Source organism: Taudactylus pleione, unplaced genomic scaffold (genome assembly GCF_031769625.1).
Source record: "Taudactylus pleione unplaced genomic scaffold, aTauple2 ptg000173l, whole genome shotgun sequence".
NCBI classification, from domain to species: Eukaryota; Metazoa; Chordata; class Amphibia; order Anura; family Myobatrachidae; genus Taudactylus; species Taudactylus pleione.
Window position 1 is genome coordinate 1,912,337 of NW_028284575.1, and position 144,179 is coordinate 2,056,515.

General features: G+C 46.6%; 1 pseudogene across 1 annotated transcript; it reads right to left on the minus strand.

Annotated features, from left to right (window-relative positions):
* Window positions 1-5,246: 5,246 nt before the first annotated feature.
* Window positions 5,247-72,918, minus strand: LOC148521181 (uncharacterized; annotated as a pseudogene). The gene is made up of 17 exons (XR_015878859.1): window positions 72,813-72,918; window positions 58,151-58,252; window positions 46,956-47,225; window positions 43,107-43,187; window positions 41,860-41,946; window positions 41,424-41,468; window positions 39,822-39,920; window positions 33,383-33,436; window positions 32,191-32,289; window positions 31,755-31,799; window positions 31,274-31,363; window positions 26,475-26,528; window positions 24,499-24,543; window positions 19,495-19,593; window positions 15,447-15,454; window positions 8,571-8,787; window positions 5,247-5,437 (listed from the first exon to the last, which is right to left on the minus strand). The product of XR_015878859.1 is annotated as an uncharacterized LOC148521181 (transcript).
* Between the last annotated feature and the right edge of the window lie 71,261 nt (window positions 72,919-144,179).

Sequence of the window (144,179 nt, forward strand, 5' to 3'; positions counted from 1 at the left end):
ATTTTTTTTAATGTAGGATGTATATCCCAGTAGATGGGAAAAGAAATAAATGAACATTGTTGTAACATTAAAAAAAAACAGTTTGGAGACACATACTATATCTAACCACTTCAAAATCATCAGTGTTGCTATTAGCTATATTAAACAAGTCACAGAAAGAGTATCGGCACAACAAAGAGAATAAAAACATTATTAGAACAAAAAGAGTTGTGCTGGTTCTCGCTTGTAGACTCTATTAACCCAAATGTCCATAACATAGATTTTGAGATAAAATGTTTTTAATACTTCTTGTTTCTATTTTTCAGTGCATTGATTAATATTAAGTTTTTATTTTTTATATGTGTTTTATATATTTTCAGTGTAATGTTCTTTATTCATATGTTTAATATGTGGTTTGGTTATATCTGGCATTGTCAGTTATCACCTATATATTGGCATAACTTTAATATGGCTGACCATTACAAAAATTGCTATATTTTAATATGGCAGACCATTATATTGATGTAGGGCCTGATTCATTACCGATTGCAACTGCGATTACGCATGCAGATGGCCGATTGTTGTGTTCTGCACATGCATCACAGGGCGCATGCGCGAAGGCTCCACTGCGTTATGACTGCGATCGCAGTGACTATGCGGACCCATCGCAGAGTGATTGACAGGAAGTAAGCGTTTGGTGGTGGTGACGGGGGGGTTGGCGAGACGCAGGCGTGCCAGTGCGTTTGAACGTCATTACATGGGTGTGCATAAATTAGCCACTGCGATGCCATGCACAGCTTGGGCTTTGACTGCGTGCAATGAGGTTAGCAAATTCTGAGTAAGCCTCATGCAAGTGAGACTGCGATGGTACTCGATGTTACCAATGGTTTCGCAGACTTGCTAAGTATTACGGATGTGTGTAAGGTGAAGTGGGCGTCCTTATGTTAGGCATAGCGTTAGCATTCATTAGCATATTTTTGCAGTGAGACTGCGTGCGTAACCGCAGCTGCGATCGCAATAGCGATCCGTAATGAACCAGGCACTTAGTCATGGCTGCGCTCTATAAGGAGATAAATTATGCAGCCAATTCATTTTGATGATTATAGGCTGAAAATCGAGTACATCATCACTAGCATGTCCTTTGTTTTAGCCTTTCTTTTAGCTCCGACCTCCAGGGAGTAAACTGTTAGTAAAGACAAATTCATTGCTTGCTGTCCGGCGCTAGTAATGACGCCTCTTTCACATTATTTTACCCTTATCTAGCGATATAATAAGGCACAATGGCCCTCATTCAGAGCCGTACGCTCTGAGCAGAGCGCACGCTCTGAATGAGGGCCGGGCTCCATTTTCATGGAGCGTCCTCCTGGACGCTCGTATAGCTGTGGGTCACCACCCACAGGCTATACGAGCGTGCTTTTTGATGGCCGCGATGGTCGAGACCATCGCGACCATCGAAATTGCAAGCCGGAGCCTGCGGTTGAGGTTTTCAACCGCAAGCTCCGGAGTGATTTTGGCTCTATCAGAGCCAAAATCACTCCCACTGACATCACTAGTGATGTCAGTGGGCCGGCTTCTGACGGGAGGCGTTCCCGTGGGAACGCCCCCGTCAGGGAGGCACGCCCCCGGCACGCCCACCAAAGGGGGCGTGCTGTCAAACAACATTGACAGCACGCCCCCTTTGATCGGACACAACGAGCGAAGGACTTTCCTTCGCTCGTCGCGTCTGGCGCATGCGCACGACGGAGCTCCCTCCGTCGTGCGCATGCTCAGTCCAGAACATCGACCCACTTGCGAGCGGACAGCCGCTCGCGAGTGGGTCTGAATCAGGCCCAATGTTTCTTTTCTACTCTAGATGTTCTATTGGTTTTATATTGTTGGTGCTCATTAGGATTGTCTGTTCCCACAATTCCATTGCATATGTGCATCTTAAGGAGGGCGTGTCTTAATCATTATATATTATATGTTATATCTACCACTTTAAATAATCATTTTCTTACCCATGCGTAAGTGGGGTATTACAACTCCATCATACCATACGTATATAACAGTGGTCCCCAAAACGTAATTGATCTCAAGTCTGCAGGCCCCAATATCGGCAGCATTCCTTACATAGTCCCAAAAAGTACATGACGTCAGCCATTTTGTCTAGTATAGATATTCATACTTCAGCTTCAATAACTGCTGCCGTATCATCCTCTACAATGAAACTCCATTAAGCTAACAATTTAACATGTTCCACAGCAGCCCGTGTGTGCTCAGCATATGAAGGCAACAACTGTAACCCGATAAGCTATGTACTAAGGACCTCATTCAGAGCCGCTCGCAAAATGCGAGCACTTGCTCTGAATGAGGGCGGCCGCTTTTCTTTTGAAAGGCGGCCTCCTGGCCCCTAGCTAAACTGTGGGTTACCACCCAAAGCTTTAGCGAGTGACTAGGTGATGGTCGCAATGGTCGAGACCATCGCGACCATCAGGGCTTGCGACGAGACCCTTGTCTACCACAAGTCCCAGGCAGCATCCTGCTCTAACAGAGCAGGAAGCACCCTACTGACATCACTGCTGATGTCAGCAGAGCCACCTACAAACGGCAGGCGTTCGTTCAGGAACGCCTCCGTTTGTCTGGCCACCTCCCCACCACGCCTACAAAATGGGGTGAGCGGTCGATCAACATCGACAGCTGCCCCTTTTGTAGCGAGCCCCAGAGTGAGAGAATTTCTCTCTCGCTCCGGGGCTTGCGCACGCGGCGGGTGCGCAGTGCCCCACCATCAACCCGCTTGCAAGCGGGTCTGAATGAGGTCCTATGCCCATTATGAGTACAATCTATTAACCATGTGTAGTGAGGAGGTGGAACATGGGGATGAGCTACATAAACACAAAACACACATTATCATAATCTATTAATTTATTAACAACACAATCTATTAGTATGGCACGCCACTGGCATAAACTCCCTATAATCTTTCCGTATTACTAATCCATTGCTTGTCTTGAGGTGGGGAGAGAGAGATTTACCATTGCGCCAGCAGTTCATTCGTTCTCCACATCCATTGTGGGAATGAATGAACTATTCCTGGCCATTAGGGAGAGAGAAGAGCTGCGTGGTCTAATTTATGGCTTTGCTTCTGGCTGGGAACAGCCACAGGAAGAAACCAGATCTATTGATATAAAAGGTAATTCTCCATTTTGTAAGTGTATTAATAATATGCCAATGTACTGGTTTGTCCAGTATCAGCCATCTTGCTGCCTGTAACATATGCCCAATCACTTCTGAAGGAGGATGGGGGAAATGAGGCAAATAATTAACCTTTAACAGTCTGACACACAGGAAACACACAATAGGGAAAATATTGTTTAATAAGTGTGTCCAAAAAAAAAGCACAGAGTGGTACAAAAGTACATAGGACCTCATTCAGAGTCGGTCGTGGCGGCCGCTCGGTCGTAAGGGAAAAGGGGCCGGATATGCAAATGATGTGCTCGCAATTTGCGTCGTTAAGATGGGATCGTTAGCTGGACAAGCGAGGGGAGGATGCGGCCGTAAGACTAAAAACACACCCACTTCTCGATCGCAAAACACGTAATCTCTGGACATATAAGGATTAATCGAGACCATCGGGAACCATCAGAGCTGCTCGTAGAGCTTAAGGTTGCCTCTCTTAAGCACTACGATCAAGTCAGTGTAAAAACCTCCCATGTCACATGTGCCATGATACTACTTAGTTAATTATGCACTCCCATAAAACGCCGTTTGCATAGTCAGGCACGCCTGCGTTCGGATCTCCACGTTCACAAGCACCTTCCCCTGTTACCACCCACAAACACCTCATCCTGTCACTCAAACTAACGACCTGGCCAAGTTCAAGGATAGAGAAATTTCCGATTGTAACAGCTAGTTTGCGCACGCGCATTGCGAAACTTACACATGCGCAGTACGCTGGGTACGACCGAGCGGCCGCATACGACCGACTCTGAATGAGGTCCATAATGCCAAAACGTATGTCACAATAAGCACAAAGTATAAAGAGTCCACTTGCTGAAAAGATACTGGGACGCTCAACAAGAAATTCAGTAATGCAATATCCTGGTCAGATGAGAAAGTACAGGCAGTAGGGAAATGTAGTCCGAGGAGCCAGGAGCAAGGGCAAAAAAATCCAGCCTGTGTGCGCTGACAGACCAAGGGGTTTATTTATGAAGTCCTGACACTTCTTTTCATGTTTATGCCCGATATTTAAAAGGGCAGTGCTTCTACCAGCCGTGTCTTGCTAGTAAAAATGCTGCCCTTTTAAATATCGGGCATAAACACTAACATTAGTGTCGGGTTGTAATTCAGAAATAAACCACTAGGGGCCTTATTGTTAATCATACGCTGCTGTGTCTGCTGTAGCATCATTTGCCATAACTGCGCCTGAGACTTTATGTTAATGCTAGTATCAGCCCCTCCCCTGTGTATGTGCATTTTAATGTGCAAGGACTGCGACGCACCACTTTGCGCATCTCTAGATGCCAGCATCGGTCGCACCATAGAAACTGCCGCCAGCCCCATGCTAGGAGCTGAGTTTCTATAAGAGTACGGCCTCCAATGCGAGTGTCTGAGTTTGCAAACGAGTTATGTGACACTCTTGCAACATAACATGCCCATGTGTGTCTGAATGGACCCCGGTCCGGGAACGCCCAATACATTTTCGGTACATTTCTGAGACTGCATGGCTCAATCACTACAGTGCCTCTGCGCGTACACACTATGGGGAGGGGGCGTGAGCTGTGTGACTTTTTAGGAATTCAGATGCATGAGCAGTTGAAAAACATCAACCATTTGCGCAAATATCGGCATTGCCTGTGACTCATTATCAGGCCCTAGGTCCGGGACCATGGTGAATTCAGGGGGAACCCCTCTCCAGGAAGGTGGATGGAATGACCTGGTTGGGATGGGAGTGTCAGGCCGCCCATCTAAAGTCCTTGATTGCAGGGCCAGGTGCAGGAGGTGCTGACAGAGCTTTGGTTTTGCCGGAATGCAGCCCAGGATAACTGTTGCAGGAAGGTTCACAGCATCCGGGGAAATACTAATTTCCAGGTTATTACTGAGCCGCTGAGTGCGTGTTTATAATTAGTTTCATTAGCGCCTACATCTGCCACAGCGTTGTACGGCGCAGTCCATACACTATTGCTGGGTTTGTATTTTGTTTAATGGATTGTTTAATATTGATACTATAAGAAGGGAATATACCGTAACTGACAACTTATTCAGATGCTGTGGTTATCCGGGCGCTTTCCTGCTCATGGGCATAACAGGTCCATAGAAAGCGGCGTGGACTGAGTGCAGGACGGACCCTCCTATGCGCACTCCACCCCAGCGTCCTCAGCGTGGTTGCAATTATGCACTTCCCAGTCTTTCTTTTCGCAGTCTAAGATGCTCAGTTCATTACCGGTGCACTTCACATCATCCAGAAAAATCTTCCCGGTCCCTGTGGAGAAGAACCACAATCACATCATTCAGACAACCCCACAAGCTGTAATGAAAATCACTCCCTGTATTAGAGGACCAGGAGAGGGGTAAGTCGCTAAACTGCAGTCTGTATGACAATGCCTGCAGTGTGTAACAGTTTAACCCTCCCCCAGTAAAAATTATGTTTTTGTAAATAATTAGAATCCCTGGCAGGACCCTTCCCCCCACCCCCTTTAAAACCTTAACCAACCCCAACACTATACACACTCACATCCAAGGGCACGGGGGGAGGGGGATGCAGGTACTGAATAGACAGGCTTTGGCTTGTCAGAGGGTCGCGGCCTGGGTCAGCGGCCGGCGTCCCTTGTACAGCGGTGAGGAGAGGATGTGAGGGCGGGAGGCGTGTGAACAGAACTCAGAAGGAATTTTGTCCTTCTGAGTGCAGAGGATATGGGCAGGGATACAGTACGTGATCTGCAGGTGGCAGGTGCCCCCTACAGATCACATAGGGGTCTAGTTACTAAGCAGTGTTAGGAGATAGAGTGAAAAGTGATAAGAAAGTGATAAGGTGCCAGCCAATCAGCTCTCAACTGTCATTTTTCAAACACAGCCTGTGAGATGACAGTTGGGAGCTGATTGGCTGGCACCTTATCACTTTCTTATCACTTTTCACTCTGTCTCCTAACACTGCTTAGTAACTAGACCCCATAGCCCTGCCAACAGAAGCCAACACCTATGGGGAGAGATTTCCTACTGAGTGCACATGCCCTCACATATCCGCCGTCCTGTGGGTCCAGCAGGTGCTGCTGAGGGTGCCCCTATGCGACCTTTGACACCCCTGAGGAGCTGACCCTCCCATAAAACATTTTTTTTTCTACTCGCAGCTAATTAAACCTGACCTTTTGTTAAATGCCTCTCCCTGACCTTGGAATGATTAAAGGTATTCTGTTGTCTCTAACCATGTGCTTAGCAGATTTGATTAACTCTTTCCCTGCACGTTGTCTACCATTAGCTTACGCTGTTATTATACTGAATGTATATACTGGGCCTGATTAAGAGTTAGGAGCAAAACAAAAAAGCAGTAAAAAGTAGCCAATTGCACCTTAGTAAGACTATGGGGTCTATTTACTAAGCAGTGTTAGGACTAGGAGACAAAGTGAAATGTGATAAGGTGCCAGCCAATCAGCTCCTAACTGCAATGTCACAGGCTGTGTTTGAAAAATGACAGTTAGGAGCTGATTGGCTGGTACCTTATCTCCTTTCACTTTGTCTCCTAACACTGCTTAGTAAATAGACCCCTGTGAGCCTGATTCAGATTCATCTGCTGCGTCTTTGTGCTCAGCGGCAGTGCTGCAATATGCAAAATCCATAGTAGGCTTATTAAATAATACAGCACCCACAGCCGGCTTCTATGATCCAATGCTCCATCCGGAGACACAGACATTGAATCAACTGAATGAACATCCATCATCTGAGTGTCCCTCAGGACAGTGTTTTCACGCTGCAGGGACAAATTAGCTGCAACCAAGGACGCAGCCACTGGCCTCACCCGCCCAGTGAAGTGGACCGACATGCCCGTTTTCTGGGACACTGGCCTTCGCTGCCCCTTTCCCGTCCCCAAACGGCACGCTGACCATCGTCGTTGACACAGATTTGCACTAGCGCAGTACAGATCCTGTGCATGCGCAGATCGCCAAACATCGGAACTGTATGTACGCCATCGGGTTTGCACACAGCTCTGAATTAGGCCCCTGTGTTGCATTGCAGGAGGGGCAGATTTAAAGGGGCTGAAAAACGGCACGGTACAGTACATCCCTCACAAATCTAACTCTCTCTGCACAGTGTAATTCCTCCCCATCTGCAGTACAGTATGGTTTCGCCAAGTTACTTTGTTTGCTTCCAAATCAGGATTAGCCCCAAAATGAAGTTGGGAAGTGCATGTCCTAGCATAATTCTAAATTCCAGTGTAAAAGCAAAGCAGTCCAATATTTGGGGATGCAATCGGGAAGCCGGCTGACATTATACCGGCAGCCGGCTTCCCGACTGTCATATCCCGGCGAGGGTGAAATGACCAGCATCTAGACATAGATGCCGCTGAAGGGATGCCGGGCGCCGCGGGGGGGGGGGGGTTAGGTTTAGGGTTCCCAGGGGGACTTAGGGTTAGGCACCCCCCCGGGAGGTTAGGGTTAGGTTAGGGGGAGGGAGGGTTAGGGTTAGACACCCCCGGGGGGAGGTTAGGCACCTCCCCGGGGGACTTAGGGTTAGGCAGCAGGGAAGGGGAAGTTAGGGTTAGGCACCCCTAAGGAGGGTTAGGGTTAGGGGGGTAGGTTAGGTTAGTTAGTACTTACCTGGGGACGATCGGGATTTCCAGCGCCGTCGGGCTGCCGCTGCCGGGATCTGTTCCTCTGTCGGCCTGACGCTGCTGGGATTCGAACTGCCGGGCATGTGGCCGGCGGTATTACATACTGATTCCAATATTTTATACCATATATGCAAAGCAGCCAGTAAAAAAATAAATAAATGCATATATGTATCCCTTGCTTTGTACCAGGAGCAAATTTGACTGAATCAGGTCCACTATCTCTGAGTACCTTACTGTGGTTCATTGGTAATTGAATATGAACTTTAGATTAGCAACTTAACATCTATTCCTCAGCAGAGTTTATTATATTGTAACAAGGACAATGTTATTATTATCTGCATTTATGAAGAACATTGATCTGTTACATCTAATAACATCACTTCTAGAGTCTAGTATCCTCTCTACAATATCCTGTTAGGGATAAGCTGTCACTACCTACAGCTGAAGCCCTGGAGGCATCTGGGTACCGGCAAGCATGCTCTACTTTAAAGGGAAGGCGGCAGCTATACATGAGGAACTCTATTAGTAGTTCTAAAGGTCTTTATCATCATAACATCCGCTCTGCTATTTTGAGAGCAGTTTGGCAGCCTCAGGCAGGGTGCAGGGGATTAGGCAGAGAATAAGGGCCTCAGATCAGGTGGATGCGCAGCACTGCCAAGCATCAATAGCAGTCTTACCCCCTTCACTGACGATAGTTCTGTCACTGGGCAGGAAGATGCTGATACTCACAGCGATCACTGGTAACACTGCACAGACCAAGGGTCCCCTGGTGGAAGAAGAACCATCTTACCTGCTGTTGCAGTGAATGTTGTCACAATTCGGGAATATCCCAGCATCCGGCAGATGACTTTCCCATCATTATTATCCCACTCATCATCACAGATCGTTCCCCACTCTCCATTTCGTTTGATCTCCACCCGACCTCTTGATCCTCCAACAATTCGCGCGATATTATCAGCTAGAAAACAGGTCACACTGTCTGTTACTCAGGAATCAGCCGGAAGCCCCTGGTTAGGTTCTATGTGCAGGTCGCATAAGGGGGATTTGGGCAGATAAGTGCTGCACATTTCTAATAATAAGTGTCCATTATAACACAAATACTAAATATCTCAATAAACTGCTGACACTTTTGGGGAAGATTAAAGGAGATTGTTTACATTCATATCTCCTAATTAATAATAATAACGTACAAAATCCCGGCGGACAGGATCACGGTAATTGGGATCCTGGCGGTTAGAAAACTGACAGCGGCATACCAACAGAATCCCGACCGGATTAGGTAAATATGCTAACCCTAACCCACCTTTCCCACAGCCTAACGCTAGCCTTCCCCTCCGCAGCCTAATTCTCCCCCTCGCATCCTAACCCTCCCCTCCCACAGCCTAACCCTCCCCCCCGCAACCTTACCCTAACCTTGCACCCCCCCTCCGCAGCCTATCCATAACATTCCCCCTAGTGCCTAAATCCTAAACCTAACCCTCCCACTAACCCTAATACTTACCGTTGGGATTTCTGCGGTCGGGATTCTGGAGCAAGGATTCCAACTGCTGTCGGGATTCCGGTAACGGTATTCTAACCACTGGCATACCGACTGCTGGGATGCCGACTATGGACCTGATTCAGCAAGCAACGCAATGCTGCATTCGCACGCACTCGGCCGCTGCATTTATATGCTAATTAGTGCATACGCACGGCAATTGCAGCACAAGATATAAACACCCACCAAAGCGCACTGACACGCCTGCGCTCAACACAGCCACCCCCCATCACCACCCACGTTCTGTCAATCACTGTATGTTGGGTCTGTGTGCTGTCTGCGATCGCATTCCCCTTCGCAGCACCTAGTTCGCGCACGTGCACTGCGTCTTATACGCACCTAAATAATTCACATATCCAGACACAAATTAAAATGTACATTTCTTTTAAAATGGTATCAATTAATTGTTAATAAGATAATTAGAAAATTACTGTTATTACATTTTCTGCTGCTTTCTATTGGAAAAATAACCAAATATTATACAGATGTTACTAACCAATCTACTTGTGAGCTGGCGACAAATTATCCCTAAATATGCTGCTTGTCATGCCATCTATACGCTCTGTGTCAGATGTAGACAGAAGAAAACAACACTGGGGACATGCCAATAAACTCTCCTCTATAAAGGTCTTTAATCAGAGGTTACTATATCAGCTACAAACATTCCAACAAATCATTAAGGAGAATGTTTAGCATTGGTTTCAGTGAAGCACCAGAAAGTATAATATCTCTGAGGTGATAAAATGCAGATGCCAGATATCAGAGATTATGCAATGCAGATCCCAGATCTCTGAGATGATGCAATACAGATCCCAGATCTCTGAGATGATGCAATACAGATCCCAGATCTCTGAGATGATGCAATGCAGATCCCAGATCTCTGAGATGATGCAATACAGATCCCAGATCTCTGAGATGATGCAATGCAGATCCCAGATCTCAGAGATGAAGCAATGCAGATCCCAGATCTCTGAGATGATACATTACAGATCCCAGATCTCTGAGATGATGCAATGCAGAATCCAGATCTCAGAGATGAAGCAATGCAGATCCCAGATCTCAGAGATGAAGCAATGCAGATCCCAGATCTCTGAGATGATACATTACAGATCCCAGATCTCTGAGATGATGCAATGCAGATCTCAGAGATGAAGCAATGCAGATCCCAGATCTCTGAGATGATGCAATACAGATCCCAGGTCTCTGAGATGATGCAATACAGATCCCAGATCTCTGAGATGATGCAATGCAGATCCCAGATCTCAGAGATGATGCAATGCAGATCCCAGATCTCTGAGATGATGCAATACAGATCCCAGATCTCTGAGATGATGCAATACAGATCCCAGAACTCTGAGATGATGCAATGCAGATCCCAGACAATGCAGATCCCTGATCTTTGGTGGGCATACAATACAGATCTCAAATCTCTGATATGATACAATGCAGATCCCAGTTCTTTAAGGTGATGCAATGCAGATCCCAGATCACTGGTGGATATACAATTTACAGTATATCTCTGAGATGATGCAATTCAGATCCCAGATCTCTGATATGATACAATGCAGATTACTGAGATTATAATATACAGATCTCAGAAACCTAAGGTAATGCAATGCAGATACCAGATTACTGGTGAATATACTATTTACAGTACATCCAAGATCTGAGATGATACAATGCAGATCCTAGATCTGTGAAGGAAATATCCCTTACTTATTTAAGTGTCCAGCCTCAATTACAGATGCATTTTATTTTAATTTAACCCCATTGCTCTCCCATTTATCTCCTCCCATCAATACCTGGGGTACTTACAAGATCTCATGGTTGGGCCATAGAGCTGCCTTCAAATTACTCTACTCCTGAAGCTGATGGACCTGATGTACCTTTTTCAAACCATTCCCTGGTTCTTCACTTCCCATTAGTGCTGTTCAAAAAGAGTATGGTCGTATGATTCGAAGAGCAAACTCCCTTGTGTAGCTGCCCATAAGATGACTCTATCGAAAATGTTAAGTGGGCTTCAACTCCCTGTTCCCTCCCTATACCAGTCGGCATGTATTCTTACACAACTTAAAAAAAAATTAATTTCGGCCCATGGGCTCAAACCCTGGGTAGACCTAGAATGGACCGCTTTGTTACTGCAGACTTGTTCTGGATTCCTCAGAAGGTCCGTCCCCTGCCTCGGTTTTGCCCATTAGCAATTTCTGATGTTCTTCCAGGAAATGGGATAATAATGTCCTTCCAAGGGTTGATTGGGGACAACCTTCTTGGAACTTATCACTCAAGGCATTTTGTTATTTGATCCCTCACCTACACCTCAACACATGGATTACATAGGCATATATTATATCCACAATCAATAATATCCTGTCTGTCAACACAATTGTCCCCTTTACTCATCTCTAAGCAACCTATGGTCTCCCATCTACTGACTACTGTAAGTATCTCCAAACTGCTCATTGGCTGCGGGATTTGTGTAAATTTCCTGATGCTCTTGGTTTCCTACCAGTAGGCTAGCCTGTAGTTCCTCCAAGGGCAAAAATAATAAATATATTATTGGGGCAAATTCATGTATAATTACAGTATGTTAAGAGGACACTATTATTTCAACATAATACTAAGGGGGTAATATTATTAGACTTGTAACGGGGGACGACGACAATAATTTATCTGATGAGGGCAACACTCATTATTTCATGATGTGGGCACCATTTAATGTCACACACTTGTGGCACTAACACCTCCATGTGTCAGAGGGAATAAATGTAAGTGGCAGCAAGATGGTCCCTGGAATTTTGATTCATGGAATCTTCTGACTTTGGGGGAGATTTGCCAAATCTTAGAGCAAGATAAAATACCAACCAATCAGCTCCTAACTGTCATTTTTCAAACACAGCCTGTAAAGTGACAGAAGCTGACTGGTTGGTACTTTATTTTGCTCCAAGTTTTTGATACATCCCCCCCCCCTCTATCACCTATAAAGCTGGCCACACATCTAAAGATTATCTGTCCAACCAGCCAACTAGTTGGTTGGTTGGAATGAAAATCTGGTAAGGTATGAATTAGGGGTGAGCGGGTTCGGATTTCTGAAATCCGAACCCCCCCGAGCCCCCCCGATCCGAGTCCGATCCGAGTCAGGCTCGACTTTTCCCGCCTGACTCGGATCTGAAATCGAGGCAAAACGTCATCTTCCCGCCTTCCGAGTCTCGCGGGTTTTGGATCCTATATAAGGTACACACGTCGGCGCCATTTTCTCACTCGGCTGTGGACAGTGAAGAGGGAGGGTGGGAGTTAGGGCTGTGTAGTGTAGTGTAGTGTAGTGCTGCTGTTGTCCACTACTTCAAAGTCCATAGGGGCTGGCTGTGTTGTGCTGTGCTGCTGTTGTTAATAGGGGCTGTGTCCACTACTTCAAAGTCCATAGGGGCTGGCTGGACTGTGTTGTGCAGTCAGTTCTCCATAGGGGCTGTGTCCACTCCAAAGTCCTGTGCAGTGTCCCAGTCCTAAAGGGGTGCTGAAGTGTTGTCCAGGGGGTGCTCTGTCCATCAGGGGTGCTCCCCCCAAGTGCTAAAAAAATAATATATTTTCTGTGTTTGTGAATTGTGTGCGCAGTAGCCGCACGTGCATCAACAAAGTAGTGCCAAGCGTGCGCCTGTGTCATAAGTAAAGGGCCGGCTGGCTAGACCGTTAAAGGGTGCTGTATCCCCCGAAAGTACACTCCAGTCCAAACCAAAAAAAAAATTATTTTCTGTGTTTGTGAATTGTGTGCGCAGTAGCCGCACGTGCATCAACAAAGTAGTGCCAAGCGTGCGCCTGTGTCATAAGTAAAGGGCCGGCTGGCTTGACCGTTAAAGGGTTCTGTAACCCCCAAAGTACACTCCAAACCAAAAAAATATATATTTTCTGTGTTTGTGACTTGTGTGCACTGTGGCTGCACGTGCATCAACAAAGGAGCAGCGCCAAGCGTGCGCCTGTGTCCCATAAGTAAAGAGCCGGCTGGCTCATTTCTTAAAGGGTGGTGTAACCCACAAAGTGCACTACTCTCCAGCAAAAATAAAAAAATATTTTCTGTGTTTGTGTGCGCTTTAGCCGCACGTATATATATCAATATAACATAAATGGAGGACCAAACTTTCTCCGATAAAAATAAAATAGGGAAAGATCAAGAACCACTTCCTCCTAGTGCTGTTGCTGCTGCTGGGAGTTGTTCATCATCCCAGAGAGGAAGTAGGAACATCACTACTTTTACTAAACAATTGACCCTCCAACAGTCCCTAGCGATGAGGATGAAGTACGACAGCAGTCATCCTGAAGCAAAACGTATAACTGAGGCCTTGACTGCTATGTTGGTGTTAGACGTGCGTCCGGTATCCGACATTAGTGCAGTGGGATTTAGACAATTGATGGAGGTAGTGTGTCCTCGGTTCCAAATCCCGTCTAGATTCCACCTGCATCCTCAAAGCAGCAGCGACAAGCGTGCGTCTGTCTGTTAAAGGGTGGTGACACCCTCAAAGTGTGCTACACAAACAATTAAAATATTGTTCTTTTTTTTTCTGTCTTTGTGAATTGTGTGGGCTGTAGCCGCACCTGCATCCTTAAAGCAGCAGCGACAAGCGTGCGTCTGTCTGTTAAAGGGTGGTGACACCCTCACAGTGTGCTACACAAACAATTAAAATATTGTTCTTTTTTTTTCGGTCTTTGTGAAATGTGTGGGCTGTAGCCGCACCTGCATCCTTAAAGCAGCAGCGACAAGCGTGCGTCTGTCTGTTAAAGGGTGGTGTAACTCTCAAAGTGCTCCAAAAAATAAAAAACTATTTTTTAATGTGTTTGTGACTTGTGTGCGATGTAGCCGCACTTGCATCTTTAAAGCAGCAGCGACAAGCGTGCGTCTGTCTGTTAAAGGGTGGTGACACCCTCGAAGTGTGCTACACAAACAATAAAAATATTCTTCTTTTTTCTGTCTTTGTGAATTGTGTGGGCTGTAGCCGCACCTGCATCCTTAAAGCAGCAGCGACAAGCGTGCGTCTGTCTGTTAAAGGGTGGTGAACCCTCAAAGTGTGCTACACAAACAATTAAAATATTGTTCTTTTTTTTTTCTGTCTTTGTGAATTGTGTGGGCTGTAGCCGCACCTGCATCCTTAAAGCAGCAGCGACAAGCGTGCATCTGTCTGTTAAAGGGTGGTGACACCCTCACAGTGTGCTACACAAACAATAAAAATATTCTTCTTTTTTTTTCTGTCTATGTGAATTGTGTGGGCTGTAGCCGCACCTGCATCCTTAAAGCAGCAGCGACAAGCGTGCGTCTGTCTGTTAAAGGGTGGTGACACCTCAAAGTGTTCTACAGAAACAATTAAAATATTGTTCTTTTTTTTTCGGTCTTTGTGAAATGTGTGGGCTGTAGCCGCACCTGCATCCTTAAAGCAGCAGCGACAAGCGTGCGTCTGTCTGTTAAAGGGTGGTGTAACTCTCAAAGTGCTCCAAAAAATAAAAAACTATTTTTTTAATGTGTTTGTGACTTGTGTGCGATGTAGCCGCACTTGCATCCTCAAAGCAGCAGCGACAAGCGTGCGTCTGTCTGTTAAAGGGTGGTGACACCCTCAAAGTGTGCTACACAAACAATTAAAATATTCTTCTTCTTTTTTCTGTCTTTGTGAATTGTGTGGGCTGTAGCCGCACTTGCATCCTCAAAGCAGCAGCGACAAGCGTGCGTCTGACTGTTAAAGGGTGGTGTAACCCTCAAAGTGTGCTCCACAAACAATAAAAATATTCTTTTTTTTTTTCTGTCTTTGTGAATTGTGTGGGCTGTAGCCGCACTTGAATCCTCAAAGCAGCAGCGACAAGCGTGCGTCTGTCTGTTAAAGGATTACATCAGTGACAGAATCCAAGTAGGCATGTCAGACAGTCCGTACCTGTACTGGCAGGAAAAAGAAGCAATTTGGAGGTCCCTGTACAAACTGGCTCTATTTTACCTGAGTTGCCCCCCCTCCAGTGTGTACTCCGAAAGAGTGTTTAGTGCAGCCGGGAACCTTGTCAGCGAAAGGCGTAGGAGGTTGCTTCCACAAAATGTGGAGAAGATGATGTTCATAAAATGAATTATCAACTCTTCCAGGGAGACCAGCCTCCAGAACGTACAGAGGGACCTGTGGTTCCTGCAGGGACGAATTAATACTCTGTGAGGATGAGGATGTACACACTGAAGAGGGTGAGGAATCGGTGGATGTGGAGGATGAGGATGACATCTTGCCTCCGTAGAGCCAGTTTGTGCAGGGACAGATAAATTGCCAGCTTGTTTTGTGGGGGCCCAAACGAACCAATCATTTCAGCCACAGTTGTGTGGCAGACCCTGGCGCTGAAATGATTGGTTTGTTAAAGTGTGCATGTCCTGTTTATACAACATAAGGGTGGGTGGGAGGGCCCAAGGACAATTCCATCTTGCACCTCTTTTTTTTCTTTGCATTATGTACAGTTTGGGGCCTAGTTTTTCAATGCCATCCTGTCTGCCACTGCAGTTTCATGCCTAGATGGGTCACGTGTTTGTGCCGCCCACTCGTGTCGCTTAGCATAGTCATCCAGCTACCTCGGTGCAACCTTTTGGACATAAAAACACTATTGTGAGGTGTGAGGTATTCAGAATAGACTGGAAATGAGTGGAAATTAAGGTTATTGAGGTTAATAATAGCATAGGAGCAGAAAAACCTACAAATTCTGTGATTTTAGCTGTTTTTATGCTTTTTAAAAAAAAATACAGATCCAAAACACAAAACCCAGAACCCAAAACACGGAAGGGTGGTTTTGGCAAAACCAATCCAGATCCAAAACACGAAGAAAGATCCAGATCCAAAACCAAAACACAAAACACGAAAAGTGGCCGGTGCACACCCCTAGTATGAATGCAAATGACAATCAGCAATTTGCTCCCAAACGCCGGAAAATGGACAAAACCTGTTGTTTGAACAAGTTGTTTAGATGAAACATTTAACAAACTTGTCTGACGACCATTTTCATCTGTTTTCTGGCATTTAGGAGCAAATTGCTGATCATCAGTTACTCCCATACATTACCAGATTTTCATTCCAACCAATCAACTAGTTGGCTGGTTGGACAGATAATCTTTAGATGTGTGGCCTGCTTAAGTGTCAGGAGTATAGCGGGCATGACAGCTTCCTGGCACAGCGCACATGTGCTCTTCACTTTGGATCAGAGGGTATAACCCAGAGCAATCGAGAAGAAAAACAACCTGGTCGCTGTGTTATTATTATTTTCACTGTTAAGCACCAATATATAACAATAATTCCTTATTGTGACATTTCTGTCTTAAATCTACAGAATGTCCCCCCATGTGAGATCAGCAGGTCATCTTCTCTTACCTGCGGTTCCACGAGGTCCTATGTGAAACGATGATCAGTTGAGTGTTTATTGGGGAGTATCATGAGTTCCAGGGCAGCAGTTTGATAAAACAGAAATAAGTATTAACACACAAGAAGGTAAATCTGTAACACAGAGTACCCAGTAATACATAGTAATGTGTTATACTATTTGCAGATCCACACCAAGTTATCATGCACTATGCAGTACTGAATGGGCCTCAGGGGGTTCAATATAAATTATTAACTCTGAGATTTGTTTAGTGAGCACAAAGGGCCTGATTCAGAGCCGCTCGTAAGCGTCCACTCGTTCGTTCCGAGCGATTTTTGCACAACTGCGCATGCGTACGGATCGTAATACGCATGCGCGAACCGGTCAGTGCGGCCAAAAATTGTTTGTTCGCTAAATAGCGAATGCCTGCTATTTTGAGTGACAGGAGGAGGCGTATGTGGGTGGTAACAGGGGAAGGTGCTTGAAAACGGGGAGTGGAGATCCGAACGCAGGCATGCTTAAAGGTCAAAACGGGCGTTTTATGGGTGTGCATAATTAATACAGCAGCGTCATTGACCACGTCACTGGGTTATTTTATAGTCAGAACTGCTCGCATGATTGCGGTAGGAAAAACCAACCACAAGAATAGCGAGCAGCCCATACGCTGGTCGATGTACTCGATTAATCTAATAAATAGCGGACATGACGTAGGATGCGAGCGGCCAGGGGGCGTAGTTTTCAAAAAAACGACCGCATGTTTTGTACGCTCGTTCAGACCTAGAGGCGTGAACAGACCGCAAAGAGCGAACGGTTCATTTGAATAGCCACCCCTTTTTTCGGAACGAGCAAGCGCAAATAGCGTCCGGCTCTGAATCAGGCCCAAAGTCAGCTCTGGTGCCTCAATCTGCATTTAGATTTTCGCCAAAGTGCATGTGGGGCACGATACCGCCAATTGAGCAGGTAGAAGTGAGGAGTGGGTGGAAGACAGCAAACTAGGCTTTAGTTTTACAATGTAAAACTATTAAATGGAGACACTGCGGGGGAGAGGGCGCATTTTGTGATGCATTTCTAGCTGTGCGGAGGGGCGCATTGCCATTTCCACCTCCATCTTGTACGTTAGCGGATAGGCACATTTCTAGGTAATAAAACAATACAAGGGTCTATGTGCTAAGCCTTGGAGAGAGATAAAGTGGACAGCAATAAAGTACTAACCAATATGCTCCTGTCACTTTACAGGCTGTGTTTGAAAAATGACAGGTAGGAGCTGATTGGTTGGTACTTTATCTCCATCCCCTTTATCTCTCTCTAAAGCTTAGTACATACAACCCACGATCACACAAGATTGCCACATGTAATAAAGACACCAAGCACCACGCACTCAGATATAGGTGAATGAGACTATGGGGTCTATTTACTAAGCAGTGTTAGGAGACAGAGTGAAAAGTGATAAGAAAGTGATAAGGTGCCAGCCAGTCAGCTCCCAACTGTCATTTTTCAAGCGAGACCCTACTGCAAGGGTCTCGTCGCAAGCCCAATGGTCGCGATGGTCTTGACCATCGCGACCATCATTTTGGCCGCTCGCTATAGCTGTGAGTGGTCACCCACAGCTATGCAAGCAGCCAGGAGGCCGCTCCAAAAAGGAGGAGGGGCGGCTCTGAATCAGGACCACAGTTCCAGGTGTCTTTGATTTCGGTGAAGAAGGTTGTGAAGGGTCGAGATGACACAGAGAGGAACCTGTCTCTAGGGGGTCTGATTTACTAAGCTGTGTTAGGAGATAAAGTGAACGGAGGTAAGGTACCAGCCAATCAGCTCCTAACTGTCATTTTTCAAACACAACCTGTGAGATGACAGTTGGGAGCTGATTGACTGGCACCTTATCACTTTCTTATCACTTTTCACTCTGTCTCCTAACACTGCTTAGTAAATAGACCCCTATATCCAGCAGTAATTTAGGAGGCAACTGAAAGGCGTCATTTAATGTAAGAGGAGCTTATGAAGTGAAAGGAGAATGGACTTTGATACAATGCAGTGGCAAACGCAGGATTTCTAGAGGGGGGTTTCCAAATGCCTGATTTTAGAGTGAGTGTGGCCAGTCCATGAAGAGGGTAGAATTAGCACTTAACCAGCTTTAATATGCGTCATACAAAGTGTATTGTGTGTCATAATTCCAGCATATACAGGACCAGCAATCACAGTAACCATTATATGTGTCATACATAGTGTATTGTGTGTCATAATTCCAACATATACAGGACCAGCAATCACAGTAAGCCATTAGATGTGGCAATAGGGCCATCCTTTCTGAGCAGAATGTTTTTTTTCAGATGTGGGCACCATTCCAAGTCCGGGAGTCTGGGGGAGCAACAGAAGAACCTAGCACTGCCCTGGACAAATATGTACATATTGGGCTCTATTGCAGCACATCCCCAACAGTGAATGTTTTCCAGATATCCTATTTGGTGCAAAGGTTATTTATTACTGGCTTATACATGTTAGAAGATCCACAGGTGGTGCTAATTATTTCATTTGTGATATTGAAAAGAACATGCAGCTCTAGTAAAATTTTATTCTATTACTATTTCTATTGTGGTCATGGTGTAGGCTGGGGAGGGGGGTTTCCAGGCAGACGGAAACCCCCCCTGCATTTGCCTATGAATGTTTTTGCTGTTACACAATGAGCCAATGGAGATATTTTTTTGCTACTCTCCGCATTACTAGGTGCACATTTACTGTGCGTAGGTGTCTCTGGAAATAAAAGTGTAGGGCGCACCATGTAAGGTAAAGATAAGGTGCTATTGTGATTCTATATTTGGTTGGGATGTACCTTGAGGTCCAGGTTCCCCCTTCGTCCCAGGTTGTCCCTTTGGGCCTGCAGGGCCTGGGCTCCCACTTGCTCCTTGATTGCCATTAAGTCCAGCAGCTCCTGACGAGTAAAACACATGAATAAATTAAAGTTTAGAACAAGAACATCATTTTATTTGGCTGAATTAGGACTCGGAGTGCCGTCTTTCCAGAACTGACATATCCAATTCAAATGATACCCATGTGCATTGTGAAGCTATAACTGTAGGGCTTCCTCTTCCAGACTTATTTAGAGGGGGGGGCAGGATCACCCAAAAGCATTTGGTCCACTCTAAGGTGGAGGAGGGTTTGGGACATATTAGCTTTGTGTCATGCAGCGGCCTTTAGGTACTGTATGTCTCAGACTTGCTACTGGGTATCGAATATTTCACGATGAGACGTTTAGAGGAAGCGTTTGTTGCCTAATACTCCCCAGTGCTGCATATAGGTTACACGAATGTGACATGGATTTCAATTAAAAAGTGGCTTGGTAATATATTACGTAAAATATTACGGGTGTGGATTAACAGATAGACAGTAAAAAGGTAGACAATGTCAAGATAGACACCACATGTTAGACAGTCAATAGGTTGACTGGGACAAAAAGTTGACACACTAAAGGTCGACATGTAAGACGGTCGACAGGTACAACTGGTTGACATGCTCAAAAGGGCGACGTGAAAATGGTCGACACAAAAATGGTTGACACGTGATTTTTTGGGTTCTTAGCCCTAATCTTCACCCTAACCCTCCCCTTGGTGCCTAACTCTAACACTCCCTCCTGGTGCCTGACCCTAACCATACTTTCTAGTGCCTAACCGTAACCCTTTAGTAAGTGCATAACCCTCCCTCCTGGTGCTTAACCCTAACCGTCGGGGTAAGTGCCTAACCCTAATCATCAGGGTAAGTGCCTAACCCTTTGGTAAGTGCCTAACCCTAATCCTCCCTCCTGGTGCCTAACCCTAAAAAAAAAAAATTAATGTGTCGACCATTTTCATGTCAAGCTTTTGACCCTGTCGATCATTTGTACCTGTCGACATTCTTACAGTGTGTCGACCTTTTGTCCCTGTCGACCTTTTGTCCCAGTCGACCTATTGACTGTCTAACATCTGGGGGTAAATTCACTAAGATTCAAGTTTGGTCGAGATTGCAAACTCGGATGAGTTTAGGCATTTTTTTCAACTCGCAAATCTACTAAAGATTAACATGGGTGTGATGTTTCTCTTTTCACTGTAAAACTCGGGTGAGATTGCAAATTCGAATAAACTCACCATCGGCCAAACTCGGAAGTACTTTTCATGAAAAGATACAACTCTGGAATTCAGAAATGATTACAATCTCAGGTGTAATTGTAGCAAACTCGCAGCTACTATAAATAGAACTTTCAAACAGACCACCTCCTGAGCTGCGAGTTTGTCAGAAACATACACAGATCAGTGTGATTTGTGTATGCTACTGTATGTAAACCTTATGTAAAGAGTTAAATGTGAAAAAAAAATGAGGTATGGTCCCCCCCAAAAAGCATACCAGCCCCGGACTGCTCAGCCAGTCCTGGTTCCTAAAAATACAGGGACAAAAACTTGTAGGGTTCCCCTGTATTTTAGGAACCAGCACCTGGCTGCTGACCAGTCCTGGTTTTAAAAATAGGGGGGAAAAATTGTGTAGGGGTCCCCCTATTTTTAAAACCAGCACCGGACTCAAATCCAGCCGGGGTGTAATGCCACAGCCAGTGGACCCTATCACCGTGTCACCCCAGCCAAAGCATTATCACCCCAAGCCAGTCAGCCCAAGCCGGGGATCTCAGAGGAGGTGGGGACCCACCCAATAATGGGGTCCCTCCCCCTTTCCCAAGCACCCAAGGCTTAGTATGAAGTCCGGGGTACTTTCCCGCACCCCTGGACTGCGGGTACAGGGTAATAGTAGTGTAAATAGTAAGAAACTATTGTTTTTTTGACTGTGGAGCTACAGGTACCAGCATGCCTGCCCTTTGGCACTTGCGGAACCTGTACCCCCGCTGTAAAAAAAATTGTTAAAAAACCACAACACACACACACTTGAAAGTACAACTTTATTACATACACCTACCTCACTCACATATATTTACCTGCTGCCCGACGATCGGTCAGGGAGTACCTGTGAAAACAGATCCTATACTCACCTCTGTACTGGCGCTGGTCTCCGTAGCATCCCCGGGTCTTGGCAAAAAACAAACTGGCACCTGGACCATACACTTACATTAGCGATCTATGCGTGTGGCCACACACACCGCTATCCAGCCCCCTGACTGGCCAGCCCACGTAGAAACTGTCAGGAGCCGGAGCCAATCAGCGAACGCTCTACAGTTAGCGGCCGCTGATTGGCTGCCGGCTTCATATCACAAGCATGCCATAGCTCTTAGTTATTTCATAACTTTGCCAGCAGCTTCTTACCCTTTAAAGTCTCGTTTTAGCCACTACTGTACCTCTGCTTGGAGAGTAACTGCTGTTCCTAAAGGCGGGTAACCACTTGCCGATTAAAATGAGTGATTTGAATGATAACGATATCGTTATTGTTCAATCGCTCATTAATCGTGCACAAATGACCAGCGATGTGCACTCCTGCTTGTCGCTTCCGATATCAATCATCGTCTGAACATGCTGGTCAGTCTGCCGATAATGACAGATTGACCATGTTCATGGATGAGGGAAGGTGCCTACACTGAACGACATATTGTTCAGTGTAAGCACTGCGGGGGAAGATGAATGACTGTACAATTACAACGTTGTAATCGTACTGTCGTTCCTCTATCTGCTAGTGTATACGCACCTCAACATTTATAATCTGGTCATTGGAAGATAGCAACTTGCCGCTCTGCAATATGAGCCGCCATGTGGCAGGGTTAGCGATTGGAGACACGCCACGACCAGCCAAGCTGCTTCATTCTGAGAGGACAGATTATGATGGACAAAGATAAAGTCAATGGGTTGGGGAAGAGAGAATGGTGAGGGATGAAGAACAGGGCCGGCTCCAGGGCTCTAAGCACCCTGTGCCGGATCCTGAGAGAGCGCCCTAAGCGCGCGACCGAATTTGGGGGCGTGGTCTAATTACCATAGGCCACGCCCCCTGTGTGACATTATTTGGAGGCGTGCCTGCATGGCACGCCTCCAAATAACGTCAGGCTGGGGGTAAAGCCCAGCACTCCGTCACTGGCTGGGCTTTCCCCAGCCCTCTGCCGTCAGTGAATGGTTGCTGTGTGCATGCGCGCGGCATCCATTCACTCTCCGGGGGTCCGGCACCGCCGCACAGCTGCAGCGGTGGGGGTCCCCAGCCTCCTGATTTGACCACCCGCGGGCCACTGCGGCCCGCGGGTGGGACAGTACTGTCCCGCTGAAATGGGGATACTGGGGAGGGGTGCCGCCCTCTACGGGTTGCGCCCTTGTGCGACTGCACTGGTTGAACATCCCTAGAGCCGGCCCTGATGAAGAAAATTTTACCACACAATCAAGCAAAGCAAGACTTCCGAAGCAAGAAATAAAATTCTAACTTTGCTCATGCAGAGGTTTGTAGGTGTGTTTGGCTTATAAAGCCTGTAATACAGTTTCTGCATTGTTATCATTAAGGGGCCTATTTGTCAACGACTTTTATCATATGCAACGAGTGATAAAACTCCTTGTGTATGATAATGATGCTCCAGCCAATCAGCTCCCAACTGTCATCTGTTTGAAAAATGACAGTTGGGAGCTGATTGGCTGAAGCACCATTATCATACGCAATGGGTCTTATCACTCGTTGCATATGATAAAAGTCGTTGACAAATAGGCCCCTAAATTAGATAAATGTCCTATTTACAAGCCTAGTTATAGTTCGGAGGAGGAGGTATTGCAGATATCACATTATTCCTTCTATCCTAAACCACTATCACTAATCTCCTGACTATGCTGTCCCTTCTCTTCTAATTCCCTCTATCACTTGCTATTTAACATTGTGCCAGATATCTCTAGAAAGTAGGTGCCACATGTTTGTCTGCCCTCCCCATACCTCCTAGGGGACTGGATCTGATGCTGAATAGTCTAAGCCAATAGGACAAAGGGGGAAGGGTTCTCGTTCTCGCATGTTTTGGGGTGTTTTTTTTTCTCCACTTTCTTTGTCCCTCAAAGGTACGGACCAGATAAAGGTGCAATTGCTGTTGTCTCGTCAGCTAGACTTTGGAATTTGGCGGTTATTAAACCTGGAAATTATATTGAAAACATTGGGATGACGCATGGTTTAAAATGGCAAATGTTTGGCAATTTTATGTCTGTTTGCACTCTGGGCCCGATTCAGACCCGCTCGCTAGATACGTTCGCACGCAGCCAAAGTATGCAAATCCTGCGATTGCATGGCAAGGCATTAGCACGCCCACTATGTCTTGGCGTACGATCGCAGTGTGTATTTAGACGCTCACCAGCCTATTTTAAGACGCCCACTTTCCCCTAGTGATACACATCATCTCCAGGAAGTATATGCAACAATCTGTAACATCCAGTAACATCGGACCCATACGCAGCACTTGTGGCTGACCATACCCTACCGCAAGCACTGTGAGTGCTTCATTGTGTAGTGCAGCCATGTGACGTGTATTATGAAGCTGCGTCTTAATTATGCGCGCCTCTGAAATGTCGTTAAGATCTCAGACACGCCTGTGTTCACACCACCACACCCCCGTTTCAATTAACTAACCCCTGTCACCACCTACAAACGGCTCGCCCTTTCATTCATTCTAGCAAGGAGTCTGTGCACAAGGGGGGATCGCTTTGCGATCGCAGTGACGGGTTCGCGCACTGCATCTTATACGCATGCGCAGATTGCAAATATCGGCAGGCTGTGTGCGAACGGATCCTAGCAAACGGGTCTGAATCAGGCCCTCTATTATATACGGCAATTTTCCATATGACAGGCTATTACATCCCTGCCTCCAAGTCCAGAGCGCATGTAGGTCACATTATTATAATAGAAGCGATTGTCTCACCTGTGATTCCTCTGTCACCCTTCAGTCCCACATCTCCTTTTGGTCCTTGAAAAAAAGATCTCAGTAATAAAATTACTAAAACCAGACAACCACATTTATGCCAGGATTAAGGACCTCATTCAGAGTCGGTCATTGCGGCCGCACGGTCGTAGGGGAAAGGGGCCGGATAGGCATATTAAGCGATCACAAGTTGCGGTCCTAAGATGAGATCGTTAGCTGAACGACCGAGGGTAAGAAGCGGCCGTAAGACTAAATCACGCCCCTTTCTCGATCACCACACATGTCATCTCCTGGGATATAAGGATTAATCGCGAGCATCGGGAACCATCGGAACTTAAGCACTACGATCAGGTCAGTGTACAAACCACCCATGTCACGTGTGCCATGACATTACTTTGTTAATTATGCACTCCCATTAAACGCCGTTCGCATAATTAGGCACGCCTGCGTTCGGATCTCCACTCCCCCGTTTTCAAGCACCTTCCCCTGTTACCACCCACAAACGCCTCATCCTGTCACTCAAACTAACGACCTGGCTGTGTTCAAGGAGAGAGAAATTTCTGATCGTAGCCGCTAGTTTGCGTACGCGCATTGCGAACTTTACGCATGCGCAGTTTAGCGAACATCGGTGGCGTACGACCGTGCGGCCGCAACGTCCGACTCTGAATGAGGTCCTAAATCCTTTTAGTACAGCGTCCAATGACGCCTTCCGAAAGATGGCGCATGCACAGAAGACAGCAAGGGCTGTGGTATAGTGCCAGAGGCTTTGTTATCTCCTGAGCTGACGCCATCTTTCCAAAGATATAGATGAAAAGATTGCACCGCCGACTGCAGGTAAAGAAGGGAAGGTGTGCGAAAAGTCCTGAAAAGCCCTACAGGGTATGTGTACGCAGAGAATGCTGTTGTGTATGGGATCGCTCTCATCTGAGCTGGCGGTGGAAAGCTATGGGCATTCCCGGGTGGTGCCTGGGAGGTGGATGCAATAAAAAAAGGCAGTCTCAAGGGCGTGTTATGGGCGTGTCAGTGAAAGCGGCGGCATTCCCAAAAGCACATCCACAACCAGAGGTCATGTTTTTCTCAAATGGAGACACTTCGTCAACCATAGACTGTCATAAGTGGCGAATGATGGTGCAAGCTATGGTGTGCCAATGATGGAGTGTTTACAAGCGCCGGCGGAGTTGCACAGTCCATGAGCATTGAAAGTGGGCATATCAGAGCTTGCACAGTCTGTCGTACGCTAGTGCACAAGAGGGAGGCTGAAACTAGCAAGCATATTACCTACGCTAGGACTCCGCAAACATGTGCATCCGCCTCTGATTCGAGTCCTTAGTCACATCATTCTGCTCTAAATAAACGCGTCAGCTCCAAATCTGTGCAAATCTCATTGCTCAATTGTCAGATGTCACTGTATGTGGTAGGCAGGGGGCTCCCCAGACCATTGTGTGTTCTTGGTCCTGAGCATTTGGCAGAAGAGCCACGTGGAGGTACTGATAGCGAGGGAACGGGGGAGAAGCATCACAGCGACAGTCTCACAGCAGAGACCTGGGTAAGGGGGTGTTACAGCGATAAATTGCCCTGAAATAAGAACTCAGCCTGATTCACTATGAATCGCTATTCGGATCGCAGCTGCGATTACGCATGCAGGTTTGCTGCAAAAAGATGCTAATGACTGCAACAGCAAAGCCAGCCTAGAGACGCCCAAAGCCAGCATAGAGACGCCCACTACCGCTAACTCACGCACGCACGCTTAAGCAGGCGCAGTGCGCACCATGAACCGATCTGCGTACGCGGTTGCAATTGCGATCCATGATGAATCAGACCCTCTATTCGCTGTGTATAGCAGTGACAACAGACCTTATTTAATGGAGAATAATCACATAAATGTTTACATTTTTCACTAAGAATTCTGCTTGTGTATAATCAGTGTGACTAATGTGTAACATGTGAGTATACAGAGTAATTACTCGCTGTAATACCTGTGTCTCCTTTCTGCCCCTTCTGACCGTGAGTCCCCGGAGTTCCAGCAGCACCTGAACAGGAGAAAACAGCTGATAGTTATCTCTGGTAACGTGTTGTGATTATTGTGACTAATTAATCCTTCCTGCTACTGTACCTTGTATTTCTGCCTGTGACTGATCATTCATTCCCGACTACTGAGTATTCCTCCCTGCTACCTTGTATTTCTCCTGCTGGCTGATTATTCTAACTGAGGCTGACCATTCCTTCCTGCTACATCAGTATATCGTTTTACATCTAAAGCCTCATTTTCTTATGTATATGTGATCAATTTCATATAAGGTATATAGAGGGGATTGAATTTTACACTGGTCTCAAAATATTCTATTGAATCGTCTCATGGACACATTGGGCCTGATTCAGAGCCGGACGCAATTAGCGCTCGCTCGTCCTGAAAATAGGGGTGGCTATTCAAATGAACCGTTCGCTGTTTGCGGTCTGTTCATGCCTCTAGGTCTGAATGAGCGTACAAAACTTGCGGTCGTTTTTTGGGAAACTACGCCCCCTGGCCGCTCGCATCCTACGTCATGTCCGCTATTTATTAGATTAATCGAGTACATCGAACAGGGTATGAACTGCTCGCGATTCTTGTGGTCGGTTTTTGCTACAATAACTTTGCGAGCAGTTCTGGCTATAAAATAACCCAGTGACGTGGTCAATGACGCTGCTGTATTAATTATGCACACCCATAAAACGCCCGTTTTGACCTTTAAGCACGCCTGCGTTCGGATCTCCACTCCCCGTTTTCAAGCACCTTCCCCTGTTACCACCCACATACGCCTCCTCCTGTCACTCAAATTAGCAGGCATTCGCTATTTTGCGAGCACATGAATTTCGGCCGCACTGACTGGTTCGTGCATGCGTATAACGATCCGTACGCATGCGCAGTTGGGCAAACATCGCTCGGAGCGAACGAGCTGCCGCTTACGAGTGGCTCTGAATCAGGCCCATTGTGTAGTTCAATAATAGTAACATTGTGCTAGTTATTTCTGCAACAGGTCATATTGTTTGGAGGCACATTTATATTGTGTATTAATGCTTAATGTATGTATATGTTTTTAGTTTTAACTGCAGTTCTCTTATACATGTTTAACCAATATATGTTTAATACATTTTTATAATTATACAGTCTTGGGTTATTTTTAATTGGAACTAACGCAGACACCTCTTTTACATTTTTTTTATCTTTTTTCCTGTGGCTGATTATTTATTTCTGTGGCTGATTATCCATTCCTGTGGCTGATTATTTATTTCTGTGGCTGATTATCCATTCCTGTGGCTGATTATTTATTTCTGTGGCTGATCATTCCATCCTGCTTATTTGTGTGGCTAATCATCCTTTATTTCTCTGGCTGATTTTTTTTATTCATGTGTCTTTTTATATCTTCCTGTGGCTGATTATTCCTTCCTCTGATTGATAATTCTTCCTGTGGCTTATTTTTTATTTATGTGGCTAATCATTCCTTCCTGTGGCAGATTATTTATATCTGCGGCTGATCATTTCTTCCTGTTACTGATTATTTTTTGTTTCTGTGGCTGATTATTCCTTCCTGTGGCTGATTATTTATTTATGTGGATGATTATTCCTTCCTATGGCTAATCATTCCTTTTTGTGGCAGATTATATATATATATATATATATATATATATATATATATATATATATATCTGTGGCTGATCATTCCTTCCTGCTACTGCTCTTTTTTTCTTGGGGATGATTATTCCTTCCTGTGGCTGATTATTCCTTCCTGTGGCTGATCATTCCTCCCTGTGGCTAATTATTTATTTATGTGGCTGATCATTCTTTCCTGCTATAGATTTTTTTTTCTGTGGCTGAGTATTCCTTCCTCTTGCTGGTCATTTATATGGATGATTATTCCTTCCTGCTGATGGTTATTCTTTTTCTGTGACTGATCATTCCTTCCTGTGGCTAATCATTCCTTCCTGTGGCTAATCATTCCTTCCTGTGGCTAATCATTCCTTTCTGTGACTGATCATTCCTTCCTGTGGCTAATCATTCCTTTCTGTGACTGATCATTCCTTCCTGTGGCTGATCATTCCTTTCTGTGGCTAATCATTCCTTCCTGTGGCTAATCATTCCTTTCTGTGGCTAATCATTCCTTTCTGTGACTGATCATTCCTTCCTGTGGCTAATCATTCCTTTCTGTGACTGATCATTCCTTCCTGTGGCTGATCATTCCTTTCTGTGGCTAATCATTCCTTCCTGTGGCTAATCATTCCTTTCTGTGGCTAATCATTCCTTCCTGTGGCTAATCATTCCTTTCTGCGACCCTATAATTCTTCCTCTAAGTGCTAATTTTCCCTGACTCTCAGTACTTACTTCTGCTACTGAGTATTCCTTCGTCTGACTGATTATTTCTTACTGTGGCTGACCATTCCTTTCTGCTACAGATTATTCTTCCCTGTGTCCAATAATCCATTTCTGTGGCTGATCATTCCTTCCTGCTACCTTTACTTCTTCCTCTATTTTTTCCTCCAAGTGAACATATATACCTATAATTCAGTATTTGCTACAGCTACAGATGTGTCTTCATTCACCTTGCCATATGGCATGTGCCGCGTGGCGTGACTTAGATACAGCTCCATGGACAGCTAGTTTTGTACTTTTGCACTTATGCATTTTTCACATTGCAGCTGCTCACAAACCGTATAGTGGTATACTGATAGCGTAGAGCTTTTTTTAGCAATCTTAATAGTGTAAATTCATGTGATATTGGGTGGCGGGATGCATTTGCAGCACATCATATCGGCGCCGGGTCTCTTGCCTTTTTTCTCTCAGATTAGCGTCTCTTTTGCATTTTTATAACACACAAATTCACTAGTGGTGTACAGTGGTATGCATCATTTCTGCTTTTATCACGTTATCAGTGCAAAAAAGAACGATCTGTCATTTCCTCCTGTGACTCAAGATGCCTTCCTTCGTGAGACTAATCATTTCTCCTTTCCTGTGACTCATAATTCCTCCTTTTCTGTGACCCATCATTACTTCCTTCCTGTAACTCGTCATTCCTTCTTTCCTGTGGCCTGGCATTCCTTGCTTCCTGATATCAGTTATTTCTTGCTTCCTGTAAACCATCATTCCTTCCTTCATGTGACCCATCATTTATTCCTTCCTGTGACCCATCATTCCTTACTTCCTATGACTTATCATTCCTTCCTGTTACTCTTCATTCCATCCTTCATGTAACCCATCATTCTTTGCTTCCTGCAATCCATCAATTCTTCCTTCCTGTGACCCATCATTCCTTACTTCCTGTGATCCATTATTTCTTCCTTCCTGAGTAATCATTGCTTCCTTCCAATGACCAGTCATTCCTTACTTCCTGTGATCCATCATTTCTTCCTTCCTGAGTAATCATTGCTTCCTTCCTATTACCAGTCATTCCTTAGTTCCTGTGATCCATCATTCCTTCCTTCCTGAGTAATCATTGCTTCCTTCCTATTACCAGTCATTCCTTACTTCCTGTGATCCATCATTTCTTCCTTCCTGAGTAATCATTGCTTCCTTCCTATTACCAGTCATTCCTTACTTCCTGTGATCCATCATTTCTTCCTTCCTGAGTAATCATTGCTTCCTTCCTATGACCAGTCATTCCTTCCTTCCTTCCGTTGAACCATCATTTCTTCCTTCCTGAGTAATCATTGCTTCCTTCCTATGACCAGTCACTCCTTACTTCCTTCTGTTGATCCATCATTTCTTCCTTCCTGAGTAATCATTGCTTCCTTCCTATGACCACTCACTCCTTACTTCCTGTGATCCATCATTCCTTCCTTCCTGAGTAATCATTGCTTCCTTCCTATTACCAGTCATTCCTTACTTCCTGTGATCCATCATTTCTTCCTTCCTGAGTAATCATTGCTTCCTTCCTATTACCAGTCATTCCTTACTTCCTGTGATCCATCATTTCTTCCTTCCTGAGTAATCATTGCTTCCTTCCTATGACCAGTCATTCCTTCCTTTCTTCCATTGAACCATCATTTCTTCCTTCCTGAGTAATCATTGCTTCCTTCCTATGACCAGTCACTCCTTACTTCCTGTGATCCATCATTCCTTACTTCCTGTGATCCATCATTCCTTCCTTCCTGAGTAATTATTGCTTCCTTCCTATGACCAGTCATTCCTTACTTCCTGTGATCCATCATTTCTTCCTTCCTGAGTAATCATTGCTTCCTTCCTATGACCAGTCACTCCTTACTTCCTGTGATCCATCATTCCTTACTTCCTGTGATCCATCATTCCTTCCTTCCTGAGTAATCATTGCTTCCTTCCTATTACCAGTCATTCCTTACTTCCTGTGATCCATCATTTCTTCCTTCCTGAGTAATCATTGCTTCCTTCCTATGACCAGTCATTCCTTGCTTCCTGTGAGTCATCATTCCTTCCTTCCTGTGACCTACCATTCTCTCCTTCATGTGACCGATCATTCCTTCCATCCTGTGACCCATCATTCCTTCCTTCCTGTGACCTACCATTCTTTCCTTCATGTGACCAATCATACCTTCCATCCTGTGAGCCATCATTTCCTTTCTGTGAGCCATCATTCCTTCCTTCGTATTACCCATCATTCCTACCTTTCTGTGACCCATCATTCCTTTCTTTATGTGTGCATCATTCTTTCCTTTCTGTAACCCATCATTCTTTCATGTTACTGACTGTTCATTTCCAAAATTCTACTTCCTGGGGCTGGTCATCATTTCCTGTGTCTGATAATTCTTCAAGTGCCGGATCATTCCTTACCTGACATCCCAGTAACACTGTTATCACCCTTGTTTCCTTTCTGTTCTGAGACAATTTATATACCAGGAACACCTGGAGCTCTAATAGAACCTGTGCTACATAGATGATTCATTATTCTAGTTTAGTACTAAGATTACATACATGACTGTACACAGTGTTTCCCACTGACCTTGTATTTCTGTGAAGAGGCCATAAGCAACCAGCATAAAATGAATAACATGTCAGTGCAGAGGGTAAGAGGACAATGTGTTCTTACTGATGGTGGTCAGCATTGATAGTTGTGAGACATTTCTTTCCGCCTTACATTAAAGGCCCAGTCTCTGTGGTCTGTAAGTCAGAGGCCTGAGCCGGATCCTAGATGTCATGTCAATGTATTATCCCTGTTTTATCAGACTATTTACATGGAGAGGAGGAGGCAGACTGAAGTCACCCAGCATATGCAGAGTCCAATTTATTAGTATATAATAAACGATAATTTCACCTTTCTGTCCATCTTGTCCTGGCCTTCCGGGCTCACCCTTCGCTCCTGCAGGACACAGAATACTCAGTCTTCATATAACAATCAGTCTGTTATATCAATCACATAGAACAAATACTGTGCAACGTTACACAAATGCTGTATCACTAGTGCTACCAAGGCTATCACAGCTCCATACACTGGTTATACCTGGTAATAAGCGATTACAGGACACACAATTCTCAGCCAGCTACATACAAATGATTCTTTTTAACATCATGTTTCATAACATTTAAGTCACTTTATTACTGGTTGGAGCGGGCATCATTAGGGCACCGCAGGCTCTGGGCACCTCCCCAGGCATCCTGTAGCACCAGTTACATAGTCCTTAGTATAGTATGACCCTGACAAGATCACGTGGTATAGGTGCATTGGATCAAATGGTATGGTCATTTCTCACCATCTCGTCCTGCTAGTCCTGGGGGTCCCTGCATTCCTTGGGGCCCAGCAAAGCCTCTGTCACCTCTACTTCCCCCATCTCCTTTTATACCAGGAAGCCCTAAAATCAGAGAAGGTGAAGTCTGATATTATCAGGTATATGTGAGGACAGTACATTGTGTCTACCAAATACAATTATACATTAAGGTTTATTCATCAACCACAAAAGTACAAACTTTCAGAACTTGTGGATCAAAGCATCGTCAGATGTATAAGCTCTTGTCCTATGTATATGATGTGCACATTTGTACCTTCCAGTTACAGTAGAGAAATTCTAGGTGCAGTTCCAGCAATGTAACGAAAAAAGATTCAAACACGCGAAACTGCGACATTTCATACAGACAGTCCCGAAGTCGCTTCTCTCACTTTTTTTGAGAAACATAACGTCATCTCTAGATCTGTACATCTCGTAGGTGTCTTCTTACCTACAGAATTGTAGGCGTTCTCTTCCTGCTTTTCTCTGCTGCCCCGGCCAGCGCCATCTTCTTTGCCCGCTGGCTCATTGGTCAGCGCTGATCGGCGCAAAGCAAAGCAAACAAACATACTTTGCAAATGCAAGAGATGTTTGAAACTTCTTCACCGGGATAGGCCTTTACCGCAAGGCTGTCCCGGCACTTAGGCCGGGTGGTACTAATCTTTCGGTGTACATTCCGCCAGTCACCGCAAAATTAGTATCGTAAAGGACAGCTCTTGCGATAAGAGCTGCCCTTTGCAAAGCTACCACCTCCGGGTGAGGGGGTCTCCGTGGGTCTCCTCCCCCTCCTAGCTCCGGGAGCTTCCTGCTGGTGACCTCTGCCGGAAGTCCTGGGCTCCTCCTCCTCTTCCCTGCACCCGGAACTAGAATAGGAGGAGAAGGAGGCAGAGGAACCAGGAGGAGCATGGGCCTGCATGCAGTTGGCTGAGGTGAGATGGGGGGCCGGCAGGGAGAGGTGCGAGGCGGTGGGGAGCGGGATGCGGTAAGAAACCCATAGGCTTTTATAGGGTAACGCCAGAAAAACGGCGGCCGGGGCTTAGTACATATGAAAATACTGTAAAAACCCAGAAAACTGGGTTTTTACCGCATTTTTCCTTTAGTACATCCCGACTGAGTGTGGGGGATTTTGCGTAGTTCTAGTAAGAGCTTCTATATGAAATGTTGATTCTTTCTGCATTACCTGAGTCACCTTTCTGTCCCTGCTGACCGTCAGTCCCAGGAGTCCCAGCAGCACCTGTACAGGAGTAAACAGCCGAGTGTTATCTCTGATAGTCCACTGTGTAATGTCATCACATTGAGCAGTGTATTGTGCAGTGTCATCACACTGAGTTGTGTAGTGTTGCCACATTGAGTTGCATATTGTGTAGCGTCATCACACTGAGTTGTGTATTGTATAATGTCATCACACTGAGTTGTGTATTGTATAATGTCATCACACTGAGTTGTGTATTGTGTAATGTCATCACATTGAGTAGTGTATTGTGTAGTGTCATCACACTGAGTTGTGTAGTATAGTGTTGCCACATTGAGTTGCATATTGTGTAGCGTTATCACACTGAGTTGTCTATTGTATAATGTCATCACACTGAGTTGTATATTGTATAATGTCATGACATTGAGTTGTGTATTGTGTAGTGTCATTACATTGAGTTGTGTATTGTGTAGTGTCATCACACTGAATTGTGTATTGTGTAGTGTTACCACATTAAGTTGTATATTGTGTAGAGTCATCACATTGAGTTGTGTATTGTGTAGTGTCGTTACATTGAGTTGTGTATTGTGTAGTGTCATCACACTGAGTTGTGTATTGTGTAGTGTTACCACATTAAGTTGTATATTGTGTAGTGTCATCACACTGAGTTGTGTATTGTATAATGTCATCACATTGAGTTGTGTATTGTGTAGTGTCATCACATTGAGTTGTGTATTGTATAATGTCATCACATTGAGTTGTGTATTTTGTAGTGTCATCACATTGAGTTGTGTATTGTATGTCATCACATTGAGTTGTGTATTGTGTAGTGTCATCACAATGAGTTGAGCATTGTGTAGCGTTATCACATTGAGTTATGTATTGTGTAGCGTCACCTCATCTAGTTGTGTTTATGTTGTGTCATCAATGAGTTGTGTATTATGTAGTGTCACCACATCTAGTTGTGTTTATGATGTGTCATCAAATTGAGTTGTGTATTGAGTAGTGTCACCACATTGAATTTTTATTGTGTAGTCTCATCACATTGAGCTGTGTATTGTGTATCACATCTAGTGGTATATTGTGTAGTGCCATCACATATAATTGAGTTTTATGTTGTGTATTCAAGATGAGTTGTGTATTGTGTAGTGCCATCACAGTTGGCTTAGTGGTTAGTAATACTGCCTCACAGCATTGAGGTCATGAGTTAATTCCTGACCAAGGTACTATCTGTGCAGAGTTTGTATGGTCCTCCTAGTGTTTACGTGGATTTCCACCGGGTGCTCTGGTTTCTTCCCACACTCCAAAAAACATACTAGTAAGATAGACAAAAATAAACAAAACAGACAGCGCTATTTGAGTACAGGGGTCTACACAGACTTGGAGTGGGCACATACTGTAACTGAAATACAGTAAGGTCGTAAAATGTGTCCCAAACTGAGTGCAAAAAAAACGCATTTGCACCTGCGGGTACACAAACCCTGGTGCAAGTTACAAACTGGCAGAGATGAGGACCTGTGGCCACATCTGATTGGCTGACTGTATCTAGATCCCTCCCAGTTCTGCTTATATTTTCACAATAATGCTGCTACAACCTATGCCCTGGATGGATTACAGTGAAAAGAGCAATCAATTTACAATAATACAGATTTCCCACAGCTGTGAACACACCCACCTGTGGTTAAATCCCACTAAATAGCCCTATTTGGCGTGTCACGGACCTTGTGACTTAGCCGCGCCAAGCATCTTTTTCTTAAAATAGGTGTCTTAGGCCCTCATTCAGAGCCGCTTGTAAGCGGCCGCTCGTTCGTTCAGAGCGGTGTTCACACAACTGCGCATGCGTACGGATTGTAATACGCATGCGCGAACTAGTCAGTGCGGCTGAAAATCGTTTGTTCGCTATATAGCGAGTGCCTGCTATTTTGAGTGACAGAAGGAGGCGTATGTGGGTGGTAACAGGGGAAGGTGCTTGAAAATGGGGAGTGGAATTCAGAACGCAGGCGTGCTTAAAGGTCAAAACGGGCGTTTTAAGGGAGTGCATAATTAAAACAGCAGCGTCATTGACCACGTCACTTGGTTTTTTTTAACTCAGAACTGCTCGCAAAATAGCGGTTGAAAAAACCAACCACAAGAATAGCGAGCAGTTCATATGCTGTTCGATGTACTCGATTAATCTAATAAATAGCGGACATGACGTATGGTGTGAGCGGCCAGGGGGCGTTTTTATCAAATAAACGAGCGTATGTTTTGCTCGCTCGTTCAGACATGGAGGCGGCAACAGACCGCAAAGAGCGTACGGTTCATTTGAATAGCCACCCCCTTTTTCTGAACGAGCGAGCGCTAATTGCGAGCGGCTCTGAATGAGGACCTTAGTCGCATCACTAATGCAACAAAAGTGCAATGCATGGGGCACACTGAATACTGGCACTGGCATTTCATGTACTTCTGTGTGCGACTCTGGGTAAAAAAAAGCAACAGTCTCTAATCTGTGCCTTCGCACCAAGGAGCTCATTCAGACCTGCTCGCAAGATGCGGCCGCTCGCTGGCAAAAAGGGGCCGGATATTCAAATTCCACGCCCACTATGTTTTAGCGAGCTACGGCACTGAGCGCTCGCTAGTGTATAAAGACGCCCCCTTTCCCCTCGCAACACACGTCATCTCCTGGAATTGTTGAATTATTCGGTAACATCGAGAGAAATCGGAGCTGTTCGCAGCCCTTGAGATAGCCTTACCCCGCCGCAAGCACTGCGATCAGTGCTGGCTGAAATACATGCAGGTGCCGTCTACAATGACGCTACTTTGCTAATTATGCACACCCTTTAAACGGCGTTTTATCCGCAACACCACACCCCGTTTACAAGCACCTTCCCCTGTTACCACCGACAAACGGCACTAATCTGTCACTCAAAGTAGCGGGCAGTCTGTGTGCTACAAGCACACGGTTCCCCATCGCTGAGACTGGCTTGTGCACGTGCAATCCGACTTATACGCATGCGCACTGAGCAACAATCGCCCAGCAGCGAGCGATCGCGCCTTAGCAAACGTCTCTGAATCAGGTCGCCATTCCTTTGAAGTACTAATCTAGTGCGCCTGGTATACTGTGAGCAACTTTGTATGCGGCAAAGTTGCAGATAATACACAAAACTCTGGAAAAAGTACAAATCACTACCTTTGGCGGAGCGTTTAAGTCATAGCAAGCTTCTCACGCCATACAGCGCAAAAAGCGCTAGCTAAGTGAGGACATATCTGTAATTAATTAGCCTGTGACAGCTGATGATAAGTTTAATATTGTGAAAAAAATATGTATTTGCAATTTGTATGGTTTTCAGTTTACATGTCACCTGCAACCATATAACTTATGAATTACACTGTCCATCCATGTCCTGTATATGCATTCTCATTCGCAAGCATTTTTTGCTCGTATTCCCAGTAAATCTGTTGCTGTTGTTCGCTGGAGTAATGGTAGCACAAATACATTTTTTATTCTGCCCACATATTATGTGTGCGATTGTACACAGTGTGCATCCATCCTAGCTTAGGGCACAATATGATTTTGGTGACAGCAGAAGGAATATTAAGGTGCCATAACACGGTGCGATATGCACCTTGCACCTGACCTGCAATCCGACGGCCGACATAGTGGGCGGTCCCCACACACGAAGTGATCGGGTGGCGACCACCCTATATGCCGGCACCCCCCCTCCCCCACCCGCATAGCGCTGCATGGGATCATACTTCACTTCTCCAGATCTTATGTGCAGCATGTAAGATCTGGAGGTGCGATGTATGGAAACGCGCACTGGCCGATATCATACCCACACACGGTACGTTATAGCAGCGATATCGTACCAATCCATTAGATTGGCTGCTTTATTGCACCGTGTATGGGCAGCTTTAGTATGGCCATCTTTCCTTCCTGTGTAAAATAATTCCTTTCTGTGTTTTCTGTGTATAATTCCTTCCTGTGACTGATCAATCCTTCCTGTGTCTGATCAATCCTTCCTGTGTCTGATCATTCCTTCCTGTGACTGATCAATCCTTCCAGTGACTGATCATTCCTTCCTGTGACCGATCATTCCTTCCTGTGACCGATCATTCCTTCCTGTGACTGATCATTTTCTTCCTGTGTCTGATCATTCCTTCCTGTGACCGATCATTCCTTCCTGTGACCGATCATTCCTTCCTGTGACCGATCATTCCTTCCTGTGACTGATCATTCCTTCCTGTGACTGATCATTCCTTCCTGTGACCGATCATTCCTTCCTGTGACCGATCATTCCTTCCTGTGACCGATCATTCCTTCCTGTGACTGATCATTCCTTCCTGTGACCGATCATTCCTTCCTGTGACTGATCATTCCTTCCTGTGACTGATCATTCCTTCCTGTGACCGATCATTTCTTCCTGTGACCGATCATTTCTTCCTGTGACTGATCATTTCTTCCTGTGTCTGATCATTCCTTCCTGTGTCTGATCATTCCTTCCTGTGTCTGATCATTCCTTCCTGTGACTGATCATTCCTTCCTGTGACTGATCATTTCTTCCTGTGACTGATCATTCCTTCCTGTGACTGATCATTCCTTCCTGTGACTGATCATTTCTTCCTGTGACTGATCATTCCTTCCTGTGACTGATCATTCCTTCCTGTGACCGATCATTCCTTCCTGTGACCGATCATTTCTTCCTGTGTCTGATCATTTCTTCCTGTGACTGATCATTTCTTCCTGTGACTGATCATTCCTTCCTGTGACTGATCATCTCTTCCTGTGTCTGGTTATTCCTTCCTGTGATTGATATTTTCTTTGTGTAAATTATTATTTCTTTCAGTGACTAAGACTGGGTACATAGATAAAGATTTTCTGTCCAACCATCCAACTAGCTGATTGGTTGGAATGAAAATCTGGTAAGGTATGAAAGCAAATGACAATCAGCAATTTGCTCCCAAATGCCGGAAAATGGACAAAAACTGTTGTTTGAACAAATTATTTAGATCAAACATTTAACAAACTTGTCTGAACGACCATTTTCATCTGTTTTCTGGCATTTAGGAGCAAATTGCTGATCACCAGTTACTCCCATACGTTACCAGATTTTCATTCCAACCAATCAAATAGTTGGACGGATGGACAGAAAATCTTTACATGTTAACCCAGCTTAAGTATTACTTCCTGAGCATAATCATTACTTCCTGTGTGTAAGCATCCTTCCTGTGTGTAAGCATCCTTCCTGTGACTAAGCATCCATCCTGTGACTAAGCATCCATCCTGTGGCTAAGCATCCTTCCTGTGGCTAAGCATCCTTCCTGTGGCTAAGCATCCTTCCTGTGGCTAAGCATCCTTCCTGTGGCTAAGCATCCTTCCTGTGGCTAAGCATCCTTCCTGGGCCTAAGCACCCTTCCTGGGCCTAAGCACCCTTCCTGTGGCTAAGCACCCTTCCTGTGGCTAAGCGTCCTTCCTGTGGCTAAGCACCCTTCCTGTGACTAAGCACCCTTCCTGTGACTAAGCATCCTTCCTGTGGCTAAGCACCCTTCCTGTGGCTAAGCACCCTTCCTGTGGCTAAGCACCCTTCCTGGGACTAAGCACCCTTCCTGTGGCTAAGCATCCTTCCTGTGACTAAGCATCCTTCCTGTGGCTAAGCATCCTTCCTGGGACTAAGAATCCTTCCTGTGGCTAAGCACCCTTCCTGTGGCTAAGCACCCTTCCTGTGGCTAAGCACCCTTCCTGTGACTAAGCACCCTTCCTGTGGCTAAGCACCCTTCCTGTGACTAAGCACCCTTCCTGTGACTAAGCACCCTTCCTGTGGCTAAGCATCCTTCCTGTGGCTAAGCACCCCTCCTGTGACTAAGAATCATTCCTGTGGCTAAGCATCCTTCCTGTGGCTAAGCACCCTTCCTGTGACTTAGAATCCTTCCTGTGGCTAAGCACCCTTCCTGGGACTAAGCATCCTTCCTGGGACTAAGCATCCTTCCTGTGACTAAGCATCCTTCCTGTGACTAAGAATCATTCCTGTGGCTAAGCATCCTTCCTGTGGCTAAGCACCCTTCCTGTGGCTAAGCACCCTTCCTGTGGCTAAGCATCCTTCCTGTGGCTAAGCACCCTTCCTGTGGCTAAGCACCCTTCCTGTGACTAAGAATCCTTCCTGTGACTAAGCATCCTTCCTGTGGCTAAGCATCCTTCCTGTGGGCTAAGCACCCTTCCTGTGACTAAGCATCCTTCCTGTGACTAAGCATCCTTCCTGTGGCTAAGCATCATTCCTGTGGGCTAAGCACCCTTCCTGTGGCTAAGCATCCTTCCTGTGGGCTAAGCACCCTTCCTGTGACTAAGCACCCTTCCTGTGACTAAGCACTCTTCCTGTGGCTAAGCACACTTCCTGTGGCTAAGCATCCTTCCTGTGGCTAAGCATCCTTCCTTTGGCTGATCACTCCTTACCTGGCATCCCAGTGACACCGATATCCCCTTTGCTTCCCTTTGACCCTGGTGCACCTGGCAGACCATGGAGGCCAGAAACACCCGGAGCTCCTACAGCACCTGTGATACATGGATGGTTAATACAGTTATTTTATATGTGATTATTATATAGATGGCTGTATGCAGTGTTCCTCCCAGGCCTCATGTGACTGAGACGTCATATGATAAAAAATGTGAAGCCCTGAACAGCGTAATCCCGTATTACCTGACTATAACAAGTACGGCAGAGAGCAGACAACTACAATATCCTCATGCTATGTACTAAGAGATAGAAAAGAGCAGCACTGGCAACCTCTCAGCCCTCCAAACTCATTGCATCAACATGAACATTGTGGCCGGTGCATATTGCTGAAGAAAGCAGCAGGAAAATGGGTGCAGGGTCTGCATTGTGGGGGCCCCCTTTTACCCACCGCACACCCTGCACCCATAGACATGCCCAGTGGCACTTTGGTCACCTTAGTACATTAGTAACTTGCTGCATGTCCTGTCTCCTATGTACAGGGCTACGGAACCCTTGTGGTGACATATGAGTAATAATTCCCTGCAGTCAGGCCAGCCAGTGTCTCCTCCCTGTTGCCTAAGTGAGCCCATGGCCAGACTTAGTGGAGGCTGTTACAGCGGGTGCAGGTGGCTGTCAATTTCCTAATCTGCCACTTAATGATAACTCAAGCAACTCTCACATCCTCTCCCAGGGAACCATAGTGTAAGAGCCAAGGAGGGTATAAAGTTCCTGAGTGGGCTGCTAATGTGGGAGACAGGGATGACTGTGGATTACAGTTCCAGAGGTCTTGGATTTCGGTGAAGGACGTTGTGAAGGAGTCGAGAGATGACACAGAGAGGAACCTGTCTCTAGGGGGTCTATTTACTAAGCTGTGTTAGGAGATAAAGTGAACGGAGGTAAGGTACCAGCCAATCAGCTCCTAACTGTCATTTTTCAAACACAGCCTGTGAGATGGCAGTTAGGAGCTGATTGGCTGGTACCTTATCTCTGTTCACTTTATCTCCTAACACATCTTAGTAAATAGACCCCTAGGTTTCTGCACCGATTCGGCCGCCCGCATTGAGTCATCGGGATGAGCTGGGATCAGGATGATATCATATGTCTCCATTATATGTATGTCACTCTGCACTGTATATTGTCATGCTTACATAGTAATGAGTATGTAACGTAGTGGTTTATGTAACTGTGTAGTTAAATAAAAAAGTGTTGAAGTTATTGTTTGGCTATGTGTCTAAGTAGCATCCCATCCACCTAACAGTACCCAGGGCCTGCAGTCACAAGCTGGGGTGGTAGAACCGCTGTAGTATCACAAAATACTTTAATTCCAACAAATACTACAGAGTGACATAACGTACCCAGACCAGGGTATTAAGAGACCTGTGTAAAATAATGTGTGTGATTCCTCTGCTGCAGTCCTCATTGCGCTGGGATTCTGCACTGTTTGCGTAATGATTCCACTCTTTTTGTTGCCCTTCCCACTTGGCCAACACTGGGCCACAAGCACACGCCACAGCCAGCACATATTACACAGGCACAAGATACATAACATGAGATCATTTCACCTTTTTGTCCATCTTGCCCCGGCCGTCCCGGCTCACCCTTTGTTCCTGCAGGATACAGAATGCGCAGTATTCTTACTTCAATGGTTATCAGTATGTGATATATATATATATATATGTCACATATATCAAATCAGTATTACATAAATATGGTATCACTAGTAAGATGATCAGAATTCTCCATACATTCACATATTAATGGGTTAGTGCAGTTATCTGGAATCATCAAATCAATAAAAAAATGTAATCACAAGGTAAAAAAAATTATAAAAGAAAGCAAAGCTGCAATGCTAGTTCAGACCACCAGGTGGCCATTTTATCTATGCATTGGGTCACATGGTGCAAGCCCCTCCTCTTGTATCCATACCCTTGATCACATGATACAAGCCCCTCCCCATCGTATTTATACATTGGGTCACGTGCTATGATAATTTCTTACCATTCTGTCCTGATAGTCCTGGTGGTCCCGCGGGGCCAGAGGGACCCTCTATACTGCTTCCTTTATCTCCTTTTTGACCTGAAAGCCCTAAATCCAATCAACACAATAGGATCAGCACAGTCACTTTTGGGGAGATGCACTAAGCCTTGGAGTGGAGAGAGATAAAGTACCAACCAATCAGCTCCTTACTCACTTTACAGGCTGTTTTTGGCAAATGACGGGAGCTGATTGGTTGGTACTTTATATCTCTCCACTTTCTCTCTCTCCAAGGTTTAGTACATATACTGCTGTCATTCACTCCTTTCGAAATGCTAATAGTGCAGAGCTTACGGACATAAAATATTTTACCCCATTATCACCCTCCATTCTACTCTACTCACTAGTCTCTGCTACCTGATTATCTCCTCTCCAATCAAGTCTTCCTGCTTATCCCTCTCTATTCTATACCCCCCAATTCTGCTCTACCTGATGCCCCTCTATTAAATTCTAATCAATGATCCCCCATTCTTCTGTTATAATTGATTATCCTCCCTCTGTTGTCTTCTATTTAATTTCCATCATCTACACCAGGGATGGGGAACCTTTTATTTTGCCAAGGGCCATTTTGATATATAGAACATTATTCGCGGGCCTGGTGCAGGCCACACCCCCTCTCCGCATGATGTTACAATGGGCGGCGCCACAATCACTGGTGATTACAGCAATGCCTGGAGCATCCTGAGGATGCTCCGGGGAGCTGTAAGGGCAGCAGTGCTCCAGGCGGCACTGCTGCATAGATTCTGGCTGCAGTGTGCCATTCTAGGCACCCTGATAGCCAGATGAGGATAGCAGAAAAAAGTTCTGAGGGCCAGACCAAATGATTCCGGGGGCCTTATACGGCCCCCGGGCCTGAGATTCCTCATCCCTGATCTACACAGTTCACATAAAACTTACATATGTTTTCTATCTACACTTAAACAACTCCCTGACACTAGACCAGCACTGCTGTGTGACTGGATCATGTAGTCCATGAATAACTTTTTACACTTGTCATCTGGCTGGAGTATATCATGTATCACACTCCTGCTATCCTATAGATTGTAAGCTTGCTCCTCTCTATTGTTTTATTACTGTATTTATTATCAATTATAAAGCTGAAAAATATTCTGGTGCCATATTAATAAATGCTAATTAATAAGGTTACATAGTGTCTGTCATGGCTGGGGAGGTTCATTGTGGTCTGGGGATCTGCTGATTTCCGTCCTCACCTGCGTCTCCTTTATCCCCTTTGCTTCCTGGAATTCCTGGGGGGCCCCTGTCACCGGGTTTTCCGCTGATTCCAGGCTCCCCTGAAATGATTTTAAAAAATTGCTATGAATGCAGTGTAACATGGTTCTCAGCGCAGTAATATTATCCTGAGCGATTTATGGCACTACACAGAGCGATACGATACCGTATGTCACCTTCCTGTGTGCCCCCCAATGGTACCCTGCACATTTTACACATCATTATACTTTATTGTGTAGATTCATCATTTAAATATTAAACTATGAGAGCTGGATTACTCTAATTCCATTTATACAGATGTAACCGGACCGCGGTGCGCTGAGGTAAGGGTGTTGTCGATGGGGGAGTTTTGGAGCAACAAAAACAAAACTTATAGGGATAAATTAAAATCTGAGCCTTGGTGCCTAGCATTAATTAATATAGTAAGTATGGCAGCTCCAATTATGTGCTGTGATCTTACACTATAAGGGTACGGGAAGGACTGAAAGCCAACGCCAACATCACTAATGGAAACATCAGATAAAGAGGAGACACAAGCAAGATTCCCAGGTGGGATAGCCCAGGGCCAGAGGAGATCTTTGAAGGCCATTCCTGTATGACTCCTACTGGGCACACATAATGGTACACTGTGCTGCCATCGGTAATTATGGGGCTCTGTGGATGCAGTGTTTTTGCATTGGTCCCAGGCACCCAAACCTGTAAAGCTAAAATTGTGATTTCCTGCCATTCTTTAGTTGAATTATGTGGCTCTGTACACAGTCTTGCCTCTGTCTGCTTGCACCACTTCTGAGTGACATCCACCAGCCATTTTGAGAGGGGCAGAGGCACATATGGAGAGGTAGCAGAGGCACAGAAGGGGAAATGGGCAGAGGTACACAGAGAGGGAGGACTGAGGAACAGATGGAGAAGATGACAGAGACACAGATGAAGGGTGGCAGTGGCATAAAAGATGGAGAAGGAGGCAATGGTACAGATGGGAAAGTGGGCAGAGGCACACATGGAGGGGGGCAGGGAAGCACAGATGGAGAAGATGGAAGAAGTACAGATGGGGGGGCAGAGGCACAGAAGGGGAAATGGCAGAGGAACACATAGAGGGGGCACACATGAAAGGGGAGGAGAGGCACAGCTGAAGTACTGCTGTGCCTCTGTCTAGCCCGAGCAGGGGAAGCAGGGGGTGGAGAAGAAGAGAGGAGCCATAAGAGAGCTGTGGAAACATGTGGAGTAGCGGAAGCTGAGGTAGTCTTTACTATAGTCCCAACAGAGATGAGGGGCCCATGGCAGGCAACCCCGTGACCCCAACTAAATCTGGTTCTGCTGATCAAAGCTTTAAGGGGGCAGGCTCAGATGATCCCAGCCCAAACTGCTTCTTACTCACAGGCAGACATCTGCCTATGACGGAACAGGTTGCAGCCACAATCCTCAGCGCCAACGGGTCCCTCTGTCAGATTGGGCCCCGTACACCGGTTCTCCCTGTACCACCCTGATGGACTATAAAGTTCATTTTCCCTTTAGCATGTTCTTATGTCATATTCCCTATGTCCTGTCTGTGCTCCCCAGCTATACCTGCTTATACCAGACAGGCACAGCTTATGGCCTGATTCAGAGATGTATACAAACCCGATGGTTGATTGCTGGGGTTTTGCGCATGCACAGGACCCATTCTGCGCATGTGCAACCCCCCCTTAGCCGCAGCACGACCGACATGCTTTGGCGTTTGGGGGGTGGACACAAGGACCGTTCTACAACAGTCAGTAGTAGACTTCCCGGACCTGGCAGTACAGTGCCGGCGTTCTGGCTGAGTAAGTTTCAGCTTATGTACCCAGGGCAAAGCAGCAACCACCGTGACCTCGCAGGAGGTGTCTATATCCTACAGCATAGTTACCGACTTTCTGGGGCAGCCAGGTTGGCACCGCTAGGGTGGGAGGAAGTGCAGGGGGGCATGTCAATACATAGGGGGTGGTATGGGGGGCATGCCATGGCACACCGGACAATGGGGGGCGCGATCGCATCATCGTGGCTACGTTCCCCACTATGCAATGCAAAAGATTGCCAGCATTGTACAGCGGGGGACGTGGCTACGATGACGCGATATAGCGTCAAACGCATCATCTGCCACCCGGACTACCTACTTAACCCAGTAAGTAGGCATCTGGTGACAGGTGATGGCCGGCTACGGGATACTTCCCCACTTTTCCAGGCGGCATCTCGTTGGAGGGCAGACAATGATGTCCTACAGACTCCTGCTGCTGTATTTACATTTTAGTTGGATGGTATTGCACAAGTGCAGGGAAGCGTCCATCTCTGAATCCTGCCCTATATTCGTATGGTGCACGCCGCTGTGAAGCAACAATGCAGAGAATGGAGCCGTGCCATCATGGTGGGCATGGCTTCTCTTCCCCATACTCCCAGGACCCTATAGAGTGTGTGCCCTGGGTACTTTTTACTAAACCCCCCTCTCAGCAACCCTGGGTAGGAATGAACATTAAAAGGCTGGTATTGAATTGTTGCAGGGTTTCTACCATTGTTTCATGGAATGTAACGATCATTAGCCACTCACGGTACCCCTGTGCATATGTCTAAATGGAAGATATAGTTACCACATGTGCAAAGAAGCATTACCACTGGGGAATTAGATAGCCAACATCACAACGGAATGAAGCAAACAATGGTGGCACCTAGGGCCGTAACTAGGGTAGTGCGGCCGGTGCCATAGCACAGGGCACCACAGGGCAGGGGACGCTGTTCGGGCCTGTCAATTTTCCTGTTTATTATCATTCTCACTTGTAGCTTCCTCTTTTTTTATCCCCAGCATCTCCTGGCCTCCCCTATCTCTTCCCTGGCCCTTCCCCATGAGGCCATGGCCCTCTCTCAGGTGCACTATATTATGTCCCTATTTATCCCCAGCATCTCCTGGCCTCCCCTATCTCTTCCCTGGCCCTTCCTCGTGAGGCCATGGCTCTCTCTCAGGTGCACTATCTTATGTCCCTATTTATCCCCAGCATCTCCTAGCCTCTCCTATCTCTTCCCTGGCCCTTCCCCATGAGGCCATGGCCCTCTCTCAGGTGCACTATATTATGTCCCTATCTATCCCAAGCATCTCCTGGCCTCTCCTATCTCTTCCCTGGCCCTTCCCCATGAGGCCATTCCCCTTTTTCGGGTGCACTATCTTATGTCCCTATTTATCCCCAGCATCTCCTGGCCTCCCCTATCCCCTGGCCCTTCCCCATGAGGCCATGGCCCTCTCTCAGGTGCACTATATTATGTCCCTTTTTATCCCCGGCATCTCCTGGCCTCTCCTATCTCTTCCCTGGTCCTTCCCCATGAGGCCATGGCCCTTTTTCAGGTGCACTATCTTATGTCCCTATTTATCCCCAGCATCTCCTGGCCTCCCCTATCTCTTCCCTGGCCCTTCCCCATGAGGCCATTCCCCTCTCTCAGGTGCACTATATTATGTCCCTATTTATCCCCAGCATCTCCTGGCCTCCCCTATCTCTTCCCTGGCCCTTCCCCATGAAGCAAGGGCCCTTTTTCAGGTGCATTATCTTATGTACCTATTTAAAAAATGGGAGGGGGGGGCGCCATTGCTCTCTCTGGCACAGGGCACCAAAAATTCTAGTCAAGGCTCTGGTGGCACCCATCGCCCTGATGGAATCTAATTGGAAATTGATTAATATCGGGCTGAAAACATCAGCTACCAATGGCAATCATTACCCCTGGATGTAGCCTGAAGCTGCAATGTAATTGTGTGCTTCAAAGACCGTGTTCCGCGTTTTCTATAGCCCTGAACATGAATGTATACAAGGGGCATAGTAACAAACCAGCGCCCGTACCTGGCATGAATGTGATGTTGTTGACTCTCAGTGTCAGCTCCATGTTTTTGACTTGGATGAGGCGAATTTCGTCCTCTAGGTCTCTCAGCCGTTCTGTCCCCCTTCTCTCTGGTGACGGGTCCTGTGCATGCCCCACTCCTGCCACCTCAGAGTCTTGGATCGGTTCCTCCTTTCCTCCAACAAGGGTTTCACTACTTTGTTGTTCATCTGGACATTTCCGATGGCAGAATCCTTCTGTGAAGGCAGCGAACTCCTTGTGCAGACTCATATCTGGTAAAATGGAGCACATTACTATTACAGACGGATGGGATGGACAACATATTTCAAATTTCCCATGACCCATTCCTCTCCTATCGGTCTCTATGTGCCCACAGTCATCCGTTTTAATCATATGCATATAGCAATTTACTAATTATTTCTCTGCTGCTCCTACAGAGTAAATCTGTAGTACTCTAAATATAAACAAAAACCACTGTTAACCATATCTGCGCTCCTTGTTATTTGGTTAACAGTGGTTTTTGTTTCTACAAAAGCAGGTGAAAATAAACATTATCACCTGTTATTGTAGAAACTAAGTTTTCGGGCCATTCATCACTTACCTTTCTCTCCCGGAATGGCCCGCTGTCCCCATACACTAGTATCACAGATATCTCCTACTTACCTTTCTCTCCCAAAATGGCACGCTGTCCCCATACACTAGTATCACAGTTATCTCCTGCTTACCTTTCTCTCCTGGAATGGCCCACTGTCCCCATACACTAGTATCACAGATATCTCCTGCTTACATTCCTCTCCCAAAATGGCCCGCTGTCCCCATACACTAGTATCACAGATATCTCCTGCTTACCTTCCTCTCCCAAAATGGCCCGCTGTCCCATACACTAGTATCACAGATATCTCCTGCTTACCTTTCTCTGACGGGATGTCCCGCTGTCCCCATACACTAGTATCACAGATATCTCCTGCTTACCTTTCTCTCCTGGTATGGCCCACTGTTCCCATACACTAGTATCACAGATATCTCCTGCTTACCTTCCTCTCCCGGAATGGCTCGATGTCCCCATACACTAGTATCACAGATAGCTCCTGCTTACCTTTCTCTCCTGGAATGGCCGCTGTCCCCATACACTAGTATCACAGATATCTCCTGCTTACCTTTCTCTCCCAGAATGGCCGCTGTCCCCATACACTAGTATCACAGATATCTCCCGCTAACCTTTCTCTCCCGGAATGGCCCGCTGTCCCCATACACTAGTATCACATATATTTCCTGCTTACCTTCCTCTCCCAAAATGGCCCGCTGTCCCCATACACTAGTATTACAGATATATCCTGCTTACAGTACCTTTCTCTCCTGGAATGTCCCGCTGTCCCCATACACTAGTATCACAGATATCTCATGCTTACCTTTCTCTCCCGGAATGGCCTGCTGTCCCCATACACTAGTATCACAGATATCTCCTGCTAACCTTTCTCTCCCAAAATGGCCCGCTGTCCCCATACACTAGTATCACAGATATATCCTTACAGTACCTTTCTCTCCTGGAATGGCCTACTGTCCCCCTACACTAGTACAACAGATATCTCCTGCTTACCTTCCTCTTCTGGAATGGCCCGCTGTCCCCATACATAAGTATCACAGATATCTCCTGCTTATCTTCCTCTCCCAAAATGGCCCGCTGTCCCCATACACTAGTATTACAGATATATCCTGCTTACAGTACCTTTCTCTCCCGGAATGGCCCGCTGTCCCCATACACTAGTATCACAGATATCTCCTGCTTACCTTTCTCTCCCAAAATGGCCCGCTGTCCCCATACACTAGTATCACAGATATCTCCCGCTAACCTTTCTCTCCCAAAATGGCCCGCTGTCCCCATACACTAGTATCACAGATATATCCTTACAGTACCTTTCTCTCCTGGAATGGCCTACTGTCCCCCTACACTAGTACAACAGATATCTCCTGCTTACCTTCCTCTTCCGGAATGGCCCGCTGTCCCCATACATAAGTATCACAGATATCTCCTGCTTACCTTCCTCTTCCGGAATGGCTTGATGTCCCCATACACTAGTATCACAGATATCTCCTGATTACCTTTCTCTCCCGGAATGGCCCGCTGTCCCCATACACTAGTATCTGTCACAGTTGGTGCTAGTGAGTTACCTGTCTCAGGTGATGAACTGGAAACACTGGAGGCCGGCTGGACTGGAACCATGGATAACATGAATAGCTCTTTTAATATAAGAAGTGGGTAGCAGTGAGAACTGCCTTTGGTGATGAGTGACTGGAACTGGAAACTTGAAGCGTTGGAGTGAGACCAGAAGGAACTTGGAGGGACCGGATTGGGACCGGCAGGTAGGTTGACTGAGCTGGTCGGGGTACCAGTAGATGAGCTTGCAGATGGATGGCAGCACGGAAGCTACTTGGTGCAGCTAATGAGCCATGAGGTGAGTGGACTTGGAGGAACCGGACTGGGACCGGCAGAAAGGCTGACTGAGCTGGTCGGGTTACTAGTAGATGGTCTTGCAGACGGATGGTAGCATGGAAGCTAAGTGTTGTGGCTTGGGAAGCCGTGGGTAGACGTTGGTAGCTGGGTGGCTACGTGGAGTGGCCGGATAGCCGTGGGTAGACGCTGGTAGCTGGGTGGCTACGTGGAGCGGCTGGATAGCCGTGGGTAGACGCTGGTAGCTGGGTGGCTACGTGGAGTGGCTGGATAGCCGTGGGTAGACGCTGGTAGCTGGGTGGCTACGTGGAGTGGCTCGATAGCCGTGGGTAGACGCTGGTAGCTGGGTGGCTATGTGGAGAGGCTGGATAGCCGTGGGTAGACGCTGGTAGCTGGGTGGCTACGTGGAGCGGCTGGATAGCCGTGGGTAGACGCTGGTAGCTGGGTGGCTACGTGGAGCGGCTGAATAGCCGTGGGTAGACACTGGTAGCTGGGTGGCTACGTGGAGTGGCTGGATAGCCGTGGGTAGACGCTGGTAGCTGGGTTGGCTACGTGGAGCGGCTGAATAGCCGTGGGTAGAAGCTGGTAGCTGGGTGGCTATGTGGAGCGGCTGGATAGCCGTGGGTAGACGCTGGTAGCTGGGTGGCTACGTGGAGCGGCTGGATAGCCGTGGGTAGACGCTGGTAGCTGGGTGGCTACGTGGAGTGGCTGGATAGACGTGGGTAGACGCTGGTAGCTGGGTGGCTACGTGGAGCGGCTGGATAGCCGTGGGTAGACGCTGGTAGCTGGGTGGCTACGTGGAGGGGCTGGATAGCCGTGGGTAGACGCTGGTAGCTGGGTGGCTACGTGGAGCGGCTGGATAGCCGTGGGTAGACGCTGGTAGCTGGGTGGCTACGTGGAGCGGCTAGATAGCCGTGGGTAGACGCTGGTAGCTGGGTGGCTACGTGGAGCGGCTGGATAGCCGTGGGTAGACGCTGGTAGCTGGATGGCTACGTGGAGCGGCTGGATAGCCGTGGGTAGACGCTGGTAGCTGGGTGGCTACGTGGAGTGGCTGGATAGCCGTGGGTAGACGCTGGTAGCTGGGTGGCTACGTGGAGCGGCTGGATAGCCGTGGGTAGACGCTGGTAGCTGGGTGGCTACGTGGAGCGGCTAGATAGCCGTGGGTAGACGCTGGTAGCTGGGTGGCTACGTGGAGCGGCTGGATAGTCGTGGGTAGACGCTGGTAGCTGGGTGGCTACGTGGAGCGGCTGGATAGCCGTGGGTAGACGCTGGTAGCTGGGTGGCTACGTGGAGCGGCTGGATAGCCGTGGGTAGACGCTGGTAGCTGGGTGGCTATGTGGAGCGGCTGGATAGCCTTGGGTAGACGCTGGTAGCTGGGTGGCTACGTGGAGGGGCTGGATAGCTGTGGGTAGACGCTGGTAGCTGGGTGGCTACGTGGAGCGGCTGGATAGCCGTGGGTAGACGCTGGTAGCTGGGTGGCTACGTGGAGGGACTGGATAGCCATGGGTAGATGCTGGTAGCTGGGTGGCTACGTGGAGGGGCTGGATAGCCGTGGGTTGACGCTGGTAGCTGGGTGGCTACGTGGAGCGGCTGGATAGCCGTGGGTAGACGCTGGTAGCTGGGTGGCTACGTGGAGTGGTTGGATAGCCGTGGGTAGATGCTGGTAGCTGGGTGGCTACGTGGAGGGGCTGGATAGCCGTGGGTAGACGCTGGTAGCTGGGTGGCTACGTGGAGCGGCTGGATAGCCGTGGGTAGACGCTGGTAGCTGGGTGGCTACGTGGAGAGGCTGGATACCCATGGGAGCTGCACGCAGCAGGCTTACAGATAACACTGGTCTAGGAACCAGCAGGAGCCTGGGACATACTGGTACTCAGAGGTACAGCTATAGCACAAGTTGTACACCACGGGACGTAACGAGATGTTCAAGCACTGAGTGCTATTAGAGGAGGATCTATATACCTAGAGTCTGGCAGCGATTGGTGGATACAGACAGGTGGTCTTGCAGTGGCATTCTGAGTGGAGCAAGGCATAACATGCAGAGGGAGTAATCATCCCTGCAGCCCTTGAGAATCAGGACCACACCTGTGATTCCAATTAAGACTAGCAATGCTCACAGACAGAGCAGGGTCCAGGTTATTAATCAGTTTGGGAAGGAGAGCAGTCTGCACACACAGAGATGTCACAGCCAGCATGATTCAGCCAGAGCAGATGTCCCAGTAGAATTACAAACACAGATCAATGGAGCAGCTGGCAGAGGTAAGTCACAAAAGGTAAAAACTAGCCAGGATTGTGACAGTATCACAGATATCTCCTGCTTACCTTCCTCTCCCGGAATGGCCCGCTGTCCCCATACACTAGTATCACAGATATATCCTGCTTACAGTACCTTTCTCTCCCGGAATGTCCCGCTGTCCCCATACACTAGTATCACAGATATCTCCTGCTTACCTTCCTCTCCCAAAATGGCCCGCTGTCCCCATACACTAGTATTACATATATATCCTGCTTACAGCACCTTTCTCTCCCGGAATGGCCCGCTGTCCCCATACACTAGTATCACAGATATCTCCTGCTTACCTTCCTCTCCCAGAATGGCTTGATGTCCCCATACACTAGTATCACACATATCTCCCGCTAACCTTTCTCTCCCGGAATGGCCCGCTGTCCCCATACACTAGTATCACAGATATCTCCTGCTTACCTTCCTCTCCCGGAATGGCCCGCTGTCCCCATACACTAGTATTACATATATATCCTGCTTACAGTACCTTTCTCTCCCGGAATGTCCCGCTGTCCCCATACACTAGTATCACAGATATCTCCTGCTTACCTTCCTCTCCCAAAATGGCCCGCTGTCCCCATACGCTAGTATTACATATATATCCTGCTTACAGTACCTTTCTCTCCCGGAATGGCCCGCTGTCCCCATAAACTAGTATCACAGATATCTCCTGCTTACCTTCCTCTCCCGGAATCGCTTGATGTCCCCATACACTAGTATCACACATATCTCCCGCTAACCTTTCTCTCCCGGAATGGCCGCTGTCCCCATACACTAGTATCACAGATATCTCCTGCTTACCTTCTGTCCCGCTGTCCCCATACACTAGTATCACAGATATCTCCTGCTTACCTTCTGTCCCGCTGTCCCCATACATTAGTATCACAGATATCTCCTGCTTACCTCCCTCTCCCGGAATGTCCCACTGTCCCCATACACTAGTACCACAAATCTCTCCTGCTTACCTTCCTCTCCCGGAATGGCTCGATGTCCCCATACACTAGTATCACATATATTTCCTGCTTACCTTCCTCTCCCAAAATGGCCCGCTGTCCCCATACACTAGTATTACAGATATATCCTGCTTACAGTACCTTTCTCTCCTGGAATGTCCCGCTGTCCCCATACACTAGTATCACATATATTTCCTGCTTACCTTCCTCTCCCAAAATGGCCCGCTGTCCACCATACACTAGTATTACAGATATATCCTGTTTACAGTACCTTTCTCTCCCGGAATGGCTCGATGTCCCCATACACTAGTATCACATATATTTCCTGCTTACCTTCCTCTCCCAAAATGGCCCGCTGTCCCCATACACTAGTATTACAGATATATCCTGCTTACAGTACCTTTCTCTCCCGGAATGGCTCGATGTCCCCATACACTAGTATCACATATATTTTCTGCTTACCTTCCTCTCCCAAAATGGCCCGCTGTCCCCATACACTAGTATTACAGATATATCCTGCTTACAGTACCTTTCTCTCCCGGAAAGGCCCGCTGTCCCCATACACTAGTATCACAGATATGTCCTGCTTAGCTTCCTCTCCCGGAATGGCCCGCTGTCCCCATACACTAGTATCACAGATATCTCCCGCTAACCTTTCTCTCCCGGAATGGCCCGCTGTCCCCATACACTAGTTTCACAGATATCTCCTGCTTACCTTCTATCCCGCTGTCCCCATACATTAGTATCACAGCTATCTCCTGCTTACCTCCCTCTCCCGGAATGTCCCGCTGTCCCCATACACTAGTATCACAGATCTCTCGTGCTTACCTTCCTCTCCCGGAATGGCTCGATGTCCCCATACACTAGTATCACAGATCTCTCGTGCTTACCTTCCTCTCCCGGAATGGCTCGATGTCCCCATACATTAGTATCACAGATATCTCCTGCTTACCTGTCCCGATGTGGCCCGCTGTTCCCACAGTATGGGACAGAATTCATCAACCTCTGAAAATACAATATTTTCGGAGCTTGACTACGGGAGCATTCGTCATCTTCAGATGCCATTTACTCCCGCAACCCTATGAGAAGGAGTCCTGGATTGCGAAGAGAGATCCTTTTGGATCCCACCGCCTCTGTAGATCCTTCCACCAGACGCCGGGGTTTTTGTGTGCATGCGTGACCTGTGGGTCATGCACGCGCACTAACTTCACTGCTCCGAAAGGATCTGGAAGCACTTTTGGGAAACAGCTGGTATTCGGATCAGCTATCTTCGTGTCGGAGCAATGATGAATTGCTCTGGTGCTCGTGTCGAGTTAAAATTTTAATTATCGGGGTCTCGGTAATTAACATGATGAATAGAGCCCTATAAGTGATGCACAGGGAAGGTATTTTCTTTAAAACACTTAACTGTTATGTGAATTAAAAAAACAACAACAAATATCTTTGTGAATAACAAGGAGAAAAAACTAGGGATGTGCGCCGGACCATTTTTGCCGGATTTGGATTTGGATTTGGTTCTAATTCGTCGTCCGGCTTTGGATTTGGATTTGGATTTGCCAAACTGCGGTGACTGGCTTTGGATTTGGATTTGGATTTGGATTTTTTTACAAAAATTGACAAAAAAAGCTAAAATCACATAAATTGGTCTTTTTTTTCTTCCTAGAGTATTATTAACCTCAATAACATTAATTTCCAGTCAATTTAGACCATATCACAGCTTATAATATTGTTTTCAACATTATTGGCCAAAGGTTGCAGTGAGCTGACTGGTTACTAAGCGACAAAGCAGCGGCACAACGACACAGACACCACAGTATAAAGCACATCTATGACACATTGCCACACAGCAGTGGCAGAAATGAAAAGTAGTGCACCCACCCAGTGGGGTACGGCCAGCAGAGTCACAGTACTTGTTTACAAAGTGGGCTACGGCCCTAGGAGTCACAGTGCACAATCTTATTAGCATTACACCGCACATAGGGCCTGATTCACATTACACCATAAAGTAGTGTCTCTTATTTATGTTACGACACACAGTAGTGCCCCTTTTACACAATGCCCACAGTAGTGACCCTTTTACACAATGCCCACAGTAGCGGTGTCCCTTACACAATGTCCCCCAGCAGTGGTGCCCCCTATGCAGTCCCCTTAGTAGTACGGTCCACTATGCAGTGCCCCCAGTTGAATGCTCCCCAGTAGTATGCCCCCCATTAGCAGGCCCCCCCAGTAGTATGTCCCCCATTAGCAGGCCCCCCCAGTAGTATGCCCCCCATTAGCATGCCACCCAGTAGTATGCCCCCCCAGTAGTATGGCTCCCCCAGTAGTAGGCTGCCCCAGTAGCAGGCCCCCCCAGTAGTAGGCTGCTCCAGTAGTAGCCCCCCCTGTAGTATGGGCCCCCCCCCTGTAGTATGGCCCCCCCTGTAGTAGGCCCCCCCAGTAGTATGGCCCCCCCCAGTAGCAGGCCCCTCAGTAGTATGGCCCCCCCAGTAGCAGACCCCCCCAGTAGTATAGCCCCCCCCAGTAGCAGGCCCCTCTGTAGTATGGCCCCCCCAGTAGTATAGCCCTGCCCAGTAGCAGACCCCCCCCAGTAGTGCAGACCCCCCCAGTAGTATAGCCCCCCCCCCAGTAGCAGGCCCCTCTGTAGTATGGCCCCCCAATAGTGCAGATCCCCCCCAGTAGTATGGCCCCCCCAGTAGCAGACCCCCCCCCAGTAGTATAGCCCCCCCCAGTAGCAGGCCCCTCTGTAGTATGGCCCCCCCAGTAGTATTGCCTCCCCCAGTAGCAGACCCCCCCCCAGTAGTGCAGACCCCCCCCCAGTAGTATAGCCCCCCCAGTAGCAGGCCCCTCTGTAGTATGGCCCCCCCAGTAGTATAGCCCCCCCCAGTAGCAGACCCCCCCAGTAGTGCAGACCCCCCCCCTGTAGCGCCCCCGGACCTTTGACAAGTAAAAAAATAAAAAAAATAAAACTTACCTGTATCCCCGCTCCCGCGCTGTCCGCTCTGTCACACGCTGAGGAGGGAGCCGGAAGACGGAGCTCATGTGTGAGCTCCAGCCGGCTCCCTCCGTGCAGCAGCCAATGAGAGTCTGTGTGACTCTCATTGGCTGCTGTAACAAACACACAGCTGCCGCTGGCGGCTGTGTGTCTGTGTCTGTGTAGGGCAGAGCGCTATCACTGCGCTCTGCCCTACACGCGAGGAGACCTGATGTCGGATTCTCTAGTGAGAATCCGACATCAGGCGGCCGCCGTTCGGCCCCGAACGGGGATCCGAGTCAGGCGGTGAACACCCGAACAGGGTTCGGGTGGACTCGGATCCCCAATGTTCGGAGCGGTTCGGATTCCACAGAATCCGAACCGCTCATCTCTAGAAAAAACAAGAGAAAACTGTGAAATAAAACAAAAAACGTGTGTGTGAAAGAAATGAAATTGTGTTTAATTTCATTTCTTTCACACACTTTTGTTTTATTTCACTGTTTTATCTTGTTTTTTCTCTTTGTTATTTATAAACATATTTATTGTTTTTTAGTGTATTCAAAAACATTTTCCGCCTGTGTGGATTTATTGTTCATTTTTAGTAAACTCGAATGGAAAACTTCTCTATTGTTGCACATTTCCTGGAGTTTGAAAAGTAAGACCTGGGGCCTGATCCTGAGACTTACGCTAAAGCAAACGCAACGGCATTCTCTCAAGGATCGTAAAATACGCTAATGACGAGCATAGGGACGCCCACTGCTGCCTTCTCATATCCCTCCGGCGATGTGCAAAGCGCAAACATTGGTACCATCAACTCACATCGGGCAGGCTGTAGAATATGCGGCAAGCCTGACCAGCCGCAAACACAGCGTCTCCCCTGACACGCAGACAGCGCTCATGCTGCCCAGGAGATCGCAATGTCTAATTTATACAAGCCCATGAAATAGCGTTTAAATGGTCAGACGCATCTGTGTTTGCTTAGGCCCCCCGTTACCTCCCCCATATGGTAACTTCCTGTCACTCACTTTGCGAATGGATCGTCTCTGCCGGGGTAATTGCATAACAATCACTGGGTGTGCGCAGGGCGGCTTACAGGCAGACGCAATGGGAAACAATCGCTCAATCTGCATAAAAATCATCATTGAGTTCCTCTCTGAATCAGGCCCTTAGTAACTGCAGCCAAACAGAAATCACACTGTATCAAAAGGCTACTTACATAATAATAGTTACTCTATGCGTAACGATGTTCTTGTTATTCCGTAGAAGAATATTATATACTGTGATGGTTATTGCGTTGCAGTTATAGGGCCTGATTCAGCAAGGAACGCAAGTGCGGTTATGCAGACGGCCAATTTCGGCGTTCTGCGCATGCTTATGCATCGCAGTGCGCGTGCTTGAACGGTCCACTACAATCGGGACTGCAATCGCAGTGACTAGGCAGACCCATCGCAGAGTGATTGACAGGAAGTACCGTTTGGGGGAGGTGACGGGGGGATGGTTGGCGAAACACAGGCGTGCCAGTGCGTTCGAACGCCGTTACAGGGGCGTGCATAAATTAGCCACTGCGATGTCCTATGCAGCCTGAGTTCTCACTGCGTACCGGAGGGTTAGCAATTCCTGAGTAAGGTCAGAGCCTGTGTAAGTGTGTGTGAGGTTGCGATGGTACTCCATGTTGCCGATGGTTTCCCAGTCTTGGTAAGTTTTATGGATGTGTCTAAGGTAAAGCGGGCATACTTATGTTGTGCTGCGACGGCATAGTGATCACAGTGGATTAGCATATCATCGCAGTGAGACTGCGTGCATAATATTAATGACAGCTGCGATCACAGTTGCAATCCCTACTGAATCTGGTCCTCAGTTATACTGATTTAATAAATGATAAATCTTTATATTTAAACAATGTTTGAAGAAGGAAAAGAGAATATTATTACATCATATAGAAGCGCTACTATTGGAGATGAGCGGGTTCAGATTTACTCGGATCTCAAAACGGCATTTTATTGGCTATCGGCTATCATGTGTTTTGGATAGCCAATAAAATAAATCTGAACTTGTGGTAAAGTTGCGATAAGAACCGTGTAGAACCGAGTAAATCCGAACCCACTTATCCCTAACTACTATACACATATATAATCTCTGCAGCTAATGAGCAAATGCTTTATTACATGATTATCAGGGCCGTAGCTAGGGTAGTGCGGCCGGTGCCATCGCACAGGGCACCACAGGTCAGGGGGCGCTGTTTGGGCCTGTCACATTTCTGTTTATTATCATTCTTGCTTGTAGCTTCCTCTTATTTCATCCCCAGCATCTCCTGGCCTCTCCTATTTCTTCCCTGGCTCTTCCCCTTGAAGCTATGGCCCTTTTTGGGTGCATTATGTCCCTTTGAAAAATGAGGGGGGCGCCAATGCTCTTTCTGGCACAGGGCACCAAAAAGTCTAGTTACGGCTCTGATGATTATTAATAAACAGTTCTGAGGTCAGTTGCGCTCAGTTTCAGTTGCGCTCAGTTTCCTGCCAGACAATGTCAATATAATGAGGAATTACCTCTGTAGGCCAAGTAGACAAATCCGCCCGTCAGTAGTATGAAATATACAAATATAAAGATTAGATGAAATTTTACTTTTGGCTTTTGTGGAGTCTTTATATCTGCAAGGAGAAGAATACAGTTATTATTAGACATGTGTGCTCTTCATTCACCCCCCAGAGACAGATGAGGACCTGGAGATGGTGGTGGCTCTCCTCCTTCCCCCAATCTAGTCAGTGCTCTACACATATGGGGACTTATTCAAAATTGGATGCAACTGAGAACAAAGTGACATTATTACAACTCTACAATACTCTCCCGAATATCCTGGAGAATTTGTGACAAGTTTCCTGGAAGAGTGAGGGGCCCTCCTGCATCCCACCCACTATCTAGTCAATTGGGCAGTATGAGGAGCTTAATGCCGGAAATTGCTGGTCCATGGGGAGGAGGCGGGGCCAGCATAACGCAATTCTAATGAGAAGAGCTAAACCCCCACACCATCACCAGTCAGCGGCATCTCCCCTCCAGACTCCTTCCAGTGGGAAGAAAACAAAAGTCAGTACGTATGATTCAAAGATGGTGGCTGACATGTGTCACATACAGCTGTGTCTTAAGCTGCATACACACACAACCATTTTGTAAATGAACGATTTTAGTAAACGATTTTTTCCCTTGAAAAAATGAACGAAAAATCGTTAAGTAAAATCGTTCATTTACTAAGTGTAATGAACGATTTTTTTGAACTACAAACGATTTTTGCATATTCCCTTACTGAAAATCATTGAGTTGATAAGTCTGACTGAACTACAAACGTGAATGCGCATGAACGATAATTGTTCATCGTTTGACTCAGAAAATGAACGATTTTTTCAAACGATTATCATAAAACGATATCGTTTAAAGATAATTGTTCAAAAAAATCATTGTGTGTGTATGCAGCTTTACAGACTGAAGCGTATGCACTGTCTGTACAAAAATAATAAAAGTCAAAATACACAATTCCAACACAAAATATATAAATAATCATAATAGCCGTAGGACAAAAGAGGCAATCCAGGACTTAAATGATGCAAATACATTGTTATAAAGACAGACGTTTCAGAGTCGAACCAACTTTCCTCAGGGTACACAGCCAAATAGAGAGTCAACCGGGCTCTGAAACGTCAGACTATTAGGACTATTTTTGTATACTATCCCATCGATTCTAGCTGGCATCACGGCATTCTGAAAACTTTAATAAGATGGGTAATTATTTTGAGGTAATTTTGCACAAGGGGTCTGATGCAATGTGAATCCCGCTAAATTCACTACTAGGATTAAATTAAAATTTAGGCTTCCACTGTTTTTTGTGATATACTGTTGTACTCCACTGACATTACACCAGCACTGTGTCCCTCACACATTACACCAGCAATATGCCCCTCACACATTACACCAGCAGTGTGCTCCTCACATTACACCAGCAGTGTGTCCCTCACACATTACACTAGCAGTGTGCCTCTCACACATTACACAAGTAGTGTGTCCCTCACACATTACACCAGCAGTGTGCCCCTCACACATTACACCAGCAGTGTGCACCTCACACATTACACTAGCAGTGTGCCCCTCACACATTACACAAGTAGTGTGCACCTCACACATTACACTAGCAGTGTGCCCCTCACACATTACACCAGCGGTGTGCCCCTCACACATTACACCAGCGGTGTGCCCCTCACACATTACACCAGCAGTGTGCCCCTCACACATTACACCAGCGGTGTGCCCCTCACACATTACACCAGCAATATGCCCCTCACACATTACACCAGCAGTGTGCTCCTCACATTACACCAGCAGTGTGTCCCTCACACATTACACTAGCAGTGTGCCTCTCACACATTACACAAGTAGTGTGTCCCTCACACATTACACCAGCAGTGTGCCCCTCACACATTACACCAGCAGTGTGCACCTCACACATTACACTAGCAGTGTGCCCCTCACACATTACACAAGTAGTGTGCACCTCACACATTACACTAGCAGTGTGCCCCTCACACATTACACCAGCGGTGTGCCCCTCACACATTACACCAGCGGTGTGCCCCTCACACATTACACCAGCAGTGTGCCCCTCACACATTACACCAGCGGTGTGCCCCTCACACATTACACCAGCAATATGCCCCTCACACATTACACCAGCAGTGTGCTCCTCACATTACACCAGCAGTGTGTCCCTCACACATTACACTAGCAGTGTGCCTCTCACACATTACACAAGTAGTGTGTCCCTCACACATTACACCAGCAGTGTGCCCCTCACACATTACACCAGCAGTGTGCACCTCACACATTACACTAGCAGTGTGCCCCTCACACATTACACAAGTAGTGTGCACCTCACACATTACACTAGCAGTGTGCCCCTCACACATTACACCAGCGGTGTGCCCCTCACACATTACACCAGCGGTGTGCCCCTCACACATTACACCAGCAGTGTGCCCCTCACACATTACACCAGCGGTGTGCCCCTCACACATTACACCAGCGGTGTGCCCCTCACACATTACACCAGCGGTGTGCCCCTCACACATTACACCAGCAGTGTGTCCCTCACACATTACACCAGCAGTGTGCCCCTCACACATTACACCAGCAGTGTGCCCCTCACACATTACACCAGCAGTGTGTCCCTCACACATTACACAAGTAGTGTGCACCTCACACATTACACTAGCAGTGTGCCCCTCACACATTACACCAGCGGTGTGCCCCTCACACATTACACCAGCGGTGTGCCCCTCACACATTACACCAGCAGTGTGCCCCTCACACATTACACCAGCGGTGTGCCCCTCACACATTACACCAGCAATATGCCCCTCACACATTACACCAGCAGTGTGCTCCTCACATTACACCAGCAGTGTGTCCCTCACACATTACACTAGCAGTGTGCCTCTCACACATTACACAAGTAGTGTGTCCCTCACACATTACACCAGCAGTGTGCCCCTCACACATTACACCAGCAGTGTATCTCTCACACATTACACTAGCAGTGTGCCCCTCACACATTACACAAGTAGTGTGCCCCTCACACATTACACCAGCAGTGTGCCCCTCACACATTACACCAGCAATATGCCCCTCACACATTACACCAGCAGTGTGCTCCTCACATTACACCAGCAGTGTGTCCCTCACACATTACACTAGCAGTGTGCCTCTCACACATTACACAAGTAGTGTGTCCCTCACACATTACACCAGCAGTGTGCCCCTCACACATTACACCAGCAGTGTGCACCTCACACATTACACTAGCAGTGTGCCCCTCACACATTACACAAGTAGTGTGCACCTCACACATTACACTAGCAGTGTGCCCCTCACACATTACACCAGCGGTGTGCCCCTCACACATTACACCAGCGGTGTGCCCCTCACACATTACACCAGCAGTGTGCCCCTCACACATTACACCAGCGGTGTGCCCCTCACACATTACACCAGCAATATGCCCCTCACACATTACACCAGCAGTGTGCTCCTCACATTACACCAGCAGTGTGTCCCTCACACATTACACTAGCAGTGTGCCTCTCACACATTACACAAGTAGTGTGTCCCTCACACATTACACCAGCAGTGTGCCCCTCACACATTACACCAGCAGTGTGCACCTCACACATTACACTAGCAGTGTGCCCCTCACACATTACACAAGTAGTGTGCACCTCACACATTACACTAGCAGTGTGCCCCTCACACATTACACCAGCGGTGTGCCCCTCACACATTACACCAGCGGTGTGCCCCTCACACATTACACCAGCAGTGTGCCCCTCACACATTACACCAGCGGTGTGCCCCTCACACATTACACCAGCGGTGTGCCCCTCACACATTACACCAGCGGTGTGCCCCTCACACATTACACCAGCAGTGTGTCCCTCACACATTACACCAGCAGTGTGCCCCTCACACATTACACCAGCAGTGTGCCCCTCACACATTACACCAGCAGTGTGTCCCTCACACATTACACAAGTAGTGTGCACCTCACACATTACACCAGCAATATGCCCCTCACACATTACACCAGCAGTGTGCTCCTCACATTACACCAGCAGTGTGTCCCTCACACATTACACTAGCAGTGTGCCTCTCACACATTACACAAGTAGTGTGTCCCTCACACATTACACCAGCAGTGTGCCCCTCACACATTACACCAGCAGTGTATCTCTCACACATTACACTAGCAGTGTGCCCCTCACACATTACACAAGTAGTGTGCCCCTCACACATTACACCAGCAGTGTGCCCCTCACACATTACACCAGCAATATGCCCCTCACACATTACACCAGCAGTGTGCTCCTCACATTACACCAGCAGTGTGTCCCTCACACATTACACTAGCAGTGTGCCTCTCACACATTACACAAGTAGTGTGTCCCTCACACATTACACCAGCAGTGTGCCCCTCACACATTACACCAGCAGTGTGCACCTCACACATTACACTAGCAGTGTGCCCCTCACACATTACACAAGTAGTGTGCACCTCACACATTACACTAGCAGTGTGCCCCTCACACATTACACCAGCGGTGTGCCCCTCACACATTACACCAGCGGTGTGCCCCTCACACATTACACCAGCAGTGTGCCCCTCACACATTACACCAGCGGTGTGCCCCTCACACATTACACCAGCAATATGCCCCTCACACATTACACCAGCAGTGTGCTCCTCACATTACACCAGCAGTGTGTCCCTCACACATTACACTAGCAGTGTGCCTCTCACACATTACACAAGTAGTGTGTCCCTCACACATTACACCAGCAGTGTGCCCCTCACACATTACACCAGCAGTGTGCACCTCACACATTACACTAGCAGTGTGCCCCTCACACATTACACAAGTAGTGTGCACCTCACACATTACACTAGCAGTGTGCCCCTCACACATTACACCAGCGGTGTGCCCCTCACACATTACACCAGCGGTGTGCCCCTCACACATTACACCAGCAGTGTGCCCCTCACACATTACACCAGCGGTGTGCCCCTCACACATTACACCAGCGGTGTGCCCCTCACACATTACACCAGCGGTGTGCCCCTCACACATTACACCAGCAGTGTGTCCCTCACACATTACACCAGCAGTGTGCCCCTCACACATTACACCAGCAGTGTGCCCCTCACACATTACACCAGCAGTGTGTCCCTCACACATTACACAAGTAGTGTGCACCTCACACATTACACTAGCAGTGTGCCCCTCACACATTACACCAGCGGTGTGCCCCTCACACATTACACCAGCGGTGTGCCCCTCACACATTACACCAGCAGTGTGCCCCTCACACATTACACCAGCGGTGTGCCCCTCACACATTACACCAGCAATATGCCCCTCACACATTACACCAGCAGTGTGCTCCTCACATTACACCAGCAGTGTGTCCCTCACACATTACACTAGCAGTGTGCCTCTCACACATTACACAAGTAGTGTGTCCCTCACACATTACACCAGCAGTGTGCCCCTCACACATTACACCAGCAGTGTATCTCTCACACATTACACTAGCAGTGTGCCCCTCACACATTACACTAGCAGTGTGCCCCTCACACATTACACAAGTAGTGTGTCCCTCACACATTACACCAGCAGTGTGCCCCTCACACATTACACCAGCAGTGTATCTCTCACACATTACACCAGCAGTGTGCCCCTCACACATTACACCAGCAGTGTGTCCCTCACACATTACACCAGCAGTGTGCCCCTCACACATTACACCAGCAGTGTGCCCCTCACACATTACACCAGCAATATGCCCCTCACACATTACACCAGCAGTGTGCTCCTCACATTACACCAGCAGTGTGTCCCTCACACATTACACTAGCAGTGTGCCTCTCACACATTACACAAGTAGTGTGTCCCTCACACATTACACCAGCAGTGTGCCCCTCACACATTACACCAGCAGTGTGCACCTCACACATTACACTAGCAGTGTGCCCCTCACACATTACACAAGTAGTGTGCACCTCACACATTACACTAGCAGTGTGCCCCTCACACATTACACCAGCGGTGTGCCCCTCACACATTACACCAGCGGTGTGCCCCTCACACATTACACCAGCAGTGTGCCCCTCACACATTACACCAGCGGTGTGCCCCTCACACATTACACCAGCAATATGCCCCTCACACATTACACCAGCAGTGTGCTCCTCACATTACACCAGCAGTGTGTCCCTCACACATTACACTAGCAGTGTGCCTCTCACACATTACACAAGTAGTGTGTCCCTCACACATTACACCAGCAGTGTGCCCCTCACACATTACACCAGCAGTGTGCACCTCACACATTACACTAGCAGTGTGCCCCTCACACATTACACAAGTAGTGTGCACCTCACACATTACACTAGCAGTGTGCCCCTCACACATTACACCAGCGGTGTGCCCCTCACACATTACACCAGCGGTGTGCCCCTCACACATTACACCAGCAGTGTGCCCCTCACACATTACACCAGCGGTGTGCCCCTCACACATTACACCAGCGGTGTGCCCCTCACACATTACACCAGCGGTGTGCCCCTCACACGTTACACCAGCAGTGTGTCCCTCACACATTACACCAGCAGTGTGCCCCTCACACATTACACCAGCAGTGTGCCCCTCACACATTACACCAGCAGTGTGTCCCTCACACATTACACAAGTAGTGTGCACCTCACACATTACACTAGCAGTGTGCCCCTCACACATTACACCAGCGGTGTGCCCCTCACACATTACACCAGCGGTGTGCCCCTCACACATTACACCAGCAGTGTGCCCCTCACACATTACACCAGCGGTGTGCCCCTCACACATTACACCAGCAATATGCCCCTCACACATTACACCAGCAGTGTGCTCCTCACATTACACCAGCAGTGTGTCCCTCACACATTACACTAGCAGTGTGCCTCTCACACATTACACAAGTAGTGTGTCCCTCACACATTACACCAGCAGTGTGCCCCTCACACATTACACCAGCAGTGTGCACCTCACACATTACACTAGCAGTGTGCCCCTCACACATTACACAAGTAGTGTGCACCTCACACATTACACTAGCAGTGTGCCCCTCACACATTACACCAGCGGTGTGCCCCTCACACATTACACCAGCGGTGTGCCCCTCACACATTACACCAGCAGTGTGCCCCTCACACATTACACCAGCGGTGTGCCCCTCACACATTACACCAGCGGTGTGCCCCTCACACATTACACCAGCGGTGTGCCCCTCACACATTACACCAGCGGTGTGTCCCTCACACATTACACCAGCAGTGTGCCCCTCACACATTACACCAGCAGTGTGCCCCTCACACATTACACCAGCAGTGTGCCCCTCACACATTACACCAGCAGTGTGCCCCTCACATATTACACCAGCAGTGTGCCCCTCACACATTACACCCGCAGTGTGCCCCTTACACATTACACCAGCAGTGTGCCCTTCACACATTACACCAGCAGTGTGCCCTTCACACATTCCACCAGCAGTGTGCCCCTCACACATTACACCAGCAGTGTGCCCCTCACACATTACACCAGCAGTGTATCCCTCACACATTGCACCAGCAGTGTGCCCCTCACACGTTACACCAGCAGTGTGCCCCTCACACATTACACCAACAGTGTGCCCCTCACACATTACACTAGCAGTGTGCCTCTCACACATTACAACATTGGTGTGCCCCTCACACATTACACCAGCTGCCAGCAGTGTGCCCCTCACACATTACACCAGCAGTGTGCCTCTCACACATTACAACATTGGTGTGCCCCTCAGATATTACACCAGCAGTGTGCCCTTCACACATTACACCAGCAGTCTGCCCCTCACACATTACACCAGCAGTGTGCCCCTCACACATTACACCAGCAGTGTGCACCTCACACATTACACCTGCAGTGTGCACCTCACACATTACACCAGCAGTGTGCCCTTCCCACATTACACCACCAGTGTGCCACTCACACATTACACCAGCAGTGTGTCCCTCACACATTACACCATCGGTGTGCCCCTCACACATTACACCAGTAAAATACCCCTCACACATTACACCAGCAGTATGCCCCTTACACATTACACCAGCAGTGTGCCTCTCACACATTACACGAGCGGTGTTCCTCTTACATATTTCACCAGCAGTATGCCCCTCACACATTACACCGTCGATGTGCCCCTCACACATTACACCAGCAGTGTGCCTCTCACACAGTACACCAGCTGTGTGCCCCTCACACATTACATCAGCATTGTCCCCTCATATATTATACCTGCAGTATGCCCCTCACACATCAGTAGTGTGCCCCCACATATTAGACCAGCAGTATGCACCCATATATTACAGTAGCAGTGTGCCCCTCACACATTATTTCCAGGAGGCATTTCCAGGAGCCAGGAAATGTCCCAATCCCTAAGCTTGCCAGGTGCCATGAAGTATCCCAATCAGTAGCTGTACCCAGGATCCAGGAAACATCCCTATCACTAGGTGTACCCAGGAGCCAGGAAACATCCCAATCATTAGGTGTACCCAGGACCCATGAACCATCCCAATCACTAGGTATACTAAGGAGCAAGGAAACATCCCAATCACTAGGTGTACCCAGGAGCCAGGAAATGCCCCATTCACTTATACCCAGGAGCCAGCAAACATCTTAATCACTAGGTGTACCCAGGAACCAGGAAACATCCCAATCACTAGGTGTACCCAGGAGCCAGGAAACGTCCCAATCTCTATGTGTACCCATGAGACATAGGACGTGTCAATCAATAAATGTACCCAGATGCCAGAAGACATTCCAATCACTAGGTGTACCCAGGAGCCAGGAAACTTCCCAATAACTAGGTGTACCCTGGAGTCAGGAAACATCCTAATTACTTGATGTGCATAGAAGTCAAGAAACATACCAATCATTAGGTGTAACTAGGAGTCAGGAAACATCCCAATCGTTATGTGTACCCAGGAGCCAGGAAACGTCACAATCACTAGGTGTACCTCGGAGCCAGGAAACGTCCCAATCTCTATATGTACCCATGAGACGTAGGACGTGTCAAACAATAAATATTCCCAGATGCCAGAAGACATTCCAATCACTAGGTGTACCCAGGAGCCAGGAAACTTCCCAATAACTAGGTGTACCCAGGAGTCAGGAAACGTCCTAATCACTTGATGTGCATAGAAGTCAAGAAACATACCAATCATTAGGTGTAACTAGGAGCCAGGAAACATCCCAATCGTTATGTGTACCCAGGAGCCAGGAAACATCCATATCACTAGGTGTACCCAGGAGCTAGCAAACATCCCAATCACTAGGTGAACCCAGGATCCATGAAGATTCTCAATCATTTGGGACATTTTCTGGATCCTGGATGTACCTATCACTAAGTGTGGCCAGGATCAAGGAAACGTCCCAATCACCAGATGTACCAGGAGCCAGGAAAAGTCCCAATCACTAAGTGTACCCAGGAGCAAAGAAATATCCCAATCACTATGTGTACCCAGGAATCGTCCCAATCACTAGGTGTACCCAGGATCCAGGAAACGGCCCAATCACTAGATGTACCAGGAGCCAGGAAAAGTCCCAATCACTAAGTGTACCCAGGAGCAAAGAAATATCCCAATCACTAGATGTACCAGGAGCCAGGAAAAGTCCCAATCACTAAGTGTACCCAGGAGCAAAGAAATATCCCAATCACTAGGTGTACCCAGGAACCAGGAATTGTCCCAATCACTAGGTGTACCCAGGAGCTGAGAAATGTATCAATCACTAGGTGTACCTAGGAGCCAGGAAGCTTCCCAAAAACTAAGTGTACCAAGGAGCCGGGAAACGTCCCAATCACTTGGTGTACATAGAAGCTGGGAAACATCCTGATCACTAAGTTTACCTAGGAGTCAGGAAACATCCCAATCACTAGGTGTACCTAGGAGTCAGGATACATCCCAATCACTAGGTGTTCCTTGGAGCTAGGATACGTCCCTATCACTAGGTGTACCCAGGAGCCAGGAAACATCTCAATCATTCGGTGTAGCCAGGAGCTGGGAAACGTCCCAATCACTAGGTGTACCCAGGACCCATTAAACATCCCAATCACTAGGTGTACTAAGGAGCCAGGAAATGTCCTATTCACTAAGTGAACCCAGGAGCCAGCAAACATCCCAATCACTAGGTGTACCCAGGAGCTAGGAAGCATCCCAATCACTAGGTGTACCCAGGAGCCAGGAAACGTCCCAATCACTACATGTACCCATGAGCCATAGGATGTGTCAATCAGTAAATGTACCCAGGAGCCAGAAGACGTTCCAATCACTAGGTGTACCCAGGAGCCAGGAGACTTCCCAATCACTAGGTGTACCCAGGAGTCAGGAAACGTCCCAATCACTTGATGTGTATAGAAGTCGAGAAACATCCCAATCATTAGGTGTAACTAGGAGTCAGGAAACATCCCAATCGTTATGTGTACCCAGGAGCCAGGAAACATCCAAATCACTAGGTGTACCCAGGAGCTAGCAAACATCCCAATCACTAGGTGTACCCAGGATCCAGGAAACATCGTAATCACTAGGTGAACCCAGGATCCAGGAAGCTTTTCAATCATTTGGGACATTTTATGGATCCTGGATGCATCCCAATTACTATGTGTACCCTGGATCCAGGAAATGGCCCAATCACTAGATGTACCCAGGATCCAGGAAACGTCCCAATCACTAGATGTACCAGGAGCCAGGAAAAGTCCCAATCACTAAATGTACCCAGGAGCAAAGAAATATCCCAATCACTAGGTGTACCCAGGAGCCAGGAAACGTCCCAATCACTAGGTGTACCCAGGAGCTGAGAAATGTATCAATCACTAGGTGTACCTAGGAACCAGGAAGCTTCCCAATAACTAAGTGTACCCAGGAGCTGGGAAACGTCCCAATTACTTGGTGTACATAGAAGGTGGGAAACATCCCAATCACTAGGTGTACCTAGGAGTCAGGAAACATCCCAATCACTAGGTGTACCTAGGAATCAAGATACATCCCAATTACTAGGTGTTCCTTGGAGCTGAGAAATGTCCCAATCACTAGGTTTAACCAGGAGCCAGGAAACATCCCAATCACTAGGTGTACTCAGGAGCCAGGAAACGTCCCAATCACTAGGTGTACCCAGGAGCCAGGAAACATCCAAATCACTAGGTGTACCCAGGAGCCAGGAAACATCCCAATCACTAGGTGTACCCAGGAGCCAGGAAAAGTCCCAATCACTAGGTGTACTCAGGAGCCAGCAAACATCCCAATCACTAGGTGTACTCAGGAGCCAGGGAAACGTCCCAATCACTAGATGTACCAGGAGCCAGGAAAAGTCCCAATCACTAAGTGTACCCAGGAGCAAAGAAATATCCCAATCACTAGGTGTACCCAGGAGCCAGGAAACGTCCCAATCACTAGGTGTACCCAGGAGCTGAGAAATGTATCAATCACTAGGTGTACCTAGGAACCAGGAAGCTTCCCAATAACTAAGTGTACCCAGGAGCTGGGAAACGTCCCAATTACTTGGTGTACATAGAAGGTGGGAAACATCCCAATCACTAGGTGTACCTAGGAGTCAGGAAACATCCCAATCACTAGGTGTACCTAGGAATCAAGATACATCCCAATTACTAGGTGTTCCTTGGAGCTGAGAAATGTCCCAATCACTAGGTTTAACCAGGAGCCAGGAAACATCCCAATCACTAGGTGTACTCAGGAGCCAGGAAACGTCCCAATCACTAGGTGTACCCTGGAGCCAGGAAACATCCAAATCACTAGGTGTACCCAGGAGCCAGGAAACATCCCAATCACTAGGTGTACCCAGGAGCCAGGAAACGTCCCAATCACTAGGTGTACGCAGGAGCCAGCAAACATCCCAATCACTAGGTGTACTCAGGAGCCAGGGAAACGTCCCAATCACTAGGTGTACCCAGGAGCCAGGAAACATCCAAATCACTAGGTGTACCCAGGAGCCATGAAACATCCCAATCACTAGGTGTACTCAGGAGCCAACAAACATCCCAATCACTAGGTGTACTCAGGAGCCAGGAAACGTCCCAATCACTAGGTGTACCCAGGAGCCAGGAAACATCCAAATCACTAGGTGTACCCAGGAGCCAGGAAACATCCAAATCACTAGGTGTACCCAGGAGCCATGAAACATCCCAATCACTAGGTGTACCCAGGAGCCAGGAAACATCCCAATCACTAGGTGTACCCAGGAGCCAGGAAACATCCCAATCACTAGGTGTACCCAGGACCAGGAACATCCTAATCACTAGGTGTACCCAGGAGCCAGGAAACATCCCAATCACTAGGTGTACCCAGGAGCCAGGAAACATCCCAATCTCTACATTTCCTCTATAAGACATTAAATTGAAAGCCACACATCAAACTGCAGATAATGCTGGGGGTGATAGAGACAATAATTTTCCTATAACAAATTTGTTTTGTATAGAATTTGTCTCATTCATAGCTAAAAAAATCCAGATAATATATAGATTCTACACTTTATCTCTAACATATATACGCTACTTTAAGATTCTAGTTAAAAGGAATTGAACTTGAACTTTGCCGTTAATTTAATTATAGAACAATACATTGCTATGATGCATTTTGTTTATGCTCCAATATCTGTCAACATATCAATCTGTACTTTATAACCTTCGGTGGGGATGTCATTATGCAGTCGACATATAGGCTGTGGACATTCAAAGTGATGGTATAGCATAATGTTTAAAGTTATAATGCCGACATGGTTAGAATGCTTTACATAACATTATAACTGCGTTGACATTCTGTCATCGACATTACATTTTTGACATTTTGATTGTCCACAGGCTTAATGCTGATACAACGTACAGTACGTCTCCCCTTCAGAGTCACTGTTGCTATTCCTGCTCTTGATTTCCCTGATTTCTTCCTGTTTCTGGAACTAGTTATAACAATTAAAAAAATTAGATCAAGAAGTGACCAGACAGGTGCATTCCCCCACATTTGGTAGACCTGCCCAAACCTCTCCGGGAAGAAGCCCAGATCCTCCTGACTTCATTCCCCCCATGCCCTTAATCTTCCTCTTGTGCTACCCCTAGATGAGATAGATAAACTCAGCCAAATAAATAATAAACAGATGTGATTACAGCACTCACAAATATATGCAGCCTCCCGGGATAAACCGAAGATATCACCGTCTTCTAATTTAACAAGTTACACATATATCACCCCCTCGGAATGGCGCTTTGTGTCCTTATTGTTGATCCACCCAGCGTGAGGGATTATTTAAATCCGAAAAAAGGTGTTGATATAAACGTCCCATCCACCTGATGTTTAAGCTACACACCCCTTGATATATTTAAAGCACGCACCTCTTAATACCCTTTAAAGTTACCTTATAATTTTCCTCACATAAAGAGGATTCAGCAGCATAGATTTCAATCAAATCCTTTATTACAACTCCAAGCGACGATTTCCAGGTGATATTTTGTGTACCAACATAGGGTCATATTCCATTAGTTTCGCCTCACGCGCGTCCCCGCTTTTCGCCCTATTCAATTACTAACTAGGTAGAAAGTGCTGTCAGAATGGGGGAAATCAGTCTGAACCCCCCAAAAGATGCCCTAACATTGGGGATCAATGTAGAAGTGTACCAAAAGCCCTAATAAAACTATTTGGGGTACTGAAGTTGTATAAACTCCTTGATATTAGCGTATTTGTACAAGTGGTGAAGAATGGCATTAAGCAGTATTTCATGGTGAAAATAAGTAATCCAGTCAAATTCGGGGTACTTGAAAATGGGTCCTAGCATATTTTAAAGTCTCTAAAGTGCAGTTTAACTACAGTGAAAAATGCACTTTGTACTTGTTCGCCCCCAAAATGAATGTACTTTTTTGGGGTGTTCTTTGATTTTTTTCCCAAAATTTTTTGACACAGATGTCCTTTTGGGGGCTGTCCCAAGGGTTCTGAGTGGTTTCCCCACATTTGCACCCTAAAATAAAAATGTTGAACTTCTATTCTCCTGCTATTCATAGCAGAATCTTTTTTCGCCTATTACATTACATTGACTTTCCGCGTAGGCGAAAACTGTCTGGAATTGAATTTGGAGATAAGTTCCAACCACGCGAAAATCCGTGATCGGCGATACTTTTTCGCGGAAAGCGACTTTTCGCTTCTAATTGAATACGGCCCTTAGGGGTATATTTACTAAAGTGCAGGTTTTCAGAAGTGGAGATGTTGCCTATAGCAGCCAATCAGATTCTACTTAACATTTATCTAGCACCTTATAGAAGATAATAGCTGTAATCTGAATGGTTGCTATGGGCAACATCTCCACATCAAAAAAACTGCACTTAGTAAATATAACCCCTAGCATTTTACTCCATAGAAAAGACATATTTGTAAAAGTTACAAGCTGTAACAGCACCCTGCGTCAAGGCAGCAAACAATCCCCCCAAATGTCACTCATCTCTGCCTCCCACCTAACATTGGCCATATGGTCCTACCGAGTCCTACATGACATCCCATTACTATTAAAAATAATCCCTGGCACAAGGTGAATTCACAGATACCGTTCATTTCGAATGTAGACATCTCAGAAGCCGCCATACTCTCTGCCAAAATAAACGATTTGTCCTTAGTCTCTTCATCTAGCTGAGAACAACCTGGGATTTCCATCATCAGCCAAAAACCACAAGAGGATCTGGAAGACAATGGTCGGCTGCCAGTATTTATGTCTATGGTGCTCTCCTCCCTTCAGTTTCATAATGACGTCAGCACAACAGAAAATGTGGGGGTTTTTGTAGTTTGTTGCAGTAAAGTCTCGATTTTTGCTGAATTTTTTCTTTTTCTTTGAAAACTACAATCCTCCAATTCCTGCACCCCATCAATCCACGCACAGGGGGGGGGGGGGGGGGGGTCATGCTGAGACCCTGAGTCGTATTTAGAAAACATACAATAATAAAACCGAAGCAGCATTTCCGGGATTTTGTCACAACTTTTTAAACTGGACTACTGTATGCGAAACCGCCACCCCAAATTTATCACATGCTAATAAGGAGGTCATTCATTATTTATTGGTTATGGGAGGCACATGAATTATTATTTATCTTAAGGGGGAAAAATTAAATTGTAACTATTTTAAGGGGGTAATATTAATATATAATTTTAGGAGGCTTATTATTGCATGATGTGGCCTAGGCGTTTACACACCAACACCCGTTACATCATGCCACACAGCGCATATTTATGGGGTAACACACCACACCACACCACAAGTACATGCGGTTTAGGTAATCACACATCACCACACAGAAAATGAGATTTTCAGCCTCCCAACCACATAATGGTAGATTCATACTCAAACCCTGCAGTTTGTACAGTTTCCCACCTGGTCCTGTTTAGAGATCGGAAAATCATTCGTCCTGAATTCTGGTCCAATTTAGAGATTCGGCACCAGTGAAATATTTAGCAATTTGTTACTGATTTGTCCAAAATCTTGTGGAGAAAAAAAATAACACCCGCAGTAGACTAGATTAACTTAGGGCCTGTTTCAGACCCGTTCGCGAGTGCTGAGCACTCACAAGCGGGTCGATGTTGGGCCAGTGCGCATGCACATGACGGACCCGGCTCCGTCGTGCGCATGCGAGAGACCCGGATAGCGACGGGCAAGCCGTCACTATGGGTCTCGCTACAAAGGGGGCGCGCTGTCGATGGTGAGTGACAGCACGCCCCCTTTGGTGGGCATGCCGGGGGCATGGCTGGCCAGACGGAGGACAAGTGGACAAGTGATGTCAGTGGTAGTGCTTTTGGCTCTGATAGAGCCAAAAGCACTCCAGGGCTTGCGGCAGACGAGACCACAAGGGTCTCGTCGCAAGCCCAATGGTCGCGATGGTCTTAACCATCGTGACCATCATTTTGGCCGCTCGCTATTGGCCGCTCTAAAATCAGGAAGGACGGCCCTGATTCAGAGCGAGCGCTCTGTCAGAGCGTCCGGCTCTGAATCAGGGCCTTAGGGGGTCATTCAGACCCGCTCGCGAGCAGCAGGACGCTCGCAAGCGGGTCGATGTTCCCCACTGCGCATGCGCACGATGGAGGGAGCTCCATCGTGCGCATGCGCGAGACCCGGCGAGTGACGGGCTCACCATCGCTCCGGGTCTCGCACCAAAGGGGGCGTGCTGTCGATGTTGATTGACAGCACGCCCCCTTTGGTGGGCGTGCCGGGGGCGAGCCTGCCAGACGGAGGCGTTCCCATGGGAACGCCTACCGTCTCAAGCCGGCCCCACTGACATCACTAGTGATGTCAGTGGGAGTGATTTTGGCTCTGATAGAGCCAAAAGCACTCCAGGGCTTGCGGCAGCAAGACCCTACTGCAGGGTCTCCGCCGCAAGCCCGATGGTCGCGATGGTCAAGACCATCGTGACCATCATCATGGATGCTCGCTATAGCTGTGGGTGGTAACCCACAGCTATGCGAGCGTCCATGAGGACGCTCCAAAAAAAGGTAGGAGGGCCCTGATTCAGAGCGAGCGCTCTGGTCAGAGCGTTCAGCTCTGAATCAGGCCCTTAGTTCCCAGTTACCAGCGTGATCTATCACTGGAATTTATTATTTATTTCCAATGGTGCTACATAGATAATGAGACTGCCATACCATACACCTAAGTCTTGGTCATACTTACCTACTTTTGAAAAAGCATGTCAGGGAGAGTGTGAAAGTAGCACCTATGAGCACGGCGGTAAAGTGGGCGTGTATGGCTACATCTGAGAGGTGTGTCATACATGTGATGGGCGTGTACGGCTACATCTGAGAGGCGTGTCATATAACTGACTTATAGCCCCAGAGCAGTCAGTATGATCTACTTGTTGATGAAAACACACTGATACTGTACAGAAAATACATGTAGCCATAGGGATCATTGTGCCTCATACCCAATGCAGGGAAATGATATTAATGATCCCATTTGAACATATATATGTCTCTGGGTTTTTTTTATATAACAGCTACATAGTGGGGGTAAGATGCAATTAGGGAAATTGCTAGATTGCTACTATTTCAGTGAGAGTCGGTAAGCATGGTCTTGGTCCTACGTAACACAGCACAGGAATGACAGTGTTTTAAATACAGTCAACTAATTGTTTTAAAAAGTTTGAAAACCTTTTTTTTTGTGTTTTATTTATTAAAAATGGACAGATGGAGAAATCATTAATAGAAAGGAAGCAAGTTTTATAAGTGCTAGAAAGGAACCGGAATAACCAGGGTCAGCAAAAAAGTCTTGGAAAAAACCTTGATTGACAAATAAAAAAGAGAAAGAAAGGAGAAATGAAAGTCTGTGCTCAGGAAGAAGTGGACAGAAAGTTGCATATGCTATTGTCACACTACAATAAAGCAATTGTTCTCAACTCCCCCCAACAGGACATGTCTTCTGGATTTATTTAATCGTGCACAGGTGAGTTGAGCTATTTTGCCGGATCAGTAATTTATAGCACCTGTTTCCACAGACAGAAATCCTGAAAACATGACCTGTTGGGGGCACTTGTGCACTGGAGATGAGAACCACTGCAGTAAAGCATTCTGTAGTTTTTGTATTTTTTTTTCAGCACAAAGGACCTGATTCAGCAAGGAACGCAGCACGCACCTGGTCGGTTGTTGTGTACTGCCCATGTGTATGCTTCACTGTGCTTCACTGCGTTCAGGGTAGCGATCTCAGGCTATACGGAGACCCATTGGCCATTGATTGACAGGAAGTGACCGTTTGGTGGTGGTGACGGGGAGTGGTCAGTGAAACCTAGGCGTGCCAGTGCGTTTGAACGCCGTTACAGGGGGCATGCATAATTAAGCCCCTGCAACGGAATACACATAATTAAGCTCCTACGACAAAATACTCTAGATGCACACAGGAAGTTTAGCAGTTTGTAAGTGAGGGTCAAGGCAACCACTATTGTGCGCCTGGGTCCGATGGTTCTCGATGTTACCGATGTTTTTGCAGTCTTGCCAGGTATTGCTGATGTGAGTAGAGGGAAGTGGTCTTATGTATATGAGAAGGCAGCAGTGGGTGTCCCTATGCTGGGCTGTGCTTTGGGAGGCATTAGCATATTTGAACAACTGTGATCCGGGAGAGAACGCCGTTGTATTTGCATTACCGCCCATCTCTGAATTGAGCCCAGATCCCCCAGTGCTTTGTAGAGAATATCTCACTCATTCCCATCTGTCCCTGTCCCAGTGGAACCTACATAATCTGTATTCTCATGTGCACACACCTACTTACCCTAGAGTTCATTTATTGTCTGATGGCAATTTGCCTACCAGAGTGTTTTTGGATTAAAAGGTTACATCATATACATCATATGCAGTTGACACTCATGCAAATATGGGGAGAACATACAAACTATGCACAGATAGGATTTTGGTGGGAATCAAACTCAGGACTTCGGTGCTGTGAGGCAGCAAGCTAATCATTCCATCACCATACTGCCCTACTACTGTGTTCAATATGTACATTTATTAGGGCTTTAATCAGACTTTATGGGCCGTATTCAATTTGGATCAAAAAGCTGTTTTCGCGTGTTTTAGGCAAAAACTTTTCGCCGATGACGTCATTTTCGCCTGTTTTGATTTCACTCCGTATTCAATTTGGAAGACTTTCCGCCTAGGCGGAAAGTCAATGTAATGTAATAGGCGGAAAAAAGTTTCGGCTAGGAATATCAGGCGGAAAAAAGTGCAGAATTGCGGTTTGGGGGTGCAACGTTGTGGGAACCCCCATGCAGCCTTCAGCCTTTAAAAACACTTAAGGACACCAAAAAAAAAAATCACTTTGAATTTGGGGGCGAAAAAAAAAAGTTGGGGGACAAAGTTAAAAACTAGCGAACTTGACTCTGGGGGGGTCCCCAAGTATGCCCCAAGTGTTTTTTTCATTGCAGGGGCTTGTGGAAGGTGGATTTTTTCAACTTCACTTTAGAAACTTTTAAATATGCTGACCCCATTTTCAAGTACCCCAAATTTGCTGGGATAAGTTATTTTCTAAAAAAAAAACTTCAGAATACTATTCTGCACCACTTATAGAAAAACGCTATTTAGCAGCTATTGAGCCCATTTAAAAACACCAAATACCTTCAGCAAGCCAAATCGGGGGGGTACCATAGTGAACCCCCATGTCAGAGCATCTTTTGGGGGGTGTCAGGCTGATTTCTCCAAATCTGACAGTACTTTCCGCTTGTTTAAGTTTCCCGTTTTCGCCTACTTTCAAATTGAATACGGCGATACGCGGGCACGCACGCAATACTTTTCCGCCTGCAAAACAGGCGAAGTAGGCGAAAAGTTCGGGAGGCGAAAAAGTATCGCGGCTCAGCTCAAATTGAATACGGGCCATTGTTTTATTCTACACTGATAAAACTTTAATTGTTATTATTAATGGTTGTTTTTTAAGGGATGTAGTTTAAATCCCAGCTGTCAGGATTCCGGTGCCCTGAATCCCGACCGCCGGTATCCCAATGGTAAGTAGTGGGATTAGATGGCGGGTTAGTGGTTAGCGGTTTGGGGGGGAGGGTTAGGTTTAGGCTAGCAGGGGGGAGGATTAGGTTTAGGCTGTGGGGAGGGAGGGTTATGTTTAGGGGTAGGATACGTACCGAAAGGTGTCGGTATCATAATCTTGCTGGGATGTTGGCGTTGGGATTCTGACCGCAAGGATACAGCAAGCCAGCGTTCCATACCCATGCTGTTAGATGCAGCAGCGCCCGGTTCTCATATTAAAGTGGCTGTTAATGTATTTCTGTATCTTTAATGCAGTTTCTGAAAATAAAGTTTAAGCCTATCTGCGATCTCTTCTTGCCAATAACTGTACATTAGGGTAAAACTGACACAGGGCACATTGTTATATTTATTATTATGGGTTATGTAATTACTTTGTATCCAGTTCTTTAATGCAGCCTGGTGGGTTCTTAAATGCCATGGCAAATAGAATAGAGGTAACTGCACATACAGGGGTTTATCCTGCATTCAAAGTATAGACATGATGACATTTTGATCAAATCAAAATATAGACATATGTCGACACTGATAATACAGGTCACTGCACATACTGTAACCTGTAGTCACAATATAGGCAGGTGTACAGTACATTCTTTGCTTGTCATCTAGTCACTGCACATACTGTAACCTGTAGTCACAATATAGGCAGGTGTACAGTACATTCTATGCTTGTCATCTAGTCACTGCACATACTGTAACCTGTAGTCACAATATAGGCAGGTGTACAGTACATTCTATGCTTGTCATGTATTCACTGCACATACTGTAAACCTGCAGTCACAATATAGGCAGGTGTACAGTACATTCTATGCTTGTCATTTATTCACTGCACATACTGTAACCTGCAGTCACAATATAGGCAGGTGTACAGTACATTCTATGCTTGTCATCTAGTCACTGCACATACTGTAACCTGCAGTCACAATATAGGCAGGTGTACAGTACATTCTATGCTTGTCATCTAGTCACGGCACATACTGTAACCTGCAGTCACAATATAGGCAGGTGTACAGTACATTCTATGCTTGTCATCTATTCACGGCACATACTGTAACCTGCAGTCACAATATAGGCAGGTGTACAGTACATTCTATGCTTGTCATTTATTCACTGCACATACTGTAACCTGCAGTCACAATAGAGGCAGGTGTACAGTACATTCTATGCTTGTCATCTAGTCACTGCACATACTGTAACCTGCAGTCACAATATAGGCAGGTGTACAATACATTCTATGCTTGTCATCTAGTCACTGCACATACTGTAACCTGCAGTCACAATATAGGCAGGTGTACAGTACATTCTATGCTTGTCATTTATTCACTGCACATACTGTAACCTGCAGTCACAATATAGGCAGGTGTACAGTACATTCTATGCTTGTCATCTAGTCACTGCACATACTGTAACCTGCAGTCACAATATAGGCAGGTGTACAGTGCATTCTATGCTTGTCATCTAGTCACTGCACATACTGTAACCTGCAGTCACAATATAGGCAGGAGTACAGTGGATTCTATGCTTGTCATCTAGTCACTGCACATACTGTAACCTGCAGTCACAATATAGGCAGGTGTACAGTGCATTCTATGCTTGTCATTTATTCACGGCACATACTGTAAACCTGCAGTCACAATATAGGCAGGTGTACAGTACATTCTATGCTTGTCATTTATTCACTGCACATACTGTAACCTGCAGTCACAATATAGGCAGGTGTACAGTACATTCTATGCTTGTCATCTATTCACTGCACATACTGTAAACCTGCAGTCACAATATAGGCAGGTGTACAGTACATTCTATGCTTGTCATTTATTCACTGCACATACTGTAACCTGCAGTCACAATATAGGCAGGTGTACAGTACATTCTATGCTTGTCATCTAGTCACGGCACATACTGTAACCTGCAGTCACAATATAGGCAGGTGTACAGTACATTCTATGCTTGTCATCTATTCACGGCACATACTGTAACCTGCAGTCACAATATAGGCAGGTGTACAGTACATTCTATGCTTGTCATTTATTCACTGCACATACTGTAACCTGCAGTCACAATAGAGGCAGGTGTACAGTACATTCTATGCTTGTCATCTAGTCACTGCACATACTGTAACCTGCAGTCACAATATAGGCAGGTGTACAATACATTCTATGCTTGTCATCTAGTCACTGCACATACTGTAACCTGCAGTCACAATATAGGCAGGTGTACAGTACATTCTATGCTTGTCATTTATTCACTGCACAAACTGTAACCTGCAGTCACAATATAGGCAGGTGTACAGTGCATTCTATGCTTGTCATCTAGTCACTGCACATACTGTAACCTGCAGTCACAATATAGGCAGGTGTACAGTGTATTCTATGCTTGTCATCTAGTCACTGCACATACTGTAACCTGCAGTCACAATATAGGCAGGTGTACAGTGCATTCTATGCTTGTCATCTAGTCACGGCACATACTGTAACCTGCAGTGACAATATAGGCAGGTGTACAGTGCATTCTATGCTTGTCATTTATTCACGGCACATACTGTAACCTGCAGTCACAATATAGGCAGGTGTACAGTACATTCTATGCTTGTTATCTATTCACTGCAAATACTGTAACCTGCTGTCACAATATAGGCAGGTGTACAGTACATTCTATGCTTGCCATCTATTCACTGCACATACTGTAACCTGCAGTCACAATATAGGCAGGTGTACAGTACATTCTATGCTTGTCATCTATTCACTGCACATACTGTAACCTGCAGTCACAATATAGGCAGGTGTACAGTACATTCTATGCTTGTCATCTATTCACTGCACATACTGTAACCTGCAGTCACAATATAGGCAGGTGTACAGTACATTCTATGCTTGTCATCTATTCACTGCACATACTGTAACCTGCAGTCACAATATAGGCAGGTGTACAGTACATTCTATGCTTGTCATTTATTCACTGCACATACTGTAACCTGCAGTCACAATATAGGCAGGTGTACAGTACATTCTATGCTTGTCATTTATTCACTGCACATTCTGTAACCTGCAGTCACAATATAGGCAGGTGTACAGTACATTCTATGCTTGTCATCTAGTCACTGCACATACTGTAACCTGCAGTCACAATATAGGCAGGTGTACAGTACATTCTATGCTTGTCATTTATTCACTGCACATACTGTAACCTGCAGTCACAATATAGGCAGGTGTACAGTACATTCTATGCTTGTCATCTAGTCACTGCACATACTGTAACCTGCAGTCACAATATAGGCAGGTGTACAGTACATTCTATGCTTGTCATCTAGTCACTGCACATACTGTAACCTGCAGTCACAATATAGGCAGGTGTACAGTGCATTCTATGCTTGTCATCTAGTCACGGCACATACTGTAACCTGCAGTCACAATATAGGCAGGTGTACAGTGCATTCTATGCTTGTCATCTAGTCACGGCACATACTGTAACCTGCAGTCACAATATAGGCAGGTGTACAGTGCATTCTATGCTTGTCATTTATTCACGGCACATACTGTAACCTGCAGTCACAATATAGGCAGGTGTACAGTACATTCTATGCTTGTTATCTATTCACTGCAAATACTGTAACCTGCAGTCACAATATAGGCAGGTGTACAGTACATTCTATGCTTGTCATCTATTCACTGCACATACTGTAACCTGCAGTCACAATATAGGCAGGTGTACAGTACATTCTATGCTTGTCATCTATTCACTGCACATACTGTAACCTGCAGTCACAATATTGGCAGGTGTACAGTACATTCTATGCTTGTCATCTATTCACTGCACATACTGTAACCTGCAGTCACAATATAGGCAGGTGTACAGTACATTCTATGCTTGTCATTTATTCACTGCACATACTGTAACCTGCAGTCACAATATAGGCAGGTGTACAGTACATTCTATGCTTGTCATTTATTCACTGCACATTCTGTAACCTGCAGTCACAATATAGGCAGGTGTACAGTACATTCTATGCTTGTTATCTATTCACTGCAAATACTGTAACCTGCAGTCACAATATAGGCAGGTGTACAGTACATTCTATGCTTGTCATCTATTCACGGCACATACTGTAACCTGCAGTCACAATATAGGCAGGTGTACAGTACATTCTATGCTTGTCATCTATTCACGGCACATACTGTAACCTGCAGTCACAATATAGGCAGGTGTACAGTACATTCTATGCTTGTCATTTATTCACGGCACATACTGTAACCTGCAGTCACAATATAGGCAGGTGTACAGTACATTGTATGCTTGTTATCTATTCACTGCAAATACTGTAACCTGCAGTCACAATATAGGCAGGTGTACAGTACATTCTATGCTTGTCATCTATTCACTGCACATACTGTAACCTGCAGTCACAATATAGGCAGGTGTACAGTACATTCTATGCTTGTTATCTATTCACGGCACATACTGTAACCTGCAGTCACAATATAGGCAGGTGTACAGTACATTCTATGCTTGTCATCTAGTCACGGCACATACTGTAACTTGCAGTCACAATAGAGGCAGGTGTACAGTACATTCTATGCTTGTCATTTATTCACTGCACATACTGTAACCTGCAGTCACAATATAGGCAGGTGTACAGTACATTCTATGCTTGTTATCTATTCACTGCAAATACTGTAACCTGCAGTCACAATATAGGCAGGTGTACAGTACATTCTATGCTTGTCATCTAGTCACTGCACATACTGTAACTGCAGTCACAATATAGGCAGGTGTACAGTACATTCTATGCTTGTCATCTCTTCAGTGCAACTAGGGTTTAGGGTCCGCAGCAATTACTGCCGCAGCAAATAGTGTACACTGCTGTGGAACTACACATGCCAGCATGCCCTGCAACAGTTTAAACAGACCCTAACAGCAAACCTGTGGCAAGGCATACTGACCTGTGTGGTTCCACAGCAGTTCTCAGTGGGACACTGTCAATTGGAGTCATAACTGTCGACATTTTAACTGTGTCTATATTTTAACTGTTGAAATTTTGATTCTGTCGACAATTCAAACTGTCTATATATGGAATGTCTAAATTATGTCCATGTATTATAAGGGCACAGTCATGTGTATACATAGGCAGAGTCATGCCCTTATATTAAGGCTGAACCGAAAAAGACGGAAATCTCCATAGAGAATTCCGGAGGGGGGGGGCATGGCGTTTAAGGGGCTATACCTCAAAATCCATTGGAAGCGCCAAGCTGAAATTTGGCACGGGCGGGTAGAACTGTCGCACGGTGCTGCATGCCAAATTTCAGGGCAAAATGATAAAAAATTAGGATTTGGGAGTAATCTAACTAAGGTTCCAACTGTCAGTTATTTCTGACACTCAGTTAGGACCACTTTTCTGCTGTTCTCTATGGGGGATGTTTGGGAAGGTATAACTCAGGGTAGAGGGCGAATTTAGACTTGGGGTTTGTTTTATAGAAACATAGAATTTGACGGCAGACAAGAGCCACTTAGCGCATCTAGTCTGCCCATTTTAAAACATATTATTACCTCAACCCTATTTGATCCTTACTTCTTCTGAAGGATATCCTTATGTCTATCCCATGCATGACTAAATTGCTCTACTGTCTTAGCCTCTACCACCTCTGATGGGAGGCTATTCCACTTGTCCACTATCCTTTCTGTGAAGTAATTTTTCCTCAAATGTCCCCTGAACCTACCACCCTCCAGTTTTAGAACATGTCCTCTTGTTCTAATACTTCTCTTACTTTGAAGAATGTCTCCTTCCTTTACCTTGTTAAAACCCTTTGTATATTTGAACGTTTCTATCATGTCCCCCTTTTCCCTTCTCTGCTCCAAACTATACATATTAGGATCTCTTAGTCTTTCCTGGTACATTTTGTGGTGTAGACCTTGCACTATTTTAGTTGCCCTTCTTTGTACAGTCTCTAATCAATATCCTTCTGGAGATATGGCCTCCAGAACTGAACACAGTATAGAGATGAGGACGTACCAATGACCTATACACTGGTATTATCACTTCTTTCTTTCTGCTACTGATTCCTCTCCCTATGCAACCAAGCATCTGACTTGCCTTCCTCATTGCTTTGTTACAATGTTTGCTTGCCTTTAAGTCACCTGAAATAGTGACTCCTAGATCCCTTTCCTCTTCAGTAGTTTCCAGTATAGTGCCATTAATACTATATTTAGCCTTTGGATTTTTGAGACCCAAGTGCATGATTTTGCATTTTTTGGCATTAAACTGTAGTTGCCACGTTCTTGATCATTCCTCTAGTCTACCTAGATCATCAATCATTTGTTTTACCCCTCCTGGTGTGTCTACCCTGTTGCATACCTTTGTGTCATCTGCAAAAAGGCATAGTTCTCTTCAATACCATTTGCAATGTCACAAATAGAGATATTAAAAAGCACTGGTCCAAGTACAATCCCTGAGGTACTCCACTGGTAATATTTCCCTCTTGAGACTGCACTCCGTTTACTACAACTCTCTGTTTCCTATCCTGCAGCCATGATCTTATCCATTCAACTATCTTTGTATCCAGTCCCATGCTTTCCAGTATATTTTACAGTCTGTGATGTGGGACAGTGTCAAAAGCCTTACTAAAGTCTAGATAAGCTATATCTATGGCCCCCCTTTATCTGTTTCCTTAGTCAACCAGTCAAAAAAGTCAATAAGATATGTTTGACATGATCTCCCCCCAGTAAATCCATGCTGTTTGGGATCTTGCAAATTCTTTTAAGAGTGTTTCCATCAATTTCCCTACTACTGATGTAAGGCTCACTGGTCGGTAGTCACTGGTCAGTAGTCACTGGTCGGTAGTCACTGGTCGGTAGTCACTGGTCGGTAGTTGCTTGCCTCTTCCTTGCTTCCACTTTTGTGCAGTGGGACAATGTTTGCTCTTTTCCAGTCCTCTGGAATTACTCCAGTAGCTAATGACTGGTTGAATAATTCTGTTAATGGTGTTACCAGCACCCCTTTAAGCTCTTTTAGTATACTTGGATGTATCCCATCTGGCCCCATTGATTTATCCACTTTCAGTTTTGAGAGTTCTGATAGGATCTTCTCCTCTGTAAATGTGCTTGTTCCTACCTCATTTTTCTGATTACACCTGTAACATAACCGTGGCCCCTTTCCCTCTCTCTCAGTAGTGAATACTGAACAAAAATAATGATTAAGATGATCAGCTATTACATTGTCTCCCTCAGCAAGACTTCCCTCTTTCTGTCTTTAGTTTTTTTATTCCACCTTTTGTTTTTCTCCTTTCGCTTATATACGGTACTTAAAAAAGTTTTGCCCCTTTTACCCACTGACTGTGCCATTTTCTCCTCAGCTTTTGCCTTTGCACATCTGATTACTTTCTTAGCCTCCTTCTGTGTTACAAGATTCTCCTCTTTGTCTTCATTATTTTACGTCTGCTTGTATTTCCTAAAGGCCATCTTTTTTGCTTTCACAATTCTTGCTACCTCTTTCCCAGACCACACTGGCTTCCTTTTCCTTGTGGTTTTCCTAACCCTTTAGATACAAAGGTCTGTTGCCTTTAATATTGCACTTTTAAAATTTTCCCACCTCTCCTTTCAAGTTCATCCACTCTGCCAAAGATTCGCTTAAACATCTTCCCATTCCTGCAAAATCAGCCTTCCTAAAATCTAAAGCTGGGCATTCACTATACAATTTTCTGTCAGATATCTGTCCAATTTGGCTGGTTGGAATGAAAACCTGGTAATGTATGGGAGCAAATGACAATCGTCCATTTGCTCACAAACACTGGAAAATAGCCAAAAATGGTTGTTCAGGCAAATTGGTTACTTAAAACACAAAAATATAACCAATTTGAACAATTTTTTTTGTCCTTTTTTCAGTATTTACAACCATATGATCGACTGTCATTGGCTCCCATACATTACCAGGTTTTCATTCCAACCAGCCAGATTGGACAGACATCTGACAGAAAATTGTATAGTGGATGCCCAGCTTAACACCTTTGTTTTTGTATGGGGTGAGTCAATATCTGTCTTTATTCTGAACCATGCTGCTTGATGATCACTGGATCCCAGGTTTTCACCCACTTTTACATCAGATATTCTGTCTCCATTTGTAAGTATTAAGTCTAATATTGCATCTTACCGAGTGGGCTCCCTCACCAATTGCTGGAGGGAGGCTCCCTGCAATGAATTCAGGATGTCCCTACTTCTAGTGGAACTTTCCACAGACACCTCCCAGTTTATATCGGGTAGAGTAAAATCTCCCATGATTATAACCTCTCCTTTTAATGCCATTTAGTGATGTCCTGCAGTAGTTTATTGTCCAGTTCCTCATCCTGACCCGGTGGTCTGTAGATCACCCCAATACTAAAAATCACTTTCTCCCCTGTTTCTATAGTCACTCAAAGGGACTAGTTTTTTCCTTCAATACTATGTATTAACGTAGTATTTATGCTTTCCTTGATATACATTGCTACTCCTCCGCCTATTCTTCCCATTCTGTCCTTCCTAAATAAAGTATATCCCAGTATAGCTATGTCCCAGTCATGATTTTCATTGCACCATGACTCCGTAATAGCCACAATATCCAGATCATCCCTTGTCATTATTGCAATTAGTTTGGGGATTTTTATTAATAAGCTTCTAGCATTTACACACATTGCTTTTATAATTTTATTTGTTTGCTTATTTCTCCTGTTCCTAGGTATGGTGATCTCTCTGCCTATGTTTATTTAGTTTTGTTCTGAATTATCTTATGTTGCTGTGGATATGCTTCCTGTTCCATTTGCCAGCAGAAATAATACCTCATTATTGGGGGAGCAATTGTTCCAGGGGTTCAGGCAATTGAGAAAGTTACAGTTTTTAAACTATTACCTCACAATTGCGCCATTATAGATATAGCAAGCTTCAATTAGTTGTGTAGCCTCAGTAGGTGCCTTCAGCAGGTGTACTCACTGTGGCTTCACTTGGGTGCACCAAGATGGCTGGCCAGTGTGGGCGGTAGCGGCGATGGGACCCGAGGGAAAAAAGCAGCTGTTAGCTGCAGCCGGGATGGTAGCTGCAGACAGATTAGCGGTGGCGTGTGGTAGGCGGTGAGGGCTGCGGGACCCAGCGGCGGTGCAGGCGGCGGCAGCAGAGGCAGACAAATGCAGCATGCATGGATCTGCGAGATTTGTGATGCCTGCATCTGTGTGTGATAAATATAATCACAGATACATGGACAGGCTCAGTGAGTTCCGTCTGTGCTGCTGTGTTTAAAAAAAATTAAAATGTTAGATAAAAAAAAAAAAAAATGGTGTGCCCCCTCCCCAAACTGAACAACCAGCACCGGGCTTTGCAGACCCAGTCCTGGTGGTGCTTAATATGATGTAGGGGTCCCCCGTATTAATCACTACCAGCACTGGGCTCTGATCCGGCCCTGGTTCTGGAAAAACAGGGTAAAAATATGTGTAGGGTCCCCCTGTATTATCCAGAACCAGCACCGGACCCTTTCTAGTGGGGGGTGTAATGCCACAGCCAGGGGAGCCCTTTCACTGGGCCCCTCAGCCGAAGCATCATCCCTGACCACTAGTCATTCCAGGCCAGGGATCCCTGGGAAGCTGGGGACCCCCCAATAAAGGGGTCCCCCTCCCAGGGCACCCCAGGTTCAGGCTGATAGCCCGGGGCTATCCCAGGCACCTCTGGCCGGTGGGTGCCAGGTTGATTATGAATAGTATAATGCAAGTAAAGAGTTACAAATATTGTCATTTGCTGAGGAACTATAGTTCCCAGCAAGCCTCCCCTGCATGCTGGTAATTGGAGAACCACAAGTACCAACATGCGGGGCATTAGGGGCCCGCTGGTACCTGTAGTTCCACAGCAAAATAAATATTAAAATAAACACAAGACACACACACCGTTGAAAGTAAAAGTTTATTAACACATACATGTACTCACACATGTACACACACATGCACACACTATCTCACATACTCAACTATGTATTCCTGAAGCCAATCATGTCCACTTGTCCAAGTAGATATTCCATAGAGGACCTGTAATAAAAAAATCCATTCTTATCTCCCCCTATGTGTGGATCAGGTCCTCTTTGTTCCATGTAGGCAATCCAGGGTCTTGGCAAAAAAAAAAAAAAAAAGAAATATGTGGACCCACGGACATTAGTACTGTCCTATAAGGACAGTTACTACCCGAATGACAGCTTCGCAGCAGGATTTCACAATAGAAATCCCGGAGCGGAACGCTCATTGGCTGAGAGAGTCGAGCCTTCTGCCCTTCAGCCAATGAGCGGTTCTCACCATGAACTTCAATGGGGAGAACCGCTATACCAATTTAAAAAATGGTGCCTCAGCGCAATTTTAAAAATTTAAGGATGGCCGCCGCGAGCCAATCACAGCTTGCGACGTCATCGCTCCGCCTCCTCGGCTGGCTTATATAAGCCAGCATGAGGACACGGCACGGCAGTCCGTCGGCCAAGAGGCAGCAAAGAAGAGCTGCCGAAGAAAGAAGACGCCGGGAAAGTCCTGGTTGGGCCGCAGCCATGCAAAAAAGCTTAAAGGCTGCTGCCCTAAAGGTGAAGGTGCGAGAAAATAAAATATTAAACAATCGGTGTCCTTGTTTTTTTTTACATTTCTTTTACAGGGGCACTATAGATACCAGAGGGCCCTTAATCACCCACATGCTGGTACTTGTGGTTCTCCAAGTACCAGCATGCGGGGGAGGCCTGCTGGGACCTGTAGTCCTACTGCAAAAGACAATATTTGTACTTTTATATGCACCACACTACACTATCAACCCAGGAACCCACCGGCCAGGGGTGCCGGGATGGCCTCAGGCTATCAGTCCAGGCCTGGGATGCCCTGGAGAGGGGGACCCCAACAACCCAAGGATCCCCGGCCTGGGCTGATTAGCGGTCAGGGGTGATGCTTCGGCTGGGGGACCCGGTGATAGGGCTCCACTGGCTGTGGCATTACTCCCCCCGCTAGAAAAAGTCTGGTGCTGGTTCTGGTTAATACAGGGGGACCCTACACATTTTTTTCCCTTGTATTTCTAGATCCAGGACCGGCTCAGAGCCCAGTACTGGTTGCGCCTAATGCAGGGGACCCCTACATCATTTGTCCCCTGTATTTTGGCAACCAGGACTGGTTCAGAAATGCCCTGTGTTGGTTGTGCCTCATACGAGGGACCCCTACATCGTTTGTCCCCTGTATATAGCACAACCAGTACTGGGTCTCCAGAGCCCGGGGCTGGTTGTTCCTGGGGGGGGGGGCACGCAGGTTTTTTTTTTTAAAATGTAAATATACTTTTATTAATTTTTTTTAACACAGCTGCATGGACGGATCTCCCTGATCCGTCCGTGTATCTGTATCTTATTGATTTTTTTTTTCAGATGCAAGCCACACAGATCACACTGATCCGTGCCATCATCTCTGGATCATTTATTTTTCACAGATGGCTGCATCACGTGTTTCACGGATCCGTTTATGCAGTCAGCTATCATTAGATCTTGCACGATGGTTCCCAAGTCAAAATGTGCTGTTTAAACACCATATCATGACCTGGAGTGCCGGGGAGTGTTCAAGGGAAATCGTTCACGATATCGCATCATGAGCACATCGTTCCGTGTGTAGGGGTCTTAAGAAGCAGTTCAGGGCTGGAACTATCAGTGCCAGTGAGCCTTTCTGTCCCCTGCTGCTGCCCCTGTGCACTGCCCCACTGCTGTCACTGCCCCACACGCCTGCAGCCCCAAAACACCTCCTGTGTGTTGTCCCCTCCACCACCAGCGCTAGTGTACCATTTTGTTGCCCTTCTCCCCTGCAGGTGGCCCGGTTTGCTGCTCTCGTCCCTGATGGTTAATAAATGATAATAAAGCAATGAAATTCCAATGACAAAAAAACCTTACGGTTTCACATGCACTCTCATAGACTGCATGTGTGTATTCCAATGAGCACACAATTGTGTGAATTAGCAGCTTCACCATGTTGTGAGTGACAGCAATCTCACTCTGTGAGAGTGCTGAATCTGCAGTTAACCACAGGGTGTGATGGCACACCATATCTGTATTGTGCAAGGAACAGCCTTAATCGTAATTTCATTGCTTTTTTAAACATTATTAGCAGAAATTCTATAGGTTTTGTGAAATTTCAGATCATGTCTAAGAAGCCTTAATGGGACATGTGAAACCGTAAGGTTTTTATCTATGGAATAAATTATATATCTGTCTACATATTGTATGTCGGCATTTTAGTTGTCTAAATATTGTACAATGGCACCTAACACTTGGTTGCTGCCGCCCTGCTGCTTATTTAAGTGTTACTATCGCTATTGCAGCAATGTTTGTATACCATGTCCATCTCCTGCATTGTTTTGTACTGTTAATAACTGGGTTTTTTTGTGTGCTCATTTGACCATGTATGATGTAAGGTGCTGCATAACCCTTGTGGCACCATATAAATAAAGGATAATAATAATAATTATAGCTTGATGTTTAACAGTAACTTGAAAATATTAAGAAACTCTGACATGACTTCCTCTATCTGTACCACAGAATAGAATAAAAATAAGCTCCATTTATTTTAGAAAAACTTGAATAATGACAGATAGAGATTAGTGAAACAATACATTAATTCATTGCCTCTATTAAGCCATGTTGGGGATTTTACACAGCTGTGAAGTGAAATATATACAAAAGACCAAGTTCAGGTCAGGAATAGACCGAACTTCCCCAAGTAGAAATCCTTTCTAGATTAGGGTTTAGAAGAAATGGTCTGTGTATCCCCTAACGAGCGTTCTGGTAACAATAACAATCACATTTATCACCTATGTAGTCTCAGTCACAGCGCACAGTACAGGATAACTTCAACATTAATACCAGTATTTTCCAACAGATGATTTCCATATTATGTTATAGCAGAGTGTTACTCTCCCCTCCTTGCCATATTATAATGTTACTTATTATTACTAGGGGTGTGCACCGGCCACTTTTCGTGTTTTGTGTTTTGGTTTTGGATCTGGATCTTTCTTCGTGTTTTGGATCTGGATTGGTTTTGCCAAAACCACCCTTCCGTGTTTTGGGTTCTGGGTTTTGTGTTTTGGATCTGTATTTTTTTTTAAAAAAGCATAAAAACAGCTAAAATCACAGAATTTGTAGGTTTTTCTGCTCCTATGCTATTATTAACCTCAATAACCTTAATTTCCACTCATTTCCAGTCTATTCTGAACACCTCACACCTCACAATAGTGTTTTTATGTCCAAAACGTTGCACCGAGGTAGCTGGATGACTATGCTAAGCGACACGAGTGGGCGGCACAAACACGTGACCCATCTAGGCGTGAAACTGCAGTGGCAGACAGGATGGCAGTTTGAAAAACTAGGCCCCAAACTGTACATAATGCAAAGAAAAAAAAGAGGTGCAAGATGGAATTGTCCTTGGGCCCTCCCACCCACCCTTATGTTGTATAAACAGGACATGCACACTTTAACAAACCAATCATTTCAGCGCCAGGGTCTGCCACACAACTGTGGCTGAAATGATTGGTTCGTTTGGGCCCCCACAAAACAAGCTGGCAATTAATGTGTCCCTGCACAAACTGGCTCTATGGAGGCAAGATGTCATCCTCATCCTCCTCATCCACCGATTCCTCACCCTCTTCAGTGTGTACATCCTCATCCTCACAAAGTATTAACTCGTCCCCACTTGAATCCACCACCACAGGTCCCTCTGTACCTTCTGGAGGCTGGTCTCCCTGGAAGAGCTGATAATTCATTTTGATGAACATCATCTTCTCCACATTCTGTGGAAGCAACCTCCTACGCCTTTCGCTGACAAGGTTCCCGGCTGCACTAAACACTCTTTCGGAGTACACACTGGAGGGGGGGCAACTCAGGTAAAATAGAGCCAGTTTGTACAGGGGCCTCCAAATTGCCTCTTTTTCCTGCCAGTACAGGTATGGACTGTCTGCCATGCCTACTTGGATGCTGTCACCGATGTAATCCTCCACCATTCTGTCAATGGTGACAGTATCATATGCAGTGACAGTAGACATGTCAGAAATTGTTGCCAGGTCCTTCAGTCCGGACCAGATGTCCAAACTTGGTCCTGCCTGTCCTGCATCACCGCCAGCGGGTTGCTTAGGATACCTAAGTTTTTTCCTGGCAGCCCCAGTTGCAGGAGAAAATGAAGAAGGAGCTGTTGACGTGTCACGTTCCGCTTCAGCTGACAGTGTGTTCACCAGCAGGTCTTTGCACCTCTGCAGGCTTGTGTCGGCCGGAAAGAGAGACACCACATAGGCTTTAAACCTAGGATCGAGCACGGTGGCCAAAATGTAGTGGTCTGATTTCAACAGATTGACCACCCTGGAATCCTGGCAAAGCGAATGAAGGGCTTCATCCACAAGTCCCACATGCCGAGCGGAATCGCTCCGTCTTAGCTCCTCCTTCACTTTCTCCAGCTGCTTCTGCAAAAGCCTGATGAGGGGAATGACCTGACTCAAGCTGGCAGTGTCTGAACTGACTTCACGTGTGGCAAGTTCGAAGGGCTGGAGAACCTTGCACAACACGGAAATCATTCTCCACTGCGCTTGAGTCAGGTGCATACCCCCTCCTTTGCCTATGTCATAGGTGGATGTATAGGCTTGTATGGCCTTTTGCTGCTCCTCCATCCTCTGAAGCATATAGAGGGTTGAGTTCCACCGTGTCACAACCTCTTGCTTCAGGTGATGGCGGGGCAGGTTCAAGAGTGTTTGCTGGCGCTCCAGTCTTCGGCACGCAGTCGCTGAATGGCGAAAGTGGCCAGAAATTTTTCGGGCCACCCAAAGCGTCTCCTGCACGCCCCTGTCGCTTTTCAGAAAATTCTGCACCACCAAGTTTATTGTGTGAGCAAAACATGGGACGTGCTGGAATTTGCCCAGATGTAATGCCCGCACAATATTGGTGGCGTTGTCAGATATCACAAATCCCCAGGAGAGTCTAAGTGGGGTAAGCCACTGGGCGATGATTTCCCTCAGTTTCTCTAAGAGGTTGTCGGCGGTGTGCCTCTTACTGAAACCGGTGATACACAGCGTAGCCTGCCTTGTAACGAGCTGGCGTTTCTGAGATGCTGCTACTGGTGACGCTGCTGCTGTTGCTGCGTAAGGTGATACATCTACCCAGTGGGCTGTCACAGTCATATAGTCCTTAGTCTGCCCTGTTCCACTTGTCCACATGTCCGTGGTTAAGTGGACATTGTGTACAACGGCATTTTTCAGGACACTGAGGACACTTTTTCTGACGTTTCTGTACAGTCTCGGTATCGCCTGCCTAGTGAAGTGGAATCTAGACGGTATTTGGAACCGGGGACACACTACCTCCATCAATTGTCTAAATCCCACTGCACTAATGGCGGATACCGGACGCACGTCTAACACCAACATAGCAGTCAAGGCCTCAGTTATACGTTTTGCTTCAGGATGACTGCTGTCGTACTTCATCCTCCTCGCTAAGGACTGTTGGAGGGTCAATTGTTTAGTAAAAGTAGTGGTGTTCCTACTTCCTCTCTGGGATGATGAACGACTCCCAGCAGCAGCAACAGCAGCAGCGGCAGCAGTAGGCGTAGCAATGCAGGATCCTCCAGAGGAATCCCGGATAGGAGAGTCAGTCATGCCAGTGACATGGCCTGCAGGACTACTTCCGATCCTGACTAAGGAGGAAATTGACGAGGAGGGAGTTGACGGTGTGGTTTGCAGGCGCTTGGATACAACAGGACAACGGGATTTAGGTGTCCCTGGACTGCTTACGGTCTTAGCCAAAGTTTCTGAACTTGACAGTAACTTTTTATGAACGCGCTGCAGGTGCCGTATAAGGGAGGATGTTCCTAGGTGGTTGACGTCCCTACCCCTACTTATTTCACCTTTACATATGGTACATATGGCAAGACAGTTGTTGTCCGGATTTGGATAGAAATATTGCCAGACCAAAGAGGTGGAATGTTTGGTCTTCTGCCCAGGCATGACCGTGATGGGCTTTTTCATCCCACGGACAACAACTGTCTCCCCCGGAGCCTGATTTAAACAAACCACATCACCATCAGAATCCTCCTCGCCAACTTCCTCCTCAGCGCCAGCTACACCAGTATCCTCATCCTGTTGTACTTCAACAGTGACATCTTCAATTTGCATATCAGCAAGTGGACTGTGGGTGCTCCTTTCAGCACTTGCAGGGGGCATGCAAATGGTGGAAAGAGCCACCTCTTCCCGTCCAGTGCTGGGAAGGTCAGGCATCGCAACCACCACCACACTTGGACTCTCCTTGGGGATTTGTGATATCTTCTTAGAAAGCACAGTTCTTCGCTGTGCTTTTGCCAGCTTAACTCTTTTGATTTTTTTAGTGGGAGGAGGGCTTCCATCGTCATGTGAAGCTGAACCACTAGTCATGAACATACTAGGGATCGACCTTAGCCGTTCCTTGCCACTCCGTGTCGTAAATGGCATATTGGCAAATTTACGTTTCTCTTCAGCTGATTTAAATGTCTTTTTCAAGGTCATTTTCCTGAACTTTGCCATTTGGGATTGTATGTGCCCTCTACTATGACATTGGGCATCGGCCTTGGCAGACGACGTTGATGGCATGTTATCGTCTATGTCATGACTAGTGGCAGCAGCTTCAGCACTAGGAGGAAGTGGTTCTTGATCTTTCTCTATTTTATTTTTATCGGAGAAAGTTTGGTCCTCCATTTATGTTATATCGATTTGATATATACGTGCGGCTAAACACAGAAAATAATTTTTTTTTTGGTTTGGACTGGAGTGTACTTTGTGGGTTACAGCACCCTTTAACGGTCAAGCCAGCCGGCCCTTTACTTATGACACAGGCGCACTCTTGGCACTACTTTGTTGATGCACGTGCGGCTACTGCGCACACAATTCACTAACACAGAAAATAATTTTTTTTTGGTTTGGCCTGGAGTGTACTTTCGGGGGTTACAGCACCCTTTAACGGTCAAGCCAGCCGGCCCTTTACTTATGACACAGGCGCACGCTTGGCACTACTTTGTTGATGCACGTGCGGCTACTGCGCACACAATTCACAAACACAGAAAATAATTTTTTTTTTGGTTTGGACTGGAGTGTACTTGGGGGTTACAGCACCCTTTAACGGTCAAGCCAGCCGGCCCTTTACTTATGACACAGGCGCACGCTTGGCACTACTTTGTTGATGCACGTGCGACTACTGCGCACACAATTCACAAACACAGAAAATAATATTTTTTTTGGTTTGGACTGGAGTGTACTTTCGGGGGTTACAGCACCCTTAACGGTCAAGCCAGCCGGCCCTTTACTTATGACACAGGCGCACGCTTGGCACTACTTTGTTGATGCACGTGCGGCTACTGCGCACACAATTCACAAACACAGAAAATAATTTTTTTTTGGTTTGGACTGGAGTGTACTTTCGGGGGTTACAGCACCCTTAACGGTCAAGCCAGCCGGCCCTTTACTTATGACACAGGCGCACGCTTGGCACTACTTTGTTGATGCACGTGTGGCTACTGCGCACACAATTCACAAACACAGAAAATAATTTTTTTTTTGGTTTGGACTGGAGTGTACTTTCGGGGGTTACAGCACCCTTAACGGTCAAGCCAGCCGGCCCTTTACTTATGACACAGGCGCACTCTTGGCACTACTTTGTTGATGCACGTGCGGCTACTGCGCACACAATTCACAAACACAGAAAATAATTTTTTTTTGGTTAGGACTGGAGTGTACTTTCGGGGGTTACAGCACCCTTTAACGGTCAAGCCAGCCGGCCCTTTACTTATGACACAGGCGCACGCTTGGCACTACTTTGTTGATGAACGTGCGGCTACTGCGCACACAATTCACAAACACAGAAAATAATTTTTTTTTTGGTTTGGACTGGAGTGTACTTTCGGGGGTTACAGCACCCTTAACGGTCAAGCCAGCCGGCCCTTTACTTATGACACAGGCGCACGCTTGGCACTACTTTGTTGATGCACGTGCGGCTACTGCGCACACAATTCACAAACACAGAAAATAATTTTTTTTTTGGTTTGGACTGGAGTGTACTTGGGGGTTACAGCACCCTTTAACGGTCAAGCCAGCCGGCCCTTTACTTATGACACAGGCGCACGCTTGGCACTACTTTGTTGATGCACGTGCGACTACTGCGCACACAATTCACAAACACAGAAAATAATATTTTTTTTGGTTTGGACTGGAGTGTACTTTCGGGGGTTACAGCACCCTTAACGGTCAAGCCAGCCGGCCCTTTACTTATGACACAGGCGCACGCTTGGCACTACTTTGTTGATGCACGTGCGGCTACTGCGCACACAATTCACAAACACAGAAAATAATTTTTTTTTGGTTTGGACTGGAGTGTACTTTCGGGGGTTACAGCACCCTTAACGGTCAAGCCAGCCGGCCCTTTACTTATGACACAGGCGCACGCTTGGCACTACTTTGTTGATGCACGTGCGGCTACTGCGCACACAATTCACAAACACAGAAAATAATTTTTTTTTTGGTTTGGACTGGAGTGTACTTTCGGGGGTTACAGCACCCTTAACGGTCAAGCCAGCCGGCCCTTTACTTATGACACAGGCGCACTCTTGGCACTACTTTGTTGATGCACGTGCGGCTACTGCGCACACAATTCACAAACACAGAAAATAATTTTTTTTTGGTTAGGACTGGAGTGTACTTTCGGGGGTTACAGCACCCTTTAACGGTCAAGCCAGCCGGCCCTTTACTTATGACACAGGCGCACGCTTGGCACTACTTTGTTGATGCACGTGCGGCTACTGCGCACACAATTCACAAACACAGAAAATAATTTTTTTTTTGGTTTGGACTGGAGTGTACTTTCGGGGGTTACAGCACCCTTAACGGTCAAGCCAGCCGGCCCTTTACTTATGACACAGGCGCACGCTTGGCACTACTTTGTTGATGCACGTGCGGCTACTGCGCACACAATTCACAAACACAGAAAATAATTTTTTTTTTGGTTTGGACTGGAGTGTACTTGGGGGTTACAGCACCCTTTAACGGTCAAGCCAGCCGGCCCTTTACTTATGACACAGGCGCACGCTTGGCACTACTTTGTTGATGCACGTGCGACTACTGCGCACACAATTCACAAACACAGAAAATAATATTTTTTTTGGTTTGGACTGGAGTGTACTTTCGGGGGTTACAGCACCCTTAACGGTCAAGCCAGCCGGCCCTTTACTTATGACACAGGCGCACGCTTGGCACTACTTTGTTGATGCACGTGCGGCTACTGCGCACACAATTCACAAACACAGAAAATAATTTTTTTTTTGGTTTGGACTGGAGTGTACTTTCGGGGGTTACAGCACCCTTAACGGTCAAGCCAGCCGGCCCTTTACTTATGACACAGGCGCACGCTTGGCACTACTTTGTTGATGCACGTGCGGCTACTGCGCACACAATTCACAAACACAGAAAATAATTTTTTTTTTGGTTTGGACTGGAGTGTACTTTCGGGGGTTACAGCACCCTTAACGGTCAAGCCAGCCGGCCCTTTACTTATGACACAGGCGCACGCTTGGCACTACTTTGTTGATGCACGTGCGGCTACTGCGCACACAATTCACAAACACAGAAAATATATTATTTTTTTAGCACTTGGGGGGAGCACCCCTGATGGACAGAGCACCCCCTGGACAACACTACAGCACTCCTTTAGGACTGGGACACTGCACAGGACTTTGGAGTGGACACAGCCCCTATGGAGAACTGACTGCACAACACAGTCCAGCCAGCCCCTATGGACTTTGAAGTAGTGGACACAGCCCCTATTAACAACAGCAGCACAGCACAACACAGCCAGCCCCTATGGACTTTGAAGTAGTGGACAACAGCAGCACTACACTACACTACACTACACAGCCCTAACTCCCACCCTCCCTCTTCACTGTCCACAGCCGAGTGAGAAAATGGCGCCGACGTGTGTACCTTATATAGGATCCAAAACCCGCGAGACTCGGAAGGCGGGAAGATGACGTTTTGCCTCGATTTCAGATCCGAGTCAGGCGGGAAAAGTCGAGCCTGACTCGGATCGGACTCGGATCGGGGGGGCTCGGGGGGGTTCGGATTTCAGAAATCCGAACCCGCTCACCCCTAATTATTACAGTGTTACTTTACTTTACACACCATGTTATTGCAGTGTGTTATTATCCCCTCCCATATTATAAGGTTATTACAGTGTTACTTTACTTTACACACCATTTTATAATGTAATTGCAGTGTGTTACTCTCCCCTCCTTACCATATTATAATGTTACTTATTACAGTGTTACTTTACTTTACACACCATTTTATAATGTAATTGCAGTGTGTTACTCTCCCCTCCTTACCATATTATAATGTTACTTATTACAGTGTTACTTTACTTTACACACTATTTTATAATATAATTGCAGTGTGTTACTCTCCCCTCCTTACCATATTATAATGTTACTTATTACAGTGTTACTTTACTTTACACACCATTTTATAATGTTATTGCAGTGTGTTACTCTCCCCTCCCATATTATAATGTTATTACAGTGTTAGTTTACTTTACACACCATTTTATAATGTCATTGCAGTGTGTTACTCTCCCCTCCTTACCATATTATAATGTTGCTTATTACAGTGTTACTTTAAACACCATTTTATAATGTAATTGCAGTGTGTTACTCTCTCCTCCTTACCATATTATAATGTTACTTATTACAGTGTTACTTTACTTTACACACCATTTTATAATGTTATTGCAGTGTGTTATTCTACCCTCCCATATTATAAGGTTATTACAGTGTTACTTTACTTTACACACCATTTTATAATGTAATTGCAATGTGTTACTCTCCCCTCCTTACCATATTATAATGTGACTTATTACAGTGTTACTTTACTTTACACACCATTTAATAATGTTATTGCAGTCTGTTATTCTCCCCTCCTTACCATATTATAATGTTACTTATTAGTGTTACTTTACCTTACACACTATTTTATAATATAATTGCAGTCTGTTATTCTCCCCTCCTTACCATATTGTAATGTTACTTATTAGTGTTACTTTACCTTGCACACCATTTTATAATTTAATTGCAGTGTGTTACTCTCCCCTCCTTACCATATTATAATGTGACTTATTACAGTGTTACTTTACTTTACACACCATTTTATAATGTTATTGCAGTGTGTTACTCTCCCCTCCTTACCATATTATAATGTTATTACAGTGTTACTTTAGTTTACACCCCCTTTTTATAATATAATTGCATTGTGGTACTCTCCCCTGGAGTACCGGAAACTTTGGAGTACCGAGTCGAACTGAATCCCGATTCAGATCTTCCCGTGGTTCAGAACTCGGATTTAAAAACCGAGCCTGGGTTTTGGATTGAATGCTAATAGGTGAAAATGACGTCATTATAGCTGTATTTTTAATTAAAATAAATTTTAAAAAATACAGATCCAAATCCAAAACCAAAGCACGAAGATGAATCCGGATGTAAAACACAGGGGTCGGTGCACATCTCTAGTTATTACAGTGTGTTATTCTTTCCTCCACATTATCATGTTACTACCAATGTTTTGAACCAGTCATTTCCTGAATGGTGAGCACACGCAATGCCTAGAAAATGTGATCTGCATGGATTTTCTGTACTTAGCAAAGGATAATGCCAAGGATATGAACACAGGAAGTCTCTATAACCGGCAGGGGCTCAGCCAATGGGTGACTGCCAGTATGGAAGGGGTTGCACCAGCCTGCAGCCCTGCCAACCACAACTCACATTTGCAAAACACCAGTGGATTTGGATAACAGCAGACAAGTAGGATGAATACCACGAGAGTGCACTGTCTCAGAGGCCAATAGAGTGGAGGACTTGTAAGAGTGGTGAGATTGATGAGGTGAGGTTGATGAGGAATGTATGATGAGGTGAGGTTGATGAGGATTGTATGATGTGGTGAGGTTGATGAGGATTGTATGATGAGGTGAGGTCTATGAGGATTGTATGATGTGGTGAGGTTGATGAGGATTGTATGATGAGGTGAGGTTGATGAGGATTGTATGATGAGGTGAGGTTCATGAAGATTGTATGATGTGGTGAGGTTGATGAGGATTGTATTATGAGGTGACGTCTATGAGGATTGTATGATGAGGTGAGGTTGATGAGGATTGTATGATGAGGTGAGGTTGATGAGGATTGCATGATGTGGTGAGGTTGATGAGGATTGTATTATGAGGTGACGTCTATGAGGATTGTATGATGTGGTGAGGTTGATGAGGATTGTATGATGAGGTGAGGTTGATGAGGATTGCATGATGTGGTGAGGTTGATGAGGATTGTATGATGAGGTGAGGTTGATGAGGATTGCATGATGTGGTGAGGTTGATGAGGATTGTATTATGAGGTGACGTCTATGAGGATTGTATGATGTGGTGAGGTTGATGAGGATTGTATGATGAGGTGAGGTTGATGAGGATTGCATGATGTGGTGAGGTTGATGAGGATTGTATGATGAGGTGAGGTTTATGAGGATTGTATGATGTGGTGAGGTTGATGAGGATTGTATGATGTGGTGAAGTTGATGAGGATCAGAATAGAGAGGTGACTCTTGGATTTAGCAGAGATGAAGACATCACTGACATGGGGTAAGGGGGCTCGGTTAAATGGAGAGCCTAAAAACCATATTGGAAAGGGACAAGTAGAGTATGGGTAAGAGAGGTAGAGGGTGGATCAATTGTAGAAAACCTGCTGAAAGTGTTTGGAGGCTTAGGGGAGAAGAGAGATGTGAGGGAAGTTAAAGAGCTGATGGATCAAGTTTTTATTGTTTCTTGAGAATGGGGGACATCAGGGTATGATTGATGGAGGAGGGAAAAGGTACCTGATGATAGGAGTGGGCAATGTTGGAGCAAGCATTGGAAGGGAGGAGGATTGGGTTGAAGTGGCTTGCGGGGAAAGGGGGAGAGTATTGAAGGACATTGACTCCATTTTCTAAGACAGAGAGAAACCCCAGTCAGCAGTCCTGGAGAGTGACTGAAGGCTGGAGACAGGAGATGTCAGATTATATTAAATCAGGGAGTTGGATGATGCGGAGGGAGAGGTGGCATTAAGGTGGAAGAGCAAATAGCATAAAGTAAGAATGCTCAGCAAGTGAAAGAGCAGAGCTGTAGGAAGATAGAATGAATTTGCACAGCAGAACGTCAGTGAGTAAGGATTTTTGGAGGACCCCATGGCTGAGAAGGGGTCCTCCATAGTCTGATAGTGACAGCTGGGGCATAGAGTCTAGAGTTGTGGTGAGGGATCCATCGTCGAGCCTTAGTGGAGGGAATCTATTGAAGGAGAGATGATGGTTGGAGAGAGAGGCCATGGAGGGAGGGAGTGTGGGTTGGTATTGTCATCAATTGAGATATTATAGTCACCTAGGATGAGAGAGGAGAAGCCAGGTAGAGAAGATAACAAGGAATTGGGTGATAGAGTTAAGGGGACAATAACTGGTGGCTAACAGAAGATGGATGAAAGAGGCAAATGATGTTTACATTAAAGGAGATTAAGAAAAGAGAGGGTTCAGGAAGAATGACCCAGAATGTGCAGTAGGAAATTAGAGGAGCCCAACTCCCCCACCATGGCACATCCAGAAGTACTGTGTGAGAAGGAGAAGTCCCTCTATGTGAGGGAAGCTGGTTATATGGTGTTGGAAGAAGTAATCCATATATCAGTGTAGGCAAAGAGTTTGAGCTAGTTGGAGATGAAGAGGTCCACTTGTTTCAAGTTGACCTGGCATTCCAAAGGGCACATGAGAGGGGTAATGGTTTAAAGGGTTAATGGTGCACTGGTAAGGAAAGTTTTTGTTACAGGTAAGTGAGAGGTAGGGGGAACAAGGGGATGTGGTGGCAGAACACAGAAGACAAGATAAGAGGAAAAGGGTAGGGAGATATTGGTGAGTTAAGGCGAGGATAGTAAAAGGCGGTGATAGATGCAGAGAGTGGAAGGGTATTTGGTAAGCATAAAATAGAAAACAGCAGGATTATAAGTGAGAATAGAAGTCAAAACCAAATCATTAAGGGGTGGAGCAGATCAAAGGCAAAAAATTGGAACAGCAAAGGCCTTGTCTGCAAGAGTCCAAAGACTTGTTAGGGAGGTCCAAAGGAATCCTGGGTTGCAGAGGCAAGTGCCATGAGGGTGCAGGTAACAAGGAGGGCAGTAGTAAGGGGGACTGAGGTGGGAAAGTAGGTTTACTTGAGGTATCAGCAGCAAGTGTGCCAGCCATGTGGGGTTAGATCATCAGGGATGATGAGGTCAAAGCCACAACCTGTACTGGTGATGTACCAGGGCGCCATGGTGCCCATTTGGTTGGAGAGCATGGTTGGAGGAAGCAGGCATTTGCAGGGAAGCACAGAGTTCAACAAGCAGGTGTAGGCCATAGGGAACCAGATGCTGATGAGGTCACTCGCTTGAGTTTGGAAGGTCGGTCTGGAGTTACAGCCTTCGCCTTGATACCTGTAGAGGATACAGATACAGAAAACATGCCCGGAGGTGAGTAGGCTAATTTTTTTTAGCAAGACAATCATTTAAAAGGCAAAACCAACCTGGTTTCGCCTTTCAAATTATTGCCACCTTAAAAAAAATGAAAAGACTCGTGAGCAGACTTGCTGTAATCCAAGTGAGAAACATATAATAGCTGGTCCAGGCAGCATGCAATACACAGTCTGGGCACACAGGCAGCATGCAATACACAGTCTGGGCACACAGGCAGCATACAGTACGCAGTCAGGGCACACAGACAGCATACAATACACACTCTGGGCACACAGGCAGCATACAGTACGCAGTCAGGGCACACAGACAGCATACAATATACAGTCAGGGCACACAGACAGCATACAATACACAGTCTGGGCACACAGGCAGCATGCAATACGCAGTTAGGGCACACAGGCAGCATACAGTACGCAGTCAGGGCACACAGACAGCATACAACATGCAGTTAGGGCACACAGGCAGCATACAGTACGTAGTCAGGGCACACATTAGAGTACCACCGTAGACAAGACCGGCACTGGATAACTCACATGTAACCTTATAACCGACAGTGATCTGGTAATGAAGCTGCTATGTAAAGTGCATGAAACCAATCATGTGAACACACAGTGTTCCAGGCGCACGGCTCTGTAGGAAATAACTGCTGCACCCTATCAGAGGACAACCACGCTCTGTATGCCAACCCTAGCAATACAAATGCTGTAAACTGATGTTAATAACAATATGTTGAATTATCCTGTTATAGGGTGGAATGCATGCGATGCATCACGCCACTCATTGCACGCATGACGACGTAAATAACTCCGGTATGCATGAATAAAATCGCAAAGGAATGCTTTCCCGGTAAAAGCTGTTCTTTGCAATAGAAGGAATTCTGGGTTTATGACCCAGAAGTCCTTCTGTGCATGCGTCAAGTGACGAGAGGGGTGCTGGGAAGTCGCAATTAGAAGCCCATAAGCATCTAGTAGTGGGGGACTCGGCAAAGTGCGGCTGTACACCGTGTCTGGGTGGTCTCCTGCCTGGAGGTACGACCTCCAATGGGGACCACAGCCGCTACTGCATCTGGACGTCCCGTCTCTCAGAGGTGCAAAGAGCAGAGTTCTCTCCCAAGTGAGTCTCCAAAATCAGCGGCTGCACTGTATGTGCTGCGCTGTAAGCGCTGTACGATGGTGGGCTAATCCGCCACACAGGTGATTACCGCAGCGGTCACAAGCCGTACAGAGGTGAGTCTCCAAAGTCAGCGGCTGCACTATATGTGCTGCGCTGTAAGCGCTGTACGATGGTGGGCTGATCCGCCACACAAGTGATTACCGCAGCGGTCACAAGCCGTATAGAGATGAGCGGAGCTGCTGGCACCATCGTACAGCGCAGCACATACAGTGCAGCCGCTGATTTTGGAGACTCACTTGGGAGAGAACTCTGGACCTCATTCAGAGCCGCTCGTAAGCGGCCGCTCGTTCGTTCCGAGCGATATTTGCCCAACTGCGCATGCGTACAGATTTTAATACGCATGCGCGAACCAGTCAGTGCGGCCGAAAATCGTTTGTTCGCTAAATAGCGAATGCCTGCTATTTTGAGTGACAGGAGGAGGCGTATGTGGGTGGTAACAGGGGAAGGTGCTTGAAAACGGGGAGTGGAGATCAGAACGCAGGCGTGCTTAAAGGTCAAACGGGCGTTTTATGGGTGTGTATAATTAATACAGCAGCGTCATTGACCACGTCACTGGGTTATTTTATAGTCAGAACTGCTCGCAAGATTGTGTTAGGAAAAGCCAACCACAAGAATAGCGAGCAGTTCATACGCTGGTTGATGTACTCGATTAATCTAATAAATAGCGGACATGATGTAGGATGCGAGCGGCCATGGGGCGTAGTTATCCAAAAAATGACCGCAAGTTTTGTTCGCTCGTTCAGACCTTGAAGCGTCAACAGACCGCAAAGAGCGAACGGTTCATTTGAATAGCCACCCCCTTTCCTGAATGACCATCCACAAATAGCGTCCGGCTCTGAATCAGGCCCTCTGCTCTTTGCACCTCTGAGAGACGGGACGTCCAGATGCAGTAGCGGCTACGGTCCCCATTGGAGGTCGCACCTCCAGGCAGGAGATCACCCAGACACGGCGTACAGTCGCACTTTGCCGAGTCCCCCACTACTACTGTGTCCCTTACACCTGTAAGGCTACGTGCAAGGCTAAACCTATGGATAAGAGGACTGACAACTAAACAGTGAGTTGTATCGAAGGCTTTGTCCTATGGTGAGTGGGAGAAATAGCTACTATCTACTACACAGTGTGAGACTATTTTGTCTTTTCTTTGAGAGATATATATCATTGTCACAATAGACTGTGGATTGTTTTCAATATAGAGATATCTATCGGTGGCGGATCCTATGATAAAAGCTGCTAATTACAAGTGGTATCACCTTATAAAGAACTTGAGACATTTTAACTTAAAACTAACCACATCATTGGATACAAATTGATACAATAACATCTTGAATAGTTGGATTAATCAGTTTATTTTTTGTGGTTATAGCAATGAAGCTATATTGAGGGAAAATGATTACTACTCATTTTTTATATTAATATTGTTTTGTTGTTTCCTACCAGCCGGACGCGGCTGCACTATATTAAAGTAAGGCACTTCCTTTTTATTTGATTTTTTATATTTGATATTTAATTATTGTTTATGAGTTCACAAGCGCTTTAAATGAGATATTTCTCTACTGTCAAATGCGTTATTGTGTTTCATCTGTATGTAATTTATGTGATATACACCTTTTTTTATTAAAATATTTTTATTTATTATTCCTTTATTGTACTAAATTGGCATTTACTTTTGATATTCTGTTGATTATTATTGCCATTGGGTAATCCTTAAAGCGCAATAATATAAAATGTGACTTTTATTAATAACGATAGTACTAACACCTCTATTCATAGTAACCTCTGAGCATAGCACAGAATATTCCTGGGCTAACTCCCTTTCACAATTGCAGCTCACAACATTTCTTCATCCAGGCGTCAGAATGAAGATTCCAAGTTCTGCTTCACCCCAGTACGTCGCCACGATGTCTCTGCGGAGAGTTTCATCTGTACCCGTCACCACAATGTACAGTCATTTCCTTGTGTCATTTTAGTAATAGACAACCACAGGGACAGTTTCTATTGTATGTTTATGGTTCACTTGTCGTTCTTTCTCACCCTTAGCTTGCGGTTTAATCACCGTCAATCTGGATCCTGTCAGGCAGCACTTTTGCCATGCAAGTCTGCAATAAATGGCTGCCTAGGTGGTGGGCGCACAACGCGTTTCATGACATCGCTGCACTGTGGATAGTAAGGTCCCGGACGTAGCTCTGGAAACCCTGCTGCTGCCCTTCCTGCCCGTGTGACCTGCTATAGTAGGGCGAGACACTGTAGCCATGAGACTAATTTGCCCGCAAATGGCCATAGGGCCTCATTCACTACGGATCGCCACTGTGATCACAGCTGTGATTACGCACGCAGTTGACCTGCGATAGTATGCTAATCCACTACTATCGCTATGCCATCGCAGCACAAGATAAGGACGCCCACTTTACCTTACACACATCCGTAATACTTAGCAAGACTGCGAAACCATCGGTACCATGGAGTACCATCGCAGCCTCACGCACACTTGCACAGGCTCTGACCTTACTCAGGAATTGCTAACCTCATCGCACGCAGTGAGTACTCTGTGTATGGCATTGCAGTGGCTAATTTATGCACGTCACTGCAACGGCGTTCATACACACTGGCACGCCTGCATTTCGCCAACGACCCCCCCTGTCACCACCCCCAAATGGCACGCCCTGTTAATCACTCTGCGATGATTCTGTGTAGTCACTGTGATCGCATACCCGATCGCAGTGGTCAGTTCGCGGCACTTCAATACATACGCATGCGCAGAACGCAGCAATCATCTGATTGCGTGTGTAATCGCAGTCGTGATCCTTGCTGGATCAGGCCCATAGTTTGCACTAAAATAGTGTATTTAGGCCCTGATTCAGAGCCGGACGCTCTGACCAGAGCGCTCGCTCTGAATCAGGGCCCTCCTCCATTAATATGGAGTGTACTCCTGGACACTCGTATAGCTGTGGGTGACCACCCACAGCATATACGAGCGTCCAAAAAGATGGTCACGATGGTCTTGACCATCGCGACCATCGGACTTGCGACGGAGACCCTGCGGTAGGGTTTCCCAGCCACAAGCCCTGGAGTGATTTTGGCTCTATCAGAGCCAAAATCACTCCCACTGACATCACTAGTGATGTCAGTGGGGCCGGCTTCAGACGGTAGGCATGGGAACGCCTCCGTCTGGCAGGCACGCCTCCAGCATGCCCACCAAAGGGGGCGTGCTGTCAGTCAACATCGACAGCACGCCCCCTTTGGTGCGAGACCCGGAGCGATGGGAAGCCCGTCGCTCACCGGGTCTCGCGCATGTGCACGACGGAGCTCCCTCCGTCGTGCGCATGCGCAGTGGGGAACATCGACCCACTTGCGAGCATACTGCCGCTCGCGAGTGGGTCTGAATGACCCCCTTACACCTATATGCAGAAGTCTCTGCATTGGAAGTACATGCTCCATGTTTACGGCGGGTATATTTACACCTAAACCACCCCGTACCACAAGCCTCAATTAGGATAAATAAGAGGATGAACATTACTCGCTATTATCAAATAAACAGTAGTCTCCCACTTATCTCCAGAAAGACCCCGGTATTGCCACCACGCACAAAGCCTTCCAGCATCCCTCTACCACTACCCGGTCACCAGATACACTCACCGGCTGATGAGTCATAAATCAGCCTTCTACGCTCAAGCTCCTCTCTTTCAAACCAGTGTATAACAGTGAGTACAGCTGTATCTCATGTAACACCAATAAAAACACTCGCTAGTTAAGCAGTTGGGCTGTTCGTTATCTCAGGGCATCCCTTGGTGTATACTGAAACTCTACTACATCTACTAACCTGTACACACATATTTACAACAAGGTATACACCCTAGTGCCACCTTAATAGGTAGACATACACCCTGCTGTCACCTTAATAGGTAGATATAGACCCTGCTGTCCCCCGCACCCTGCAAAAGTGGATGGAATTCCCGCATCCCGCAGACTAATGAAGTGGGCAGGATGAGGAAATAATTACTGGGAATTGCAAGTTCATAAGAAGGGGGTGGGGTTAAAATGACGCACTAACGCCTCACTGACCCGCGAATCGACACATTTTGCCCCCAAATGGTCAACTGCATCTCCTCTCCGGGCCTCTACGGGAGAGGGTAATTAAAATGGCAGCAAGCATGGTTTGGGGCACTGTGAGCGACATCGCAGCACCAGATCTGCACGTGCGTAGTGCGGCTTCTGTGCAGATCAGTCTGATCACTCCCGCCCCCCCTCCCACAGGAGTCTCCCTGGTCCCCCACTGCAGCCAAGCACACAGCAGCACGTGCTGGGCTGCTGACAGGTAAGAGGGAGAGGGGAGCAGCATTGGACCTGGGGCCCTCCAAAAAGCCCGGGCCCAGGAAATGTATTACCCGCCCCCCCTCTAGGTGCCCCTCATAAGCACAATTTACTTCATTCCATTTTTTCTGAGTTTCTCAATAAGAATCTTTTGGCCCAGGAGTGCCATGGAAAAATGTTGATACTGTAGGGTGCCGTCATTCAAAAAAGTTTGGGAATCACTGACATACTGTAAGGCCTGGACTCCAGGGAGGAAATTACTTGGAGAGGCTGAATAAAGAGGCCTATCCATTAGCCGACTTTTTTAACGATACGACCGGATTGTTCAGAAAGTCGTTGTGACCGGACGCCTTTTGCCTAGGCCAGCCCTGGTCACAGTTAGCGCTTTAGGACTCCCAATCAGCGTCAGTGACTCTCTGTCACTGGCTCCGCCCACTGCACCATGGGCGTGTAACAATGCTGCCACCACCAAACTCTACCACCGGCGTTTGGAAACGCTTTTTACGTTACCCTCAGGCTCCTACCTCGGCACCTGGAACCGCTTCTGCTGCGGACACACCTCCTGTTCGGTGTCGGCTGTTCCCACCTTATCCCTCACAATGGACCAGGTCTGCATGGTAGATTGGCAGAGGGCTTGAACTTGGAGACGCTGAGCTCTTACCCAGAACAGCAGGAGAACGGAATAGCGTGTTGCGCAATTCTGTTGGTCGCAGGGTACGGATGTAATAGAATTTAAAGGCAAAATATTTTTAATGCTCTCAGGGCCTAATTCAGACCCGCTCGTGAATGCTGAGTGCTCGCAAGCGGGTCGATGGTGCCCAAGTGCGCATGCGCACGACGGAGGAAGCTATGTCGTGTGCATGCGCGAGACCCGAATAACGACGGCCAAGCCGTCGTTATGGGCCTCGCACCAAAGGGGACGTACTGTCGATGGTGAGTGACAGCACGCCCCCTTTGGTGGGCATGCCGGGGGCGTGGCTGCCCAGACGGAGGCGTTCCCATGGGAACGCCTACCGTCTGGGGCCGGACCCACTGACATCACTAGTGATGTCAGTGGGAGTGTTTTTGGCTCTGATAGAGCCAAAAGCACTCCGGGGCTTGCGGAAGATGAGACCCTACCACAAGGGTCTCGTCGCAAGCACGATGGTCGCGATGGTCTTGACCATCGCGACCATCTTTTTGGCCGCTCGCATAAGCTGTGGGTGGTCACCCACACCTATGCGAGCGGCCAGGAGGCTGCCCCATTTTCAACTAGGATGGCCCTGATTCAGAGCGAGCGCTCTTTTCAGAGCGTCCGGCTCTGAATCAGGCCCCCAGTCTTAAAAAAGACCCTCCCTTCGGATTGAAGGGGAATATCAGCATACAATACAAGATTTTACAGGAATCAAACAGCAGGTCTCCTCCACAAAGGATTGTCAAAGATGTACAATTTTTACCAGACACGAAGCCTCCTTTTATGCCACTCAGGGCACAGTGCCACAGGGGGTAAGTCCACCCTGGGTTCCTTCTAGCCAATCATGCTAGCTCACAAAATATAAATTAACAACTTATTACAATTCAAAGGAGTCACTCAATTTCCTCCTTCCTAATCCACCACCCAAACTTTAAACACTAACTGATTTATCATACATTATATTGTCTCCTAAAATGTTGATATAACATTTCACAGGAAATGCTAAATGACATTCATCCTTCCCCATGGAAGTATCAGTCAGTTTGGCATTCCCAACCTTAACACATTCAGCTTTTAGAGGTGACATCCTAAAGGATCTTCTTACAAACAACCAAATTTTCTGACAGAGCGCTTGCTCTGAATCAGGGAGTCTTTTTTTTTTATGGAGCGGCCTCCTAGCCACTCGAATTGCTGTGGGTTGCCACCCACAGCTAATGCGAGCGGCCAGGATGATGGTCGCGATGGTCAGGTCAGTGGTAGGGTCCCGTGGCCGCAAGCCCCAGAGAGCTTTCGGCTCGCACAGAGCCGGAAGCTCTCCCATTGACATCACTTGTGATGTCAGTGGGGCCGCCCCCAAACGGTAGCCATTCCCGAACGCCTCCGTTTGGCCGGCCAGGGCCCCGGCCCGCCTACCAAAGGGGGCGAGCTGTCACTCACCATCGACAGCTCGCTCCCTTTGTTGCGAGACCCGGAGCAACGGAGTGCCCGTCGCTATCTGGGTCTCGCGCATGCGCACAACGGAGCCGGATCCGTCCTGCGCATGCGCTCTGGGCCACCATCGACCCGGTTGCGAGCGCTCAGCGCTTGCGACCTGGTCTGAATCAGGCCCAGAGTTCACTGACCACAACAGGTCTTCCTATTCATCAGACCTCCTGCTAGGAAATCACAATCAGCATCTAGTGTCTGCAGACACAGAGGCTGGTCGTGTCATATACAAAAAGTGCACTAAATCCATTTTACATTTAAAATCATATATTTTAAATGCATGTCTTGGCTCAGTGCTGCACATACCATTTTGAATACGTTTTTATGTTTAAACACTCGGCGCCTAGCACAGAGTACACATTTTCAATGGGCGTATGGCGCCTTTTGTCCTTTTAAAAATGGCGCAACAGCATGAGGGTTAATCCCCTCAATGCCTTGGCAGCCATTTTAATCATATGCGGTCGGCCTCCGACCACAGTCGTCTAATAGATAGCCGGAAAGGACGAGCAATGCGCGTGCACACTGGGTCCTCACCGACGCCGTCTATCTGTGGAACATGCACGTCAAACTGACGATGATCGTCAGGTTCCAAATGTTCACAGATAGGAGGTCGGTCTCCCGCAGTGAATGACGTGAAGGCCGTTCAGTGCGGGCACCACACCCGGCGACCTGAATGCTAGACGTTCAGTTTTTCAGGTCGCCTAATGGATAGGCCCCCTAAGAGTAATTAGCCACATTTTTTTATAATATAATATTTGTCATCAAATTTAATGAATTTGGTTTAGGGATATATATAAATGATTCCGATTTCCTTGAACTGACATAATTTTGGTGATATTGCTATAAGTTTAAAGCGGCAATTGTTTTAGTCCTTGTCTGAGATGCCTACATGGAGAAGACGACGGGTCCAGGGATTGTAGGTGCGTATGTGTGGGTGTCATAGGCATCTTTATAATGGTTGCAAGGTGTGCGGTGCACACGGGCCCCTGGGTCCATAGGTAATTATACTTACCTCTCCGCCGATTCCCGAAGTGCTGCTCCGCATCGCCGGATCGGCGCTGCAGAGTAGCAAACACTCACTGGGGAAATGGCGGCTGCCATTTTCCCAATAATCTGCGCATGCATAGAAAAGATGTCCCTGTGAAAGTAGGCGCCATTTTCCCGGAGACCCGTGCATGCGCAGTAGATTCTAGCATGAAGCCAGAATCTACAGAGCTTAGATCCGCTGAGCTGCCAGCAGAGAGGAGGGGGCCCAAACGGAGCCTGCACACAGGCCCCCTCCTCTCTTAAAACGCCGCTGGTGAGTGTGATAAAGTTGTACTGTCACAGTATGTGATTGCCGTCGGTGTAAGGGTACAACTCCTGTGGTATTACACCCTCGCTAGAAAGAGTCCAGTGCTGGGTTTGGAAAATATGGGGGACCCCTACTCCTTTGTCCCCCGTATGTCCAAAACCAGGACTGGCTCAATGAGCCTGGTGCTGGTCGTTCAAAATACAGGGGACCCCTACGTCTTCTTTACCCCGTATTTTCACAACCCGGAATGGTTCAGAATAGCCGGTGCTGGTTGTGCCCACACAATTTTTTTATTCTTTTTACATTTATATAGTTTTTTCCACACAGAAACATGCACAGATCTCACGGATCTGTGCATGTTTCTGTGTAACTGGCACCTGCTCATGCTAAAATTGCCAACATGAAGCTGGTCTATTATTTGGGGGATTTCAAGTTCGATTTTGTGTTAGATTTAGACATGGGCATCCAAAACCAAACAAGAAATCACTAGTCAAATTGAATCAGATCGAATTCGATTTAGAAAAGGCTTAAAAAAATCTAAATTTTGTTAATGTGAGATTTTGACAAGGATTTCTACATCCAATCTAATTCAATTTCAGGTGAGCTAAATCGAACATAAAATCGAATGCAAAATCGAACATTGATAAATCTATACCCCTTAATGTTCCAGTTAATTTGTATTTGTCGCCACCTAGTGACAGAATGTCAAAAATTTCCATTCACAAGTTTCCTTTTTATGGTTTAGGGGCCTATTTATCAAATCATTTTTGTGGGATATTCCCTAAAAAAAAACTGTTTTTCTTTACCTGTAAATATCAAGAATCCCCCAAATGTACCATTTTCAACAGCAGCCGCAGCCCCTATAGATTTCTTGCAGAGTTATATAGGCACCCACCAGCAGAAGATTCCAAACTATGAACAACCCAATTACTTAACCAGTGGTATTAGTTTATTAATAGATATAACAGGTATGGCCGTACTCACTGTTACATTTGTGATACCCTAATGTGATACCCTAAACTACGAGTTTATTCACAATGTAATCATACAACATAGTATAACAGTAAAGATAGAGCTAGTGAATCCTTTGGTATGATTATTTTACTTTGCAAGAACAAAGAAACACTTGGCAATATTCATATATCAACAATGCATTTCAGTAGACAGTAACACACACATTAACACTCTTGTTTATTTTATTTTTCAGGAGCCTGAAGATCACCAGCGAACTCTGGACTTTGCACCTGCAAACTATAAATGGGTAAGTATTCTCTAGTGGCAATTAACGAATTACTAATTATGCAATTCCTTTAACATCTCTAAATTATACAAACAGCCTCACGTGAGTATGATAAACGGATAAGATTACATCAAGAATACAATTGCAAACTTGTGTTACTTCTCTATACACCTTTTTCCTCAAACTACTGCTCTTTACAAGTCTCATACAATGCTAGCTCAGCGCTGAAATAGTTAATAGGGTGCACCCTTTGTTGCCCGGGATATGATGAACAGTTCTTTGGGAGTTATTTAACTGGCAATCTACTCTGTCTTTGCCAAGTCCTGTACAGATATTCTTAAACAGCTCCAGCTCCAGTACTTGTCTGTAATTAATGTAACACTGTAATCCTCTGTAAATTATCCTGCTGCGATGGTGTTGGTATCTTGCCTGGATTCAATGTGTTGTGCAACACTATCACTGTAGTAACCAAAGGACTGTAGCTTCTTAGGCTTAGAGTGAAATGTAGCTATCCAGTTGCAATCTCTCCTGACTAGTTTCCTTGTGTCTACAATAAGAGTTTTGTTGTGGTATTACAGTCCATTCCTTCTCTGCTTAGCAACCTTAGGGCCTGATTCAGAGCCGGACGCAATTAGCGCTCGCTCGTCCAGAAAATAGGGGTGGCTATTCAAATGAATCGTTCGCTCTTTGCGGTCTGTTCACGCCTCTAGGTCTGAACGAGCGAACAAAACTTGCGGTCGTTTTTTGGAAAAATACGCCCCCTGGCCGCTCGCATCCTACGTGATGTCCGCTATTTATTAGATTAATCGAGTACATCGACCAGGGTATGAACTGCTCGCTATTCTTGGGGTTGGTTTTTGCTACCACAATCTTGCGAGCAGTTCTGGCTATAAAATAACCCAGTGACGTGGTCAATGACGCTGCTGTATTAATTATGCACACCCATAAAACGCCCGTTTTGACCTTTAAGCACGCCTGCGTTCGGATCTCCACTCCCCGTTTTCAAGCACCTTCCCCCGTTACCACCCACATACGCCTCCTCCTGTCACTCAAACTAGCAGGCATTCGCTATGTTGCGAGCACATGAATTTTGACTGCACTGACTGGTTCACGCATGCGTATAATGATCCGTACACATGCGCAGTTGGGCAAACATCGCTCGGAGCGAACGAGCGGCCGCTTACGAGCGGCTCTGAATCAGGCCCTTAGTTCATAGCGGAAGTATCACAAGTGCTGGCACTGTAGTGTCACCCTAACACTGCTGGTAACTGTTGTACCTAACCCCCAATATGCGGTGTCAGGGGGCTAATCTTACTATTATCAATGCAGTCTATAAACCCAACGCTGATCTCTGAAGGGACTGCTGTGCATATGTAACGATGAACAACTGTAGGCCTCCAGTTAATAAGCGCTAATGTCACTGAGTGTCTATTTGGGAGGTTGCAGCAGCTTTTCTTACCCCTCCGGTATCAGCTCTCAACCTCCGGCTCCTTTACAAGCTTGGCCTCTCTATATTTCAGCAGCTCCGCCTGAGAAACTCCCTTAGGGGTTGTACGACACACCCCTCTTAGGCTGATTGTTCTCAGGAACCTCCCCGGATGACACAGCTTGGTCCCACTGGATGTTCCCCGCCTCAGAGACCTCAGCTGCTTGTCCCGGAGTATGGCCACAGCCCTCAGGCAGCGCAGCCCCTTCTCCTGTCCAGCTACCTCACCAACTGCACACAGCACCTGCCGCCCAATTGTCTGGTCGCAGGGCACTGTTTCTCTATTGCATTGGAGGTCCAGTCTCTCCAGCCGCACGCCAGCTCCTGAAGCTGGCTACATTGTCCACTGTCACCAATGAATACATTTAAATGTCCAGCAACACATATATAAGGGTACACAACATGAGGTACTCCCAGGTTCTGGGGTACCACACTAAACTATGAGTTTATTCACAATGTAATCATACAACATAGTATAACATTAAAGATAGCAATAGTGAATCCTTTCTTATGTTTATTTTACTTTGCAAGAACAAAGAAACACTTGGCAATATTCATATATCAACAATGCATTTCAGTAGACAGTAACACACACATTAACACTCTTGTTTATTTTATTTTTCAGGAGCCTGAAGATCACCAGCAAACTATGGACTTTGAACCTGCAAACTATAAATGGGTAAGTATTCTCTAGTGGCAATTAACGAATAACTAATTTTGCAATTCCCTTAACATCTCTAAATTATACAAACAGCCTCACGTGAGTATGATAAACGGATAAGATTACATCAAGAATACAATTGCAAACTTGTGTTACTTCTCTATACACCTTTTTAGGAAAATGTTTTCCTCAAACTACTGCTCTTTACAAGTCTCATACAATGCTAGTTCTGCACTGAAATAGTTAATAGGGTGCACCCTTTGTTGCCTGGGGTATGATGAACAGTTCTTTGAGAATTATTTAACTGGCAATCTACTCTTGTCTTTGCCAAGTCCTGTACAGGTGTTCTTATACTGCTCCAGCTACAGTACTTGTCTCTAATTAATGTAACACTGTAATCCTCTGTAAATGATCCTGCTGCGATGGTGTTGGTATTTTGCCTGGATTCAATGTGTTGAATCTATCACTATCACTGTAGCAACCTTAGTTCATAGCAGAAGTATTACAAGTGCTGCCACTGTAGTGTCGCCCTAACACTGCTGGTAGCTATTGTACCTAACCTCCAATATGTGGTATCAGGGGGTTAATCTTACTATTATTAATGCAGTCTATAATCCCCACGCTGATCACTGAAGGGACTGCTGTGCATGTGTAATGGTGGACAACTGTAGGCCTCCAGTTAATAGGCCCTAATGTCACTGAGTGTCTATTTGGGAGGTTGCAGCAGCTTTTCTTACCCCTCCAGTATCAGCTCTCAACCTCCGGCTCCTTTACAAGCTCAGTCTCTCTCTATTTCCGCAGCTCCACCAGAGGAACTCCCTTAGGGGTCATCCGACACACCTCTCTTAGGCTGATTGTTGTCAGGAACCTCCCCGGATGACACAGCTTAGTCCCACTGTATGTTCCCCGCCTCAGAGACCTCTGCTGCTCGTCCCGGAGTACGGCCGCAGCCCTCAGGTAAGCATCAAGGCAGCACAGCCCCTTCTCCTGTCCAGCTACCTCACCAACTGCACACAGCGCCTGCTGCCCAATTGTCTGGTCGCAGGGCACTGTTTCTCTATTGCATTGGAGGTCCAGTCTCTCCAGCCGCACGCCAGCTCCTGAAGCTGGCTACATTGTCCACTGTCACCAATGAATACATTCAAATATCCAGCAACACATATATAAGGGTACACAACATGAGGTACTCCCAGGTTCTGGGGTACTACACATGCACACTGGTGATGGAGTGTCTAGGAGTAACCCAGTCACACTGCACTGTGAGGGCCAGATTCAGCAAGGATTGCAAGTGCTAAGACGCATGCAGTCGGCCGATTTTTACGATCTGCGCATGCGTATGCATCGCAGTGCACGTGCGCGAACTAGCCAATGCGATTGGGAATAAGATCGCAGTGTGTGCGCAGACCCATTGCAGAGTGATTGACAGGAAGTGGCGTTTGTGGGTGGTGATGGGGGGGTGGTCAGGCGAACGCAGGCGTGCCAGTGCGTTGGGATGGCGTTGGAGGGGCGTGCATAAATTAGCCACTGCAATACCTTACGCAGCCTCATAGCTTGTGCGCTGAAGTAAGCAATTCCGGAGTTCGGTCTGACCTGCCTTAACTGTGCGTATTGGTCCGATGTTACTTGATGTTCCTGATTGTTTCGCTATGTTGCCAAAGTATATGGATGTGAGTAAGGGTAAGTGGGAGTCCTCATGTCTAGCTGAGATCGCAATGTGAATGCAAATATTTACATATCACCGCTGATATTAGCAACTGCATTGCGTGCGTATAAGTAGAATAGCGATCCAAGCTCAATCAGGCCCTGAGGCCGCTGAAAGCTGTGCAGCAGGCCAGTCCATCTGGATTTTTTTTATTTTGACAAGTGTCTGGATGCTACATGGAACCTGATCCCTGCATTTTGTAAGTAATACATTGGAAGAAAGAGTGATGTGTGGGGGAATGTATACAATGGGCCTCATTCAGACCCACTCGCAAGCGGCTGTCCGCTCGCAAGTGGGTCGATGGTGTGCACTGCGCATGACGGAGGGAACTCCGTCGTGCGCATGCGCCAGACGCGACGAGCGAAGGACTTTCCTTCGCTTGTTGTGTCTGATCAAAGGGGGCGTGCTGTCGATGTTGATTGACAGCAGGCCCCCTTTGGTGGGCGTGCCGGGGGCGTGCCTGCCAGACGGAGGCGTTCCCAAGGGAACGCCTACCGTCAGAAGCCGGCCCCACTGACATCACTAGTGATGTCAGTGGGAGTGATTTTGGCTCTGATAGAGCCAAAATCACTCCAGGGCTTATGGTCGAAAACCCCGACCACAGGCTTCTGGTCGCACTGGCGATGGTCGCGATGGTCAAGACTATCGCGACCATCATCCTGCACGCTCGTATGTGCTGTGGGTGGTGACCCACAGCTATACGAGCGTCCAGGAGGACGCTCCATTTTTATGGAGGATGGCCCTCATTCAGAGCGAGCGCTCTGCTCAGAGTGTCCGGCTCTGAATGAGGGCCAATATGCAGTGTGTGTCTTGTGTTTACTTTAAAAAAACTTCTTTACAGGTGACCTTAATGTCCGAGCATGCCGGTGCTTGTTGTTCCACAAGTGTCATCATGCCAGGGCAGGGTTGCTGGGACTTGTAGGCCACCTATAAAAAGAACAATATTATAAACTCTTTATTTACCATTACCCCAGTACCCACCGCCATTATGGGTGCGGGGAAGAGCCCTGGGCTGAAAGTCTATGGCTGGTTGTCGCTTGGGAGGGGATTCCAGTTCTGGGCTGACCAGTTTGGGGCTGGTTAATGTTATGGTGGGGGGGGGGGACCTCATGCTGTGTCCCTGCTGCTATAGCATTATCCCCCTGGCTGGTTCAGCCTGGTGCTGGTTATTGGAAATAGGGGGATCCCAGGCCATTTTTCTCCCCCCCCCATTTTCCAGGACCAGAGCAGGCACAGAGGTCCAGGGCTGGTCATTGATTTGAAGGGGACATAAAGCATTTTTTATTTCTGAAATGTAACTATATGCTCTTCTTTCTTTTACAGATAACAAAGCCTGCACAGATCAGTATCAGCCCACAAAGGTGGATCTGCTTCAGGGAGGAATAGGAGCCAGGAATTAGACAGTGAGGGATTTATATACAATACAAAACAGAGCTCACATTTCCAGGATTATGACGTTTTGAGACCCGAATTTGGTGGGAGGAACCAAGCCATGCCTCGGTTTTACTCAGAACCCCCAAATTTGGGTGCTTTCGGATCTCACGGAATTTGAACAGCTCAACCCTCGTGCTTACCCCTAATATTGGCAGTCTGACTATATCATGGGAAAGTATATAGAAGTGTTTCTCAACCCCGGTCCTCACGACCCCTAACATGTCACATTTCCCATACATCCTAACAGGTGAATTAAAAACTGTCACATTGTAAAGATCTACAGGTTACCTGGAAAACATGAGCTGTCTGGGGTCCTGAGGACCGAGTTTGAGAAAAACTGGTGTATAGAACTGAGCTTCTCTTCTCAGCTATAGACGTAAAACTAGCAAGAAGTAATGCGCTGATGGACTATCGAGGGTCCGCATTGATTATTGACTCTGGGTTCCCCTCAGATTGGTTGAAGCTACTGTATGAAGTAATTTAGGGGCCTTTTTAGCAATTAATATTGGCGCGATATCACCCAGAAACATCCATTTTCAGGGTGTACCCACAAATATTAGGAATCCCCATGGAGGAATCCCAGCAGATATCTGTCATAGTGCCTCCATCTCTGACCGCTAAGCAGCCCCCATAGGTTTCTATGCAGTTGAATTTACCAGGCTTGGTGACAGCTCCTGTAACGCAATCTGATTGTTGGATTGTCTATTTCCCAGCTCCTTGTCCCCTGGCAGCATCTCCATTTCCGGTCCCTCGTCAGCAGTATCTTTCTCTGTGCCCCTCATTTTCCTAGGACCCTTCTGCCACTTCCCATTCATACCTGAGGAGTCATTGTGATGTCTTTTCTAACTTTCTTAATGTCGCCTGGTCAGTCAAGTAAAAGTTATATTTTATTGCATCAAAACTTAATGGAAAAAGGGTGCCCCACACCAGGGTCCTCATTCTCTTCCTGCAGATACCAAACTTATACTGACTCTAGGGAGCACCCCCCAACACATTAGCTATCGATCCATACTTTAATAATATAAAATTGCTGTTGGCCACACAGTGGCTGCCATTAATCTTCAGTCCAGTGCGAAATCTTAACCTTCACCACCCCTGACTAAGGGGTATATTTACTAAGGTGAGGGTTTTTAGAAGTGAAGATATTGCCCACAGCAACCAATCTTAGGGGGCCATTTATCAAAGGGAATTTGAGGTAAATTCCCCCAAAACACCTGTTTTCGGTGGTTTACCTCAAATACTAAGTATCCCCCGGATGTATGAAGGAGGAACCACAACAGGTATCTCCGATGCGATCCCTCCATTGCTGCTGGCAGCCGCCTCCCCCATAGGTTTCTATGGGGGATGTGATGCTGCCAAATTTATCAATATCTGAAGATAGCGTTAGCCGCTGTAGCCTATGGGGACTTACCGCATGTCAGCCGGCGGAGGGATCTCCCAGATCCCTCTGCCGGCAATGGGCGCTGCTCATGTGCAGTCCGCGGGACCGCGCAAGCACAGCAGCCTTCGGCCACATCGCAGGAACAGGCTCCTTTCGCAGCCCGTCACCCTGCATGTGCCGGATCATACATTCGGCCGCTATGATCACATTTTGCAATGCGATCATGGGCGGTACTGCATGCCCATTGCAAAATGCGATCATTAATAAATGGGCCCCTAAGTCTACTTAACATTTATCTAGTGCCTTCCAGAAGATAATAGCTAGACTCTGATTGGTTGCTATGGGCAACATCTCCACTTCTATAAACTCGCACGTTAGTAAAAATACCCCTACAAACCTTTATTCTGTCAGCGGGGAGCGGCCTCTCCTCCACCTCCTCCATGATTCGGGTCTGAGGAAGTTGGCTTGCCTAAACTTTCTGTGGCTCAGGAAGTCATGTTGAACGTGACACTGCTGAAAGGGGTGTGCTATGTTAGGTCGACAGTTCTCATGTCGACATGTATAAGGTCGAAAATGAGAGCATCGACATGTCAAAATGTTGCCATGCGGAATGTTGACAAGTGACCATGACGGCATTCACCATGTCTACACAGATGACATGTCGACATGACAGAATGTCGACCTAAGGCCCCTGGTGGCCCAGCGGTCACTTACCTGGTACAGGCAGCCGCGTCTTCTGGGTACTGGTGGTCGTAGACATGTGATGTAAGTTTCTTTTCCCTATCTCTAACCCTCCTCCTATTGTGGTCATAAAAGACTGTAATCTACCCTTCCAGACTCCGGAAAGTCTCACCAGGTGGAGTTTGCACCACGTAGTTTTATATATGAGCCCCACAGGTCTGTTTAAATTTCTATTACAATTGTACTAGCAGATTGAAATGCCTCACAAACATTCCTGTGGCAAGGCGGTCATATACATAGATACATTCAATTTCAGCTCAAACAGCGGCCTTATGGGACTAGTTTGCTAACCTAGTATCGGACACTAACTATAGAGTTTATACCCACAGACGGACGCGGCTGTCAGGTTATATGTATATATTTAGCCACGTACGTCTTAGGAATTCTAGAACTGGAGCTGTGGATGTTTCAAATATTTACATTGTTGCTATTGTTGCATTACTGACACCTGCTGATACTGTTTTGTTTCAGTTTATTGATACAACTTGATTGTCATATATTATATGCATTTATGATTTTTTTATAGATTTACTGTATGTTTATATGTGTAATAAATTGCATTTAATTTTTATTTGTTTGGGCACATTTTATTTCATTCATCACACACAGCGCTGTGCATTCTCTTTATTTATTTGCGTCAGGTAGACACTTGGTGAAAGGAGCGTGCTCAGGCGTATCGTCCATTATTAATGCCTAACATTGTAGCCATGGTTTCCTGATATCCTCCTTTGCCTAGACGCAGAAAGAGCGTTTGATACAGTTTCTCGGACGCAACTACGGAGGACTTTTGAGCTACAGGAACTTGGAGTAGAGCTTACATGCTTCATCTCTTATATCTGTGACCCTCCATATGCTCGTTTGGCCACAAATGGTAGCTTCCTGTTGCCTGTGTTTATGTGCCATGTTACCCAGCATGCCCTTGGTTTTTACCTTGTCTTTAGACCCATTGTAAGTGCAGCCGTTGCGTCTTCCTGCTGGAGATGCCTTGTGTTAATAGGCGCCTCCTACATGCTTGTGTGATCCTCTGCTGCATCCGAAGATATAGCATCAGATCAGATCACTCTGCGTGACCATCGGTCATTTAGATAACCCTCAGGTTACTCGGGATGTCCCTGGATCTCACCCTGCAGGGGTCAGTAAATCTGCGTTGATGAACGCAGACATTGGCCTCTGCACTTCTACAATATGGAGGCGGCACACCCGCGTTCTGGGAAACGCTTCCTGACGCCGCCCTCTCACCACCCCTAAACAGACCCTGTTAATCAGACTGCAGCTTGGGGGGGGCACTGCGTCCGACAACGTGCGACCTGTTCTGCACATGTCCAGAACGTGTCTTGCGTAGCACCGAACACATGAGAGGTGTATGTAATCTAGTTATACATCTGTGACTCAGGCCTAGTATGGGGTATTTGTGTTGGCAATACTGAGCTCAAACTCGTAACCTTCTCCGATGACCTTCTGCCCTTTGTCTGTGGTCCGGATCTCGCTCTGCACCCTGTGATGGACACAATTGCCGCATATGGTGCAGTTTCTGGTCTTACTTTAGGCTTTTCAAATGTTATGTTATTTGGGGCAGGGGATCCGTTCCAAGTTGGAGTCAGGGTATAGGGTCTGATGGTCTAGCCGTTCTCACCTATTGAGGCTTCAGATGCCATTTACAGTTTATACATACTGGCCAACTCTCTCTCATTGTCAGGGAGACTCCCTGACATAGCAGCAATCTCCCTGTCTCCCTGGAGAGCCTAATAATCTCCCTGATTGTACCTTATCCCCATTATGTAGCTGTTATATACTTGGGAAAAAAGAAATGAGTTCTATCTACATTCAAATGGGATAATCAGTGTCATTTCCCTGCATTGGTTATAAGGCACAATGGTGTAGCAGGGTGTTTTCATCAATATGTAGATCTTACTAAGCAACCGCTGCTGCTTTGGGGCTCATTTACATTTGGCTGTAAGTCAACTTTATGACACGCCTCCCAGGCGCAACAGTACACGTCAATTTGAACTCTGCGCTCATAGGTGTAACTTTCTCAATCTCCCTGAAATGCTTTTTCAAAAGTAGGCAAGTATGGGTTTATATTCCGGTACTATGAGGAAATGTATTAAGGCTGCTATGACAGAGATAAAACAATGGTCCCATCGCCCTCTGTCTTATTTAGATAGAGCCAAGATTATTGAGATGATTGTTCTCACGGCTAGAGATTAGAAATAACATGACACAGAGCTCCGTAGGTTCCTCTGGCAGAATAAGAGACCTAGAATTAGATTGCTGAAATTGCTACATCTACCTTCTTCGGGGTGCATTTATTTCCCCAGCCCGCGGGCACTGTCAAAGCACCATCTAATCTGAGTAGATAAGGGGTGGGGGACCTTTTTTCTGCCGAGGGCCTGTCACGGCCAGGGTATTTCAGCATGGCGCTAGGCGAGTGTTACCTGTGAGGTCATTGTGGCGTGGGCTGTCTGGTGGAGGAGCTGGTGTCTGGCGGGGGGCTTTGGCTGCGCGCGTTGTTGTGCGGGCCTGTTGTCACTCTGCGCTGGTAAGGCCTGGTGGCGTCTCCATTCCATTTGGCATGGGCGCCGCCATCTTGCCTTCTGGCCATGTGATGAGGCTGGCCAATCCTGGTGAGTCACATGTTCCCTCCGGCCAGTTCCTGTGAATTCGCTGTCTGCCAGTCTGCCAGTCAGCTCCTAGCTCCCACTGGACTACCCCGCTTCCTCCATCACCCTTGCCCATACCTGAGTGCCTGAGCCTGCTGACATCCTGCGCTTCAGTTCACTACCTGCATACCTGGTTGATTATTTTCAGTTCACTATCTGCAAACCTGGCTTGATTATTTTCAGTTTCACTACCTGCACACCTGGACAGCTCTAATTGTTTCTACTTGGACATTAACCCTTTTACTCCCACCACAGAACTCTTGTGCACATTTATATATTCCTGGACTTTTATTTACTGCCACATTATATGTCTTCTCAAGCACTTATTAAAAATCCTAGTTTTATTTTCAAATCTGCTTCTGTGATCGCTCCTGCTACCACCCCGGGTCCGCAAACAACCCAGAACATAACAGTTTGCACTGGCCCCATGGAGCCGGCCACGGATCAGGAGTCAGGAGTGGATTTGTTCCGGTGCATTTCTGGTCATTTAGAGAACCTGGAAAACATGTAGCATCAGATGGCTCAATTTCTGCAAGAGATGTCCAAGCGACAGGATAGTTTGCAAACTTCCTTTTCTACCCCTGAAGTACCAGCATCTACATCCGCATCAGCGTCTGGGAATACAGGAGGCAGATCATCTCCCCGCTTACATCTTCCTTTACCAAGTAAATTTGACGGCAATCCTAAACTCTGCCGAGGATTCCTAAATCAGTGTGACATACATTTTACCCTGCAGCCTGACAACTTTCTAACTGCAAGAACTAAAGTGGTTTATATAGTCTCTCTGTTATCCGGCCAGGCCTTGTAATGGGCTTCCCCACTCTGGGAGCGCTCAGATCCACTGCTGGATAATTACACAGGCTTTGTGTCATCCTTCAGGAGGATTTTCGATGAGCCTGGGCGTACTGTATCAGCATCATCAAACATCATGACACTGAGGCAAGGGGTCCGTCCTGTCAGTCAATATGCCATGCAATTTAAAATTTTAGCATCAGAGCTCAAATGGAATGAGGAAGCCCTCACCTCGGCCTTCTGGCATGGGTTGTCAGACCGACTAAAGGATGATCTAGTCACTCGAGAGCTTCCTACTAATCTGAACGACATGATTTCATTGTGTATCAAAGTTGACCTATGCTTCAGGGAACGTCAGGCTGAAAAAAACAGAACTGACCGGCAAAGGTCATTTACCCCCTCCATTTCTACCCATCCCATTCCTTCTCCCACTGAAGAGGAGCCTATGCAGGTGAATCATACACACCTCTCCAAAGAAGAACGGCAGAGAAGAATGCAAAAGAACCTCTGTCTGTACTGCGGAGAGTCCGGTCACCTGCTGATCTCCTGCCCCCGTAAACCGGGAAATGCCAAATCCTAACTGACCATGGAGACATCAAGTTAGGAGTTATGAACCCGTCTCCAAAAATTAAAGATTTCACGATTACCCTAGCCTTGGATCTTAAACCCAAACCTGTCTTTGCTACTGCTCTACTCGACTCGGGAGCAGCCGGAAATTTCATAACATCTAGTTTCATAGATAAATTTCAGATTCCTTGTTTGTCTCTAAACCATGCCATCTCTCTGACCTCTATAGACAGACGCCCTCTAACTAACGGGATAGTCACCAAAGAGATTCAACCAGTATTGGTCCGAATTGGGGCACTTCATTCTGAGTCCTTAAAATTCCTGGTGACATCAGAGGCCTCTCAAGAAATTGTTCTTGGTCTACCCTGGTTACGTCAACATAATCCCAGGATTGATTGGAGTTCTATGCAGATTCTGTCATGGGGTATGGACTGTCAGAAATCCTGTCTTCCAAAAATTCAACCTGTGAGAAAGACAGTTCCATTAGTTTCTTCTGCCATTCCCAAGGAATATCAGATGTTCGCCGACGTTTTCTCTGAACAACAAGCAAATATCTTACCCCCTCATAGGGAATGGGACTGTCCAATTGAATTGATACCTGATAAGATACCACCTCGTGGTCGTACCTATCCGCTGTCCTTGCCTGAGACTCAAGCCATGACCGAGTACATCCTGGACAACCTGGCAAAGGGGTTCATTTGCCCCTCTACTTCACCTGCCGGAGCTGGGTTTTCTTCGTTGGCAAGAAGGGCGGTGGTCTAAGACCATGTATCGATTATTGAGGCCTTAATGACATTACTGTAAAGAATCGATACCCTCTTCCCCTGATTACTGAGTTGTTTGATAGGGTCAAGGGCTCTGTCATTTTTTCTAAATTAGATCTGAGAGGGGCTTACAACCTCATTCGTATCTGAGCTGGCGATGAATGGAAGACCGCTTTTAATACCAGAGATGGACATTTCGAGTATTTAGTAATGCCTTTTGGATTGTGTAACGCCCCTGCTGTCTTTCAAAGTTTTGTTAATGAGATTTTCCGGGATCTGTTATATGTTTTGGTTGTTGTCTATCTGGATGACATACTGATTTTTTCACCCTCTGTGGCTAAACATCAAGAACATGTTAAAGAAGTTCTGACCCGTTTGAGAGAAAACCACCTTTACTGCAAACTGGAGAAGTGCGTCTTTGGAGTGCCCAGTGTACCTTTTCTCGGCTATGTAATATCTGGCTCCAGTTTAGAAATGGACCCCAAGAAGGTACAGGCAATTCTGGATTGGACCCGACCTCAGACACTGAAGGCCATCCAGAGATTGTTGGGCTTCGCCAATTATTATAGACGCTTCATTAAGGGATTTTCTACACTGCTGGCTCCCATTACAGCCTTGACCCGCAAAGGTGCTAATCCTGCCCAATGGTCACCTGAGGCAGAGTCTGCCTTTCATCTTCTAAAACAGGCCTTTATCTCAGCACCAGTTCTTCGACAACCAGATCTGGACAGGCCTTTTTTGTTGGAAGTAGACGCATCATCTGAAGCTGTGGGAGCAGTCTTGTCTCAACGTTATGAGGACAACCGAGTCCATCCGTGTGGGCTCTTTTCTAAAAAATTCTCACCTGCCGAAAGGAACTACGCCATAGGTGAGCAAGAACTACTAGCTGTAAAGTTGGCGTTGAAGGAATGGAGATATTTGCTAGAAGGCGCCAAGTTTCCATTTACTGTATTTACGGACCATAGAAATCTCCTAATTCTCAAAAACCTCCAATGTGTGAGTCCTCGTTTGGCCCGCTGGGCAATATTCTTTGCCAGGTTTCAGTTCACCCTGACCTTCCGGTCTGGAGCACTTAATCAGAAGGCTGATGCCCTATCGAGAGCTCTCCTTTGTGATTATCAATCTGAAAATCAAAGCAATACCCCTGTCTTGGAATCAAGAGTTTTTGCCGCATTACAACTTCAGCCTCCTACGGGAAAATCATTTGTGGCCCCGGAATTAAGGAAGCAGCTTCTCACTTGGGCACATTCCTCTCGCTTCGCAGGGCACTCAGGCACTCGGAAGACCTTGGAGTTCCTGAAAAGACACTATTGGTGGCCTTCTATGAAGGCAGATATAATGGAGTTCATCTCTTCCTGCTCCCCCTGTGCCCAGCATAAATCATCACGACAAGCTCCAGCTGGGGAATTGCTTCCATTACCTACTCCATCACGTCCATGGACGCATCTCTCCATGGATTTCGTCACAGACCTGCCAGTCTCTCAAGGTTTCAACACTATCTGGGTTGTAATAGACCGATTTTCTAAGGTGGTCCACTATATACCGTTGAAGAAGTTACCTTCTGCCCCTGACCTGGCACAGTTGTTTGTCCAACACATATTTCGTCTACATGGCCTTCCTGCTGAAATAGTCTCTGACCGTGGTGTGCAGTTTACTGCAAAATTCTGGAGGGCTTTGTGTTCTGTTCTTCAAGTGAAGTTAAACTTTTCCACGGCCTACCATCCGCAAAGCAACGGCTCCACCGAGAGAGTTAATCAAGATCTAGAGACTTTCTTAAGAATTTTTATGTCATTTTCCCAGGACAATTGGGCTGCCTTGCTGCCGTGGGCTGAGTTTGCACATAATGCTTCCTACCACTCGTCAACTAACCAAACGCCATTTCAGGTTGTATATGGCCTTCATCCTCGTGTTCCCGTATTCCGAAGCCTTCCTGTTTTCGATGTTCCAGCCGTGGAGGACACGGTGCGGAATTTTGCTGCCATCTGGACTCAAGTACAGTCTGATTTGTTGAAGGCATCCTCTCGCTACAAGACCCAGGCCGATAGAAAGCATAGAATAGTTCCACGCATGCAAGTTGGAAGCCAGGTCTGGTTATCCACCCGGAATCTTCGTCTGAGGGTTCCTTCTATGAAATTTGCACCACGCTTCATTGGTCCCTTCTCCATAACAGAAGTCATTAATCCAGTGGCCTATCGTCTACAGTTACCCCCATACCTAAAAATTCCTTCCATATTTCCTTATTGAAACCCCTGGTCCTGAATAAATTCCATAGTGCTCTACCTGCTTCTCCTCGAGTTCAGATGGAGAGAGGAGTTGAGTTTGAGGTCACCCAGATCTTGGACTCTCGTCTATGCAGAGGTCATCTACAGTATTTGCTGGACTGGAAAAGTTATGGTACAGAGGAACGTTGCTGGACCGATGCTCGTGATGTCCACGCTCCCACGCTCATCAGGAGATTCCATTCTGCCCACCCGGAGAAGCCTGGTGAGTGTCCTGAGGCCACCCCAAAAGGGGGGGTACTGTCACGGCCAGGGTATTTCAGCATGGCGCTAGGTGAGTGTTACCTGTGAGGTCATTGTGGCACGGGCTGTCTGGTGGCGGAGCTGGTGTCTGGCGGGGGGCTTTGGCTGCGCGCGTTGTTGTGCAGGCCTGTTGTCACTCTGCGCTGGTAAGGCCTGGCGGCGTCTCCATTCCGTTTGGCATGGGCGCCGCCATCTTGCCTTCTGGCCTTGTGATGTGGCTGGCCAATCCTGGTGAGTCACATGTTCCCTCCGGCCAGTAACAGCACAGCATGGGGTATTTAGGAAGGGTCAGTGCCTTCCTTCTTTGCCAGTGCAACGTGTATCTCAGCCTAGCTGAGAGGGAGTTCTCTGTGCTTATCCTGTTCCTGTGAATTCGCTGTCTTCCTCCATCACCCTTGCCCATACCTGAGTGCCTGAGCCTGCTGACATCCTGCGCTTCAGTTCACTACCTGCATACCTGGTTGATTATTTTCAGTTTCACTATCTGCACACCTGGACAGCTCTAATTTTTTCTACTTGGACATTAACCCTTTTACTCCCACCACAGAACTCTTGTGCACATTTATATATTCCTGGACTTTTATTTACTGCCACATTATATGTCTACTCAAGCACTTATTAAAAATCCTAGTTTTATTTTCAAATCTGCTTCTGTGATCGCTCCTGCTACCACACCGGGTCCACAAACAACCCAGAACATAACAGGGCCATTTTGATATATATAATATTATTTGTGGCCCTGGTGTAGACCACGCCCCCTCCGTGTGATATTACATAGGGGTGGGGCCAAAATCGCCGGTGATTACAGCAATGCCCGGCATATCCTGAGGATGCTCCAGGGAGCTGTAAGGGCAGTGGTGTTACCATCTGAAGCTTCCTAAGGATGCTCCAGGCTGCACTGCTGCATAGATTCTGGCTGCAGGGTACCATTCTGGGCACCCTGCTATCCAGATGAGGCTAGCAGAAAAAAGCTCAGAGGCCCACACCAAATGATTCGGGGGGCCTCTGAGAAATACCACTAAACCATGTTTGTGACAGAAAGGAGCTGAATCTTGAAGTATAATTTTATCTGAACTTCACGCTTTGGACACAAGGTGTCGCTGTCTACCATGAATAAATCAGATTATTTTCTCTTTTGGTTGCAGAAAATGTGTGAGATTCCCTATTACCCTCTGTACACCACTATCCAACTTTACTACACACATCCAAATAATGCCTAACACATCCCCATCTGATAACCTTTATTTCTCTTAACTCCTGAAATTCCACCATCTGCCCATTTTGAACTCAATGGGAAGGAATTCAATTGATTTTTTGGGGAACCTTAACAAATGAGCACCCGATGGAGCAAGTCAATTGCAGACATTTCAGCTTGCAGCCACCCTGGGGTGGCAAGCAAATATGTGCGAAAAGTCTGTGGACAAGGACGGTTTTAGCCACTTTACGCGGAAAACCCTGGTACTTTTGGGGCGTGACAAGCACGATTATTAATGGGTGCCCAAAACAATTGACTTGCTCTGTCAGGTGCCCATTAATTATAGCCACCAAAAAAAACAATTGACTGTCCCCCATAAGTCCTTCTACTTTCTCCATGTCACATCGTATATTAACTCCGTATCGTATCAAAACCCTTTCAAGCACTTGACTATGGGGCAGGAGTGCAGCTCTACCATTTCACCCCAGTAACCTTAGTCCATGTCAACCTATTAACTGTCGACCGTTTGACCCTGTCGACCTTTTGACCCTGTCTACCTTTTGCCTGTCGACCATTTGATGTCGACCTTTTGACTTTATCTGGACACTGTAGATCTTCCATCCCAGTACTGTTCTAGGACCCCCAAAAAGGTGTCTACCAATGAAATGTATTGCATATATGACACTTGGAGGACCCCAATACATACTTGCTGGCTGTAAAATATCCCCTCTGAGAGAGATCCTGGAAGGGAGATCCAGTTGATCACTGTTGGGGACAGGACCAGACGCTTTCTGTCATACTCTGAAATCCATCTCACCCAATGTACTAGGACGTGAGCTGGATGCCTGAGGGTGACCTACTCGGAATCAGCATGGCCGGCGGTTCTAATCCCGACATCAGCAGCCCGACAGAGGAGGAAATCCCGAATGTCTATAGAGGTAAGTATAACTAACCTAATTCCCCCCCTAACCCTAACCCTCCTTTAGGGTGCCTAACCCTAATCCCCCTCTAAGTGCCTAAACCTAACCCCCCCTTCCCCGCAGCCTAACCCTAAGTCTCCGGGGGGGGTGCCTAACTCTAACCCTCCTTCCCCTAGCCTAACCCTAACCTCCCAGGGGGGTGCCTAGCACTAAGCCCCCCCCCGAGAGCCCCTAACCTAACCCTCCCCCCCTGAGAATGTCCGCGCCTGGCTTACCTTCGATTGGTAAGCTGGGTGTCGGGCTCCCGACGTAGGTCTAATGACAGACGTCGAGATTTCTGGAGTGTAACTGAGAAGAGGCTGAGTGTATACCAATAATGATGGAAATGCTATAAGTATCTGATGGGAAGTAAGAGAAGGGTTTGCTATGCCCTACTACACTATAAACAAGAAAATTTCTTTAGTGAATTCTCACAAAAGTATGGCAGCAATTAGTAAGCAACTTCTGAACTGTCTTCTGTCTTCTACAACATCAATTTTCAAGGTTTTGTTCCCCTATAACCTATTAATGAGGCTTAGACTTATATTATGTTTTTATAGGTGCCGCAAAGGCTCTAAAGTGCTATACTGTACAGTACATAGGTGTAAAACCTACCGCAAAGTGCATAAGTACAAACTCGTAGAGACAAGACATTAACGTGGCATATTTACATAATTGCATAATCGCAGAGATTGAGTTATATAATTACACAGAGCACAGAGGGACGCGGGACCCTGCATTTGTGAGAGTTTACAATCTAGAGGGGCTATGGGGCATATTTATTACTAATCGGGAATTAGTCCCATTAACAATAATTTCTTATTGCAGCAATAAGATTTATAGGATCGCCGGGAGCTATGAACAATCACATACAGGGACAGGGGCTCTGATAGGCGATCAGTGCATACTTGCCGACATAGCCGCTCCCTCCTCCGGGTGAGGACAGCCAGCGGGGGAGCTTGGCACGGCATCAGGGGTGCCAGGAGGAGGGGGGAGTGGGTACTAATTACCCAGGCTTGTTGGAGGAGCCGGGGTCCAACGCTGCCTCCCCCTCCCTCTTACCTGCCAGCAGCCCAGTACAGCTGTAGTGGGAGATCAGGGAGACTGCTGCTGCCGCTGAGCAACGGCGTTCTTCTCTTCTCTGCCTTTGGGGGGAGGGGGATCACACTGATCGCACCTCCCCTGGATTTGTACCAGGCTGGGGGACTCACAGCACCCCCCTCCCCTGTGTACAGCACCATTTTGCGGAACTGCAAATAGGTTTTTAAAACTATTCTCCAAAGGAGAGTGGCCACGCCTCCTGTGATTAGGCCATGCCTCCTGTGATTAGGCCACGCCTCCCGTGATTAGGCCATGCCCTCTCATTAGTCATGGGATTGGGTCGGCTCTTAATGGCATAAGTGGGGCATTTCGGAGTCTTAAAGCGGCAGTGGAAGCAGAGCAGGAGGTGTGACCGTGTCATCATGGCCCCGCCCTCACTACACAATGCAGAGATTACCAGCATTGTGAGGCAGGGGGTGGGGCCATGATGACATGGTTCAGGGCAAATTACGTTATTGCCCCCCCTGCTGCAGGGGTGTGTGGGGGAGTGTAGTGAGGTCCAGAGAGGTCCGAGGGTAGGGCGGCCGTTGCAGGCAAGTATGGGTCAGTGTGATCGCTCCCTCCCCTGCACAGACACAGGAGACCGCTGCCTCCCTGGCCCCATCGCAGACACAGGCTGTTGACGTTGACAGGGAAGGGGGAAGCAGGCAGTATACCCGGACCCAGGGCCGGCTCTAGGGGTGTTCAACCTGAGCGGTCGCACAGGGACGTCACACATAGTAGGCGCACCCCTTCCCAACATCCCGATTTCAGCAGGACATTACTGTCCCGCTGTTCCACCCATAGGCCGAAGTGGTCCGCGGGTGGGGTACTTGAAAATGGGGGTCAGCATATTTTAAAGTTGCTAAAGTGAAGTTGAAAAAATCTTAAAAAATCCACCTGTTGCAAACCCCTGCAATGTAAAATAACACCCGGGCCATACTTGGGGACCCCCCAGAGTCTAGTTCGCTAGTTTTTAACTTTGTCCCCCAACATTTTTTTTTTTCGCCCCCAAATTCAAAGTGATTTTTTTGGGGTGTCTTTAAGTGTTTTTTTTTTTTTACATTTTTGACACAGATTACCTTTGGGGGACTGTCTGAAGGCTGCAGGGGGGTTCCCGCAACGTTGCACCCCAATTCTGCACTTTTTTCCACCTGCTATTCATAGGCGAAACTTTTCCGCCTATTACATTGCATTGACGTTCTACCTAGGCGAAAAGTCTTTCAAATTGAATACTGAGTAAAATCAAAACAGGCGAAAATTACGTCATCGGTGAAAAGTTTATGCCAAAAACACGCGAAAACGGCTTTTAGCTTCAAATTGAACACGACTCCAAGTGTTATAAGGAATATGCTATCCACTTACTTCTGACCACCCTTGTGGTTTTTATATGAATATTAATTTGTATACAGTATATTGTTTGGGATTTGTTGTTCTACAACCAATACAAATGTTTAAATATTAAATATGTTTTTGTTTCTGAATATATGCAATGTGTTTTTATCATTACAAATATTTTATTGTTGGTATTTAAACAAGCCTTCTGTATACCTTAATGGTGCATACACACGATCAGATTTTTCCTTCAGATATGAACGATAACGATTTAAAAATCGTTCAGTCGTTCATATCTGAAGGAAAATCGTTCATATCTGACATGCCTGAACGATGGACGATCAACGATGCGCGTTCCCGATTGTCAGATAACGATATCTGACATCTGATGGGTTTGCAGTCAGACTTGGACGATTCCATTCATTTTAATGCAGTCAAAAATCGTTCAATCGTTCAAATCGTTCAAATCGTTCAAAACTTTGGTAAAATCGTTCAAATCGTTCAGATCGTTTAATCGTTCAATCGTTCATCTGACAAATCTGACCGTGTGTACGCTCCATAATAGAGAGCAAGCGCAAATATACAGATTTGTTTATACAATACATCATTTTCTAATTAACTCCAACCTAATACCAAGTGCAGTAATTTTTCTTATATATATTTCTGTCCAAAAGTGTATTATCAGTAGGGGTGAGCGGGTTCGGATTTCTGAAATCCGAACCCCCCCCGAGCCCCCCCGATCCGAGGCCGATCCGAGTCAGGCTCGACTTTTCCCGCCTGACTCGGATCTGAAATCAAGGCAAAACGTCATCACCCCGCCTTCCGGGTCTCGCGGGTTTTGGACTCTATATAAAGTACCCGCGTCGGCGCCATTTTCTCACTCGGCTGTGGACAGTGAAGAGGGAGGGTGGGAGTTAGGGCTGGCTGGGCTGTGTAGTGTAGTGTTGTGCTGTGCTGTGCTGCGCTGTGCTGCTGTTGTCCATAGGGACTGTGTCCACTCCTCCAAAGTCCATAGGGGCTGGCTGTGTTGTGCTGTGCTGCTGTTGTCCATAGGGGCTGTGTCCACTCCTCCAAAGTCCATAGGGGCTGGCTGGACTGTGTTGTGCAGTCAGTTGTCCATAGGGGCTGTGTCCACTCCAAAGTCCTGTGCAGTATCCCAGTCCTAAAGGGGTGCTGTAGTGTTGTCCAGGGGGAGCTCTGTCCATCAGGGGTGCTCCCCACAAGTGCAAAAAAATAAATATTTTTTCTGTGTTTGTGAATTGTGTACGCAGTAGCCGCACGTGCATCAACAAAGTTGCGCCAAGTGTGTGCCTGTGTCATAAGTAAAGGGCCGGCTGGCTTGACCGTTAAAGGGTGCTGTACCCCCCAAAGTGCACTCCAAACAAAATAAAAAAATATTTTCTGTGTTTGTGAATTGTGTGCACTGTAGCTGCACGTGCATCAACAAAGGAGCAGTGCCAAGCGTGCGCCTGTGTCCCATAAGTAAAGGGCCGGCTGGCTTGTCCATTAAAGGTTGCTGTAACTCCCAAAGGGCACTCCAAACAAAATAAAAAAATATTTTCTGTGTTTGTGAATTGTGTGCACTGTGGCTGCACGTGCATCAACAAAGGAGCAGCGCCAAGCGTGCGTCTGTCTGTTAAAAGGTTGTGTAACCTCCAAAGTGCGCTCCACAAAGAATAAAAAATTCTTCTTTTTTTTTCTGTCTTTGTGAATTGTGTGGGCTGTAGCTGCACCTGCATCAACAAAGGAGCAGCGCCAAGCGTGTGCCTGTGTCCCTTAAGTAAAGGGCCGGCTGGCTTGTCTGTTAAAGGGTGCTGTAACCCCCAAAGTGCACTCCAAAAAAAATAAAAATATATATTTTTTTGTGTTTGTGAATTGTGTGCGCAGTAGCCGCACATGCATCAACAAAGTAGCGCCAAGCGTGCGCCTGTGTCATAAGTAAAGGGCCGGCTGGCTTGACCATTAAAGGGTGCTGTAACCCCCAAAGTGCACTCCAAACAAAATAAAAAAATATTTTCTGTGTTTGTGAATTGTGTGCACTGTGGCTGTACGTGCATCAACAAAGGAGCAGCATCAAGAGTGCGCCTGTGTCCCATAAGTAAAGGGCCGACTAGCTTGTCCATTAAAGGGTGCTGTAACCCCCAAAGTGCCCTCCAAAAAAAATAAAATAATATATTTTTTTGTGTTTGTGAATTGTGTGCGCAGTAGCCGCACGTGCATCAACAAAGTAGTGCCAAGCGTGCGCCTGTGTCATAAGTAAAGGGCTGGCTGGCTTGTCCGTTAAAGGGTGGTGTAACCCTCAAAGTGCGCTCCACAAAAAATAAAACATTCTCCTTTTTTTTCTGTCTTTGTGAATTGTGTGGGCTGTAGCTGCACCTGCATAATCAAAGCAGCAGCGACAAGTGTGCGTCTGTCTGTTAAAGGGTGGTGTAACCCCCAAAGTGCGCTCCAACCAAAATAAAATATTTTCTTCTGTGTTTGTGAATTGTGTACACTGTACGTGCATCCTCAAAGCAGCAACGCCAAGCGTGCATCTGTGTGTTAAAGGGTGGTGTAACCCTCAAAGTGCGCTCCACAAAAAAAAAAAAATTCTTCTTTTTTTTCTGTCTTTGTGAATTGTGTGCACTGTAGCTGCACGTGCATCAACAAAGGAGCAGCGCCAAGCGCGCGCCTGTGTCCCATAAGTAAAGAGCCGGCTGGCTCATTTCTTAAAGGGTGGTGTAACCCACAAAGTGCACTAGTCTCCAACAAAAATAAAAAATTATTTTCTCTGTTTGTGTGCACCTTAGCCGCACGTATATATCAATATAACATAAATGGAGGACCAAACTTTCTCCGATAACAATAAAATAGGGAAAGATCAAGAACCACTTCCTCTTAGTGCTGAAGCTGCTGCCACTAGTCATGACATAGACGATAACATGCCATCAACGTCGTCTGCCAAGGCCGATGCCCAATGTCATAGTAGAGGGCACATACAATCCCAAATGACAAAGTTCAGGAAAATGACCTTTAAAAAAAATTTAAATCATCTGAGGAGAAACGTAAACTTGCCAATATGCCATTTACGACACGGAGTGGCAAGGAACGGCTAAGGTCTTTCCCTATGTTCATGACTAGTGGTTCAGCCTCACATGACGATGGAAGCCCTCCTCCCACTAAAAAAATCAAACGAGTTAAGCTGGCAAAAGCACAGCGAAGAACTGTGCATTCTAAGAAGATATCACAAATCCCCAAGGAGAGACCCAAGTGTGGTGGCGGTTACGATGCCTGACCTTCCCAGCACTGGACGGGAAGAGGTGGCTCTTTCCACCATTTGCACGCCCCCTGCAAGTGCTGAAAGGAGCACCCACAGTCCACTTGCTGATATGCAAATTGAAGATGTCACTGTTGAAGTACAACAGGATGAGGATACTGGTGTAGCTGGTGCTGAGGAGGAAGTTGGCGAGGAGGATTCTGATGGTGATGTGGTTTATTTAAATCAGGCTCCGGGGGAGACAGTTGTTGTCCGTGGGATGAAAAAGCCCATCACGGTCATGCTTGGGCAGAAGACCAAACATTCCACCTCTTTGGTATGGCAATATTTCTATCCAAATCCGGACAACTGTCTTGCCATATGTACCATATGTAAAGGTGAAATAAGTAGGGGTAGGGACGTTAACCACCTAGGAATATCCTCCCTTATACGGCACCTGCAGCACGTTCATAAAAAGTTACTGTCAAGTTCAGAAACTTTGGCTAAGACCGTAAGCAGTCCAGGGACACCTAAATCCCGTTGTCCTGTTGTATCCAAGCGCCTGCAAATGACACCGTCAGCTCCCTCCTCGTCAATTTCCTCCTTAGTCAGGATCGGAAGTAGTCCTGCAGGCCATGTCACTGGCATGACTGACTCTCCTATCCGGGATCCTGAATTGCTACGCCTACTGCTGCCGCTGCTGCTGTTGCTGCTGCTGGGAGTCGTTCATCATCCCAGAGAGGAAGTAGGAACACCACTACTTTTACTAAACAATTGACCCTCCAACAGTCCCTAGCGATGAGGATGAAGTACGACAGCAGTCATCCTGAAGCAAAACATATAACTGAGGCCTTGACTGCTATGTTGGTGTTAGACGTGCGTCCAGTATCCGCCATTAGTGCAGTGGGATTTAGACAATTGATGGAGGTAGTGTGTCCCCGGTTCCAAATCCCGTCTAGATTCCACTTCACTAGGCAGGCGATACCGAGACTGTACAGAAACGTCAAAAAAAGTGTCCTCAGTGTCCTGAAAAATGCGGTTGTACCCAATGTCCACTTAACCACAGACATGTGGACAAGTGGAACAGGGCAGACTAAGGACTATATGACTGTGACAGCCCACTGGGTAGATGTATCACCTTACGCAGCAACAACAGCAGCGTCACCAGTAGCAGCATCTCAGAAACGCCAGCTCGTTCCAAGGCAGGCTACGCTGTGTATCACTGGTTTCAGTAAGAGGCACACCGCCAACAACCTCTTAAAGAAACTGAGGGAAATAATCGCCCAGTGGCTTACCCCACTTAGACTCTCCTGGGGTTTTGTGATATCTGACAACGCCACCAATATTGTGCGGGCATTACATCTGGGCAAATTACAGCATGTCCCATGTTTTGCTCACACAATAAACTTGGTGGTGCAGAATTTTCTGAAAAGCGACAGGGGCGTGCAGGAGACGCTTTGGGTGGGCCGAAAAATTTCTGGCCACTTTCACCATTCAGCGACTGCATGCCGAATACTGGAGCGCCAGCAATCACTCTTGAACCTGCCCCGCCATCACCTGAAGCAAGAGGTTGTGACGCAGTGGATCTCAACCCTCTATATGCTTCAGAGGATGGAGGAGCAGCAAAAGGCCATTCAAGCCTATACATCCACCTATGACATAGGCAAAGGAGGGGGTATGCACCTGACTCAAGCGCAGTGGAGAATGATTTCCGTGTTGTGCAAGGTTCTCCAGCCCTTCGAACTTGCCACACGTGAAGTCCGTTCAGACACTGCCAGCTTGAGTCAGGTCATTCCCCTCATCAGGCTTTTGCAGAAGCAGCTAAGACGGAGCGATTCCGCTCGGCATGTGGGACTTGTGGATGAAGCCCTTCATTCGCTTTGCCAGGATTCCAGGGTGGTCAATCTGTTGAAATCAGACCACTACATTTTGGCCACCGTGCTCGATCCTAGGTTTAAAGCCTATGTGGTGTCTCTCTTTCCGGCTGATACAAGCCTGCAGAGGTGCAAAGACCTGCTGGTGAAAACACTGTCAGCTGAAGCGGAACGTGACACGTCAACAGCTCCTTCTTCATTTTCTCCCGCAACTGGGGCTACCAGGAAAAAACTTAGGTATCCTAAGCAACCCGCTGGCGGTGATGCAGGGCAGGCAGGACCAAGTTTGGACATTTGGTCCGGACTGAAGGACCTGGCAACAATTTCTGACATGTCTACTGTTACTGCATATGATACTGTCACCATTGACAGAATGGTGGAGGATTACATCTGTGACAGCATCCAAGTAGGCATGTCACAGTCTGTATCTGTACTGGCAGGAAAAAGAGGTAATTTGGAGGCCCCTGTACAAACTGGCTCTATTTTACCTGAGTTGCCCCCCCCTCCAGTGTGTACTCCGAAAGAGTGTTTAGTGCAGCCGGGAACCTTGTCAGCGAAAGGCGTAGGAGGTTGCTTCCACAAAATGTGGAGAAGATGATGTTCATCAAACTGAATTATCAACTCTTCCAGGGAGACCAGCCTCCAGAACGTACAGAGGGACCTGTGGTTGTGGATTTACAGCTCTGTGAGAGTGAGGATGTACACAACACTGAAGAGGGTGAGGAATCGGTGGATGAGGAGGATGAGGACGACATCTTGCCTCCGTAGAGCCAGTTTGTGCAGGGACAGATTAATTGCCAGCTTGTTTTGTGGGGGCCCAAATGAACCAATCATTTCAGCCACAGTCGTGTGGCAGACCCTGGCGCTGAAATGATTGGTTTGTTAAAGTATGCATGTCCTGTTTATACAACATAAGGGTGGGTGGGAGGGCCCAAGGACAATTCCATCTTGCACCTCTTTTTTTTCTTTGCATTATGTACTGTTTGGGGCCTAGTTTTTCAAACTGCCATCCTGTCTGCCACTGCAGTGTCACTCCTAGATGGGCCACGTGTTTGTGCCGGCCACTCGTATCTCTTAGCATAGTCATCCAGCTACCTTGGTGCAACCTTTTGGACATAAAAACACTATTGTGAGGTGTGAGGTATTCAGAATAGACTGGAAATGAGTGGAAATTAAGGTTATTGAGGTTAATAATAGCATAGGAGCAGAAAAACCAACACATTCTGTGATTTTAGCTGTTTTTATGCTTTTTTAAAAAAAAATACAGATCCAAAACACAAAACCCAGAACCTAAAACACCGAAGGGTGGTTTTGGCAAAACCAATCCAGATCCAAAACACGAAGAAAGATCCAGATCCAAAACCAAAACACAAAACACGAAAAGTGGCCGGTGCACACCCCTAATATATATATATAGCAATCCGAGATAGGCAGCACTCCCATACATTAAATCACAGCAATTCGGTGCCCTCCTTGGTATCCCTGTAGCCAGGGTCCGATGTACACCAAACAAATAGGCGGCACTCGAATAATGAAACTCCAAGCACAGCTGAGCAACTTAATACAGCTGTGTTTGGAGTTTCAGTATTCGAGTGCCGCCTATTTGTTATATTATATATATATATATATATATATATACATACAGTATATACATACACATTCATACAGATATACACTCATATATACATGCACATACATATGTCACACATACCTTACACGCACACACATATGTCACATATATATTACAACAATCTTACTTTGCAGCAGATCAGATCGGTACAGGAAGGAGCAGGCTGGCACCATTTAATTAGGCCCCCCTCACGGCAAAATGTCGTGATTTGTGGGTCAATCGGCAGGAGGGCGGGGCCAAATTACTAGATTCTAATAAAATAGCGTCATATTGGCTCCGCCTCCTCCATATTGACCCGCGAATCGCGGCAATTTGCCACGAGGGGGCAGGGCTTAAGAACATGCTGCCTGCACTCCACTCTGTCAGGGGGGTTTCTGAGTACCCAGAAACCCCCACTGCATGTGCTACTGCCATAGGGGTCAAGCAAGCCGGCCACCGCAGATGAGATAAAGAGGCCAGGAAATCTCTGTCAGGCAATGGAGATCCTGGCCACCCCCCAACAGCGATGACACGCCTCTTTTATGAGAAACAGGGACCTTTGCCGCCCCCTCCCGCCCACAAACGCCAGCAGGCTGTCAATCACTGACAGTCAGCTGCCGATCTGCGTGTGATCACGCAGGACTCATACTGCGCATACGCAATACGGGTCAGACACCTGCACAGATTCCCGATGTTGGAGGGTGGGTTAAACTTGGGACCCATTGTCCCTGCGGGTGAGGGTGGTGGGCTCTGCATCGGTGACCTTTTACCACTAGGGGGGTGAGGGTTAATATTGCTGGGGATGTTTTTACACTGGGGGCTTATTTTTGATGGGGGGGGGAAGTATAATTTTAATGGGGTCTATGGACAAAGAGGTTTGGGGGGGGGGTGCATGGCATCCCCTAGGTATAATTTTTTCTTTAAATAAAAAATTTTAAATCATTTTTTAAAAATACTTTTTAAACTTAATTAGTTGGGGGATTTTTTGTTTTTTTATGACAATTTCTGTGCGGTTTTGACGAAAAGAATTCGTCAGTTAAGTGGTTAAATATCTGACATCCACAAGGACACAGTCACTCCATAGCTCATTACATCCACCAAGCACAATCAATGGGTTGATGGCAGTCATTAAAATTGTTGTATATTTGTGCTGCAACGCATCTTGTTAGACATAATGCTGTAATTATACTTTTTATTCTTCCTGTATTTCCAGAGATTAATGCTGCATTTTAAACCTTGATGCTATTGTAATATTTACAGAGCCTGTAAAAAGCGGTCACACCAGCTGCTCATCATGTCTCTGCTCAATTACACAGCACCATTAAATCAACATACACAATGCTATGTGCATCTCCCAGTCCGATCAGCAGGGGGAGCTCTACACCTCAATGACAGCAAGCACTGTACCGTAATATCTCAGCAGTGTCCAGCAGGGGGAGCTGTAGCATGTATTATTGGAGAATCCTGGAGATTGCATTAATAATGTGTATTGGACTAACAGCTCTGTTTCCTATTCGATCCAAAATATCTACAAAAGGTTCTGAGATTAGACATGATCTGGCTCTACTCTTACATACAGTTGCCCCTTATTCCCTCAGACAATACAGTTTGCACCAAGCTGCACTTATCCCATCCCCCACTTTATATAGGACACATAAGGGCAGTGCCAGATTAATTGTCCACATGGGCCTGGAGCTGAAATGTATGATGGGCCTATTGTGTGCCATTGCAGGGGGTGTGACAAGTGACGCAGTAGTGTGACTGATGTGTATATACAGTATATATGTATGCATATCTCCCAACTGTGCCGATTTCAGCGGGACAATCCCGTTTTAGAGGCACGGTCCCACCCGCGGGCCACAGTGTCCCGCAGGCGGGGGTAAGTTGGGGAGGACACAATACACCGCTGCTCTGTATAGCTGCGCGCGTCATCCACATACACATTGCCGGCGGCTCTGTTAGATGTTAGAGAATGGGGGGCTATCCAGCATCTGAGCACTGGGCAAGCCCCCAGTATGACAAAAATGGGGGCATGGCTCGCGCGCGAGACCACGCCGCTTACCTATAGGCCACACCCCCTATTTTCGCATATGCGCCTACGCAACTGTCCCTGCTCTCCAATATCAAAAGATGGAAGGTATGTGTTTATATATATATATATATATATATATATATATATACACAAGCACACACACTTATCTATTCGCACACATTTATATACACACACACATACATACATATATATTATATATATATATACATACAAATACACATACATATATACATGGGCGCCAAGAGGGGGGGAGCGGATACAGTTTACCCGGGCTTGCTAGAGAGCCGGCGTCACACCCCCCCCTCCCTCACAGCAGCTCAGTACACTGCTTGTGCTGGGCTGCAGTGCGAGACTGCTTGTGGCTGCTGCAGCAGCTGGAGCAGTCACCTATGGCTTTGGGGGGGGAGCGATCACACTGATCGTGCCCCCCCTGCTTAGCGCCGGGCTGGGGGGCTTACAGCGCACCCCTCCCCAGTGCGGGCGCTGCATAAATGATTTATTTATTTTTGTCGAGGGGCCCCCCCGAGATTAGGCCACGCCCTCTTATTTACCTGGCCCTGGCCGGGCTCTCTATGGCCCTGCATATATACACACATACGTACATATATATATACACACACATACATACATACTGTACATACACACATACATATATGCATACAAACACACATATATATATACACATACATATATATATATATATATATATATATACACATACATACTGTACATACATACATATACACACACATATATATATATATGTGTGTGTATGTGTATATATATATATATATATATATATATATGTATATGACCTTGACAAAAGGGCTGAAGCCCTGAAACGTTGGCAACAACCGATTAAAACGTGAGAATTAACTCCTCCCATGACGCCTCTACTTGCTATTGCTATCACATTTTAAGGAGGGCACGGAGGTCTGTTGTTGGAAGGACTGAGGAGTGCCGGGCCGCTGCAGCTATATATATATATATATATATATATATATATATATACACATTGTGATATAGTCGGGGTAGGGGTCTCTCTCCTGGGGTGGGTGGACACCTCCTTACACACAGCAGCCAGGAAAGAGCACACCAGTCCAGGGTTTTCGTGCAAGCTGGTCGGTACCAGTTTTATTGTGCAATATAAACAACAAAATAAACGAAACATAAAAATAAATCCTAGCCCGTCTGGGCACTAACTAGACAGGTTATTCCCTCTCTGCAAGTGGCAGGGCCTACTGCCTTACTACAAACACAAACACAACACTTTCAAATATCACAGTGTCTCCGAACAAACCTCAGTGTCTGTTCTCCCAGGGTATGTGAGACACTCAACCAAAACATTAACACAGATATATGAACCACTTGCAGGTGCAACTACTAATCAGCCTGCTCTCAGACTGAAAGGCCCAACACCTGGAATGGCCTGTGCATGGAGCCCTCCCTTCTCTTCTCACATCCACACCCCTAGGACCCATTATCCGGCTTTTACCAAAAGTCGACACTTCTGGTCTGTTTGGCATTACAGACTTTTCCTGGGGTTTTTAAAACACATATGATAGGAATCTGGGACACACATATATGCCATCCCAGACTTCTCCAGTGCTTCTACCACAGCATATACACATACATTCATATGTACCTGTGTACCCACCTAATTTAACACATAGATAGATAGATAGGTAGATATGAGATAGGTAGATATGAGATAGATAGATAGATAGATATTCAACAAGTAAGGGAGGCACTCTGGGACTTGTAGTGCAATAATACAAGTAGTCACACTTCTGCAACGTTTCAGTTTAATTGTCATCAGGCATAAAAATACATGTACAATCAGAATCGGTATGAAATACCACCGGCCGCATGGCTGGCAGTTCGATTCCCGGCAGCACCTGGCCGACGGATGCAGAGTTCCCGGCAGCAGAAACCTGACAGCGCTAGAAATCTCGATCGTCCTAAGGTAAGTATATACTAACCTACTCTAACCCCCTAACCCTCCTTAGAGGTGCCTAACCCTAACCTCCCCCCAAGTGCCTAACCCTACTCCCCCCTCTAAGTGCCTAACCCTAACCCCCTCCCTTCCCCACTGCCTAAACCTTAGTCACCCGGGGGGGTGCCTACCCTGTCCCCCCGGGGGTGCCTAACCCTAACCCTCCCTCCCCCTTGCCTAACCCTAACCCTCCCAGGGGTGTGCCAAACCCTAAGTCCCCCCCGGGTGCGATAAACATCACCCACCCACCCCCGCGGCTGTCCGCTCGCAGCGCCCGGCATCTGCTCGATCGGGATGCCAGGCGCCGGTCTCCCGGCTTCGGGGAAATGTCAGGCGTCTACATCTAGACGCCCGGCATTTCACCCTCGCCGGGATATGACAGTCGGGAAGCTGGTTGCCGGTATTAAGGCAGCCTGCTTCCCGATTGTATACTGTACAATCTTACCTTAAATAACCCTTCACCAATCACCCAAGAGGATTCACCATCCTGTGCACGCTGCCAGCGCTGCATCCCGCGGCACCCGGCGCCCTAGGTCGCCCCTCGATTACATCACGGGAGGCCCGGCTCGCCCATAGCAACAGAAGGTAACTAACACAACAACCTCCTCCGGCTGCCAGGAGCTCGGGTGTACGGAGACACCTCTTCCTGACGTCCTGCAGCCTGCAGCGTCAGAACAGCCATGTTGATTGGCCTGCAATTAACCCAAGGAGTGCTGGACAACAACTAGAAATAACCACAGAAATAGATAAACTTCTGGATGCATGCAATAAGAGGGAATAAAGGCATCAATAAGGAACATGCATACATGGGGGCATATCCAATTAGCCGCGGGATTCAACCCACAGCTAATTGACAGGCAAAAGTACCGCGACGCGGGGTTTAGATATTCAATTAAATAGCTATTTCCCCGCGTCATTAGACCCGCGTGAGAACACACTGATTCCGCGAGAACTGCAGAATCAGTGTGTTATATCCTCTCGCGCGAGGCGGAACAGGACGGCAACACGCTGATTTTCATGGAGGTGCGAGGTAAAGTCAAACAGCGGGGACTCGAGCACGGGATCTCAGGGACACCCGCGCGTGGAATCCCCGTAAATTGAATCCCGTCCAGCACCACAAGATATGCCCCCATGGAGTGAGATGCCAAAAGCAAAGACAAACGGTCTGATACAAATAACATCGCTAATGCATGTAAATAAGAAAAATAACAAATGTCATAGCTCTAAGTATGTCCATCAATCATTCCCGTTGTACCAAGGGTTATGTGTTTAATAACAACTACAGCTCCGTCAGAGCACAGCGTAGGGAACTCTATAAGGAAAAAGCACACTGTGTATGGGACTACATGTAATAAATGTCAGCAATGAGTAACGGTTCCTGACAGCAAGTACCAATATGTTAGTAACAATAATCTTTGAGTAACTAGCACCAGAACAACCCGTGCTCACCCATATAGCAGAGGCAGACAACAATTATAGGCAACAGGTCAAGGAAAGAGTCTCGTTGAGGCCATTTGGGGTCACGGGGTGCAAAGTATGGACCCACTGGAAATTATATTTCTAACCGCCTGCGCCCTGTAACTGCAGCCCAATACACGCTTAGGAGCGCCACTCCTCCAAATACAATAGAAAGATGTTTACCT